Source organism: Engraulis encrasicolus, chromosome 24 (assembly GCF_034702125.1).
Source record: "Engraulis encrasicolus isolate BLACKSEA-1 chromosome 24, IST_EnEncr_1.0, whole genome shotgun sequence".
Lineage (NCBI taxonomy): Eukaryota > Metazoa > Chordata > Actinopteri > Clupeiformes > Engraulidae > Engraulis > Engraulis encrasicolus.
The window spans coordinates 25528668-25672846 of record NC_085880.1 but is presented as its reverse complement, the minus strand read 5'-3'; the positions used below and the strand labels follow the sequence as shown (position 1 = coordinate 25672846).

Here is a 144179-nt window from a genome sequence, read left to right as displayed (position 1 = left end):
CTTTGCTCATATGAGAGAATATTAGTTTATTACTTAGTAAATATTCATGAAAAGATCAAATTTGGGAATAGGAATTTGTAACGAGCAGCATAGTTGCAATACCTACTCTGGCCACAATCCCACATACTGTACCTTTAAACTCCTCCAAATGATTTAACTGAACTCACGTGCGCACACACACGCACGCACGCACACACCCACGCACGCACGCTTGTGCATACATGCTCCTGCACGCACCAGACATTCATTTCATTACACGAAAGTGTCTCTGTGTGCTATATGACAAACAAACATTCTTGAATCCTTGAGTACCTTTCCCATCATCCTCTGGGTTCCTAGACACCGCCCTTAGCGTGTGGAAGTAGCCGCTGGTCTCTTCGTTCTTGTAGTGTAGCCTCATACAAATATACTTTGGTTTGCCAAACAGAGTAGGCTCTGGTCCTGCCAAGTTGGAAAACAGTGAACAATTCATTTTACATGACATTGAATAGGGGGGTAACTAATGCGCATTCCACAAACTGGATTTCTGTAAATGGATTTGTGCTAAACTGATTTATAAAATAACCTAGGCAAGTCATGTGGCGAGTGGCATATAAACAGCGCGAGGCAGGAGTGTTTGTGAAACCAGATTACTGTATATGGCTGTTCGGACCCAGAAAAACAGCAGAACGGCTGTAACAGTTTGCAGAACATAAACCTTGCAATTCTATTCCCGCTGTCTGAACATCAGTCTCATTACAAGTGATGCATTTTCCCCAGCACTTTATAGTTAAAGCACTCCCCTTCACTAAATACACTTCCCACCTTGACTACGTCCCCTGAGAAGGTTAAGATTTTGTATAGCGAATGAAATTTCTTAAGTTGCCTGACGAAAATCATATCTATTTTCAGGGGTTTCATGTCGTATTTCATATAAAACTGTAAATACTATATGGAAAACACTGAGATACAAATAAAGACCACTTTCTAAAATCTTGGAGCAATACAATTTTTTCCCCCAATTATACTGAGGTAGAAATACTCACAGCGACTCAAAGGCACTTACCTATTTCAATCTTTTCTAAGCCTTCCAGACTCAGCCGCTGGTACTGGTTGACTTTGTCTGCCTCATCATCATAACTGTTCATATAGAAATGCACAAAAAGAGCATTATTTTCCAACAAGTCTTCAACGCGCACACACACACACACACACACACACACACACACACACACACACACACACACACACACACACACACACACACACACACACACACACACACACACACACACACACACACACACACACACACACACAAGTTGTCCTAAAACACAATATATGTTGTATGCAGTATAATTATTACCTGTACACTATATAGGAATATGTATTGCAATTAAGAGCAATGAAGATGTGGAGAGCCTAAAACATACAATACACCAAGTGGGGAAAAAAATAGTGGTATGTTTCTCAGGCAGCTCCGTGGACATATTGGTGCTGCTGATTACTTTTCATATTATTTCAAGAAACACACACACACACACACACACACACACACACACACACACACACACACACACACACACACACACACACACACGCACACTCTTATTCAAACATGAGGAACACACACACTCTCTTATTCAAACATGAGGCAAGATGACAGCACTTACTAAGCAACGTAGTATGCACTGTTGGACAGCAGCAGCAGCACATCCACGTCTTGTTTGGTGGCATCAATAAGGCTGCAGGGAGGGAGGAAGCACACCGCCGTCAGATGGCTTTGCCCCTTAGAGTCCCCACACTACACCACTCCACTCATGACTGCCACAATCAAAACAAGTTCTAGATATCTGCTTTTTCTTTTTAGAAATTTTATATCCTGTTATAAACTTCGATTTTAATAATATAATGTTTGTTTAAAAGGCTCTACTGTACTGTTGATAAATAACACTTTCAGCTCATTGTTAATGTGATTCTGAAATCTACAGTATATCACGAAAGTGAATACACCCCTCACAGTTTTGCAGAGTATATCTTTTCATAGGAAAGCATTACAGAAATTTCACTTTGACATAATGATTAGTGACCTTTTAACAACATATTTAACCGCTTAAATTTCTTGTTCACTCAGAAAAAAACAAAATACAGCCATTAATGTTTGAACATGTACTCACAAAAGTGAGTACACCCCAGATTAAAATCCGGTAGAGAAGGGGCCGTGTTGCCTCGAATCGTCTCGAAATGATAAGGGATGACAAGGGAGGTCATCAGTGTGCGTTTCAACCTTTCTTTGCATTGAACTTTTACATTTTGAGTCTGCATCTGGCTTAAATAGATTGGTGTGAGATTTGAATGCAATCCTATGGAGAATATCATGATCTGCTTCAGTAGTCACAGTGCATGTTGACATGTATGTTTCTTTTAGGTGTATTTCAGATTGCCAATGTTGACAGCATTCATGCATCCCCAAACCATGTCAGTCCCACTACCATGCTTGGCTTATGAGAGGATACACCTTTTTTGTAAAACTCACTTGTTTACCACCACACATGCTTGACACCATCTAAAGCAAATTTGTTTATCTTGGTCTCAAGAGAGATGAACAGACCAAGGATATGGATCACTGGAACCATGTCGTGTTGCTCACGCTAACCTTCACTTGTTCAACACACCACACTAGAAATATCATCCCAGAAGATAGTGCTGTATTTCAGATGTCTTCTGATGTTAAATGACTTTTGAAATGATGTGTGCTGATGAATGCTAAGACATTCCAAGCCATATCGTAACAAACCCATGACCCCATTGTCTGGCAAGGAAGGGCTGAACAAAAAAACAGAAAGAATAGAGTGAGAAATATAACTGCATGATGAAATTGGCCGGAATTCTCCTTTAAGATTTGTTACCTTCTGTGAACTGACATTCTTTCAATGCTTTTATTTTGAAGACATCATTGAGAGACATACTTTCTACATGGGGGGATTGTGAAATGGCCTGTGGTCGTACTCTAACCCTGGTATGCAAAGTTTATGGGATAGACACTGCCTCAGCCAACTGGGCCACTGGGTCCCTATGCCCCTGACATTCCTGGCTGCTTCTTTGCTCCTTTGTTCCCCATGGGCACACAGTTATGTAACAAGAATGCACCATTGAATGCAACCATAAATACCACATGTACAGTACAGTGTACACAAAGTACTCTGCCTGCTGCAGACCAGACACTGACCTGGGCAAGGCAGAGAAATGTGATGTGAGGCACTAAAGATTGCTTTTTAAAAATATTTATCTGACTACAAATAGTATATGCCGAAGCATTTCCACCTATGAGGCCTTCTTCGGGGCTTAGGACTGTAGGACAGATGACTTTGTCCCGGGCCTGGTCAAAGCTGTCTGCGGCCCTGTGTGTGTGTACAGTGACCTGGGCTCGCTGTTGAGTAAGGTACCCAGCCCGCACCCACACAAATATACAAAGTAATGAGAACCCAAATTCAAATTCTGGGCCCGGTCCCTCTCCCTGGGCCCTGATCAACTGACCCCTTTGGCCTCCCACCGCTGTCGGCTTCCCTGCAGACAGATAGGCGGATACTGACCTGGGGTCGCAGTTGATGAGGGCCCAGCCGCCGTGGAAGTTCTCGTCGTCGGGCAGCAGCAGCTGCATGTAGGTCTGCAGCAGCAGGCCCACCTGCTCCTGGGCACCACGCTGGCTCTCCTTCTCCTTCTCCTCGTGCTCCTTCTCCTTGCTGAAGATGGAGTACAGGTCCTCCGTCACTGGCAGGCCCATCATCAGGTCTAGAGGAGAGAGAGAGAGAGAGATGGTGAGAGACATGGAGATGAAAAGACATAGAGAGAGAATGGAGGGTGGGTGAGCAAAGGAGGGAGATAGATGGAGGGAGAAAGAGAGGTGGAGAGAGAGAGAGTGAGAGAGGGAGGGAGAGCGTGTGTGTGTGTGTGTGTGAGTGAGAGGGAGTGAGAGAGAGATGGTGAGAGTGTGAGAGAGAGAGAGAGAGAGAGAGAGAGAGAGAGAGAGAGAGAGAGAGAGAGAGAGAGAGAGAGAGAGAGAGAGAGAGAGAGAGAGAGAGAGAGAGGGAGAGAAAGAAAGCATGTGAGAGATATAGAGAGGAGAGATCAATTATTTAAGGCACAGCACTTCAGAAGCACACACGCTTTTAGAAAATATCAGGTGCCATGTAAGAATACACTTTTGGGCTCCATTTTGCATGGTAATAGTTATGCAATATATTATATAATCCTATGGCAATAATATAATAATAAAATAATATCAATCTTGTGCATTTCCAGCACTGACAGTAGCAACGTGAACCACACCATTTATGTCAAAGAATTGCGTTTTTTTATGAATGAGTGACTAAAAGAGGGCAGCGTAATGGGAGGGTGGCGGCGTACCGATGACGGCCTGCCTGTAGGCGTCTCTGAAGCGGTTCAGGTAGTAGCGGTTGGCTGAGTTCACCCCATCCTTCATCACGCCGGCCAGTTTCCTCTCCCCCGTACGCGTAAAATCCCCCTGGAACAAACATTATCACAATAGAGACATACATCATGTTCATTACATTTGCATGACTAATTAAATGTTGGTTAAAATGTAAAACTTGCATTGCGCATTAAAATGCATCAAAAGCAACTGAGCCCAAGCTCCAGGACTAAGAGCTCGCCATTATCTCCCATCTAATACATAGTAAGACATATTAATCTTCCCTTCTACAGACAGTAAATCACTAGATAGAACATTATACTAATGAACAAATGACAGACAGAAAGAATGAATGAATATGATGTAAATAAAAATTATTAATGCAAAGTGCAAAGCGCACTATCCTTATGACCCACAATTTGCGGGAGAAAAAAGCAAAATGCCCAGACAATTTCCAGATCCTAACAGATAGTTAAACTTTCAGTATCGGGGCTCGGCATGCCGACTATGTACAAAGACCAACGCAATAAATCAACTGCAAAACAAATTCAATTTCCAAAGTGTTTACACACGGAGACTTGGTTAACAGTCAAACTTTTGTCAAAAGTAATTTCCATGTACGATACGGATGGCATGAACTGCCCGTCTTATCTCACAATGTTTCCACATGGCCAACTATCTTATTTAAATGCGTATAAAGACATCCATTCATGCCCACACACATGCTTGGCCTCCCTGGGCCACACGGATACACCGCTGACTGTTTATGCTTACTACAAGTTCCACATAGAGACAAGGGGATGTATTCAAGAAAAGAAGAAGAAAAATGCTTCAAATAACTAACATTTCAAAAGAAAGAATATTTACATGACCTCCCATACAACAAAAACACATGATCAACTCAAATATTCACCCGTTGTTGAGATTTACCTACACTATTACATTTCAAAAGCTGTAGGCCTATCACGAAATTCAATTCGATTTTCCAAGACAAAAAACCCACAGTAATTTCCAAATTACAAGATGTTTGAGAAAAATAAAGTGCTGCTGAATGTCACACAGATGTTGCTCAAGAATAAAATTCTAACAGTAACAAACAGCAAAATCAACACATTTGAGGAAGAGAATATCTAGTGCTATTGAATGCCACAGATGTTGCACAAAAAGTCTGTTATTAGAAAGAGTAGATTCCATGAGACAGGATGACAGGTGTGTGTGTGCTGCTGACCTTGAGGGCGGCGGTGCCGGCGTACTGGCGGCTAATGGTGTCCCCGTTGTTGGCCCACATCACCTGGTAGATGCGGTAGCACTTCAGGGGCAGCGGCTGCTCCGGTGGCATCACGCCCAACTTCTTCAGCTGTTGGCACACAGCAGAGGGGGAGCTAGTGTTAGTTATCCAAAGATGCTCTCAGCCAGGGGGGGTAGTTCAAGTTCAAGATTTAGTGATGATAAAGCTGGTTAACCTACAGAGGCCAGGAAAGCTGATAATAGATAGCCTACAGACAGATCATTTAATTAAGATCATCCTAAAAGATGTCTTAGGTCTTCAGAGTCCCTCCTCTACTGGATGTGCCTAAAATAAAATCTAATGTAAAATCCAGACAAGGTGAAACAGCATTTAGCCATCATGCTGGCAAATGCTGGAACCAGCTTCCTATTCAAATTTGAAGTATCATGTTTTGAACATAAATTAAAAACTTTATTTTCATCTGACTTTGGACAAGGTTAGTCATCTACTCTCTCGAATAATCCCTTTGCTTCTTATTACAAATTACATTGCAAATACAAATACAAATACATTACAAATGCCACAGGAAATGGGAGAGAGAGATGGGGGAGGATCGGTACATGACCCAGGTCGGGAATCGAACCCTGGTCACTCCCGTAGCAGCCCAGTGCCCAGCCGACAAAGCCATGGCTGGGCCACAAGTGCCACTTGTAGGAGATGCTTTTACCTGTTGTTCCATGACCGCCCGGGCGATTGCAGCCTGCACCACATTGGTCCTGTCCAGGCAGTCCATGCAGTTGACCCGGAAGATGCCCTCCTGCTGGCAGATGACGCCCGCCTGGTCCACCCTGGAAGGTACACGCATCACATGCATGTTTCATCAGGCTCATCGCAACCTTTTTTTCTTTTGCCCCGACTTTCAGTGGGACGACTTTAAGCCGCTAAAATGACACTGTAGTACATTTGACCACAACATGAAATACGATATCGCCTTACTCCACCTTGGCTGACACAAGACCACAAACTCTTACTGTCCCAGTGTATTTCAGAGTGCTTTTGGGGTTGTCTTTTTTAAGAAGAAAACAATTGTGGTATACCATACGCCATTCTGCAACGATTTATACATCTATTTTACCCAATTGATTAATTGTTTGATTGCTGAACGAACCTATTTTTTGGAATCATTTTTCGCTACTTTAAAAATGTCTGTTTAGAAAACAGATGGATGAATGTGCTGTCATTTCACAGTGTGATGAATTGCCGGAGTGAATAACAGCACTCACCAGGCCCACTTCATGTCCATAATGATGTCCCAGATGGCGTCTGTCAAGGTCTGCACGTTCTCAAACTTCATCCCTCGGCTACAAGGCAGCACAACAGATCAAAGTCACAAACAGATTTTTGTTGACCCTTTCATGCCGAGCTTGTTGTTAGCAAAATGGTAATGACCAAGCCTTCATCTCTTATTCTGTAAGTCTCTCAGTAATGTCATTGCCTAGCAGGAGTTATCTTCTGCTCTTTAACCCATTTTGTCCAAAGCCCTTTTTGGGGAAAGAGTGTCCTCTGCCTATTGAATCCTTAATATGCCAGCCTTCGAAGCACATGGAATAAGTTGCATTTAAAAGCTAGGACCCTTGTTATGCATTAGAATGTGTTCATTCAGCTCTAACATTCCCACATTTTTAATAAAAAACCCTCATATATCAAGAGCCTGTATGCAGCGTATATGTCTCTCCAGGACACAATGGGTTAATTTACAAAGAGACCCATTTGAACAATTTCCAGCTAATTAACTACCAACAACTGGACATAACCCTTAATCTGTCGTCTGCATGTTGGTGTACTTCAATTCGTGAAAGTGTCCTTATTAGACAACAGCTTTTGTAGTTCCTCTATTAGTACATTATCTACTTACATATACTGTTGCTTGTTGTTACTGTACAGTATGTACACAAGTAGACAATAAAGGCTGACTATTCAAAGTTACAAACAGGTTTGTGTTATGCCGTTTCCATGCTATCCTGAATACATCTCTCCCTCCATATCCTTGCCAAATACTTACAGTAATTAAATCCTTATTTACATTTACAAATGCGCCATCAGAAAAATTGGGCTTGTGGTGGCAAAACATAATGAAGTATACCCTATAAATTATGGATGATATTTCATGAGGTAGTAGCCCCATACAGTGGCACAATCCTTTTAATAATTCAGGAGGCTCGGAGGACATCAATCACGGTATTAGTTTACACACACGCCCCAGGGCCCATGGCTCACCAGTGTTCGTGGAAATCAAAGGAAACGTATGTCAGATTGGAGTTGTTGTAGAGCAGCACTTGTTTGAGGAATGAGTCGCCGATCACCTTCTCTCGTCCAGCCTGGTCCACTAAGTTGAGTATCACCTGAGGGGCCGGCAAAAGTTTCAGAAAAGCTCTTGAAGTAGACTACTACTTATTTGGTAGGTCACACCTGTGTTTCCTAACCATTTCTGTCTTGCATACCCCTAGACAAGAATTACTGGGCTACACAATACTTCCAAAAATGTCAAAACAATATTGAAATGCACTATTTATTGTATCCAACTCATGTTTCACAACATTTACTCCCTAATCAGCTGAGCATTGCAACAAAGGATCAAAGAAGCGTGTGCACTTGGGGATGCACAATGCATGCTAAATTGAAACGGATCACTTCCTATTGTAGCCAAGCCATGATACAAGCTCGTCAATTTTATAATATTAGCTGATTGCCCCACACTGTGACTTAAGATAAGCATGGCTTTGGAGTCAATATAGTTATTAACAATGATTTGGTTTTTTTTCCTCTTACTTTTAATCTGTTAATGGTATACTGCAGTGCATCCATTGTACACACTGCAGTTCCCACTCAGAAGCCGGCGAACATAACCCAGACAGATGTCCTACATTATGCTTTCAGAATAATGAAACAGGTCTTACCAGCTTCTTGTAGATGCTGAGCTGTTGTTCAAAGTGAGCAGCAAAGTAGGGAACAGTTTCTTTTTCATCTGCAAAAAAATCAATTCCATTAATTAACCCATGACATCTACAACATATCAAAGAAGTGAAACAAATATAATGATCGATCATCGACTGTTGGATGACCTAAACTTTGTTGTGCAATACATTTGATCTATTAATTGTATGGATGCATGTAGTTGTGTGCAACATCTCTTGCAATGTGTGGGCTATGTTCAGGCTTCTAGACAACTTAATCTCCCTTGGGATCAATGAAGGAACTCTAGTCTACTTTGCTATGCTCTACTACTGTACTCTTGACTGTTTAATGTCTGCATGTTGTGTGCAATTTGTTTGATCTGTGTGTGTTGTGTTTTGGCTGCTAAGACACCTTAATTTACTTTGGGAGCAATATAGGAATCTTCTCTACTCTACTGTCTTCAGCACTAGCTGAATAATTACTGTTGACTGTTAGATGAGCAAAACTTTGTTCAGCATGCACTCACCTTTCTCGAGGCGCGGCCTTGGGTTGTAGCGGTAGCCCGACTGGCTCCAGAATATGGGCACGGAGCCCCGGGTCTGCACGAAGGACAGCGTGTGGCTGTGGACGTGGATCAGCTGCTCCGTCTCCACATAATTGGCAACGTGACCATCTGTGTCCACGCCTCGCCTCTTGTAGCGCATCCCTGAGTGGGGGGGAGTGGAAGAATAACATGATGAAAAGAATAACATGATGCATCATTATTACATTACATTACATCAAGTCGCCGCTTTCATCCAAAGTGACTTACAATTATTTAGGTACGGGGTATTGGTTGCAGATGCTTTGCTCTAGGCCAGTGGTTCCCAACCTATGGGTCGGGACCCACCTCATGGGTCGTCTAAGATCCACAGGGGGTCGCGGAGCCCTCTTGATTTTAAGGGGTTTCATTTTAAATATATATAGCCCATGTTGAATGAAAGACAAATTATCTAACTAATAAATGCATAGACACAACAAATTGTAAGTGCTACATTAAACATTTCTTCTATATTTGACCAAAGACGAATTGAGGAATAAAATAACTAAAATTAGTTTTCGCAGGAAACAGATGGCATCTTGTGACTCCGTCTCGTGCGGGCGCTCGCGTGGTTGGATCACCAAAGCTTACAGTAGTAAAAACATGGGTCCCTTAAGAAAAAGGTTGGGAACCACTGCTCTAAGGCACTTCAGTTATGGATGAGGGTGTGAGAATCCACCCACATTCTAACTACTAGTATGACCATTCAACCTTACTGCAAGCCTCCGATCCCAACATCTATTCCTGAACCATTAGGCCACATCTGCCCCTCATCATCATGCATATGATCACGGTAGGTCTGGAAAAAAAACGTGACCTATGAAGACCAACACTCTAACCTTCAGATCACAGCAGCCCCATCATAAAAACACATTTGGTGACACTTTATTTTAACAGGGGTTTAATTACAGTGTACTTACTGGTGTAATAACATGTAAGTACAACTGTAGTGCATGTTATTACATAATATATGTTCTGTATCCACATACCTTGGATTGTAGATACACAAAGTACACATTGTGTACAGTATGATGTAATAACATATACTACAGTTGTACTTACATGTTATTACACAGTAATTCCGCTGTACCTAATGAGTAAGTACAATGTAATTAAAGTTAAGTGTAAATAAAGTGTTACCACACACATAATTGAGTAGTGAAGTGAAGGTTTATAAGAATGTACCAGCGCGATGTCGACTGCGTCTGGAGATGAGGGCGACCGTGAAGCGCGGGTGGATGTTGTCCACGCAGGTCATCTCCTGCAGGGGGGTGTCGGGGCTGCTCTTCTCCTCCTCTGCAGTATCATTGTAGTTCACCACCAGCTCCTCCACCTGCACGAAGCCCTGGATGACGGGCACCACCCAGAAGTCCACCTGAGGCACCTGGACATTGGTACAAAGGCGGTTATGGACCACGAGTTGTGTGCTTCATCAGAAGACAGTCAATGCAGTCGTTGTAGAGCAATTGAAAAGAGCATTGAAATAACCCTATTATTTATCCATTTTTTCAGTCTGAGCACATGCTAATGATCATCTACCTATCTGGCTCAGAAAATGTTTGTGTCAAATATATGGCAGGTGTTTCGCTTCCAAGTCAAGGATCTTCACCTCTGCTTTTTAGAGAAGCTACTGGAAGGAAAATGAGCTATTAATATTAATATCCTAGCCATTAAAACATAGTCATGGTGTTATTTTTAAAAACAGTGTGCCGGCTCCCTCTCTGTCCCTGCCTGCTGTTTAACTGGAGTATTAGTAGAGCCGTTTGTTGACTTCACTTTATCAGGCACATGTGCACTTTTTTTCTCTCACTCATCAGACCATGGTCAAGTGGGCTACATACACGATGAGATTCAATGGCCAGAGAAAGCACTTCTTGCTCTTGCCTAGCAACTGACAGTGCAGTGGAAAGAGGACACTGCCCCTCTGTGGGGCCGGGCCTGGGCATGACATGGGATTAGTCAGCAACACAGCAGCTGAGGCCCTTTTGAAGAGGAACTACTATTACAGGGACTGACTAATCCAGAATAGAGAGTGACAGAGAGAGTGAGGGGGAAACCAGCGTCACGTCACACCCCGTCTGGTTGGTAGCACAAAAGTGGAACTAGAGTACATAGAAAGTTATTTTGAAGCGAGAAGTGAAATCTGCCGCTGTATTTGTGATAAGGAGTTTGTTATCTTTGTTCAGCTTGTGAATGCATGCGTGTAAGGACTTGTCACTATGCGATAGCATTGTTGGTCTTTCAAGGCTACAAAGTCACAGATGAGAAGGAAGATTGTGCACAGCCCAGGTTAAGGTGCAGGACAAAGGCTAATTCAGGTTTTGGAGTGAACAGCCCACACACTCGAAATCCTTCTTTGCGTTTTATTTCATTGCAGTTTGTTATCTTTGTTCTGCTTGTGGATGTGTGTACATGTGAGGGCTTGTTGTATTGATAGCATTAGTACCTGACCCCTGGAGGATTTGGGCCAGGTATTGCAATGGCCCCAGCTGTCTGTTTGTCAGTGTGCCCACACTTTTTTCAGTCGCCTGCTGGTGGCGCCAGACACATACCATTATGTGCCAACAGTGGGCATGGGGCCAGGTTGTGATGTCTGAGTGCTCTTGTTGGTCTTTGAAGTCTACAAAGTCACATAATAAAAATGCACAATGACTTCGGTCCTTGGGGGAGCTGCAATTTGCAGGGCTTTGGCAGGTGCTTTTGGACACTGGTGACAGAGCTTTGAGAATGAGCTGCATGACAGGGTCACTTTCGGTAAACAGTGAATGCAGGAGCCATCTCCCTGTGGAGCAAGTGTCTCTTGCTTACTGGCAGATAAGCCATGGATGAGGTGTCCCAACACAGGACAACACTGGATATTCACTCACCCAGCCAGAATTATCCGACTGGTACAGGAGTCATCCCTCTGACTCCCTAACTATGTCTGGTCTCACACGCTGATGTTGAGGCACACACCAAACACGAGAGCTGTACTCATGGGGAGACCGTCCTACCTCAAGGTTCAGAAGTTCCTGGATCATGTGCTTGTTCCAGAAGAACCGGTCATCGACCTAAAAAGACAGCAATGACAAGTCATCTTAACAGTCGGCGATTGCATCTGCCGTCTGGCTCATTAGCAATTTAGCCAGGCATCGCAGCAGGCTCTGCGAACCTGAGTCATCATCAGAAAGCTGTTTATGAGAAAGACAGGAAGACAGAGAGAGTGAAACAAAAAAGACAGTAAACTGCATGTGTGTGTGTCTGTGTGTAGCCAGGTCCATAAAATTAGATCCAAGACATGCATTGTGCAAGTGCACCTCCAAACTTCAACCATATTTCTCCAACATTGAAAGCACACAAATTAACATTCATTATCCTTAATATCTATATATCCATGGTCACACCATATTTTAGGATTAATAGTTGAAAAACTTTGTGTTGCCAAAAACTCTCATTCGAACAGAACAGGCACACAACAACCACAACAACAACAACCACAACAACAACCACAACCACAACAACAACCACAACCACAACCACAACCACAACAACAACAACAAAACATTGCTGCTGTACCCGTTTCCACATGGGCAGGTCTGACTTGTCCGCGTCTGCTCCCCGTCTCTGCACGGTGTTGGTGAGGTCGTAGGTCAGGCTGTAGTAGAAGGAGTCTGAGTCCATGAAGATCTTGTCGAGCTCGTCCAGCAGCCGTCTCTCCAGCCGCTCCTTCTCCTTGTTCTCCTTCACCTGTGGATCAGGGGAATACTCGACTACGGGGCCCGACTACGTGTACAGGGTTGCAGACGCCACAGCGGCGGACATGGCACTTTATATCACCGGCATGCAACGTGGCAAAATACAGAAAGATCTAACTAAATGTGTGTGTGTGTGTGTGACAGAGAAAGAGAGAGAGAGAGAGAGAGAGAGAGAGAGAGAGAGAGAGAGAGAGAGAGAGAGAGAGAGAGAGAGAGAGAGAGAGAAAGGGAAAGAGAAAGAGATAGAGATAGAGATAGAGATTGAGATTGAGATAAAGAGAGAGAGAGAGAGAGAGAGAGAGAGAGAGAGAGAGAGAGAGAGAGAGGGAGAGAGAGAGAGAGAGAGATCGAGTGACAAAGAGAGACACAGAGTGAGAGAGTCCATCTATAAGTGAATGTCTCTTTATGGGCTTATCTGTGCTTCATGTTTTGTCCTACCTGTATAATCCCTGTTCACCTTTTAGGAAATGTAAATACATGTAATTGATCAGAGAGACAGTGGGAAGTGTCCTGAGAAAGCTGACTACAGTTTTGTAAACTGTGGCCCACCGTTTTCCATTTCATTTTGTTTTTGAACATATTTATGGGCTTTTTGCCTTACTTATGGATGGTGGAAGAGTGAGACAGGAAATGACCTAAAAGAGAGATATTGGAATAACCCAGGCAGGCCAGACTCGAACCTGAGTCCCCACGGGCACCACGTATAGTAGTGTGGGTGCAATCAAAGCATTATCCCACAGCTCCTCCCACCTTTTTCTTGATGGGGACGGCTACGTTGGACTTGATCTGGTTCAGGGTCTTCAGCAGGAACTTGGACTCGTCAGGGGACTGGGCGATCTTCTCCGGCTTGTTGATGCCAAAGTGGTGCTTTTTGCAGAGCTGGAAAAAAAATAAGAGATCAATGGAATTAAGTGAAGGTTTTTTTTCCTACCCCAAAAATTAAGCCGTTTTTTTTTATACACCTAATCCAGTACACCTGTACACCTAATCCATAACTCGTACAAATACCTCGGCAGCTTAAGCACTTGGAGGAAAGCGTTGGGCGAAATCCATTCTATTGGCTTCATTTGAAAAAGAATTTGCAATGCAACCATAAAAACCTGACCAAGATTTTTTTTTATTATTAACTAAAAAAATGATTTAAAATGGAAATAACTGAACTTGCACTCCACAACAACAATGGAAGCAGTAGGCCTGATGGCCGGGTGTGTCAGTCCGACACGCTCTTGGAGTCATTGTTCGAGCCACTAGACCGCAACGAGAGGAGTCTCGAGCAGCACAGCTCAAACAGAGTGTCTCTGTTCTCAATTATTTCTACTCAGTAATCACCGCTTGGCATGTAACAAGTGCACGAGACTTGCCGCGGTATTAATAAGTCGGTTTATGTGACATGGTGAAGACTTGACTGCTCATTCACCTCAAGTAATGTTTTTAGTGTTTCTAAAATAACCCAAGGTTTTTTTTTGGAACACCGAACAAAAATAGATCATGCAATGCAATCCAACACAATGGACAGACTGTGTGTTGTCAGTGTGTGGGGTGGACAGCCATCTGCTGTATGGACCATTGGACCATTCTACACCACAATATAGGTCCTACTAAAGCCTACTAAAAGCACCTAAGGGGGTTTAACTATAAAACATCATATAGCTGATAAAATAAGACGTACACTATACACACTATCGTCAGTGTAGTGTTCACATCTTGCATATACATAGCAGGAGCAGTAGAAAGAACAGCTGCGCATCACTGGGCTTTCAAGCGTGCAAATTGCATACGTCACCACATGCTGGTATTTCAGCAGCCAGAGTACAGTACAGCGGGGGTCTACACCTCGGTGCTAAGCAATAACTGGCCCAGGGACCATACGCACAGACTCTTTAATATCATAGGATTGGACTAGAGTAGTTGTGGGCACCCTAAACTGCCACACAGTGAGGTCTGAGTTATTGTGTGCATATGTGTGTGTGCATGTCAGTCAGAAATACAGCGGTGTGTGTGTGTGTGTGTGTGTGTGTGTGTGTGTGTGTGTGTGTGTGTGTGTGTGTGTGTGTGTGTGTGTGTGTGTGTGTGTGTGTGTGTGTGTGCGCACTATAATGGATAATATATAAGGAACTGACTGGTACAGTATGAGTGGTGTTTGTGTGTGTTTAGTATTTGGAGAAGGGGGTTGGAAGTGGCTGTTCATCATATGGCAAATTTGGCCTCTGAACTCTTGACAGTTCCAGTTATACTCCCTCACTCCTGACTCCACACCACACTGCACCGCAACACACCTCCAGCTCCAAGTCCTGGGGCTCATCCTCCGACAGCTCCACCACGGCGATCTTGGTGATCTTGTAGACTTTGTGGTTTCCCGGTAGCTCCCCGACCAGCGCTTTCTGCCGGATCAAGACCAGGCACAGGGGCAGATCTGCAGAGGAGGAGCCAAAACAGATAGACAATGAGTAAGCAGGAGTGAGAGCGAGAGTGAGAGATGGGGAGGGGGGGTGGGGTGGGGTGGTGATGGGGGAGCGAGGGGAAAGGATGTGTCATTAGGGCTGAGGATTCCACACATTCCACAAGGTGTGACTTCATCGGTGCCTCATTTCCCTCCTCAGGCCCACCGAGAGGAGAGAGAGAGAGAGAGAGAGAGAGAGAGAGAGAGAGAGAGAGAGAGAGACAGAGAGAGACAGAGAGAGACAGAGACAGAGACAGAGACAGAGACAGAGACAGAGACAGAGAGCGCGTGTGTATGAGAGAGTGTGTGTTGTCTGATTTATTCCTGGAGCTGAAGCTCAAATTAAACCCGTTGAGGGGGCTCCAGCTTTAGCCTGTGCTGCTGATTAATTGGAAGTGACAGAACAACAGCCTTCCGCACTCACAACAACACAATCACCCAGAGGACCAGACATGGACAAAACAGTTGTGCTCCCTCCCCCTTGTACAATAGTTCGTTACAAGCCCAAACAGTCACGGGGGACTAACGACCGGGACTGAAGTGAAAAGTGCCTTAGGTGTCAGCTACTGGCCAAACCAGACAGACTAACATCGGAGAAGCAATGGCACTTCTGCTGAAAGAACTACAGCCACCCACTTATATCCACACCCCAATGGGAGTGAATACCTACAGCCTGGTGATTGGCCGAGCATTACATAGCCACAGAAAACATTCGGTAAGGTGTGCTTTACAAGCTATCTCACGGGCTGTCTGCTAGGGATTTGGACAAGAACATGAATGGAAATGTGCCATCAGACAGACAGCGAGTGACAGTTAAGAAAGTGCAACACAACAGGTTGTGAGTGACAGTAAACTGTGAAAAGTGAGGTATCCTCCACGCTCCTGCACTTCACCACGAAAGAGAGTCACCAGAGCATTTCATATGAGGAAGATTCATTTCTGCTTTCATTTCAAGTCTTCTTCGTAGTAGTATTCAGCAGTGATTTTGATTATAAACGTGGTTACGTCAAAATGTAAGTTTGGCACTGCTCTAGCAGAAATGAATCTTCCACATCTGACATGCTCCGGTGACTCTCTTTCCTACTTCAACAGTTACATGTAAGTACCTTCTGCAGAGCCTATGTGTAACGTCATTGAGTACAGTTACATGTGAGAAATATTCCAACCGGCATGATGTCAGAATTGGGTTTGAGCATGCATGAGTCACATAAAATCTGTAATTATTATCAAGTATGGCTGTATTCCAGGAATATTGCAGAACCTGTTTTCAACTGAATACTGACAATATTCCATTTGAAACCTGAATACATGTGGCTGCGCTCATTGTCCAGTCCCAGTGACTCAATGACCCAGTCTTAATTTGATACTTAAAGGTAGACAATGCTATTTTTAGTTATCATTTCCAGAAAGGGTAGCATACATATTGAAATCAATCGACTAAAATTACTCTCTTTACTGACAGTAATGTTTGTCACAGCAACTCTGCTATGATGTAGTTGTAAGTCGACAATGACATGTCCATCTACATTACGAGGCTACAGAAGAACAACACACCGAGATGTTGAAGTAAACACAGAGCAGAAGGATGGAGGGAATGGATGTCAATGTGTTCAACCTTTAAAGCTGCCTCATAATAAAAGTCCTGAAATAGCATACTGTATCTAATTCATATGCCAAACTGTGCTCCTCTTGGACATGCAAATGTCCAAAAATAGGTTTTAGATGACTGTGCAAAAATGAGCAAGTGCACATTGTTGACTGCCTACCAATTGCATTCTCTACCATTCTCTTCTATTTTGAGGAGTGCCCTACATAAGCCAAAGGCACACAAGCAAAAAACGCATCCAAACATCTTGACAAATTAAACTCCTTTTTTGCTTTTGCTTTGTGTGTGTGTGTGTGTGTGTGTGTGTGTGTGTGTGTGTGTGTGTGTGTGTGTGTGTGTGTGTGTGTGTGTGTGTGTGTCTGTGTCTGTGTCTGTGTCTGTGTCTGTGTCTGTGTGTGTGTGTGTGTGTGTGTGTGTGTGTGTGTGTGTTATGGTGGACAAATGTGAATGGTAAAAAGTCAGTTTTCTTATGCCATAACATATAGATACAGTAACGCCTTCTCATGTGTCATGACGCACTGGGTGTACAAATCTGTATTCGTATACCAAAGGGGTGGGGAACCATTTTCATTCAAGGGCCACGTCCAAGGGCTGTACTATGAACACAATCCAGGATTCCTGCACTTTAGGTCTATATTGAGGGTGTCCACCTTCACAACAGGCCCCACCTTCACTAGGTCCCCTAAAAATATAACTTCATTATATTGCAAATGTAATTTCTAAGATTCTTTTACACAACATGGCATATTTCATGTGAAACATTTAAATTATATTGGGGCTGAGGGCCGGAGGCCAGATAAGACAGCCTCAAGGGGCGTAAATGGCCTTTGAGACATAGATTCCCCACCCCTGATATACAATTGGAGTCCAGACACCTGAAAACAAATGATTTGGGGCAGGGTGTTAAGATTTTTCTCATTTAGTTCTCGGCTCCCATATCAAATTATGTCTAGACGTAGCTATGTTGAGCAAATATGACTGCAAAGTTTAACATGTACACAAACAAAAAGCAAATGTCATATGCCAGCATCGCCCCTTCCATTGCACCGCCACATTTCACAAATAAAAATGTCCCAAATCCCTCTCACCACCAGTCCCCAACAGCTTAACTGGTTCACCCAGATTTCCACTTGAAACGAGAGTTTTAGAAAACAACTTTGACCCCTGCACCGCACTTGAGCCGAACGAGCCAATTGTGCCAATTTCCCCAATACAAAATCCCACTAATCGGAAACCTGACGTCCACATTCGATCTCATTCTGCTGACAAGGGTTTCCCCCTTTACAGTGCCGTACTCACCCACGTGCAGCTGGATCTTCCCAATCAGGCCCTCCACCAGCCCCAGGCACACAGGGTTCCAGGCCAGCAGCAGGTCCGTGGCTGAAACAACACAAACACGTGGAAGACAGGGAAGTCAGCAACAGGACAAAACGCATTATATTACATTATACTTCGCTTTCATTTTTATCCAGAGTAACTAACAGATATTACAAAACATGCAGACAGGTAGTGAGCAACAGGCCAAAACACGTTACTGTTACTTGACATTACGTTACCTTACATTTTTGTTACATTACACTTAGTTGGTGGCACTTATCCAAAGCGACTCACAGTTATAACAGGGTATTGGTTACAGTCTCTTCTAACCAACCACTTGTTCCTGGCTTCGAACCTGTAACCCTGCAAACCTGCAATAGGGTCATTTCACGTGAAATCAGACACTTTGGGACCCGACCGACACAGATTTCAATCATACTTGCTGTACCTGTTTAGTAGCAAGGTAGCACCCCAGAACTGCATTTGTGTGAATCTGACACCAATATTAAAGGAGAAACAGACTAGGAAAGGTTTACATATAAGGGTAGGACACTGTACATCCAGCATTGATTATATCAGACAGTGTAAGTCACAAAAAGATGTTTGTGGTGTTATTTGAAAGCTCTTTTCTGGCTCTACAAATTACACAACAGCATTGAATACAACAACCATCAGAATATGAATTATGATAAATTGAAAAAGTAAAAATTGAATATCAAAAAAACTTATATTTTTATTATATATATATAAATTATATATTTTCAAATGGCCAGTTCCTTGTCTAAACGTAGCCTGCAATGTCATGAACAACACCTGAAATGCTGGTGTTTGGTTCTTAACTCATTTCAGAGGTAATGGGACTCAAAGATATGGCATCATACAGATCACCTAGTAATAACATGGTAATAGCATAGTAATATCACATGACAGCATGTCTATCGGAATATGTGAAGGATGGAGATGGTCCATGAGGATGCAGGAAGTTCAGTTTCACCACTCCAGTGCTCGGCATACATTCCTCAACACACGCTAGCCACTAGTTGACATCATATACAGCTACAACATACCCTTGATGCTTGAACATTTAAAAAAGTCCTTTACTGAGCTTATTATTTCAATCCAGCCCTCTCTGAATGCTGAAAATGGTCTAGCTTCCACTGTGTCCATTGGCAATGGGCAGAAGCTGAGTAGTTTTTGAGTACCTGGAATAGTGACTGATGAGGGTGCAGGGCCCATCGGGAAAATGCCCGTTATGCCAGATGGCCAGTCCAGTCATGTCCCTGACACTAGTCCATTACTATTACAACTCATTTCAACCTTAATGTCCCATTATCTCTGAAATGAATAAAGACGTGTCGGTCGGGTCCCAAAGTGTCTGATTTCACGTGAAATGACCCTTTGGTAAACAAGTTTGTTGCTCTACGTTTCTCGAAAGCGTAGTTGTTAGCAGTTAGCAACTTTGGTAGTTATCTCTGAATTGAATAAAGAACCAAACCCTCCATTTTCGGGTGTTGTTTATGACCTTACAGACTATGCTTAGGCAAGAAACCGGCCATTTAAAAATATAAGTTTTTTTGATATTCAATTTTAAATTTTTCAATGTATCTTCATATTCTGAAGGTTGTTGTATTCCATGCTGTTTGTGTCATTTGTAGAGCCAGACAAGAGCTTTCAAACAACACCTCAGACATCTTTTTGTGACTGACACTGACTGATATAATCAAGGGTGAATGTACAGTGTCCTACCCTCATATGTAAACATTTGCTAGTCTGTTTCTCCCTTAATATTGGTGTCAGATTCACACAAATGCAGTTCTGAGGTGCTACCTTGCTACTAAACAGGTACAGCAAGTATGATTGAAATCTGTGTCGGTCGGGTCCCAAAGTGTCTGATTTCACGTGAAATGACCCAATAATAACTATTAGGACATGGCTGCTCCACTCTGCCCTCACAACTTGGGAAGCAGAACCTCCAAAAAAGTGTTATCCGTCCTCGTGATTTTAGACCAAAAAATAAATAAATTGAAATGCATTATGGGTAGCTGATTACGCATGACCAAATGCCACTACATTTGTGAAAGCAGACCACATCACAGTTTGTGTGTTATATAGCAATTTGCCCATTTTACAACCTGGTCTGGACAAAGTATTCTAAGACAACCTGGTGAAGGTGGGATGAATATGTTAACTTGGCAGCCTAAATTCTAGAGTCCAATTACACCCGATAAGCACTCAAATACCACAGACGCCACAGACAAACAGACTTGTTTAAAAGATTCAAACAAGAATAAATTATAGCTCAAATGTAGTAAAACTTTTTAGAACACACCAATTTTAACTTTATTTACTGAAAGTCAAGTTTTAGACATGAATTTAATAGTTTGAACGGGTAAGTTACAAAACTAAGTGCTAAACAACCAGTGGTGAAAAAGCGGTTTGATTACCCATCAAATTGGTTTAACTGGACAGAGGAGTAAAATCCAACCAACCCCTTTCACACATTTGTTACATAGGAATATGTGTTTTAATCCATTTTCTATAAACATTTCTTGGGTGTATTAGATAGTGCATGGAACCAGCTCTCTTCCTGCCTTTTCCAATAGTAGTAACTTAATTGCCATAGTACAGTCAGAAATAGCAAAAAAGACTTGCGTGATAGATGTGACAAAAACATAACAAAAATTGTCCATAATCACAGCTAATTTGAGCTTTTATTGATAACTAGAGATGAAATAGGGACTCATAACTTGACATGACAGATATACCGATTCAACTTATTTACCTCTGCAAAACAAAGGCCTTAATGATATTTGATTGCTTTTTTTCATATTAGATGCTACTTTAATTGTTGCATGGTGCGATTACCATTTATGGAATTGCCCTAAAGTAACTGCATGAATTTCTACCCATTGGAATGAACGTGATGGGATCTGTTAACCCTCTGAGGTCCGAGTGTCCTTCAGAGGGCAATGTGTCTCCAAAAACAAATCTGTAACTCTGTGAGTTTTTGTCATTGAAACATATAAGTCACACCATTAGAAACCTCAGACCTTCCAGGTCCCAAATATATGTATATGAAATGAAAATACTTGAAAATGTTAGGGTGGTGCAAGCAGCCTAAAAGCCTCTGAAAAGCCTTAGACCTCAGAGGGTTAAATTCACTGTCTCTGCCATGTTTCGATGTGAAGGCAAAGTCATACACCACTGGCAAGCTTATACTCCCCTTCAAATGATATGCATAACATCCAGCAAAATACGGTTTGACAGTCAGGAGCAGACATCCGCTTTTGCATGCATGGAGCTGAAAGGGCTCATGTGGGGTGATTGAATCAATGTAGAATCACAGCTGGCTATAGGGTCATTTCACGTGAAATCAGACACTTTGGGACCCGACCGACCCGGATTTCAATCATACTTGGTGTGCCTTTTCAGTAGCAAGGTAGCACCCCAGAACTGCATTGGTTTGAATCTGACACTAATATTAAGGGAGAAACAGACTAGGAAGGTTCACATGTGAGGGTAGGACACTATACATTCAGCCTTGAATATATCAGTCAGTGTTAGTCACAAAAAGATGCCTGTGGTGTTGTTTGAAAGCTCTTTTCTGGCTCTACATATTACACAATCGCCTTGGAATACAACTACTCTCAGAATATGAATTATGATAAATTGAAAAATTAAAAATTGAATATCTAAAAAACTCATATTTTAAAATGGCCAGTTCCTTGTCCAAACGTAGCCGGCAATGTCATGAGCAGCACCTAAAATGCTGGTGTTCGGTTTGTTATTCATTTCAGAGAGAAGTTGACTCACAAATATGGCATCATACAGACCACTTACTAATAATATGGTAATACCATAGTAGCATCACATGACAAAACAAAAACAAAACAAAAATGGTCAGTGTCCATGGTCCCAGGTTTCAGAAACTAAGGCAGATGTCCATTTATACACACCAAATGATGATATGTGAATGTTTGAACATTCCTTCTCTGTGTACCTGTGCCATCTTCCCTTTACCGTACTTTAAAGAGATAATTAATGGCTACACTCTCATTTTGTACTCTACCAGTGCATTTGAAGCAGCAGCTGTGTCTTTTGTAGATAATGTATAAGTACGTCCCTTTGCAGTTACAGGTTCCACTACCAGAAGCACATCCTGATGATCCATGACAAGTCTATCTAATCTGAAGGGAAAAGTGAAGGATGGAGATGGCCCATGAGGATGCAGGAAGTTCAGTTTCACCTCTCCAGTGCTCGGCATACATTCCTCAGCACATGCTAGCCACCAGTTGCCATCATATACAGCTACAACATACCCTTTGATGCTTGAAAATGTAACACATTCCTTTACTGAGCTCACTCTTTCAACTCTGCCTTCTCTGAATGCTGAAAATGGCCTAACTTCCACTGTGTCCATTGACAATGGGCAGAAGCTGTGTAGTTTTTGAGTACCTGGAATAGTTCTTGCAGATTCAAACCTTTTCAACAGGTTCTCAGCTTCATGATGGTACATCTCTGTTGTGGCAAACTGGCAATGGATGTTCTTGACATTATCCTTGACTGACTCCCTTGAACCAGGAACATTTTTAAAACTATAGTTTTATAATTCAAGATGCTATTCAATCATTTCACTGGAACAACCAGTGCAGGCCACAATCCATCCATTTGTATGCTACTACCAAGATCAGTTGAAACTGGGGAAAAAAAATCTGTTTTGTTGTTAGATTTTTTTCCCCGGTTTCAACTGATCTTGGCAACTGGTGGCTAGCATGTGCTGAGGAATGTATGCCGAGCACTGGAGAGGTGAAACTGAACTTCCTGCATCCTCATGGGCCATCTCCATCCTTCACTTTTCCCTTCAGATTAGATAGACTTGTCATGGATCATCAGGATGTGCTTCTGGTAGTGGAACCTGTAACTGCAAAGGGACGTACTTATACATTATCTACAAAAGACACAGCTGCTGCTTCAAATGCACTGGTAGAGTACAAAATGAGAGTGTAGCCATTGATTATCTCTTTAAAGTACGGTAAAGGGAAGATGGCACAGGTACACAGAGAAGGAATGTTCAAACATTCACATATCATCATTTGGTGTGTATAAATGGACATCTGCCTTAGTTTCTGAAACCTGGGACCATGGACACTGACCATTTTTGTTTTGTTTTTGTTTTGTCATGTGATGCTACTATGGTATTACCATATTATTAGTAAGTGGTCGGTATGATGCCATATTTGTGAGTCAACTTCTCTCTGAAATGAATAACAAACCGAACACCAGCATTTTAGGTGCTGCTCATGACATTGCCGGCTACGTTTGGACAAGGAACTGGCCATTTTAAAATATGAGTTTTTTAGATATTCAATTTTTAATTTTTCAATTTATCATAATTCATATTCTGAGAGTAGTAGTTGTATTCCAAGGCGATTGTGTAATATGTAGAGCCAGAAAAGAGCTTTCAAACAACACCACAGGCATCTTTTTGTGACTAACACTGACTGATATATTCAAGGCTGAATGTATAGTGTCCTACCCTCACATGTGAACCTTTCCTAGTCTGTTTCTCCCTTAATATTAGTGTCAGATTCAAACCAATGCAGTTCTGGGGTGCTACCTTGCTACTGAAAAGGCACACCAAGTATGATTGAAATCCGGGTCGGTCGGGTCCCAAAGTGTCTGATTTCACGTGAAATGACCCTATAATTAATGCCAAGGGCATCTACACTTTGATGACTCAAAAGTTTCTAATATATTTTGGTCTATTCTGCCCATAGCCTGAGTAATGCTAAATGTAATGTCTTGTCCATAAATTAATTCCACACTTCTTCCAAGTGGGACTAAAGTGGAAACAGCATAAGCTGAACTGTCAGTGTGGTCTTCTAAAACGTTTGACTGGGAGTGTAAGCTTACCCATAGGAGGAAGAACAAACAAACACTACTGAAATTAAGTCAAGCCAAACAACAACAAAAAACAGAATCGTGGTACTACCAACTTATTTACCTGAGATACCTTTTATATGCCATTTATTTACAGGCATAATCATGGCTATTTAAAAAAGGTTACCTTTCATTCTTGGATGTGTTTCATTGTGTTTACAGTATTTGTTTTCATCTCCTTAACATGGCATTTGTTTGTGTTCCTTCCTATCCTAAGTAGAGCTCAGTAGCTTCTCTGTCAAATGTGTTCAGACCTCTCACAATGGTCTATCGGGTTAGTAGTTCACAGGGAGGCCATAACAACAACACTATGATGACGGGGCTGGGAGTGGACCATGCACTGGTCTAGTGCTTTGGGGTCATTTCATGTGAAATCAGACACTTTGGGACCCGACACGGATTTCAATCATACTTGCTGTGCCTGTTTAGTAGCAAGGTAGCACCCCAGAACTGCATTTGTGTGAATCTGACACCAATATTAAGGGAGAAACAGACTAGCAAAGGTTTACATATGAGGGTAGGACACTATGCATTCTGCCTTGATTATATCAGTCAGTGTGAGTCACAAAAATATGTCCGTGGTGTTATTTGAAAGCTCTTTTCTGGCTCTACAAATTACACAAACAGCATGGAACACAACAACCCTCAGAATATGAATTATCATAAATTGAAAAATTAAAAATTGAATATCAAAAAAACTTATATTTTAAAATGGCCAGTTCCTTGTCTAAACATAGCCTGCAATGTCATGCTAATAAAGAATTAATTCTTTATTAATTTCAGAGACAATGGGACTCAAGAATATGGCATCATACAAATCACCTAGTAATAATATGGTGATACCATAGTAATATCACATGACAGCATGTCTATCGGAATATGTGATGGAGGATGGAGATGGTCCATGAGGATGCAGGAAGTTCAGTTTCACCTCTCCAGTGCTCGGCATACATTCCTAAACACATGCTAGCCACTAGTTGCCATCATATACAGCTACAACATACCCTTTGATGATTGAACATTTTAAAAAAATCCTTTACTGAGCTTATTCTTTCAACCCTGCCTTCTCTGAATGCTTAAAATGGTCTAGCTTCCACTTTGTCCATTGACAATGGGCAGAAGCCGTGTAGTTTTTGAGTACCTGGAATAGGGACCGACATGGGTGCAGGCCCCACCGGGAAAATGCCCGTTATGCCAGATGGCCAGTCCAGACCTGTCCCTGACACTACTCTATTACTACTTCATTACAACTCATTTCAACCTTTATGTCCCATTATCTCTGAAATGAATAAAGACGTGTCGGTCGGGTCCCAAAGTGTCTGATTTCACGTGAAATGACCCTTTGGTAAACAAGTTTGTTGCTCTGGGGTACGTTTCTCGAAAGCGTAGTTGTTAGCAGTTAGCAACTTTGGTAGTTGCCAATGGGAAATTGCATTGCAACTAACAAAGTAGCTAAAGTAGTTAGCAACTTTTGGTTTTGAGAAATGCACCCCTGAATTGGTATTAGGCTACTATCTTGTTAGCATTTTCCACCGTGACGTCACACTAGTTACGTTTTAAAACTAGACTGCCTGTGCAGTCGCCTTCGACTGCTTAAGGTATATCCCCGAAACGCGACGCTTCCAGTCCCCAATCATTCCTACCACTCCCGTCCACCTTTTCATGAATGTTTATGATAAATACAAAATATAAAATAAATATATTTAATATCTATACATAGATCAATGACGTGAAAATGAAGGAAAAAATGGGGCAAATGGTAACACTGTTTTAATGGTTCACTATTACAGTGGATATACCACATTAGGTACAGTGTAATAACCAGTGTAACAATATTCAATACCACGTCTTACCAGTGTGACACCATGTACCAATTTTGTACTTATATCATGTAGGCTATTTGTGTGTACGTGGTATTACATGGTATTGCATATTTGTACACTGGTATTACACTAGTATTACATGGTATTACATATTGTTACACTGGTTATTACAACTGTACCTGGTAATTGCCTATTTTTACACTGGTATTACACTAGTATTACATGGTATTAAATATTGTTACACTGGTTATTACACTCTAGGCCTACCTGATATGGTAGATTCACTGAAATGGTGAACCATTAAATTAAGGAGTTACCGGGCAAATCAATCCACCCAGTCAGAAGTTATGGGCCAAATAAAAAATTCCACCATTTTGAAAGTGTTGACCTCCAAACTCGAATCAGTTCATGAACCTACCCTGCAGCATTCACACACCAAATCTGGGACAAATCCATCCACCCGGTCAGAAGTAATGGGCCAAACAAAAATCTGCCATCTTGAATTCGGCCATCTTGAAATTGTTGACCTCCTAACTCGAATCAGTTCATGAACCTACCCTAGAACATTCACACACCAAATCTGGGACAAATCCATCCACCCGGTCAGAAGTTATGGACCAAACAAAAATCCGGCCATCTTGAATTCGGCCATCTTGAAAGTGTTAACCTCCAAACTGTAATCAGTTCATGAACCCACCCTAGAGCATTCACACACCAAATCTGGGACAAATCCATCCACCCAGTCAGAAGTAATGGGCCAAACAAAACTTCGGCCATCTTGAATTCGGCCATCTTGAAATTGTTGACCTCCAAACTCCAATCAGTTCATGAACCTACCCTAGAACATTCACACACCAAATCTGGGACAAATCCATCCACCCGGTCAGAAGTTATGGACCAAACAAAAATTCGGCCATTCTTGAATTCGGCCATCTTGAAAGTGTTAACCTCCAAACTCTAATCAGTTCATGAACCCACCCTAGAGCATTCACACACCAAATCTGGGACAAATCCATCCACCCGGTCAGAAGTAATGGGCCAAACAAAAATTCGGCCATCTTGAATTCGGCCATCTTGAAAGTGTTAACCTCCAAACTCTAATCAGTTCATGAACCCACCCTAGAGCATTCACACACCAAATCTGGGACAAATCCATCCATCCGGTCAGAAGTAATGGGCCAAAAAAAAAATTCGGCCATCTTGAATTCGGCCATCTTGAAATTGTGGTGACCTCCAAACTCAATCAGTTCATGAACCTACCCTAGAACATTCACACACCAAATCTGGGACAAATCCATCCACCCGGTCAGAAGTTATGGACCAAACAAAAATTCGGCCATCTTGAATTCAGCCATCTTGAAAGTGTTAACCTCCAAACTCTAATCAGTTCATGAACCCACCCTAGAGCATTCACACACCAAATCTGGGACAAATCCATCCACCCGGTCAGAAGTAATGGGCCAAACAAAAATTCGTCCATCTTGAATTCGGCCATCTTGAAATTGTTGACCTCCAAACTCGAATCAGTTCATGAACCTGCCCTAGAGCATTCACACACCAAATCTGGGACAAATCCAAACATCCGTTCAAAAGTTATCGCGTTAACACGAAAGACCTTACGCGGCGGCGGACGCGGCGGACGCGGCGGCAGCGGACGCGGCGGCGGCGGCGGTGCACGCAAAACCATTACATCCCCGACGCTCCGCGTTTCGGGGATATAATGAAGCAGGTGTACCACCAGCAGCAGAAAACAGAAAACAGAAAACACCCATGTCTATGCCGACGAATACAAATTTCACCTGCCTCTAATTAATGGAAATGTTAAAGTGTTCGAGGTGTCTGACACCACATGAAAAAGGCCCCTTGCATGCAGAAGAAGTCATAACGGCAGCTGTTGGTGCCACCACATTTGAAATTGTGCCTGGCCTATCCTTTGTGGCCACACCAAATAACATGATGAGTCTGGATGTGTCCAGCTTACATAATAACTATCAACTCTATACTAGGACCAAGGTCCATTGCAGATAGATAGTGTAGCTTCCAGTTTGGCTGTCTCCTGGTAGTCTGCCAGTTTTACTGTCTCTAATGACTCATTCTGAAGAAGAACTCCTTCAGGACAGATCATCACAGCTAAGGGGAGAGATATCCTTTAACAGTACCCACATCACCACATTACTGCTTTCATACAAGGAAGGGTTACACAAAGGGTTCATGTAGTTGAGACGTACTGGCATTATGTGACATAAGAGAACATAGCATGTTTTCTTGTGCTTTTGTTTTGTTCATTCTCCATTTTCACTTTCTCAAGATTTCTTAGGTAGGCGCTTTGGTATCAAACCTCGCAATAAATGCCGGCTATTCAGACATTTCACATGAACCTGTGGGGGAATTCACAAACTGAAAAAAGTTCTAATTCAGCTTTCTCATGCCAACGTAATCGTAACTAATCTCCAAGTTAATTCTATTAAAATACACATAAAATACAGTCATTTATATTGAGAGGAAAGGAAAAAGAAAGTTACTCATATTAAAGCTACTATCAACTGAGACACCGTTAGTTTAGAACTGAACTGAATGTAGGCCTAAAGAACCTGAGAAATATTTTTCTGCCAAGTCATAACTGAATAGCTTTGCATGCCACCAGATTCCAGAGAATGCTGAGTTCAGACGTCTTACAAACCTACAGAGAAGCCTACACCTCAGGGTGTGGTTAGCCTAGCAGCAGCCAGGAAGTGTGAATCATAGCAGTGGCTAAGCACTTTCTTTCCGTGCAGTGGCAGTCCTGGAGTCAGGGAAAGTTTGAGATTGCCGGGGGGCCTACAGGTTGCTGTAGGCCCCCCCAGCAAAGGGAAATTCTGTGACAAAACTGCATAGACTGCATCGTAATTCTAAGCCAAGAATGACGGATAACATTTTGCCAACTAGTGAAGAGGGGTATTATCCGTTTTTCCTTTGGACAATGGGGGGTGGGCAGCTGGCAGGTGGGGCCCCCCCAGGCTAGAGCCATACCGACCCTGTGTGTTAATCCGGGCCTGCCTGGAGTCATTTACAGTACAGGCTGTGTGAGGCTGGTTGCCACAAATAAGGCAAGTCAAAACATCAGTCAGACCCCAGAATTGTGCCAGCAGCAAAAACAAGCTGCAACAAGTCCTGCTTGAACCACGTGTCTGCCCTCCACACCAACTGCTCTGGGTTACAGTCATGTTCTATTCTACATGAGAGCAGGCTGGGTGAGAAAGTAGGTGACGGTGTCAAGAGTCGAGCCGAGCCGAGCTGACATGACTCCTGCTTGAGCTGAGAAAATCACACAGTCAGTCAGTCAGTACGGTGGTGGTACACAGTCTCCATGATGCTGACAACTTGAGTGTGTCTCAGTGTCATGGTGATGTTGTCTGTGGGTGTGTGTGTGTGTGTGTGTGTGTGTGTGTGTGTGTGTGTGTGTGTGTGTGTGTGTGTGTGTGTGTGTGTGTGATGCCTTGTAGGTTCTGCTGCCATCACACTGCGCTTAGTAGCAGAGAGGCAGAAAGGACATGAATATTGGGATGCAGGCAAATGACAGACAGCAGGTGATAAATTCCACAAACACAGCAGGTAATTACAGACATCCCAAAAAAAAAACAAAAAAAAACCGAATGGTATTGATACCCTCCTCCATGGCAAGCTATTGAAAATTGTAAGAGAATGCTTATTTATCAAAAAGGTATAGCCTATTTTGCAATGTTGACATTTTTTCACTTAGCACTATTCCAAGTGGCACACAGTCCCGTTTCATTATCCTAACTGCTGACTGACTGACTGACATATTGAGACTAAATAGTTAGGTTTGGCTGTAACTGTAGCAGTGTGGCACTTTTGCACACTCTAACTTAAGCATCATCCTAACCTAGAGACACTACACCACGTCTTACTGTTTGAGGGTACAGAGATGTCTACTAGGACGACTTAAATGGCAAACCACAGGAGAAATCTGAACTACGTCGGACAGCTCCTGGCTCCGATGACTACAACAGACCCATGAAGAATGAATTCATGAAATGTTGGTAAAAACTCACACACAATGAAAGCACGGAGCACAAATCATACCCACACACACACCTGGTTCTCTTCTCTGCACTGTCTGTTTACCTTGTGTCCGTGTCAATTATTGGACCAACAAGACCCCTTTTTAATGAACAGTGGAAAGCCTTTTCCAATTAAATAATGAAACAGGCCTGCAACCCAAACCTTGATGAGCCTGGCTGCTCACACACACACACACACACACACACGTACACACACGCACGCAGTGAGACATTCACCAGTTCTTCTCCCTGTACATCCCTTTCCTGACAGGTAGTACAGAGACTCTGTCTCTCTGTTTGCTGAAACACAACTGTGCCCCACCAACCCACTGCTGTTCAGTTACAGCACAGTGCATCAACTCAGCTGTCAGATCTCCTCACACCGCCCTGGGCCAGCACAGGTCAGGAGAGGAGAGGATGAGAGAGAGAGGGAGGGAGGGAGAGAGAGGATGAAATTCGTTTTGAAGCGAAGCGACTGCTGTTTTCAGGTAAAAAAAAACAGTGGTATGTATGTTTATCGATGCCATAGGATGCAACTTACACCTGCTTCAGATGCATTGAATTGAAGGTCTCTGACGTTACATGACAAAGACACATAGAGAAAGACAGAGTGAGAGAAAGCATGAGAGAATTGACAGAGGACAGTGAAAGAAAATGTGAATTTGCACGTGGTTGCAAGCAGCTGAGACAACTGAAATACCGACTTGGAATAAAAAAGATGCACTTGTATTGGCGTGGATGGAGAGACAGGGCTATAATCAGAGGATGCAAAAGAAGAAAGGCCTTTGAAGGCTCCAGCTTTTACTCAGCCTTCCTTCACACATCACCAGGAGCAGGGGACGTCATTCAGTAGGCCTCAAACTCCCTCAGGCTTAATGAAATCAAGGAGAGAAAAGAAAGAAAAAACTAGCAGCCCTGCAAAGTGCAGCAGTAAGAGAACTGAAAAGACATGACAAGACATGGCACTGTGACAGTATTAGTTATTCTTAGCAGACTGTCTGTGAGACTGTCACATAATTTTGGACAAATTGTCAAATGTGTCTACATACCATCACGCTAGGATATTGATGCAATCCACTGTATGCATCTATAAGCCAATCCAATGGCTGGTGGCTGACATGCACCCCAAGTATGAAGTAATGACCTCTAACCACTTAATCTTGCATTGTGTATTTGTGTTCAACTCCGCCACTGGCATTGCCAGCCGACACCAATTCCGAGTCATTTCCTGTGCAAGGCTCTGCGCGCACCGGTCGGCTGACGTACCACTGTTTTCTAATCTCACGACATCCTTTCAGCCAGTGTATGTTTATAGGAAAATATGAGGAGTGCTGTTCTCTGTCTCACTCACTCACACACTCTCATACACTCTCTCTCTCTCTCTCTCACACACACACACACACACACACACACACACTCTCTCTCTCTCTCTCTCTCTCTCTCTCTCTCTCTCTCTCTCTCTCTCTCTCTCTCTCTCTCACACACACACACACACACACACACACACAAAAGTAGGGCAATGACACTGGCCAGAGGAGGTAGGTATGGCTTCCGAAAGGCAAGACATAAGCAATGGCTTGCTGTGACAGTGACACCGACTAAGGTTTTGGGAGACATTGGTATGTAGGCTAATAACAACTGATGTTGCTATTACCTTTGGTTCGCCCAGTGATACACGTAATAGCAGCATAATTAACTCGTCGACTTTATCTGACAGGGGGGTGTCGAAGATTATAATACGCATATCTTCAGATGTAGACAACAACAAGAAGGCATTGGCGAATGCGACCCTGCTCCTCCACTGTGGTTCAAAACATCTGTCATAAACAAAGATTACACGCACAAACAATATTCAGTCATCGTTATTTTTAAGGTGTCTGACAGCCAGAATGCCATAACTTACCGGGTCTTACGCTCATGGTGCCATCCTTTCTACTGCACCACAGTGCGTTGTCACCGCTTTGTAGAATGTAATGATCCTTGGCTTGAAATAGCTCCATTTCGACCAGAAATCACCAAACATGTGAATACTGTTGGTATCCGATTGTGACTGTCACAGTCCAGCTGACAGTGGCTGTTGAACTGGCCGAGCCGAACGTCCTCTTGCTTTAGAAAACAAGCGAAGGGTTGTTCGTAAAGCGTGCTAGTTAGCCAGTGAACTAGCTGGTGGCTATGAACGTTTTTATTAATTTGCACAGCTCCGACATCCTGTCAGTATGTTAGGTGCAATTAGCACGTATCATTCTGTAACAGAGATGGCATTCCAACCCGTAACGACGGCAGAGGCAGACTGAACAACTTCTTGGTCCTTTGAAAATGTCGCTGAGACGTTGATTCTTCCCAGTTTCAGGACCGACTGAATCAATTTCCTGCAGAAACAATCACACGTGACTGCTGTCGTCATCTGAAACATGATTCTCCAGTCTTCATGTCACTGAAACATTCCATGATGGTTAATCCTCATCTTGGCATATTTCATTAAACAGGCCTTTATCCACAAACGGTTTTAAGCGCCTGACATGAAAGTATTTGTTTCACCCCAAAGCCTCTGTGGTCAATAATAACCATATACTACTCATTGTTAACAAGTTAAACAATGATAATTTAGGCCTAAATGCCTCAGCTGCCCCATAGCTAATAGGCCTAGATCTGGTAGGATGGTTTGTTTGAGGCAATAGATGAAAACTTAGTGGTTTAATAATCTTAATAAAAAAATTAAAATAAATAAACCATTGGTCCAGTTGTCATAGTCATGAATGTCCAGTTGTCACATTATTTTAATGTAGACTTAAAAATGAATGAATGACTGAATGGATGAATGAATGAATGAATGAATGAATGAATGAATGAATGAATGAATGAATGAATGAATGAATTAATTAATTAATTAATGAATTAATGTTTTTATTGTCATTGCACAAGTACAACGAAATTAGTAAACTGCAGATGCTCCATGCAGTAAATGCTACATAAAACAGACAAACCATCAGTGTTGGGCAGTAATGCATTGCAAAAGTAATTAATTACTGTAATGCATTCCTTTCTGCTGTGATGCAGTAATGTAAGGCATTACAGGGCAAAAATCTGCAATATTTTCTTTGTTACAATGCTAAATAACTTCAGTTACAAATGCATTACAATGACCTGGATTTTAGTGGTATTCAGTATGGTGGGTCAGAAAGAAGCTATTCCTGAACCTGGTAGTTTTTACTCTGCATGCTGCCAAAACACCTCCTGGACGGGAGGTGAAAAAGTCATGACTCATGAGCTTGATTTACACTGTAATAAATTGCCAGATCCATATTTAGGCCTACAGTTCTTTTGGCGAAAGTAACTAAAGTAATGCAAAAGTAGTGTAATGCCTTACATTTTAAATATAGTAATATTGTAGTGTAAGGGATTATTTTGAAAAGACAGTAGGCCTAACATGTAATCAATACCAGTCATGCATTACCGTCTTCGAGTAACTTGCCCAACACTGCAAACCATACACATTACATTTCACTTAGCTGACGCTTTCATTTGTTCAAAGCGACTTACAACTATTATTTTTCAGGGTATTGGTTACAGTCCCTGGAGCAATGTGGGGTTAGGTGCCTTGCTCAAGGGCACTTCAGCCATGGATGGAGGTGTAGGGAGAGGTCGTGGGGGATTCGAACCGGCAACCCCTAGATTGAAAGACCAACTCTCTAACCACTAGGCCATGGTTGCCCATACACACGCTGTTATCTGTGCAAGATTTAGCATGCAGGTGGATAAAACTGTCCTTAAGCCTGTTTGTTCAGAGCCCTATAATGTCTGCCTGATGGCAGCAGCTCAAACAGTGTATGCCCAGGGTGGCTCTAAAGATGCGTTTTGCTTTCTGGAGGCAGCGGTAGGAGGTGAAGAGGGAAGGGGACAGCTGGTAATCTTCTGTACTGTGCTGAACACCCTCTGAAGAGCTCTCCTGTCCGCTGCTGTGTGGCTGGAAAACCACACACACAGTCAGTGTGACAGGATGCTCTCTATGGAGCCTCGGTAGAGGCCACCAGCAGACTTTGGGGGAGATGGTTCATCCGTAAGACCCTAAGAAAGTACAGTCTCTGCTGTGCCTTCTTGATGGTGGCAGTAGTGTTGGTGTTCCAGGTCAGGATGTCCCGATGCACGCCCAGGAAACAGAATTCATAGACCCTCTAAACACAGGCCCCGTCAATTAGCAGCAGCTGAATGTTATCTTTATCCTCCTATAGCTAGTCCACCATCATCTCCTTTGTCTTTGTGATGTTTAGGAACAGGTTGTTCTACCTGCACCAGACAGATAGACGTTGCACCTCTTTGTGTGCATTATGTGCAAGAAAAGGACAAGAATGATATTTCCTTGTTTCCCCCTTTTCAATTATAAAACATCATCTATTACACATGTTTATATCTCTTGGTGGAATTCTTGCTTTTGTGTGTTTGTCTCTTAGGCTATGCCAGTCAAGCCTTCCATAGCAGGCCTAAAATAATGCACAAGATAACAGGACTGTAACATTCGCTCTGTCCTCTCACTCGAGACATGCTTAGCCCTGTTATTATTATTCTTTTTACTTTCATGTTTCTTTCTTGAGATATTTTCTATTTTCTTCAGATAAAGTGTCTTTACAAATGCTGTTGTGATATTACATTTTTATCCACTACATTAATTGAACATATTCCACAATGAAATGAATTGCGCAACAACATCTTACAAAATACAATACGTAATACAAGACATAAGGAGACACTTAAATGGTATCAGCATTTTCAGGTAGATTTTTATTCACAGCCATGCAGCTATGACCTTTAGGATGCCAACACTGCGACAAATTACAACATTTTAAGCTGTGATGAATAGTGTGCACAATTTCACAGAGACATTGCAACCAATGCATTCCCTTGTTGCTACACTGTAGCCACTGACAGCGGATGCAGACAATGTGGCATGTGTTGACCAGTGGCAGTGCGATGGATTTGTAAAATCACATAAACAATTATATTTTTTTCTGTTACTGTGCGTGTGCATTTCTCTCACTCATAAGTTATCTGACATCATGGACTCACTGCTTTTACAATAGATCTTCACATTGTAAAAACTTTGGCACAAAAATATTAAGTAAAAATATATAATCATTAATACGAATATAATTGACAGTAATATCCATCTGTAAACGTATTATTACAATACTATGGTGATACGAGTGCCATCACAAACACAGGCATAGGGGGGAAGCAGTAAAAACAGAGGTGACCTGATATCAGCACAGTTATACGACTTTTGTATGATAATTTTCACATGAACACAATTCCCAAACAAATATATCAAGATTATCATTGTGCTCATAACACAATACAGTATGCTTGCATTATATCTACCAGTGATAAAGTGATGGTGATTGACTAGAAAATTTGAAGAACTTTTTTCAAGAACTCTTTCCAAGAACTTCTTTGAGATTCAGTGCAGGCTAACATTTGACATTTACTTAGCCATTAGCCCTTTCAAAAAAAATAAAAAATAAAACAAATTAAAATAACAAATAAAAGCGAAACCATTCGGGCGCGCGTTTTAACTTCAACTTAACTTCGTCCACCACTCCTTCATACAGTACTAAAGGACAAAGGGCAAACTTTATCGTAATAAACAATTACTTTCTTTAGGATGAAGGCCTCTTTGATTCAGTCTTATTTCTGAACATACTCAATAAAAACAGGCAGTGTTAATTCGACACTCAGAGAGTACTCTGGGACCAAATACACTCAAGAATGTTAAATTGACTCTGTAAGTGCTAAATTTACACTGCGTTTTTTACTGTGTAGCTGTCACCACTATGGTCCTCCTGCTACAGTAATTAGCTTGGTGAAAAGGCAACAACAACTGCTTTACATCAAAAAACACAAAAAAATCACACTGAGCAACCAATCGCATGAAAATGTCGGCGAGCAGAAAAAAAACATTCAATAACTTATACTGTAAGCATGCAACTTAATCTCAGCAGCGGAAGATAGCAGGGTGAGATGGCAGGTGAGAAGGTGAAAAAAGCAGAAAAATAAGTGGACCAGACGTTAACAATTCCAACAATCTCTTTTTTTCATTTGGCAACTGACAGTTCAGTCTCTTTGGCTTCACAGTTCCTTTTACGACGTCTCCTTAGCCATTTCCACCTCCCCCTGGCTCGTTGCACTGGCATCAGCTTTCTGCTCTGCATTGGCAGCTCCACCCCCAAAGCCCTCACCTGAAGGCACGGCCTGAACGTCGGCCACAGGCGGTGGAGGTGGGGGTAGCTGTTGCTCGCCATACGTCTCCAGGTAGTCCAGGATGGTCTGGACTTTGCGCACGCCGTCTCGTCTGGCCTGCCGCACGTCGGGCCGCCCCTCTGGGTCCACCGAGTCCAGGGCCAGCAGCTCTTTGGTCAACAGCTCCTCCAGCAGCAGATACCTCTTGTCGCTCTTTTTCCCGTTGAAGAGCTTCACCTCCTCTTCCAGTTTGTCCACCCGCTCCACAATCCTCTGCACCTTCATCAGGCCGGGGTGGGAGGGGGGTGGGGGCGGCGGCAGCTCAGCTGAGGCGGCCTCGGGTGCTTCTCTTGCTGGCAACTCCTCTGCCTGCACTGATGGTGGTGGTGGCGGAGGAGGAGGGGGTGTGGGTGCGGGTGCAGGAATGGGCTCCTGGCGTTCCGACTTGTCTGGGATCTGAATGGTGATGTTTGAAGTCTCTTTCGGCTGCTGTTGGGGTTGGGGTTGGGGCTGGGGCTGTGGGGGAGGTGGGGGTGCTTGCTGATACAGTTGCTCTGGTGGTGGTGGTGGTGGGAACGCTTGCTGTGGTGATTGTGGTTGTTGCTGCTGTTGGTATGCTTGCTCGGTTGGCTGTTGCCGGGGATGTGTCTGAAACGCTTGCGGGGGTGGATAGATGACTTGCTGCGGTTGTTGCTGTGGCTGATATGTTTGCGGTGAGGGCGGCTGATGCACTTGCTGGGGTGGTGGTGCTGACTGTGGCTGATACTGTGGTTGTGGGACGCTAGCTGTGGGTCTGTGGACATCTTCGCTCTGCATGGTGTGGCTGACGGGAATAGGGATTTCCCTATCCAGTTTCGGTGCAGTGTCTCTCTGTGCAATGTGAGGCTGGACCTAAACAAAAAGAAAGATGTCTATTACAAGCCATAGCAGCCTACTGTTATACTGTATGTCGTGTATAACTGTTCAGCTGACAAGGTACACCATTTTTAAACATTTAAACAAAATTTAACAAGGGATCAATGCTCCACGAGAACATCATCATGTATGAGCTACATGCCCCATGGGGAACCAGTTGCGAGTCCACTACAGGTCATTTCCCAACCCTACCCTATCTCTCTCTCCCGTGCACTTCCTGTCTACTCTCTCATACCAATCACAATGGGCCTTAAAAGAAGGCCTTGAGAAAATCAAATGTTCAAGAATGAATTAATTAATAATTAATATCTAATTTTAACTGTAACTTTACCTATCATTATTATTTCCACTTTTTGGAGTGTTTTGAGATCATGTTGTATAGTGATATTGCACTTTAAACAATAAATATTCTTCTTCTTCTTCTTATTATTATTATTATTATTATTATTAGTAGTAGTAGTAGTAGTAGTAGTAGTAGTAGTAGTAGTAGTAGTATTAAGTCAAATTGCCACAGTGTGAAGGGATCTTTACCTGTGGTCTCTCCCCCATGACCTGCGACCTGACAGGTGACTGGGCCCTGAGGTGCGGTGGCAGCTCACAGCCTTGTTTAATAGGGACTTTTTGGATAGGGACAGCGCTGTCACGATGTATTCGGTTATCACGTGGCACCGCTGACATGGGTCCGCCATGGGGCATGCTTCCCCACTCGTCGGGCTGTCGGCCGTGGAAGGCAGAGGGCTGGTAGTCTGTGTGTGCTGGGGGGAAGTACTGCGAGTGGAAAGTGGGGTTCATCTGGGGCGGCGTAGCGCATCTGGCCCCCTCGTGTATGACTGGAATGGGAATGTAGCCGGCCTGCAGACCTGAGGTGCTACTGGGCCGCGGTGGCTGGAGAGGCATAGTGTGTGGACTCATTCCCTGAGATGGGAGAAAAGAAAAACAATCCATTACTGGAAGGACCAAAAGTCTGACATGAAATACGTTGTAAATATCGCAAGACTCCCTTATTGATGAATATGTTTGACAAAAGCAAAGGACGAGGATTTTTTTTCATTTTCATATTACATATTTAAAATGTACTCTGTGTTTTATAAACAGAAATTAGAGGCTAGAGAGTAACTTTCTAATCTTTCTCATCTCATTTCAACCTAGCAAACGAGACAAACTCACTTGGCGTCCCAGGCTACAAGATCTCACCTCTGGTCCGAGTGAAACGGGTGAACAAGACATGCAGTGGGCGTCGGAGTGGGGGCTCTCATGGGAGTTGATGTGCACGGGCGAGCGTGCCCGACTGTGCAGAGCTGTGGGCGTGGGGGAGGGCGATGGGGAGGGCGTGCGGCCCTCGGATCTGAGGTTCTGTAGGGAGGCTGGCTGGGCGTAGGAGAAGCAAGCTGGCTGAGCACGCAGCTCCATGTTGTCATGGTGCACGGGGATGGGGACGTATCCCGGCCGAAGGAGAGGGAGCTTCATCTCCCTGACGAAGCTCCTCTGATTATCCTGCAGGGGCGAGGAGGACGGCTCCATGGCAGGTGCGAAGGGCCCGTTTGAGGACGTTGGGCTAAACTGGATAAAGTAGAGAATAACACATCAATCACCCATGGCAATCTGGCCTGCCCCCTTGTCAACGTCTGATGCATGGAATGTGTGATTGGCGCCACCCTTAGGTGACCTAAACAATGCAGGTGGACACACAAACAGCCAGACAAACAGCCAGACTGCAATATCTGGCCCAACCCCCGGGGGCGTCCACGGGCCAGGTAAAAGTGAGACAGGAGGTGTCAACAATGCATCATATAGGCCTAATAAATGTTCATATTTTAACATTATTGGTACAGTGGCACTTATCACTGCCCGTTTGAGGATGTTGAGCTGAACTGGGTAGCCTAGAGTAAAAAAGTGAGACATGCCAATCTTTAAATAGTATAATGTAATGAAATTTGCACATAAAAATTATTGTTAAAGCGCCAGTTGTCTGCCATTTCCACTGCCGCTCCAATTACAATTAGGCTTGCTGCAATGAAAAACAACTAATCCTCACAACCCACCAATCAACTGACAATATATTCCTTGAGACACTGTACAAATGTCAAACTAAATTCAACTTCAATGGATTGGCTGTCAATGGAAACATATAACTGATGCTGACTATTGAGTTAGCACAATGACAAAGTAGGCTATTTGATTGTGCTTTAATACTGTTTCTGACACACTGTTTCTTTTTGCCTTCCATGTACAGTAGGGAGGCTTACATCATTGGCTGATGTCATAGGCAGTCAAGGAATGTGCAGGAGCCCTGCACGTTCTGAGAAATGTCCCTGGCTCATGTCAAAAGTCACACCTCCCACATTAGACTACCCCCAAAGAAATAGCCATGATGATGATGATGATGATGATGATGATGATGATGATGATGAGGGAGGGAGGTAAGATGGGATATGCATAATAGTATCAGGCCAATGTGAGAATATAAACACTCGGGATATCATTGTTTTCTTTACATAGTTCTTTACCATAAGTGGTGCATTTTTAGGGACACACATTTTGAACTGGTGGGACAACTTCATCACATTACTTTTTTAACAAATGAAAAAGGATTTATGTTGTTTCAGGGTAGCCTAACTCTAGAAAGTCTCAGCTGTTTGACCCCATTTGCCAGCAAATTCACTCTGTAGGCCTAGACAGTATATGACCTGTATATCACCGCTTTCAAATATGTGTAAATAATTTTTATTGGAAAATATAACTCTTAAACATGGGTGGACAACCCTTGTGTCCTCTGCCATTTTAGCACTGAGGCAACTCCAGCGTCGTTGCACCCATTTTATCCCCTGGCAGCTGCGTCTTTCCAGCAGATTCTTCAGGACGCTAACTTCGGACAGGCACCGAAGAGGGCTCAATAAATATTGCGGTGAAGAAACTCACATGTGCTTGCGCATGTCGGAGCAACCGGAGCCTACCTTTTTTCAAAAAAAAATAATCAGATTTGAGCGACACTGAATACAGATTGCGCTTATCTGTGCGCATAGGAGTTACTGGAAGTTAACGGGAGATAGAGGATCCGCCTCAAACCCCTTGTATGGGAAACTTTCGAGCACGAGATACCACATCGTACACCCTGCGGTCACCGTGGTCAAACGCATTGGCAACACAAAGTGGTTTAAACGCAATAAGAGTAGACAATCATTTAAAACGCACGACTTGGCAAATAACTGCAGTGCGTCATGCAGAAAGCATTCGAGCTTGGGTCATTTAACAGAAACATTACAGGTTGGTGGTGGTGGGCTTACTTGTTCCTGTCACAATGGTGAGCTAGTCCTGTACTATTTAAGGACATGATGAATCACTGTGGGTTGCGACCATCGTCGCAACTGGTTTGTCTCATGGTTGGTTTACCTCGTTGGTATTACGCAGTAATTACTCCAATTCATCAAATATATTGTATAAACAGCTAAAACCAGAGAACACCAAATGGATAGTCTATGACTCATGCAAGGTTAATGAACGCACCAAACCATGTCTAATTATAACGCAACCTGCCAAAATAACTTGACAAGCCTTAAGCGACCAAATACCACAAATAGACCCCCATACTTTCATAGCGAAAAAACTTGGAGCTCAATTAACTGGTTGCTGGTGGTTTGTTTAGAAGAGGAAACCTCTTACCTTTTTGCCATCATGTCTTGGATCATTCCATGTGGTTATCCGATTATTGTGATCCACGAAAAATGGCCATCCAGTCTGTGGATCAATTTTTATTTCCCAACCCGGAGGGAGAGGGTCGTTTGTGGCCATCGCAACCATTGGAGACTGCGTCTTCATGCTCTGGGAAATCCTCGGTCTTGAATACTGAGCCATTGCCATGACTTCTCGGATGTTTTAAGGAATCGATTCAGTGACGTACAGTCGAGGGGTTGTCCTTCCAGAATGAACTCGACGATGATAGATACTTATGAGAGAAGTAGTTGGCGAGGAGGGGAAAGTTCTAGAGGCGTGTTCTCCAGTGTTGCCGTAGCACAGGCTCTAATATTGATAAGATGTCAAAATATCAGCAAACCTTTGGTTCATCGGCAGGGAATTTGCATTGTAAAGAGAGTCTCTGGTCAATAAGATGGAGATTCCTTTATGAACTTGTGAAGTGTGGACGTACCCCTTGATGAGAGTGATGCACATTTTCAACTTTATGTGATGTGTACTTGAATTTGGGCGAACATGGGCAAAGGAACTGAATGGCACATCTCACACAGGCACTAATTAGGCTACACTCACTGACATGGATGCATGCATATCACTGCTGTTATTCCAATCCAACCTGACAATATTTCCGGCTTCCTGACAGATGCCTGGTGTCTGCACGTGCCGGGTGTTGTGTCATTCTTGTCTCGGATGACGTTCTTCGAAATCAAAGCTAAAATGGGATAGTTAACAGTTTCCCCCCTTGATTGAATATGATATGCTGTATTGATGTATTTCACGAGGGGCTCCCTGTCATTTAGGCTATATATCTATTCTTTATAACATTCAGCTGCCTAAACTAGAAGACGCTTTGAGACTGTAAAACAACAGATTGTTACAGTAGCAATTTTCATAGACCACTCTAACAGGAGCACTGTTACATTGTAATTATTTTTCTTCCAAACGTAGTTCTGCGCATGTGCTGATTGGGTTTCCTGACTTGCCGGTTTCCGCCATTTTCTGCATGAAGGGGCTACGTTACCTTAGTGAAATATAAGACTATTGTTGGTAATAACTAAAGACTAACACGTAATAACAGTTTGTAATAACACACCTATCGGTATCTGAGCATGGAAGACGAAGGCCTCCCCAAAACACTGTAAGTAGCACACAGGGCAAACAGGGACAGTTAAAGCAAAGTCGAGGTCCCTGAGTAGCCATCGGAGCACAGGGGCTCATTAGCTGACCAGCTAACATTAGCTGTCTGTGTTGTACTCTGATGATGTCAACATACAAGCAATCGACATTAAACAGTTAGCATATTATACTATGTATAAACACAGCTGTACAGTTCGGAGCTGTCTTGTAGTGACATACAAATCAAGATGACATGGGGGCAGCGGCTAAGAAAACATGAGTTAGCCTATCCAGTTAGTCAGAATACAGAATGACATTAGCGTGCTATTTCTTTTATAAAGCCATGTAGTTAAGTTCTGCCAATCTGGTATAATACTCCTAACAGGTGAAGTAAAGTAGCTATAGTCCGTTTAGTTGGCTGTCGACTTGACACCACACACCGTGCAACATTATCCCCCGACACTTTTATGATGGTCCTCTTGACACTGACAGCCCACTTGCTTTATTGGGAACGTTAGCAGCCCAGCTAGAGATGCTGCTAAATGTCATGCCTAGACTAGAAGTTCCTCCTTATTCTGAGCAACATGGATTATTCTTAAGACATGCTAACAAAATATCATCACCACCTTGATTAGTCCCCCAACTGTGGTGATGTACGATGGTGCACTTTGAGTTGGATGGTGAGTGACTGACAACTGGCAGAAGATGGTCACTAGCTAAGCTAACTATAATGGTCTCAGATGTCATGCTGGGGACAACAACAACAGTCTTTTCTGCAAGCTCCAGTTGTAATTACCAGTCACACTTAGGCAATGATTCTCTACAGTATACGATGTTGTTTGGACTATTAATAACTATAGACAACTTTTTTCTTCCATCAGAAGAAACTACACCATCAGAAAAGTCGTCAGAGACTATCATGATATTGCCTGCCAACATAGTACAGTTGCCATGTGTATTATTACCTTAGTGTCACCCCAATGAGAATCCACACATAGTTCATATAATGACAGCATTATATTAGTAATGGTAGTTTCTTACAAACAATGCATAGTCCAGACTCAGCCACTAACAATAGCTTATTTTATTACTTGAAGTTGATATATTGCTTTTAAAAAGATCTGTTGTAACCCTGTCAAGAGATGTCACAGAGAATTTCGGTTGTTTACTTACACCGAACCCTGTCTAAATGCACCGTAGTTTCGTACAAGTAGTGGATAGCCCATGCATAGTCACTAACACTTGCTTATTTTATCATTTGAAGCTTACATGGTTGTTGTTGTTTTTTTCATTTCATGTGAAGATATGTTGGCAACCTGTCAAGAGATGTTACGGAGAACTTGATTCTTCAGTTGTTTACCCAGATCGGACCCTGTAAGAGCTGCAAAATGATAACAGAGGTAACTAAGTTGACATTTTTCTTAATATTTTCATCTCAGAGTTTTAGCTTGAATTTGTTGTTTGTTATGTTTGCCAGTATCCTCATCCTGTGTATTGTATATTGAAGGGCAGTTTGTTGACTGGTCTGTTTCATTCAACATAATTTGTGAGTTTGTAAGTTTAAATGGATATGGTTTGCAAGCACAGTAGTGGTGTTGGTTCTTGTATTTGTATTCCTTTAAAGAGTCTTTCTAGTAGTTGTTGGGTAAGTGTACGTCACACTTACTGTGCTTTCTCCACTGGCATGAACCTATACCCTTGTGTTGACTTCCATGTGCCGTATTTGCATGTCTGTTGCAGCATACAAGCAACGACCCGTATTGCTTTGTGGAGTTCTTTGAACACAGGGACGCTGCTGCTGCATTAGCAGCGATGAACGGCCGCAAGATCCTTGGGAAGGTACGCACAGCAGCAAAATAAATCAAAGGTTAATTTAACCTAGAGAGTTGAATTTAACACCTGCAGTGTTGGTCCTAGTCCCTACATGTTCAATTAACGCTGCATAATGTGCTACGTACAGCAATACATGGCTAACACATTATCTGTGAACATCCGAGGTCATCCTGCGCAGTTTGCCCTCCGGGGCTTGAACCCACAATCCTTAAGCAAACCTCCAGCTTGGGAGGCAGGCATTAGCAAGTGAACTGAAAGCTAGGCCATATTTTAGTTCAGATGCAGAATTTCCACCAGCTCTTTAGAGTTAAGGCGCCCACCTTGACAGCAACCACCTAACACCTTAACTAGGTCCCCAGAAAGATTTTAAAGACATTTTGAACGTACCTTCTAAAATTGCTGTACCAAAAATGTACACAAGCTTATTTTTTGAGGTTTTCATATTGCATTTCATACGAAGCTGCACAACATGGCCTTTTCGACAATGATAGTCGCATGTCTCTGACACTGATTTACCCCCACCACCTTGACTAACAAATATTCTGCGGGAAATACTGAGGTGGTATTGCAGGCGATAAACAAAAAACTGAACTACATCATAACAACATTGCTATGACATTACCAAGAGTCTTATGTAACAGATTATGATTTGGTCATTACCTTTACCACAACACCAAGCTTTATAATATGCTCTGCATGAAGGGGTTAAAGTGGTTGCTTAAATGTTATGTTGATGTTTTGCACTGATGTGTTTTCTTTATAGGAGGTGAAGGTGAATTGGGCCACAACACCAAGCAGCCAAAAGAAAGATACATCCAGTAAGTAACAGTGTTGTCAATTACAACGGTGGTTCTCCAAACTTGGGGTCCGGGAACTCCTGGGGGTCCACTGCTTATTGCCAGGGGACAACGAAAAGTTTGTTACAGTGCAATACTACTACGTTATTTTGTCCCTTTGTTGATTGTTTCCGTGACTTTTAGTACTGAATTATCCGGTCTTAATGTGTGGGACACACAGTTACACATTTCAGTCATTTGCGGTGTGATAAAGAGGCAGTCGATGGAAACTGTTGTGCCCCTGACCCAAACAAGTGTGAGAATCAATAAACAAACAAAAGAGCAGTATTTTCTGTGTTTTGACTGTCTATGTCTTTCATATTTGTCAACATTCACTAGCATGTGTTCTTTCATTTTAGATCACTTCCATGTCTTTGTGGGTGATTTGAGTCCAGAGATAACCACTGAAGACATCAAAGCCGCTTTTGCACCGTTTGGAAAAATCTCGTAAGTTTTACACTCCACCTCTCAGAAGGCCTCTGCTTCAGAGCTCAAGTGTTGCTGAGGTAAAAACAAGGTCACTTAAAAGAACCTCGTTAGCACCTGAAATATGGGAAGTTTTCTAGTATTTGGAAGTTAAGTGCACTCTCAACTTCATTTTAATGTCAGACTTGCTCTATTGCCAGACTACTACCTAACCTTTATAAGGATATCATCTTCTTTGTACTGAGCTATTCAATATTTGACCTTCTAGTATAACAGCACACGTATTACTTATCATAGGCTCCATGCTGTAGCCTGAGACAGCATATGTCTGTGTTTTGTGATTTTACAACTCCAAACGGTCATGGTGTCTATTGTGACCCTGAGGGAATGGCCCTTAACTTGCAAATAATTCAGACACACACTGACAGTGCACAGTCTTGTGTAAAGCACCTTGTAGGATTTAAACTCCATTATTTGGGTCACTCATACCCAACCAAGTGTAATTACATACAGTATAGTACATATCAAAGCACTGTAATGCTAAATATTGTTTGTGTAGTCCTTCCCTTCATGCTGTGTTGACACTTTTAGAGAATGGTAAGTATTTATTTAAATGTTATTTAACGTTGCTGAAGGCAGATGTGCTTTTTTTAATGTGACTGTACGTGCAAGCTGAACAACTTGTCAGTGCCCACAGCTGTAAGTAGTGATGGGCAATCTGGATTCAAGAGTTATAATCCAGTGCCACATATTCCAAATGCCCTGGTTCTATCTGGCTAGTTCAACCAGTTGATCAGGCAGTCACCTAGCTGAATCGGACAGGTAAAACCAGGTCATTTGAAATATGTGGCACTGGATAGTAAAGCAATGATTCTAGGTTGCCCGTCACTTGCTGTTAAGTGTCAGCTCAGTAATAGCGCTCTGGTTATTTTACAGAATGCTCATAGGATTGGGACAGGATCTTGAAGGCTAACAGCAAAAGGAACTGTGCACACTGGAAAACTCAGATGTAGTTTTTTCTTTTATTATTCCATTTTATTCTCATTCTTCTTATATTTATATATATAGTGTATATACACTGCAGTAATATTGTTATTAACCATTTGCGTAGTGTAGAATTTTTTTAACCAGATCCAAGTATACTTGTGCTTTACAAAAAGAGAAATGTTATTTAATGATGGTTTTGCCTACTGTAGATGATGTTGATTCTAGTTTTTTGACTCTCCAAACATTCTGAAAATGTCAATTTTTCGAAATTTGCAGCTTCCCAAACTCCATATTGGTGGTAACGAATTGACCAGGAAAAATAAAGAAATCTAATAACAGGCCATGTATGCCGTTTAATTCCTTTTTTTCTCTTTGATATTTTTCTATTATATAATAGACATATGCATATAATGTTATGTATTCTGCTGGTAGGCTGAGAAACGTCAGCAAAAATGTAGAAATGCATGGTATACTAGTAGTAAATAAAAATAGAAATGACATGTTTGATTTCAAAGGCTTAATGTTGTAAGGGTTATTAAAAGCTGGAAGTATTGAATATAAGAACATGTAAATACTGTTAAAAATTCAAGAAAGAGGAATCAGTCGCATAGGTTGCATGTGTACATACTTTTGTTTGGGGTTTTTTTGTGTTGTTTTTTTCTGTTCTTTTCAAATGAAAAGCCTTGCATCAGAGTTCAGGGAGAATAGGATGGAAACTCTAGCTTTAGCTGGCTAAGCATTTCGGCCAATGGAGTGATTCTCAGTGCAGCCTGTGTGTGTGTGTGTGTGGGTGTGGTTCCTTATTTATTTTTTGTTTCTTTAAATCTTATGCTGATAGCTGATGATGTGAGTGTCCTGTCCCCTCTGACTCTCCTATGTCCTGTTCCTGCAGGGATGCGCGTGTGGTGAAGGATATCACGACAGGGAAATCAAAGGGGTATGGATTTGTGTCCTTCTATAACAAACTGGTAAGGCTCCAGAGCAGCAACACAGAGTCAAGGTTATTCCTATTTATGTTCATTCTCTTACTTACTTACATCATTTTACTGTAAAGAAAAAATGAAAATACATACCGGTATATATAATAGGCTTTTTTAGATGTTATAGCCCCAGTGCCAACACGGCTTCACTCTAATGGAAAGTATGCTCATAGGTTTTCAAGAGATTAGATATCTCTTTATGTAGGTTTCAGAACTTGACAAGTGGTCTTAATAGACAAATGATTAGAATGTGTTGTAGTTCACACTGCATAGATTGTTGAATAGACTTTAATTGCTAAGTATCTCATCATAGAGGAATTGCAGAATAATAATAATAATAATAATGATAAATTAGCTAGTCTGGTAGTTCATCTTGCATTTGGGCACTGTGTTCAGAGCCCAGTCATGAGGCTGTGCTTTCTTTCCGTTGGTCTTAGGATGCGGAGAATGCCATCGTGCACATGGGTGGCCAGTGGCTGGGCGGCCGACAGATCAGAACCAACTGGGCCACTCGGAAGCCTCCAGCCCCCAAGAACGTTCCAGAGAGTAAGTGGACATCATTAATCCACAAGCCCATCACTCCATCATCACTACATTTCTTACAGAGGGGTCTGACTGGGCTTCGGAAGCCATGGCAGAATCAGAAAACAAATCAATGTGTGAACTGAGCGTGTGTTTGAATTCCAGTCTTACCATTTCACTCAGGGGCAAACAGAGTCTGTGGGAATCTGATAATCCAAGTCAACCATGGCATTGGAAGTATAAGCAAGCCTTCTATACAAATTCAAATAAAGTGCTGTGGGACGGTCAAGTGATCATAACAATAGTATTAGACGTAAGTTGCATTGATAAATTCCTCAAAGCACTTAGAAGTTGTGAGAGAAGCGAGACAGAATTTCTATAATAACACAAAGCAGAGTTTACATCACTGTAGAAGCTCACTTTTCTTTCCTCAAACAAGCAGCCGAAGTTTGCAATGTCAGCCTTCCAGGGTACCTTCTGGAATAGCTGTCAGCAGCTTAGAAGTAGAGATGCACCCTTGTGGCAGAAAGTTTGACTGGCAGGTTGGTTTAGCGTTGCACCATAGGGGAAAATCCTGGATCAGCAGGATCTGGCAAGCCAATCACTCACAACATTGAATCTGTGTAGAAAGGTTTATTTTTTATTTTGTTATGATCAATTATGCATCGTTGTAATGACGTGGAAGATGTGCAAGTCACTGAATTGTCGTGGGGTGTTCACTGATAACAAGCTTACACAAAACCTATTCTAATCTATTCCAATCTTACTGAATTGAATGCATCTATTCAAGTGGGCTGTCTGAAATTGCAGGTAACTCGAAACATCTGAGATTTGAAGATGTGGTGAACCAGTCGAGTCCTCAGAACTGCACCGTGTACTGTGGGGGGATCCAGTCCAACCTCTCAGGTACACTGGACTCTTCTTCCCTCTGTTATGTGGACTAGCCATTGTCTAGGTGTACATTATCTCTGAATTCATAATTCAAAATAAAGTGGAAAGGACAGCACAGCACTGCTAGTTGAATTTTTTAAAAATATTTCTCTCAGAATGAGCACCCAGTTACTCTTTGCCTTTGTTGAGATGAGCGTGTTATAAAGTTTATTTCGAATTCCATAATTCGGAATGAAATAGTTTGGAATTAGAATTATTCTCCGTCGAGTTTACATGAAGCACTTCCATTTAATTCCGAATAAACATCTGGGGATCAGAAAGCATTTCAATTGGACAGAGGAGATACACACTGGGTCTGCGTCGGCAGATCCACTCTGTGAGTTGTTGCCTCAAGTTGTGTCATCACAAAGCATTCATGGAACAACTGGAATTGTTTTTAAAGCGTAATTAACGTGTACATGATAGGGGAATAAAGTTTTTCGAAATTAGTAGTGGAATAAAGTTTACATGAGGTTTCCAAAGTGAAATTGAATGTCCCATGTAAACAAGACCATTCTCCGGGTTTTTAGACTATGAACAAATGGCTTAACTTCTGCCTTCCCTCCCACCTGCAGAACATCTCATGCGACAGACGTTTTCACCCTTTGGACAGATCATGGAGATCCGCGTGTTTCCAGAGAAAGGATATTCGTTTATCAGGTTAGTTTTAGAGCTCCTGGCCTGAAATGTATGGGAGATATTTGCAGACACATTTGATGATCATTTCGTGGCGAGAGACTTATCTGATCAGTATGAATGCTAACTGTTGGGGCAGGCACTTCTCTAGTCTACTGGACACATTCTGTTCTAGATCATTGTCTAGAATTTGAACTTGTAGCAAACTAATTATCCCTCTGTTGACACTACTGATACCACGTCTGCTGCAACTCCTGCTAGTTGTCCTTGAATGGAGAAGGCAGTGTAGTGTTTTTTTTTTTTGTTTTTTTTTTTAATCTTTTTTTGAAAAGTAAGACCAACGCACACCAGACATTCTAATAAGGTGCAGGTTATGGGATGCATGCTTGGTCAAGGGATAAAAGAACCCACACACTCTCGCCAATGCCAGATTAATTTGAAACAAACGGGAAAGTCGGGAACCTCAGGATGGCCGCACAGGTCGAAGCGTTTGTTTCAAATAAATCTGGCCTTGGCAAGGGTGCGCGTTTTCATACCTGTAGCCCCATCATGCATACCGTTCCATCAGTGGAACGCCGTAATAATCATTGAAAAGTGAGCGACAATAGTACTGCATCACTATGACAAAACACAGGGCCTTTACGTAGTAATGCACAACAACTTGGTCATTTTTTCCCTCTTACTTCTACATCAGAATACTAGATCATAGATGTATCTTTCAACACTCATTTCTGGTCATGTTACTCTTGCCTACCTCAACTCTGAGTATGTTTTTTGCACATTTGTCTACACCTGCTCACAGAATATGTTTTTGCACAATAGGTTTTTTTCCCCTTCCTGATTTACCTGTGTTATATGTCTCTTGAAATGTCCTTGTGGGCATTATGTGTATTTGTGAAAGCTACTTGACATCGCAATTTCCCCCCGGGATCAATTAAGTTACTCAACTCTATTCTTCTCTACAAAATGGATGTAAAAGCCATAAGTAAACCACCAGTTACCTGTCAAATATGTAGTTAATTATATATATATATATATATATATATATATATATATATATATATATATATATATATATATATATATACAGTTAGGGCCAGAAATATTTGGACAGCAACACAATTATCATCCTTTTCCACCCTATACCCCACCACAATGGATTTGAAATAAAACAAACAAGCTGTGCATTAACTGTAGACTCTCAGCGTTAATGTGAGGGTGTTAAAATCCATATCGCATAAACAGGAATGAAATAGCAACGCTTTTTGTGTGTGTTGCCCACTTTTCAAGGGATCAAAAGTAATTGGACAGTAGGCTTCTCAGCTATTTTCCAGTCAGATGTGTGTTATTCCCATACTACACCATCACCAAGATGTCAATACAAGGTCTTAGGGTTCATTTGAAGTGTTCCATTTGCATTTCCATATATTTTTGCGGAAAATCCATGAGATCCAAAGTCCATCTGTCACCATCAGTGATGCAAGCCATCATAAGGTGGAAAAAAATCAAAACAAACCCATTTGAGAGATGGGGAAACATTGAATATGATTAATTAAAGAGTTCAGAATGTTGGAAAAAAGAAATACCAGAGCAACACCAAATTACCTGGCAGACATGGAAGACAACTGCTGTGGATGACAGACAATATTCTGTATCTGGTGAACAAAAACCCATCTCCCAACAGTTGGCCAGATGTAGAACAGTGTCCAGGTGAACGGTGGAGACATGTCCAAGGCAACAATCAAGAAAAAGATCAAGAACATTGAGGAACACTTCACCATAGGAAATACAGAGGGTTCACTAAAAGATGTAAATTATTGATTGCATCAGAAATAGCAATACCAGATTTGGTTTTGCCAAACAACGTCTTAAAAAGACTGTATAGGTCTTGAGCTACATCCTATGGACAGAGGAGACAAAAATCATCTTGTACAAGGGTAATGGGAAGAAATGAGTATAGAGAAGGGAAGGAACTGCTCATGATTCAAAGCATACCACCCAATCAGTGAATCATGGTGGTGGTAGTGTCATGTTGTGGGCATGTATATCTGTCAATACGATTATCCCCTTGTATTTATTGATGATGAGGACTACCGACAAAAGCCACAGGATGAATTCTGTTTTTCAGGCTATATTATCACGTCATATTAAACCTAATGCTTCTGGAGTCACTGGACAATGCTTCACAGTGCAGATGAACAATGACCCAAAGCTTCATCTGAAAGCCACTAGCCATTTCTACCCCAGAAAAGTGGAATATTATTCAATGGCCCAGTCAATCACCTCACCTGAGTACGGTTGAGCAAGCATTTCACTTGCTGGAGGCAAAACTGAGGGGAAAATACCCTAAGAATAAGCAGGAACTGAAGACTGTTGCAATAGAGAGCTCACATAGCATCACCAGGGATAAACCCCAGTGTCTATTTATGTCTATGGATTGCAAATTACAGGCTGTAACTGACTGGAAAGTATTTGCAACCAAATAATTAAAAATTGAACGTTGGATGTATAAATACTAGACTGTCCAATTACTTTTGGTCCCTTAAAAATGGGGTGGCACTGATAGAAAATGTCATAATTACTTCACAGTTCACTCGATTTGGACGCAAACACCCCTATATTAAAGCTGAAAGTCTGCTGTTAATGTTCATCTCGTTTGTTTCATTTCAAATCCATTGGGATGGTGTACAGCACCAAAAACATGAAAATTGTGCAGATGTCCAAATATTTATGGCCCTAACTGTATATATATATATATATATATATATATTATATATATATATATATATATATATATATATATATATATATATATATAGTTAATATGAGCACGTATTGAATGAAGAATAAACCAAAGAAAGAAAAGTCTTCCAAATGTTGCAAAGTCAATTTTATTGGAAGCTTGTACTATGATGTGAACCAAGGATTTAGCCATTTCATGGCATGTTTGATGCAGTATGCAAAAGTACCACTAGAGGACGCTGTGTCTCCTTTGCGGGCAAAGGTAGCAACCCTGCTGTAATGAAATGTTTATTGTCACTTCAAGAGAAATGTACAAAAGCATTATAAAATTCTCGAAAATTCATTAATGTGATAAAACCAATGAAATTAATGTAAAAAAAGATATTTATCAGATGGACCATACATTCTTGTACGCACAATGATATACTTGCTCTACCTTTCGTCATTAGGTTTTCTTCCCACGAGAGCGCTGCCCACGCCATAGTGTCAGTGAATGGGACGGCCATCGAGGGGCACATGGTTAAGTGTTACTGGGGCAAAGAGGCGCCGGACATGAGCAAAAGTGTCCCACAGGTGAGCCAATGTTTACCCTACAGGCCACAAGGAAAGAATAGAATATATTGGGGATTATATTGTGGAGTATTTCAACGCATTGAAATGAAGCAAGGGAAGTGTTGGTTGATCATTGGTAACAGGGGCGGAGATATAAGGAGTGCAAGCAGGGTGTTTGCCCCCTGCTCCCAGGGCCCTCCTATTGTGACCAGGGCAGGCCGTATGGAGGCCCCTATAAGTGTCTTGCCCTGGGTCCCTATGTGCAATTGTTCCGCCACTGATTGGTAATGTGTTGATGCTAGATGGAGTACGGGCAGTGGGGCCAGTGGAACCAGGTGTACAGCAGCCCTCAGCAGCAGCAGCAGCAGCAGCAGCAGCAGCAGTATGGCCAGTACATGACCAACGGCTGGCAGCAGGTGCCGCCCTCCTACAGCATGTATGGACAGACCCAGTGGAACCAGCAGGGCTTTGGCATGGAGTGAGTATAGTAGCATCTTTTTCTGCCCATGGTAGGAGTGAGGGAGAGAGAGAATGTAACAGACTATGAAATACTTACCGGTATTTGTCACATTAATATGTGTATGTATTTATGTATGTACAGTATGTTTGTACGAATGTATGTATGTACGTATGTATTTTACATTTGTGTGTAGTATGTACCTGTATGTATGTGTCTGTCTGTCTGTCTGTGTGAAAGACATCTACTACTTGCCATGTGTGTTATGAAGTATTATTACTTCGTATTAAAGCTATGTTCTTTACAGGGACTCCATACTGGCAGCTGCGCAGAACATGCCAAGGTGACAACCTCACAATTCAATACTGTAAACACACAGTTGAATAGTTCAATATAAAAAGGATATGTTTGGCATGTTCTAGCTCTGACCTGTTCTCCTAAATCCCAGACCCATGTCTTCCCCCCCTAGCAGACAGTCCCAGTCCCCAGCGTGGATGGGAGGATTCGGGGGACAGCCTTCTCAACCTCAGCCCGGCTCCGTGATGCCCAACCAGCCCAGCTTTGGGATGGCTGGCTACCAGACCCAGTGAGCATCACCGGGGCTTTAGCTGAAGGGCAGTTACTCCCTAGCGGAAACTGGACCACTCAGAAGAAGAAATGTGATGATGCCGAGAACGAGGTTTTACGCCCACCAACCACATCTTATTTGAAAAGAGTAAAACCGAGCAAATTATGTTATTTTGTGAGAGACTCGCTATTCGGGGTGCTTTTAAATGGGACTTGGTGCCATACATTGGGAAAAATGGACGTTTATTGGTTGACAGACAATGTCTGTAGAAAAAGAACATCTTTTTGTGTTTTTTTTCTTGCCGTCTCATTGCTTTTCAGTGAATAAGAAGAGACGAGAGTGTAAAAAGTGTTTTTCCCTGCTTGTTTGAGTTTATGATTTCATGTTAATCTGACAGCTGGCAAGAGAGGAGGTTTGTTATTTTTTTGTCCCACTTTAAGAGACAGGGTTTGCACTGGTACATTTTAGTAGAAATGTTTGAAAATGTTTTAGTTTGTAAATGCTGTAGTGACGCTTTTTAAATATGAAAAAGGAAAACATTTTCACCCTACCAACTGAAAAGAACATTGTTTCATGCTCCAACATTTCATTTTGTACTAAATACAAACACCCGCTCCCCCCTAATCTACTCTAGTAGAATAATGTAACATAAGGAAAACACTTTTTCTGATAAATAAGTTTGAAAAAATGCAGTGTTATTTCATCATAGAGAGTTGATTTAATGTCTTTTAGATTGTATTTGGTCTCTTAGTGTTGGATTAATGCTGCACTTTTTACTGATGAATGCCTGTGTCTAGTGAATGTCATATCTGGATTTCTGCGCCATTGTCTGAATTTAGCTGTCTTAACTTCACTTTGGCACACCTTACCAACCGCTTCCCCCCCTGCACAATCTAGTATCTTTAGTTACCATTTAGCTGACATTTTTATTTCATTAGTGTTCATGACCATGCAAGGGCAAACATGTACATAGTCCTTTCATAACACAGTGTGACAGGAAGTTTTTTGTTTTGTTTTTAATCAAAGCATGCATTTTTCATTTTCCACAAGTTCCACAAGTAAATATCTGTACATAGAACACACTAGTACAAATGTGCTGAACTGACATTATTAAATCAATTCAGTGTAAGTTACAAAGAAGCCTTAATTTTTAAAAGGTTGGTGAATACATCACTTGATAACCTGCATTGCGATCCGGAGTCAATATTTGAGAGAGGTGTTGAGCAGCAGTCACGCAGCCCCTTTGCAGTTTCGGTCCTTAACCAAGGTGTGAGTTTTGCCAGATGGCTGTGCTTGGGTGAGCTGCATGTTTTTGTTTTAAAATGTGTTGTTGAGGTCGCAAAGATGAATTGAATGTAAATGGCTGACCTGTTTGATTACTTTCAGCAATTTGGGAAAATAATCAATCATATGAAAGGAGATGTCTCCTTTAATTTAAAGACAATTGGGTGTTGAGTTTTTTTTCTCCAGGCTGTAAAGTCTTCAAAAAAAAAAAACATGACTGAGAAGCTGCAACTGAAAAGTTATGTTAAAAAATAAAACTAGGCAATTGTTTTGTTCGTAACCATGTGTCCTTGTGTGTGTGTGCGTGCGTGCGTGCGTGTGTGCGTGTGCGTGCCTGCATATGAGTGTGACTGCTTAGAGGCGTCATAGTAGGGAGAGGCAAAGGGTACTCAGTTACCAGGGCCCAGTAGCATTAAGCAGGGTCCATGAGGAGGGTTTTAAATTGAGATGTAGGGAAATCCTGTGCATTGGCATAGGATTTGGCTCTGTGCCCCTGTTCACGCTTGTGAGTGTGCATTTGCTGAATACTCTTGATGGTTCAATAAATCACATCCAATTACTTTTGCAGTGAAGGTACTTTATTTTATAGTAGTTATTGTGGCACAAATAACTCAAGCCATGGTAGTCATGGTAGTACATGTTAATCTCTATTCCCGATTTGTGTAGTATGTGGGTAGATGACGTGACGTGTAAATTTTGCTGTCGCAGGCTCTTAAAATTAAGTAAATTCATGCTTTCAAAATTGTCAATGATTTAAATGATTAAACTAATGTCGTTGTTGTGAAAAAGTAATGTGTAATAAATCCAGAGCTTAAATAAGTATACTTAATTTTGAGTCAAATGTCACATTTGTCCTATGGTGTGACTGAGGCAAGCCTGGTTCTCCATATTAAAACATTTTTAAATAAATAATCAAAGCTCAGTCATTTGTCTAAACAACCCTGGCATGTTTTTCAAGGTGTCTATTTTAGCAAGTGGCAATGCTTAATTTTTTTCCTGTTTTTCTGAGACCGTATGGACTTATGAAACTTTGTCGCAGAAAATAATGTCCTGTGGTGTGACATCATTTTTTGGTTTAAGTCTGTGGATTAATTATCTATTGTTGAAGCTCCAGCGGTACATAAATTGTGACTTAAGACCCTTAAGAAGCCAATGGCAAGGGTGGATTTTAGATTTTTCTCTCTCAGAGTTCTTCAGTCAATCAATTTATGTTTTGCTACCCACAAGATGTATTAGTTTGTAGTCCTTTGGTGTGACAGCCATAAAATACATTTTGACAATAGTGTATATTTTTCATATTTTTTTCTTATGTAGATGTATGAAAATGCATCTTACTAAAGGTGAAATTGTATTTCAGTTGGCAACGACATGGCTTTAAATTAACTCAAAAGCTCAAAAGTCCTATGGTGTGATGGTAAAGTCCTATGGTGTGATGGTAAAAGTCCTATGGTGTGACACTTTGGAGTATCACACCAAAGGACAAACAGGTCACACCAATGGACTAGATATTTGAGAAATAGCTTTTAAAACAACTGCTAGTACATTTTTGTTGGTTTTTTTTTTGTTTGACTAGATAACTATTGTGTATTCAAATTACTTATTCCTTCATTGGCCTTTGGAATTTATACTTTGATGCATTGTTGATGAATATTTGCTGTTGATTTTAGATACTGTCAAATGATATAAAATGTCATTAATGGTGCTTTGAAACCATAAAATATAACGGTAACAGTGAAGGAAAGATCAGTGAGAGAGTATATAGAGGAGTATAGATGAATAAAGTATGCTGTGGAGAGCTCAATATACAGCATACCTGTAAATGTGCTGTCCAGCTTGAGATACCAAACAGGCACTGGCCACTTCACACTACAGATTCAATGGTGTGACAGTCATAGCATACCTACAAAAGTGTGATGGTCATGCCAAGGTCACCCTTCAGTATGAGTCTCATGAGCTCTGCAGGTTACATTCAATGACCGCATGGCTGTCATTAAGAGTTACGATAGGCTGATAATCGACGATTCAAAGACTTATGAGTGTAAAGTGTAGGTCCATATTGACTACAACATTATATTATGATCAAAAGACAAAATAATCATGTTGATATATTTGTTTCTGGCTCAGTTTTGCATTTCTGTCCTTTAGCGTGACATGAATGTCCTACGGTGTGACATGTTTTAAATGCTCAAATATTTGTTTGAGCTAAACAATATGTTTGATAAACACTGAATATTGCATTAGGGAAGAACAAATTATCGTCCCTGAAAAGTTAGTATAAATTCGGACAATTTTGAACATTTAAAAGAAAGATATCCCTGTTTTTCCTCGAAGGTTTCTAATAATCTCACATCTAATGGGAAAAAAAATACTTAAATGGTAATTCCTCATTAAATTAAGACTTTAAAAAATGTCAATAAATATGAAGAGTGTAACAATGTTCATAAAACTCCATCAAGCCATTTCTACATTACTTAATATATTTATTTCTTAACGTCACACCAAAGGACACATTTTCAGCAAATTGCTTTATCAACGTAAATAAATAATCAATGAATAGACCAACATTGTGACCACTTGGATTTTTTGAAAGATTAATTGCTGCACTATGTAGACATATACTTTTTTCACTCATAAACAATGTTTTGTGAAAAAAATGTTTTTTGCTGCCTATCCGTCATCTACCCATGTACATAAGGTCTTACACATTAGTTTCACAGTAGGACATTTTCCAACATGTAATCTAAAGCTACACAACACAAAGTACCACAATGCACCATGCTGAGTGCATTCATTTACAGACATTTAAGTCATGACAAGTTCTTTCAAGTCTACATGTCTATTGTAGTACATCAATGTTCACATAGGTCCTACATAGGTTTGTTGAATCAAGGGCATTCAATAATATAAGATTAGCAGCGTGTGCTCCACAGGAAAACACTGAGCAAATATTTTTCCTCATTATTGAAGGCTTTAGCTCCAAACGTTTCAATAAAAGTAAATATTTCAATACAGAGTAGGCTATAGGCTCTAGAGTATAACTAGACACACAATAGTGGCCTACATATCTGTTTTCGACCTATAATTTCAGCATCCTAGAGGAACACATTGACTTTACATTCAGATATGTCCATTGTGTATGAGGTTGTATGTACATTCAGCAATATCAACATTGATTTTTTTTGTGTTAGTAATAGCTAAAGGACCTCAAATGTAAGGCCACTAATTTATCTTATTTACATAATGCTGTAGTTTAGAGCAGCCTGCTATTTAATATTATTATTGTTATTATCAGGGTGCGTTTTGACGGGGGGTGGGGGGATTGTCCCCCCTTCTGGTTTTGATAGCTCCACTTTTTATACATGATTTTAATCACACGTTAATGTAATTCCATTGATATTACTTAAAATCTGAAACATATCCCCCCTTCTGGTTTTCCGACAAATCCGCACCCTGGTTATTATTATATTTAATCTGATGAACTGTTAACTTGGTTACTCCATTATTCTGAGAGTCGTTCATTTCAGTCGGTCTACGTTGGGATACACACGATTTGCAGCGGCGGCCCTGCCTTCTGGACCACTCATACACCAGGCTGCTGATCCCTCCTTCAGGCGATTGTCCACGTTGGCCTGTTCACTAGCATCTGATGAAGACCTCTGGTCCTTCAAGAGAAGAAGGGTAGGAACAACACCAGTTACATTTACCTGTTTCTATAAGCAGCCATCACATTTAAAAACATTCAAAATTTGCCACACATTGTACAAAGTTGTATTGTTGAAAGCTAAAAAATCATTGTGAACCAAATGTGATTTCTTGTTCTACTCAGAATGACAATTTTATGCAATTTGTTTGTTTTTTAATTTAAAAATGAAATTGTAATAGCCTGGGTGGTGAAGTCACCCCTAATGGTAGGAAAAGTCAACAATGCTCACATCACTCCAGCCTTTCCCCGTGCTCCCTTTGTTGCTGCACTTAGTCTCCAGTTTTGACGTGACTGCGTCCATCTTTGACATAATGGTGGTCACAGCACTCTCCAGCTGAACAACCTGTCTGACCAGCCTGGGTTAGAAGATAGGGATTTAGTGTCATTGTAGTGATGCCTTACAGGAAATCCAGTGTTACTTTGCCTTCGTGCAGGTCAATGAATTACAGTACCAGCTGTTTCAACAATTTAAACTAGAATAAGGTGTGATGTGGTATTTTTTTGATCTAAGCCACAGCTTTCATACTGTGCATACATTTGGAACTCCTCCTGGGTGACAGTTGAGTTGTTGCCTTCAGCCACATTCTCAGAGGGTTTGCTGGTGGTGCTCATGCTCTTGCCAAGGTCATTGAGTTCAGCATTCAGTGCATCCTGTGACAAATATAATTTTTTTTGACAATTACATGACTCATTAATAGTATTTTGAAGTATTTCTGAAGCACAGTTGTGACAAACCATGAAACTTTGGAGGAACCCTGAAATGTGCTCAGAGGAACCTACGGTACAATGCATCACGGAAGAGAGTACACCCCTCACATTTCTGCAGATTTGTAAGGAAATCTTTTCATGGGGCAACATTACAGAGGTTTCACTTTGGCACAATGAAAAGTAGCCTGTGTACAACTTGTATAATCGTTTCAATGTAGTGTTCACTAATTCAAAATACGGCCATTAATGTCTCAAAATGTTTGTACACCGGCTACTTTTTATTTTGTCAATGTGAAATTTCTTCTCTTCTTTTTTTGTCATCTTACCTTTCTAATGTTGTTCCATGAAAAGGTATACAAATCTGCAGATTCAACAAAAGGTTCTTTGAGGAGCATTTGAATATTTTAAAGTGTGGAGCCATTGTCTAACGCTGACCCACCCTCTTCTCCTCCAGTTCCTTCTTCATCCGGTCCTGTTCATCCTTGTCCAAAATATTGTTTCCATCTCTGTCAAACTTGGAAAAAGCTGCTGAAATCTCATGGTCTTTATGTCCCATTCTGTGCAGAGGAACAGAATAGTGTTTTGACAGAACCTAAGTAAAAGTAACCTTATGGATGGCTAATGGTTGAAAAAGACTTAGAAATAGAGGTGTCAATATGTCAGAGTAGACCAGTACATCCAGACTATATACAGTATTTACAACACTGGAGAGTCAAATTACCCTAACAGTGGAGTCATAGTGAATTAACTCTGAATAAGTTAAGATTTGTGAGGTCACTTACTCTTTCAGGGTCTCTCTGAAGTCTTTGAACTCCAGTTCCTCAGAGCCAGATCGAAGGGCCTTTTGGACATCGGTAATCTTCTCCTTTTTGAGTTTCAGTTTCATGAAAGTCTTCATGTAACTCTGCAATAATTATTTTTGTCATTATCATATGGTGAGTTTTCCTGATTCATGTTATTTACATGAAGTAATGCAATATTTATATCCCCGAAACGCGGAGCGTCGGGGATGTAATGGTTTTGCGTGCACCGCCGCCGCCGCCGCCGCCGCCGCCGCGTCCGCGTCCGCCGCGTAAGGTCTTTCGTGTTAACGCAATAACTTTTGAACGGATGTTTGGATTTGTCCCAGATTTGGTGTGTGAATGCTCTAGGGCAGGTTCATGAACTGATTCGAGTTTGGAGGTCAACAATTTCAAGATGGCCGAATTCAAGATGGCCGAATTTTTTTTTGGCCCATTACTTCTGACCGGGTGGATGGATTTGTCCCAGATTCGGTGTGTGAATGCTCTAGGGCAGGTTCATGAACTGATTCGAGTTTGGAGGTCAACAATTTCAAGATGGCCGAATTCAAGATGGCCGAATTTTTGTTTGGCCCATTACTTCTGACCGGGCGGATGGATTTGTCCCAGATTTGGTGTGTGAATGCTCTAGGGTGGGTTCATGAACTGATTAGAGTTTGGAGGTTAACACTTTCAAGATGGCTGAATTCAAGATGGCCGAATTTTTGTTTGGTCCATAACTTCTGACCGGGTGGATGGATTTGTCCCAGATTTGGTGTGTGAATGTTCTAGGGTAGGTTCCTGAACTGATTCGAGTTTGGAGGTCAACAATTTCAAGATGGCCGAATTCAAGATGGCCGAATTTTTGTTTGGCCCATTACTTCTGACCGGGTGGATGGATTTGTCCCAGATTTGGTGTGTGAATGCTCTAGGGCAGGTTCATGAACTGATTCGAGTTTGGAGGTCAACAATTTCAAGATGGCCGAATTCAAGATGGCCGAATTTTTGTTTGGCCCATTACTTCTGACCGGGCGGATGGATTTGTCCCAGATTTGGTGTGTGAATGCTCTAGGGTGGGTTCATGAACTGATTAGAGTTTGGAGGTTAACACTTTCAAGATGGCCGAATTCAAGATGGCCGAATTTTTGTTTGGTCCATAACTTCTGACCGGGTGGATGGATTTGGTGTGTGAATGTTCTAGGGTAGGTTCATGAACTGATTAGAGTTTGGAGGTTAACACTTTCAAGATGGCCGAATTCAAGATGGCCGAATTTTTGTTTGGTCCATAACTTCTGACCGGGTGGATGGATTTGTCCCAGATTTGGTGTGTGAATGTTCTAGGGTAGGTTCATCAACTGATTCGAGTTTGGAGGTCAACAATTTCAAGATGGCCGAATTCAAGATGGCCGAATTTTTGTTTGGCCCATTACTTCTGACCGGGTGGATGGATTTGTCCCAGATTTGGTGTGTGAATGCTGCAGGGTAGGTTCATGAACTGATTCGAGTTTGGAGGTCAACACTTTCAAAATGGTGGAATTTTTATTTGGCCCATAACTTCTGACTGGGTGGATTGATTTGCCCGGTAACACCTTAATTTAATGGGCCACCATTTCAGTGAATCTACCATATCAGGTAGGCCTACAGTGTAATAACCAGTGTAACAATATTTAATACCATGCAATACTAGTGTAATACCAGTGTAAAAATAGGCAATACCAGGTACAGTGTAATAACCAGTGTACAGCAGAATGTAATACCATGTAATACTAGTGTAATACCAGTGTACAAATATGCAATACCATGTAATACCACTTACACACAAATAGCCTACATGATATAAGTACAAAATTGGTACATGGTGTCACACTGGTATGACGTGGTATTAAATATTGTTACACTGGTTATTACACTGTACCTAATGTGGTATATCCACTGTAATAGTGAACCATTAAAACAGTGTTACCATTTGCCCCATTTTTTCCTTCATTTTCACAATAGTCATTTGGTTTTAAGCCTATGCACGTCATTGATCTATGTATAGATATTAAATATATTTATTTTATATTTTGTATTTATCATAAACGTTCATGAAAAGGTGGACGGGAGTGGTAGGAATGATTGGGGACTGGAAGCGTCGCGTTTCGGGGATATACCTTAAGCAGTCGAAGGCGACTGCACAGGCAGTCTAGTTTAATATCCCTTTTCCAAAATGTACACTACATATATCTAGTTTAATATTCAGGAGATTGTGTGCCTTGGTGCCTTTCAGTTAAAGGTACACTGTGCCAGATTTTAGTTGTTTATTTCCAGAATTCATGCTACTCATTCACTAATTTTACCTTTTTCATGAATGCTTACCACCACCATCAAATTCTAAGTATTCATTATGACAGGGAAAATTGCACTTTTCATACATTAAAAGGGGGATCTTCTCCATGGTCCACCATTTTGAATTTCCAGAAATAGACATTTTTAGCAGCAAAAATGACTGTACTTGGGCCATACTAGAAAATGTTAGTTTATTACTTAGTAAACTTCCATGAAAAGATCAGCTCTGGCAATAGGCAGCCCAGTTTCAATGAGCAGCATAGTTGCAGTACCTTTTTTGACCATTTCCTGCACATTGTACCTTTCAGTTCAGTCAGTTAAGTCAAGGTGGAAGATTATTTTGTACTTTTTGTACTATTTAGAGCAGAGCTTTGTTTTTTGCATTTGACAAGAAAAATCAGATAGCATTTACCCAATTCAAATTGTCCCTATGCCACCTTGCAATCAAAACATGTAAAAGAAAGATTCATGAAAATTTCATTTAAATGTGTTTTGGAAAAGGCCTCTTCATTTTATTAAAGGGATGGCTCAAAAACATAGTTTACCTGTTTAATGATATCCGTAATCTGGACATCATCTGTCTGGGATGCCAACTCCTCCTTGACCTCTGAATAGGTGTCATTAATAATGGCCAGGAACATGTTCTGAGGGATAAAAGGAAAAGGTTATTTTTATTTTTATTTTTTTTAAAGCTCTCGGCTTAGTTTTTGTTCAAAATAATTAATGTCCTTGAAAATCGCAGTGACTTACCAGTAAGACGAAGAAGACAAAGAACACATAAGTGAAGAAATATATCGGCCCCAGCACTCTGTTGGCTCTCTCAATGCCATCATAGTCAAAGTCCCCAAGGATGATTCTGAACTGGGTGAATCTAAGTATAGTAAAAGAAAGAAAAATATAAGTTTGCAATAAACAGCATCGACAGGACCTTTAATGCATATCTATAGGGGATCAAGCGTAACAAATCACGTGTAACTGTAATCAATTAGTGTGCCAGAATTCTTACATGCATTTATTAAATGTGCTGAAGGATTCAACCTCTGTTCCAAACAGTAAATATCCCAGCTGGGCATAGGCGAAGAAGACGATGAAGAACATGATAGCAAAGCCTAGGATGTCAGCGGCACATCGAGCCAGAGTGGACGAGAGCTGGGTCATGGTCTTGTTGAAGCTGATGTATTTGAATATCTAAGCATTTTCAAGGTAAAACAAATAATTAATTTACTGATAGTAAGAATTGGAATGAGTGAGAAAACACTGGTTGTTATGATTGTGAGCTATAGCATGATATTGAGGTATGATTGTATATTTTCATTCACCTTGATCCAGGCAAAGAACAAATTCACAGCGTTCATATTGTTGTACTGCGTTTGCCAAAATGCAAGAAACTCAAAATCAGCATAAATGTCAGGCTGCTCCAAAAGCTTGCCAAGCAGTTTGTCCACTTTGAGGGTCCGGAACACGTTGAAAATAATGGCAACAAGGGCGAGCTGTGAAGAGACAGAAATTCTATCAGTGCACTGAAGAATCTGTACATGCAGGTTCAGTAGAGCTCTAAAAATGGGTTCTAGATTACTTCACGTTCTCATTGACAATTAATGAGAAAGGAATGCAAATTCAGTTAGAAGTAATAGAGTAGCTCAAAACGCACAATTGTTTTTTTAAGGTTTGTTTATATGTGTGCTTGAATGTGCTTGCATACTCTCTAACAGATGTTAGTATGGACTAACTAGTGGCCAATAGTTCTCACCAGGATGACCACCAGATCCAGAATGTTCCAGATGCTGTTGAAGTAAGAGCACTTGTGGATGCGCAGCTCCAGGGCCTCCTCCACCATGTAGTAGAGGATGAACAGGCAGAACACCGCCTCACAGCCCACGATGAAGTAGTCCCAGGTGGTGATGTAGCGAATCAGCTTCACCGTCCTGATCTGGTAGGATGGTATCGCCCCTCCAGTGGCTGGGAATTCCACAACTAGCCTGTGATGATGAAGATGGGTAGTTTTGTTAGAGTTTGGCCTGTGCTGGAGCCTCATGAAACATTACTAACTACACTGAGGATCGTTGGGGAACCATAAAGGTTCCCTGGAGAACCGAAACGTTCTGGGAAGAACTATAGGTGCCTTTTATGGGTTCATCCATGTTGGCAATGGAAGGAATCCTCAATTCTTCACACATTCATTATGTCACAGATGGTAATGACACCCCCCCTGTACCTGATAACACAGAATAGATTAATGTTGGCATTGTATGCTGAAAAGTCGATGAAGACCGCTCTGGTTCCTCGGTCCAGCCAGAGGTTTGTCCTCAGTGTTTCTAACACCTCCTGGCTCTCTTCCCTGGTTTTGCCCAGGTCCTGGTAGTAACCTGCTCCACTGTATGTGGTCAGCAGGCCCCAGTGGCTGGAGCCTTTGATGACCTTCTCTTGGTGGTACTGCCAACTGTAAATGACAGATGGACAGGCAGCAGCATTAGTGATGTGGATTAATGATAGAGGAGGATGATTGAAAATATTGAGTATCAAAGTATTTATACAAATAGGTAATATATAATCATTGTATATTCAATATTTATAAGTTGCTTCTTTATGTGGAATTGTTGACAAAATTGGCACTGGGATTGTATTCAAAATACTGTAAAGCAGCTTGGGGCAAGAGGTCAACACAAAATGAACACACATTAACATACTTTGTAGGCTATAAATTAAGCTTGTGAAAGCATACATTGAAATACATTTTCTCTTTCATTGATAACATACATTCTTTGCCATAAGCGTTACACACAGCCAACATAACCAGTGATGAAAATTGTACTTACGCGGTCCCGTTGATGAGACCAAACTCGTCGTCCTCCTCCTTCTTGTCATTGTACACATCAAAGCAGTCGAATATCTCCTTCTGGAAGTCCTTGTGGACCTTGCAGGAGTTCTTCTTGACCTTGATCTGCCTCATGCGGGGGACCCCCAGCAGCATGTTCTCGTGGTAGATGAAGGACTGGTTACCGTAGTCTAGCGACTGGTTGTTGTACCACCTGGTCCAATAGAGGCCATTTAGCAACGGGCCCTGAGCATACTGTGATGTCATGGAAAAAAAACAAGAGAGACAACAGAGATGGATGGTGATGCTAAGGGACAATATGGTAATGCGCTTATTGTGTTGTGTTGTGCTGTGTGGTGTGATGGGTATTTAAAGTTTAAAAAGAGGAGTAGGTTGAAGGGTGTGTCCCGGTGATGTCAGAAGATATCCTTGCGTGTGTTGTGTAGAATCAAACGTTACCACAGCTTATTCAGGGGTATTGAAGAAAGCCCTCCACATCCATTGATATTTTTTTAGGGAGATGATCATGTGACATTTTGGTCTACTGACCTTCACCCAAGCAACTTTGAAGGTCAGTGGACCAAAACAATGCAGTTAAAACTTTGCAATTGAGGACAATGTGCAGTAGCTTTGCTTTGTAACATCGACAGCCCTGTTGATCTCCTCTAATCCACCTGGCCAATGCAAAATTACGGAGATGACCATGAAATGGTTATTTGTGACATTTGTGATTTGATACTGACACTGCATTCAGGAAGCACATGACCAGGTAAAGTGTATATCTAATGGGCCCTCACAGAGGCGTGTTTGCGTGCGTGTGTTTGCTGTGTCTGTGACTGATAATGGCGGTAGGCGTGGCCTAGTGGTCAAGGAGATGGGCTTTAGATCAGAGGGTTGCAGGTTCGAATCCTACCCTTCTCCTCCCTACACTATATCACCCATGGCTGTGGTGCCCTTTAACAAGGCACCTAACACCACATTGCTTCAGGGACTGTAACCAATACCCTGTACTTAGAATAACTGTAAGTCGCCTTGGATAAAAATCGTCAAGTTTCATGTAATTTCATTTCATGATCTTACCATCCAAAAGTCCGCCATGCTACCAATGGACTGAAACGGCACTCCACCGTCACCCGAGTTGCGCACAAATAAATCCGTCATGACTTTGGTGTAATAGTAAGTGCTGGAGCTTGTCATGCCATATGTCACTGCAAGAGACATGATAAAAAAACAACACTCATCACAAATCCAGTTCGGAGCCCATTGTGTCAGGCCCTGTTCAGGACGGGTCATCCTGCCCCCCTGTGATAAGAAGCTCGACTGACAGCTAAACTGCCTCTGCGTCAATAAGCCCCATGTTCTAGAGTGGTCCTACGTATTAAAGCTTGTAGGCCAACATTAGTGATCGTAATTCGTTTGAAAAGATAGAGGAGAGAACACAGCCGTTTGTAAATAGCCCCCCCTTTAACAATGCCAGTCCAGACGAGAGGAGGGCTACAATGGCCAAAAGCGGAGGCTGTTATCAGCCAAAGCCACGCGCAGTAGAATGGGCCCTCCTTTCAGGCTTAATGACGCACAGGACAATGCTACAGGGTTTTAATGGGAGATGAGATTACACATGTTACAATGGGCACCACAGCAAGACACACAGAGATACTGATAATAGCTAAACAAACCCCACCACTAAGAGAACAGGATGCTTCCTGTCTACAATGATGACATTCCCTTGTAAGTCTTAAGGCTCGGTTTCATTTCAATGAAGGGTTAACCCTCTCCAATTATTCCACTCACCTCTCCCCTAAAGAATTGTTCCACATGAACATACTTACGTAGACATATGTCCACCAGGAACACAATGTAGACGAGTAATTCTCTTAATGTTGTTTTTACGTAACGTTCACGATCCTCTGAAGTGTCTTCGGTCATTGTTGTTCCCCAAATGCCTGTACAATATTAAGCAAATGAATAGCCATATTTATATTGATATGCACAGTCATAAGTGAAATGTCACCATGATTACTGTCACTCATCTAAAGTGTTACTCACTTACTATCTAAATGAGTAATTAGTATTAATTGAAGTATCATCTCAACAGCCACTGAGAAAAAAATAATGTTTTTCATGTACTGTCTAAAAGGTAATCTACATTCATTCAGAGTATGCTACTAATTGCTGTAATTATGAATTAATTGTGCAATCTGTGTCAAGTGGATAAGTGGTAAATGATACCTCAGTGATCACATAATTCAGTACATCAGCATTAGTTTATATTAACATTTGATATATGTATACAATCACCAACACAAATATTGTAGATGCTTTGCAGAGGTTCAGATTTATTTGGTTTATTGTTGATTGGCTGATTACCTCGTTCAAGCCCAGTTTATGATCTTAACTTGTATCAAGGCACAGTGATTTACCAGATGATTGATCAAAAATCTACATTACCTTACATAGCCATCGAACTGCTACAGTATACCATATGACCCAAAGTCAAAAGGTATGCCTCACCTCAATAAAACCCAACCCCCTAACTCTGAAGAAGATTGTCACCAACAATAATTACAGCCTATGCAGGCTTATAATACATCTATAAAGGCTTATGTTCTGAATCAAGTGTAGTGTTAGAATCAGCTTTGTTGACCAAGTACACATATCATGCGTACACTGTATTTGACAAAGGCAGATGTTAGTTCTTGCACAGCTAACATGTACTGCATCACATTTAGTTATGGTTTCAGTTCAGTTATGGTTATATTTAGTCATAAACATAGCCTACAGTATGCAATAGAGGCAACTGAAGCAACATGGATCGTATTGAACAACACCAAATACAACAAGAAGAGTGTATTGTAAATACTGTAGCATACAGTACATACTGTACAATACTGCACATATACTGCAGGGACCAATGGGATACAATACCAGTATGGCAAGCGACAGGTACAAAAGAAGTTACCAAACCAATCCCAATTTATCTATAGATTACAAATAGATACAACATTGTATGTATACCTAACATGGTGACTAGACGCATTATGTACTGGGATACATGTGAGAGATTGAGAAACGTCATCTACAAACAAGAAGTTACCAAACCAATACCCACACCTCTTACCTACTGTATTATATAGATTATAAATAGATACATTATACTGTACATGCATACCCAACATAGTCAATAGGCACGTTATATACTGTACCACTAGGGAAGACTACCTGTATTACAAGTGACAGGTACACACAGGAAGTTACCCAAACCTATTGGCAGTAATATGCATACAGTACGGTATAGTTTTGTGATGTACCACTAAGATAAATTACCAATATATGATATGACAAGCGACACGTAGTCTAATGTTTTTTTTTTTTCCATTTGTTAAGCACTTTGAGTTACATGCCTTGTATGACACAGTGCTATACAAATACAATTATTATTATTATTATTATTATGTACAAGAAGCTACCCAACCCACCCTAACCTAGACAGCAATGTACATATGGACTCCCAATGTACCATTGGGATAAATCACCTGTGTGATAAGTAGGACCCCCATCCCTTACTTGTACCTTTAATTGCCCTTGACAGACAAGAGCAGCATCCCCCTGAGCTCTTCCTCTTCTCAGCTCCGGACTTGGCTGAGCCCTTGGGATCGGCAGTGATGGCGGCGTTGTGTGGGGGGTAGGGGCTGCCCATGCCCCCCGGGATGCCGAGGCTGCACACGCTGTCCATGGAGCTGTGGAAGAGCGACTGCTGCGGACTGTAGACGGTGCTGACGGCCCGCGGGAGAGACGGCGTCGAGCCGCTGTACGCCTGGTTCACCCAGCCACCCCCCCGACCCAGCATCTCCAGCTCGCAGCCGGCCTGCTGCTGCTGCTGCTGCCCGGGCTCGGTGGCCCGCCCTGGGCTGCTTAGGTGGCTCGCGGCCCGGTTGCTCAGGTACATGCTTGGTTGGTGATGTAGTCAAATGCACAATGATGGAGGTGAATGCCTCTGAAGTATGCCCCGAGCTGTTTGACTTGTGTGCGTGGCTGGTGCAGAGCAGGTGCTGCCGGGTTTTTATACACACGGATGAGGTAAGAGGGCAGTTGAAAGGGAGCATGACGGATGCTGAAAGAGAGGGAGGCGCCAGAGTGTTCTGCTGTCAAAAGGGCCCACAAATGAGACAGGCGGTCTTTAACTGAAAAGGGCTGAGATTGCTTGGCAACCATTAAAGATGCACAAGTGTGATTCATGGTAGACTGTTCTATTCCAGGCCTATAGTATTAGAAGAATACCCATAGCACTTTACACACATCGCACAGGGCAATTTGACATTCAACTTTGGCATACTTACTTACGTCACAAATATTGAAATTAATTAATTTCAAATTCATCAATGATAGTCACAATCACAGTCACAATCACAGTGCGATTTGTAGGGAAGGATGGAAGGGGTTTTCCCCCTTCTGGTTTTGACATCACTTTAATGTAATCCCATTGATATTGCTTAAAATCTGGAACATATCCCCCCTTCTGGTATTGCGACAAATCTGCACCCTTTATGTGTTTTTCCAAGACATCTTCAATTGTTGTATAACTTTCAAATGCACAAATGATGTGCAGTACAGTCCAGAAGAAGATTAAAATTGAAACTCGTTGGTTATTCTGGTGACACTGATTGTGTACAGTATATTGTATGGAGATATAACTACCAATCTGTGTTAATTGGGACAATGTGTTCCACAATACGAGAACAGCATGTGCCCAGTCTGTAGTGGACATATGTTCACTGCCCATGTGTGAAGTACTAAACAGTCTGCATGCAAGTACATGCAGGAAGTCCAATACAACAGTATTGTAGTCTATGAGCTGAAAGCCGTGTTTCATTAACAGTCATATGGTTGGAGCACGAATATATTATTGCCATAGGAGCCACCTGTCAAAAAGCATACATACATTACAAGGGCAAACAATCATCTGAGCCTGGGCACCATCTGTATAAGGGCTGGTTCGCATGCAAACAATCTTGACATGCAACCCCTCTCAAAGCCCACCCACCAGCAGCTTATGGTATGTACGAGCTACATTGATGGGATTTCTTAACTCTTTTATTTGTAAGTTCACATCTTATTCCTCATCTGTGGTAGTTTATCAACTGTTAGTTATTCATTTTTTAAATAATTAAAACAAAAAATAACATTAAGAAGATAAAACTTCCTCTGGGTAAGAAATGTGCTGCGTGAATGCCAGTTGCCTCACTTTGTCTGTATCTTTTCTTTTGTAAATATGAAACCTCTGACCTGATAATAGAAAACCTCTAGATGTCCTGTCTGTCTCACCTACCCCATAATTATGCCACTGCAGATGAGGAGGAGGGTGTTTTGGTGAAGAGTGTACAGTGTACTATGTAGAATAGATGGAGGGAGAGTGTGGAATAATGGGCACTAATGGTGAGAGGGTGTAAACTAATCAAATGCATACACATATGGATTGTGGGTGGGATTAAAAAAAAAACAGTGATCATATCCTATCTATTGAACCCTGTCAGCATCCTACTAAAGATGAGGAGGGGGGCGTAAACCATGGCCAGATTTTTTTTTAAAATGTTTTCGTGTAGAGGTGCCATAAATAGATAGGCTACTATATGGAGGGTGGGTGTGGATTGATGATGTCCGTTAATGCGTAAGGGTATATGTGAGGCTGGTGGCTACTCCCTGGCCCAGCTGTACACGCCCTGGGCCCAGCCTGTGTCTGCTCACGCCTGGCTGCCTCTCAATGGCCCCTTTACTCACGGCCATTGCACCACAAAGCTTTTCATTTCTCTGGCCTATCAAGAGGTCTGCTGGTGGCAAGCATGCAGCAAGCAAAAACTTGTGTTTCTGGGGTTTTTTTTCTTGCTGAAGAAAATTACATTTTCATCATTGTTTACCCTTCAGTGCACAGCAACCATAACAATAACAAGAAGAGGATGCCACAGCTGACTTTGTTTTGGATTTTGGACTGAAGGGTAAACAATGATGAAAATGTAATTTTCTTCAGCAAGAATTTTTTTTTTTTAGAATACTCTGAGCAAACAGATCTCTGAGTCAAATGGGATGAATGTCTTTTGGTTGAAAAATACTTTCCACAGCATTCCATTCACCCTCCTTATCATTTCAAGAACACAAAAGTGAAAATTTGAACTATTTAGTGCAGTTTGCTGAAGGAGAATGACTCTGTGCATCCATGTGGGCACAGCATAAATGTAAACAATTTTACTGCACCCTGCAAGGATGTTAGATTCCTGTCATTTACCGTATGCACACATATCACACACTATTGGAGTACTGACCAAATATAGTATGTTTCCTGATGCCTAAGCATGACCACAAAAGCATGACACGCTGACAAATGTTTTGTTTTATGGAAAAATTGTTTTAATTTAGTACAAAACTATACACAATTATTGAGGCTTACAATTACATTAGTTCCTACCGTATACCTTTACAAACCGAATCTTGTACTGACTCTAAAATACTGTGCAAATGTTTTTCTTCCTACCATTCCAGCAAGAAATTATTTCAGACAATATAATTATAATACAAATAAAACAAACAAAAAACACAATGATAATCTTATAAAGAAAATAAATATCTTACAGCAATTGTCAGTTTGGCAGAAGTCTGACAAATATGACATCACACATTGCTTTTACTAAGCAATTACAAGCAATTTAGGGCCCTATTTAGAAGATTTGATACAAAGCAAAAAACAAGGCTACGTTGTGTGACAGTACAATTAAAGCTCACAGATGAATGTTTGTTCTCAAGACATCATTCACTGTGAACCTTATGCCCTTGACATTCATTAATGCATGTTGTGTGTGTGTATGTGTCCTGTAGTTGTGACAATGACGTTTGTCTTCACAGTGTGAATACAGTACATTTTGAAACCCCTCTTTTGGGCATGAAGACAAAGCGGGGTTCCAGCATACCGACTGTGTGAATAACAGTCAGTCATCAGTAACACAACCAGGTTGCCCCATCACACAGATGAAGATGACTTCCAAAAATCTGACCTTCAGGTTTTTAGGAGGACACTCCGAAGCCCTCAAAATGGCAGCCAAAGGGCAGCTGGGCCAAGTCACTCTCTCCAGGAGAATCGTACATGAGACAGCCAAACGAGTAGGCCTCCGACTGCAACTGCAGTGCGTCAGCTGCAAACTGCAAGTCCAGCCACTGGCTGTGCGGGGCGCTGTTGCCGTTGCTGTTGTTGCTGTTATTTCTCCTGTGTGTGTCGGTCAGGATGCGGTCGAGGGCCATGATGTAGCTGAGGGCCATCTGCAGGGTCTCGTACTTGGAGAGCTTCTTGTCCTGACCCCACTGAGGCACCACTTTGCGCAGGCAGTCGAAGGCCGTGTTCAGGCCTTGCATCCGCTTCCGCTCCCGGGCGTTGGCTGCCATACGCCGGCGCACCGACGTCTCGCCACCACAAGAGCCCTTGGCAGATTCGGACTCCGAACCCGAGTCACAGGAGGAGGAGGAGGAGGAGCTGGGGCTGCAGGACTTCATTTTGTTGGTGATCCTTTTTGACAAAAAAAGCTCCAGCCGATGGAAAAACACTGAAAATACTTCTTAAGACTTCCGTACCCGTGAGGTAACACTGCACCAGTGAGATGGTTATTGGCAACTCTGTGATGATGATGATGATGGTCTGCAGTGGCTTGAGGTATGATGACTTGATGAATCCTTGAGGCTGCCCAACCAGCGCTGCTGTTGAAGTGTGTAGTGGTGAGGTGGAGAGAGGGCCGCTTTTATAGGATGGAGAAGACGCAGAACAGGTGGCAGCAGGTGGGAGCCCCTCCCCTCCCATCCTAACATGCACACACACCAATCGCAATATGACTTGCTCTACAAAGTGAACACACACACACACACACACACACACACACACACACACACACACACACACACACACACACACACACACACACACACACACACACACACACACACACACACACACACACGTCCACATGGCCTCATGAACACACCCATGTCTGACAGCAACAACATCCTCCCCCCTCGCCCCCTCCACTCAAACCTCACACAAATTCAAGCTCCTATATTCAACTCCCCTCCCCCCAACACACACACACCCCTCCCTAACTATGCCCCAGTCTAAATGACATTCAAATTAATTTGGGCTGGTCTAGACCGGCGTGTTCATGCTAACTTGGAGGTTGTGCATATGAAAATATAGAACTAGCCATCTGGCCACCAGTCCAGTCCACCGAAAAACCCTCCGTGGGGGTCACTGGTGGGGGTCAATCTTAGGGGACAATTTAATTAAGACACTTACGGAGGCTTGGTGTGATTTGTCAATTGGATCCCTCCCCGGCTATCTTCGTCACGGTTCGGGCTCTGACCAACTTTCTACCACAGACGCTGTTCCAATGTTAATCCGTTTTCACTCTCTGTCCGTCTCATAATCTTGATTAGTTTTTTATTAGCTGCCACTTTGTGAACAATCACGTTCCTCGTGGATTAAAAACAATGTTTTGAGGTGTTTTTTATTGTCACGTCATGCCTGGCCTGTAACTGAGCTGGAATGCAAAGATTGCACATGTCAAATGTGAAACTGCTCATTTCATCAAAACCGAATGAGAGGCATATTTATGAGCAAACTACATTGCAACGCCACAATAAGACGCACATTATATGCATGCATTACTTTGACATTAACTGACCATTTTGGAAAAATGTACCCTATGTATATATACCAGTGTCAATATAACTGGAGTTGAAATTAACTCCATTCAGATGGAGCATTTGGTCCCACTCAAAAAGTGTTCATTTTACTTTACACTTTACAGATAACTAACAGTGAGTTAATTCTACTCAATATTATATAAATATTGTGGAAATACTTATTTACTTATTACACTGAAGCTATTGTACTCTGACTTATGACTTCACTGTTGGAGTCATTTCACAGTGTTGTAAATACTCTATCTGGATTTATATTTCGATTTAACATGAAATATTGGCACCCCATTTTTACTGAGTCGTGTGTAAAGTTAAGTCAGTCCTTTTACTCATCTCAGATGAAAATTGTACTTCCACCCAAATATGAGACATCTAAAGTGTCTTGCAGAGAAAAAGTCTTTAACACATCATCCACCAAAAATTGGCATTTGAAAACAACTGTAACATTAGTGAGATGATTAGTCACACAGACACAGTATGTGGGGCACTTGGGGGTGGGGGCATGTATACAATTAATAATTGATCTGTTTGCTGATCTGAGGAGATGGAAGAGACAGAATCACTTCATTAGCTGTCAGTTGTCTTCATCTGTCAGCTGTGCAGCCGCAAAACTCAGCTATCATCAGACGACATGCTCTCATGCACACACACACACACACACACACACACACACACACACACACACACACACACACACACACACACACACACACACACACACACACACACACACACACACACACACACACACACACACACACACACACACGGGAGGAAGACAGGTTTAAAGTTAAAGTTTGAGATATTTTATGTAAAATTGTGTTTGCCAATTGCCAAGTGTTTTAAATGTAGAGCAGACCTAGTGTATGGTACAAATACACCAAAAGCATTCATTAGATTTCATTATTCTTCCTGCAGTTGTTAATGCAACTGAAAAGACCGGCACAAAGTTAGGAAAAAAACAACTACACCAACAGCATGCCACTGTCCTACTTGATTCAGTAAACGAATACTCATCTAAATACCATTATTAGGATGTCCCTGTCCTGTGTGTGTGTGTGTGTGTGTGTGTGTGTGTGTGTGTGTGTGTGTGTGTGTGTGTGTGTGTGTGTGAGAGAGAGAGAGAGAGAGAGAGAGAGAGAGAGAGAGAGAGAGAGAGAGAGAGAGAGAGAGAGAGAGAGAGAGAGAGAGAGAGAGAGATTCTCTGCTCCAATTAAGCTCCATGAATCTACTCCACCACCAGTTTGGGTTCATTGATTAAAGATTGAGGCTGGAGCAGAGAGGCATCTGCTACTATACTGCTGCTGCTTGGCCTGCCGTATTTGCCAGGGTCTGGTCTCAGACGTAGTATCCCTCAGCCTGGCCGGGCCTGGGCTGCTTGTTTATCTCCAGCCTGCTCCTGTCACCAGCTTGTCTGGGGGGTCATATTGGCTTCTAAATTAAAATCAGCCATATGTCATAATGAGCGGAGAGACTGTATGGACAGATTGTTGTGACGATGATGGAATTGAAAACAGCTCACATGCTATTTGAGAGACATACGGTATATGGATTAGGATTTGGAATCTTAGAAGAAGGAAGGGAAAGTGTTAAAAAAAAAAAAAAACTGTTTTTAATCCGTGGATTTATTTCATCTGATATGGCACCCACTGGTGTGAGATCAGCACCTACAAATTAATTTAGAAACATGTATCAGTGATTTTTAAAAAAAATGGAAATAATGTATCAGTGATGAAAAACTGGTCTTAATTGCTATAGAGTTTATGGCTCGATAAGTATGCACAGTATGCATCTAAACAGCAAAGCTATGCACAACTGTATATTATGTTCCATTTATCCACGTTTGGATGCATGCATCTTTGTATCTTTGCAATATGCATCTTTGTCTTGTTTTCTAATTTCTAAATAGTCAGAGATCCACAAAAGCAGATCTCTTGAAATTGCAACATAATTATTAAATATTAATGGAATGTCATATCAAATCATCTATTCATCAGGAGATGGCTTAGAAATGACCTCATTTGGACACAAAATGTCTGGTATACTTTGAAAGCCTCATTCCAAATACTTAATCATTTGATTCATTTTATTTCTCACTGTTTAAAAATTGTTAAGTCTGTGTTGAAGTTTTTCTGTCATTAAAAATTATTTTGGCTGTGCAATATATAAATTCATGGCATGTCATGTCACAGAGATCGTGACAGTGTAGAAGAGAGTGACCCAAAAATCACTAATCCCTGTCAGTGTCATCTGGTTGAATGAGAAATGTTGCGGTAATCTGGTCAAGCAAGGTGGATGTGATTTTACGCCTATTTGAACATTCGTCCTCTAATAGCCGACGAGATTAGTGATGCCTAATTAGTCAATGAGGAGAGTGGCATTTGTCCAGGGAAAGGCTATATTGCCGTAGTTGGTCCATGGCCAATTCTGCTATTAAGGCCAATTGCTTTGTCTGCCAAAACCACCTAATTAAGTGCCATTTAAACTTGCTGGGCAAAAGGTAGCAAAAATATGAAGTATTTCACACCGCATCAGCTGAGATTTTGATAAAGAAAAACATATCATACAGATGGAAGGATTAAAAGGATACTTTGATGATGAATGTTCATGTTGACATTTATTTGCGTGAACTATAATGCGATGTATTTTTGCATGTACAAATATAATAACATCAATTTCAATAAATAGAATTTTATTCACAAAAAAAAGAAATCTATTTTACATGGTGCAACTTTACACAAATTGAATAATTTTCTTTTAACATTAAATCTATTATTAAATAACATGTTTCAGCTCAAGTGTTCTCTTCCCAACCACCGCCATATACTGCTCTCAATTCATTTCATTCACAAATGTCTAGTAAATCTTCAACAGTGCACATACATGCACTCAACTCCACCTCACATTATGACAAGTTCAATATATCTGTGATGTATTTCATAATTCTCATCTATAGTATTGTGCAAACATTCAGTAAGAGAAATATAGCATTATCTTTTTCATCAATGAAAAATTAATTTCATTCATCAATTCATTATTTGAACTAATTCGCCGTTTAGTTCAGTGATTGGCATATGGTTTTCATTCAGGTATGTAAATAAATAATGTGTGTGGCTCTTTAAGATCAATCCATGAGATATTCAAGATTGCTTGAAGATCAGGTGGTCGCATTGAAAATTATATGGAATTTAGCAAAAATGTTGTAATGAAAAGTGAGGGCTTTTCAAACTTCAGTTCATACCTTGGTTCAACTGCAATTTGTTCAATTGGCTTATAAGTTCTTCACATTTGTGAGTTCTTCATGTTTGTGAGTTAATCCATTGTTTTTTCAACCATCCAATCAGCATTTACATACATATTCATCCAAAACATACAAGTAGAAAAAAACAATAAAGTATAACACTTTCACTAAGGGTAATCCTCAAGTGGAGGCCAGTGAGGAAGACTTTGAAGTTTGCAACCCGTTCAGGCATCTGACATCTATAATATCATACCGTTAATTAATTAGTGTGACTTTACTAGAGTTAGTTACTTTGGAATGGTGGAGAGAATATTATTTTTTTAATTATAGTGCTGTATTGGGTCCGTCATAGCTCATTATTACGCACAAGCTCTGCTTTCTACAATGACTGTTTGTGATCGATGAAGGGTGCTCAGTTGCAATGTTGCCTTAGACCCCGAGTTGACTCAGCTGAATCACTCAGATCCATCCAAATAACTCATGGAGTCATGGATCTGTGGTCACCATACTTACACAATGAATCACAAATGCAAGCATGTGTAGGCTATGGTTTCCACAACATGCAGTCCAAAATCAATCCAGCAGTTATACTGACATGACTCATGACTCAGACTCATGGGAGTCTTGGACATGGACCAGCAGAGTAAGTGACTCAGAGACTCAGAAGGAGCAGCATCCTATAAAAACAAACTAACCATCCCATCTCTATGCTGCTGCACATTTTCCACCACGGGCCACCACTTGTGGATTTACCAGACTACGCCAACCCCAGCATTTCAATGGTGACATGATGCGACTACGATATCTAAGGCTACACGCTGAGGTGAACTATTTTCTCAACCCTCGTTGGCAATGTGCCTAAGGGTGGGGGAAACAAACATAGCAAAAACAGGTAGATGAAGAAGAAACAAGCTAGCAATGACATTGTCGACTAACGGTTACCTCTCTTCACGAATATAACCCTGTGAAAGCACAGTCAGCCACAACAATAAAACTGCAAAATAAAAAGCATAATAGACGTGTCTAGTTATAGACTCCGGATAATAGACTTGCAGTGTAGGGGTGGGGTATGAAGTGGTGTGGGGTGACGGAGAGGGAGAGGTGTTGAGAGCAGATATCAGGGACATGGCAGGGACAGGGGAGTCGTGAGGGTGGTGGGGCGGGTGGGTGATGGGTGAAAGATCTGTCAAACAGCCCAGTACTGCCAAAGACCGTGTCTTTGCATGGGTGGGGGGACCCAAAAGGATATTCTCTCCTAGGGCCTGAAATCTCCTAGCTACGCCTCTAGCTAGCAGGGCTTGTGAGTCCTGCTCTGGCTCTTCTTCATTCTCTCCTCTCTCTCTCTTGCTCACAGCTCATCGCTCTCTAGGGTGGCCTCTGTGGGCGAGCTGGCGAATAGGATGGGCCAGTTGTCGCTGGAGGGGAAGGCCGACTTGATGTCCAGTCCCTGGCCTGTGAGGGCGGCGTAGCGACTGGTGGGGCGAGAGCTCCTCCGGATGGGCTGAACAATCTGCTGGTGCCACTGAGCTGAAGAGAAAAGGAGAAAAAAAGGTACAGGAGGGCCTTAGACTTACCCTACCTCCCACCCTTTCCCCACCTTTCGACATTCCCCACACAAAACCAATACCACAACAACCACAGACCACACAGAAGTTCTCATACATCCACTTAACACACACAAAGACACACATACACGCACTCGCATCACAACGCACAAATACAGACAAACAAAATAAATAAACAAGCAACAACTAGTCACACCAACCCGGACAAGCCAAAAAAAAAGAACAAAAAAGAGAACGAGACGTCACAGCAACGATCCACCACGTCAAAACCTTCCTAGTGTGATCTACATGACGAAAGACTGACAGATGATGTGACAATGATGGGTTTCCGTAGTGTTAGTGTGTGATACATGGCTCCAACCATGTCTTGCATGCACGACTATAATGGTTCACAAGATGTTGGCGCGGCGACCAGAATGACACGATTCTGAGGCGGAACGACATTAGTAAAAAATCAGTCAGGGTAGTCGAGACTACAATACAGTAACCACCCACAAAGACATGGTTGGCAGAGATATTCGCCTCAGTGAGAGACAAACTTGTATCTCAAGTAGTACACCCTAGGGTTTACTACAACACTTAGAAATGCACAACGACTTGTCTATGAATGAACAACCATTTGCTCCCGTTCAGTTCGTTTGTTGCGTTTACCTTTTCTGAGCAGTGCGATCAGTTGAAAGTAGCTGAGGAGGCTAGTGCAAAGTACAGCGAAATTGTTAAAATGTTAAAATAGAGATACTTATTAAAGAAATAAATTAATACTTGAAATAATTCAGGTATTGGATCAGTGTCTATCATGCCAGAAGACTGGTTAATCAGTAGAGTCAGGAGGATTTTTTTTAGCTTAAAATTATGGTCATATTTTTAAGATGAAATTTTACTAACAAAAAGTGAAAACAATTTGTTTTGGCTTACCATAAATGTCTAGCCTTGCTGTACATGAGATGATGCCCGCCTCATTCTTGGCTGAGACCGTGTACCACCCAGCATCCTCTTTCCTGGTTGGCTGGATGAGCAGGCAAACATATCCTGTGGCATCCTGATGCATGCTGGATGGAGGGAGTTCAAATGGGCTCTTTAGCATGTTGCTTTACTTTTTTAAACCATGTTACAACTTGGCAGCATGCTCAACGCATTATATTGTCAAAAGGAGTCTTTTAAACCATTAACTTGTTAAATTGGCAGTATAATGAAAGCATTACATGACCACATTTTACGTACAGTATGTTGAAAAGGACGCTTCTTATTAACCATGTTACTTGCTCAAAGCATTACAAGACCATATTTTATGTTCACTGTTGACATGCTCACAAGATTACTGTGATAATCTTAATTGTAATGAGTGGAAGTTTTTTGGAGGCGACTTTTTTTATTAGCAGGATGTGTATTTACCTCATTCTATCCCTAGAGTGAGGAATGGTCTCGTTGTCTTTCTTCCAGAAGATGGCGGGTGGAGGCATGCCCACCACCCTGCACTCGAGCCGGACAGGGATGCCCTCCGCAATACCCGTGTTCTGGAGCTTCTCCACAAACTGCGGCGGATGCTTCAACTCTTTCTCTGTAACACACACAAAAATCCTATTATGTATGAACGTCTTGTGAGAAGGGCACACCATTTATAGTATACACAGGATATGTATAACACTAGCACATTTCTGAGTTATCTGCAGTGATTTGCACCAATTTTTTGACGCTTGTTGCTGTAATTGGCTAATTTAGAATTTAGGCTGTCTAAGGGTATGCCAGATTCTATACTTAAAAACACCCTAACCCTTTTTTATGTGCAACTCACCAAGTGGTTTGGGGTATTCACTGATATTACACATACGTTTCATGACAAAATATGGTTTCTGGCACGTTTAATTTACAAATTGCCAAATAAAACACGACAGAAACCATCAAAAGAGAAAAGTTCATCCAGGCACTCCAAGCACAGTGTCCAAACGGGAAGTTAGATTATAAAGCCTTTAATTGTAACCTACTGGGCTGTGGTTACGGGGTCCCCATGGGTGGGCATGCAAGCCCAAATGTGGGGGGCTTAGCGTGCTGCGCCACAGCGCCCCCTCAGTACAATGAGGTTTTAAGCCTCCCTGCAAGGTACACCACAGCATGAATGTATAAATTACTTCAGACACCAACACCGTCCTTAGTGATTACAGTCCCCTACAGATGAACACAGTCCTCAATGTCCTCAAGTATTGGTTCAGAGTTGTGACATCTTTGGTGAAGACGCTGTCCTTCAGTCTATTTGTTCTGGTACTAACATCTAGCACCTGCCAGAGGGCAACAGCTTGAACAGATAACAGCCAGGGGGTGACTCGTCTTTAAAGGTGCACTGTGCAGGAAATGGTCAAAAAAGGAACTGCAACTATGGTGCTCATTGAAACTGGATTGCCTATTGCCAAATTTGATCTTTTTATGATTTTTGTGAAATTCAAAATGGCGGACCTTGGAGAAGATCCCCCTTTTCATGTATGAAAAGTGCAATTTTCCCAGTCAATGAATACTTAAAATTTGATGGTGGTGGCAAGTATTCATGAAAAAGGTAACATTAGTCAATGGGTAGCATGAATTCTGGAAATAAACAACTACAAATCTTACACAGTGCACCTTTAATATATACAGTGCACTATATATATATGTAATATTCATGGCTCTGTTTACGCAGCGGGAGTTGTATATGGAGGCCATGGGAGACAGGGGGCAGCCTATGATCTTTTGTGCTGTATTGCTCACCCTCTGCAGTCTCTTCCTGTCAGCCTCAGTGCAGCTAGAGTGCCACACTGACACTGCGTAGAGACAGCAGCAAACATCGAAAAACAGGTGAGGACTAGGGCTGTCCCTAACGATTATTTTTCTCCCGATTATTCTATCAACTATTTTTTTCGAATAGTCGCGATTATTATTTAATTTTTTTGGAAGGCAAAAACTGTGATATGCCACTTAATTTTGACCTGAAAAATAATAGACAAATAAAGCAGAGTGCAGGCCTAATATATCTATTTGTTTCAGTTCAAATCACTTATTCACTTAGCGTAAATGCAAAACAATGAGTATAGTATGACATTGGCGCATGGAGAAACTATAGGCCTAGGCCTACATTTCAGCCACTTATATTTTGACAAACAAGGCTACATAAGATTTTACCCATGACATGTGTATATATAATAGTAGTACATTGTCATTTATATTAAAAAAATACAGTACAGTGAATCATTTATGTTTACAACACAGTTTCATTTGTCCCTCATGCAGGGGTCTATGTAATGAAAAAAATAATAAAACAAAATAGGAGCAGAGATAAGAATTTAAGAGCACTGTGAAATTGTTAACGCATAGACAAAAAGGGTCTAAGAGGGTAGGCTATGCCTTTTCCCCCACAGGCGTACACATTCTACATGAGGGGTGCTGGTCACAGGGCCAGTTTTTCAAAATTCCTCCCATTAAAAGGGCTGAACAACATATTACACATGTAGCCTATGTCTATATTCGCATTCATTATTTCTATATGCAGCCCGATGTCTCCTCTGCTGTGTCAATGAAGGCCTGCCACCTAACTCATTAAAACTGTCCCTTCTCTGAAGGTTTTTTATATCGCTCCCAAACCCAAGTTAACTACTACAACTTGACTAGACTTGTGATCCCTGTCTTTCAAGCACTTGTGGTTTTCTCTGTAGGATGCATTTATTCCAGGAGGAAAATGCTAAGGAAATCGTAATTCAAATCGTTTTTTAGCGCAAATCACGCAATCGACGGTATGTTGAACACGCCGACTTATTTACGCAATCGACGTAATCGATTACGTCGAATAGTCGGGACAGCCCTAGTGAGGACCACTCTATTGCTTTGCAGACAACTCAGAAAAGGGGCTAAATGTGCAAAATAGTGGAGTTATCCTTTCATTCAACACTTAGATTGTACTCTGGGACCAAAGACACTCTAGAAGATGCAAAATCGACTCTCTAAGTGCTGAATAAGCATGTTTCAAAAACATTCAAAAGGACTGTGAATGTCACAGTGGAAGCTCATCCCCCTCCCCCCCCAATTGTTTGGCACAGAACATAGCAAAACCAGTCTCACCCACGACTCTCAGTTCAAGGCAGAAAGAGCTCTGGCCGGCTTTATTGGAGGCGATGCAGGTGTACGTGCCCCCATCCTTTTGACTCAGGGGGTCGATGATGAGGGAGTGGATTCCATTTTCTCTCACCAGCATCCGGTGGGTGAAGTCTGGATAGATGGGCCTCCCATTTATCAGCCACATGATCTCTGGGTTCGGCAAACCACTCACCTTTGGAATAAAAAGCAAAACAGATCAGTGCAAATGTAACACATTTGGCAACACTGTACCTAAACAGACACAGCCCAGTCTCATGCCATTTCGTAGTACGGCCACGAAATGTATCTATATCGTTTGTTAAACAGTTACGAAAAAGCCCTGTTTTTCGTGACTGGGCTACGAATCCGCAGCAGCCAATTGAAATACATAGGTTGTGGATTCGTAGCCCAGTCACGGAAAATGTGCCTCTTTTGTAACGGTATCACGAATGTTATAGATCTATTTCGTGACCGTACTACGAACTGACATGAAACACGGTTGACTTACAGCACACTTTGCGTCTTGCATCTTGAATCTAGATCTGCTACAGATTGTGTTACAAGGCCATGGCTATGGATGGTGTTGGTTATTTGGAAGGCAACGTTGGGCCAGCATCCAACTGGACATTGTCTAATGCTTAAAATCAGTAGACCTTATAAGCCACAACATCACACTTGGGGGCTCGTCCAGGATTTGTGAGCGGAATTTGCGATCTGTCAATACTAGGTAGCCACACAGGTGAGAACTCTACCGCTCTATGTTAACCCTGAATGCTGGGTCCAGTTTGGCTGGTGACAATGATGTAAACATAGTGATGATTGTGTAGCAATGCCCTTGGGATGACATACCTTACAGTCTAGTCTACAAAGCCGCCCCTCATGGGCCACCATGTCCCCTGGAGCCTGCAGGAAGTGAGGCCTGAAGAAACGCTCCTGAGTTGGCTCTCCTTCCTCCACTTCCTGGACACGAGCACGCACCCTGCCGGGAGATAGACACACAGGTCCCATCATCTACATCAACATCATCTACGGTGTACAATCATTTTATAGCGATAACTGGTCAGATGATAGATTTGAAAGTTAGGGTGCACACATCCACAAAATCAGTAATCAAGGTGCTGGACAATTGTAGTAGATACCGAGAGAGAATGATCTGCACACTGGCTATAAGCTCCAAAGAATAACATTTATTTTCAGCACAGGGTGAGCCAATGGGACAACTGCCGAAGTGGTGCTGCACCTACCTCTGTGAATGAACAACACTCTGTCTGTTTCGTATTGGACCCGTCTGAACAATCAGATGACCAGAACAGCTCATCCTTCCCTAAGGTAAAAACATGGGTTTGGGTCTACAGGTTGTGCCAATGTGTTATTGCAAGAATATAACAGCAGCATGTCAAATAGTGTTGTGAAATACCTGTGGATTGGCAGCCATTACTGTGTAGTTTCCATCATCATCATTCGTGACGGACGCTATGTAGAGCGCACACGTTCCATCTCCCTCCCTGATCTTCTTGTAGTGATCGTTTTTCCTCAGAATCTGTTTCCCATCCTTGAACCAGTAGACCTATAAGATGGACACCCATAAAAGAATCACAGTGTGACACTACAGTGTGAAAATCCATGCAATGCAAAAACAAATACGTTCTTAAGCAGTAGGATCCTAGTATATGGGATTTCAAGTGGAAAATATTACCACTTAACAGTCTTACCTTCAAGATGAGTTGATGAGCTGCAAATATGTTAACATTACTCCTAAATCTAACCCTAACCCTACAGTAAGCCCTATGGCCAAGGCTATGGTATTGTATGTAAATGGCTTTGTGGCTCAGCTTAACCGGTAGCTCATATCAACATGGTACCATCTCAAAATTGGGACGAGGATTCCTACATCATAATGAGAACTTCAAAGTTCAGTAATCCCATACCTGAAATGGATGAAAGACAAAACTCCTGACAGTTCAAAGAGGGTGGTGCCACTGCCACATCACTCACCTTTGGGATGGGGATTCCGACCACTTTGCAGGTGAAGGAGAGGGGCGCTCCCTCGGTGGCCCTGTAGTTCTTCAGCTTCTTGTCGAAGAGCGGGGCGATGCACTTGCCCGTGGGGATCTCGTCATGCTGCACCTCGTCATCCGACTCCTCCACCGGGGTGCGCTCCAGCCGAAACTCGATCTCGTTCATCAGACGCTGCTCAAAGTTAGACACCTTGTACTCCTACAGCGACACATTGGAGAAAGTCAGATGTGCCCCTCCCCCTTTCGCAAGTAAAAAAAATCTAAATATCCATGAATAATATACGCTGTTCTTGTGGTGAGAATTTTCGCAATTCTTCTGTATAATGTTTAATTCCCTGAACACAATGTACTTTGAAAATTGAAGCATGGAACCTCTAAAGCAGTAAGCTGTATGGATCTTATCACACTGATTCATCTTGCATTATTTCTGAAGTATGATGATTGCAAACAATGCAAATTCCAGGATCCATGCGGCCATGCAGGTTCTATGCTTTAGCCTACTTTTTAAAGTGCACATAACACACAAGGGCAGTCGATGCCAAACAGAGATGCTATCTATGGAATTAGAACCCCCTTTTTTGGAGCTACAAATTATGTCAGGGTTCTAATCGCATAGTCATCCACCTGCTATGCACTAGGGCAGGGGTCAGGAACCTTTTTGGTGGAGAGAGCCATAATCGCCAAATTTTACAAAATACATTTTCACGAGAGCCATACCATTTTCAAAACACTGAATACAATTAAAAGCATGTATTTCAATTAAGCCCAACAATTTTAGAGTGTACTCTATTACTTTTATTGATAACGGGAAAGTATAGGGTTGTAAAATGTTAACTTCATTATGGTGAGGGTCTGGGATAATTTTGTATTTCTTAGATGTAATTTCCTGCATTTTAACACTTTTTAACCTCCCTTGCCCCATTTCAACTCAATACGGAACACATACTTTAATTCCATATTTCAAGGGATGGTTGGCAACCCTGGATAAGTAAGAGCCATATACAGTTCCCAAAAGAGCCACATGTGGCTCCAGAGCCATAGGTTCCTGACCCCTGCACTAGGGCTACAGCAGCTGTCCAACTTACTCTTCTAGCGGTGCATTGCAATAGCAGGAAACGGATGCAATACAAACTACTTTTCAAGAAGAATGAAAAGAAGATGGCTGTTCTACTATTAGCAAAATGTACACCAAAGATAAGGGGAAAGCAGAGAACAGACTGATATTATAGTTTTCTTTCAGGTCAACCAGAAACTGTGGGGTTTTGACTAAACCATTCAGATTATTTATTTGACATAACATTGGTAAAATTAGGGTATAAAATGTTGGTTCACTGTGTCGGTGGGTGGTTGACGTTTAAGGGCGTAACACAATTAAAAAAAAAGTTATTCCAATTCCTGAAAAAATTGATGGAAAAAATTGGAACAAAATAAAGCACTTAGTGGTCCGTGGAATTTCGCCTAATTGTTGGGAAAATGTGTCGTGTATCAACACATTTCATAGGCATGTCACACCACAGGAAAATGAAGTCAAACCACAGGAAATTCACTGCATTATGGCCATTTTAATCCTTTTGTATACATGACTGACATCTGAGCTCATGCTAACTTGACAATGTTATTGTGTTTAATCTTGATGTGTGTTTTCATTTATAAAAAACTTTTTTTCCTTCTATAAGAGCAGTCACACCACAGGACACCATAAAATGAACCTAAGTATTGCGTTACAGAAACATGGCAATATGAAGACATATTAAGAGATTAATAGTCACCTTAAACTTCCACAGCACTCTCCAATAACTGAGGTACTGACTGGTTAGGAGCCAGTCTTTAAGACCCTTGTAGTTGGCCTTGCAGCTGCCCGTTCACAAACATTGACATACATGTCACCCCACAGGACGCAATTTGTGTTACGAAATTGAACTTGTAGTTAATATTTCTGTCTTGAGTTTTTTTCACATTCACATGTCTTAATATAAAGTTTATATTTATGCATTCATGCCAAATGCTTCATACATTATTCAAAATGTTGTTGGTTAATTTATATATATATTATATTCCAGGTTTCGTTAATGTTACAGTCACACCGCAGGATATTTGACATATAAACCTTTACAAAAATATTTCTTCTCATCTAAGACTAATATGAAACATAATTTACCACATCTTCTTTCATTGACATTTGGTTTTTGAAGGAAAAATAACAGTTTTGTGGGTTTTTAACCAATGTTACGAAAAAACAAGGTGTCACGTCAACCACCCGGGTGTGTGTGTGTGTTTGTGTGTGGGCCATAGAGACTACTTTGTCACCCCTGTTTCATTTTGTTCATTTCACGTCATATCTGTTGCTTAGCCTTTAACATTGGAGTCCAGACGAGGAAATAACAACACTTTAAATATACTGTATAACTATCTCAGTCCTCTCATGTTATGGGTGATATATGTACATGTATACTAAAAAGTAGAACAGAAGCGTACTATAGTCACGGCAAAAATATAGTCATGCCAAAAATACGTATTGAACCGTTTCAAAAATTCCTGTATAACTGTACAACTAATTGCCATCCAATGGTACACACTGTGTAGAGGATTCTGAAGCCTGTACCTATGGAGCTGAGCCTAGTTTTGTGGTTCCACAGATCTGACGAGAGCCCGGTTGTCTGACAAAAAGCTAGACTCAATATTGCTTGTTAGTTAGGGAAAGATATGGATATTTTGGGAAATCTGTGAACTAATTTCTTACCAATAGATTTTTTTACCATGTGTTCTTACAGGTGTCTGGACACACCTCACAATTTATCCACGGCCAAATCCAATGGGAATTTCCGTGACACCCCATCAAAGTTGTGTATCAGTACACCCATTTGTACAAGCACACAGTGTGCTAAAACACTCTATCACTGAGCCCATTTAGTGTGAGCTGCATCATATAGAGATGAGATTAATATATTTAAAAGACTGTATGTGTACCACAGAGGGAAATAGAGGCAAATACAGAGAAAAAGTTGGTTTAGCAGTAATTTGAGAGCAATTATCTTGTAGGTTGCCGTGATTATGACCATGCATGCAATTTAGACAATTAGTGGATAGAAGCAGAAGCGCCCAATGACATGAGAGTATGGACGGGTTGATGGATGGATGGACAGGTGGATGGGGGTGGTGGTGAGGGAAGGGGTGAGGGGGGAGAGAAGTAAGTGAATTAATTTGTCACACCTCCAGGGGAGGTTGGGGGAAGGGGGGGGGGGGGGGGTCCCCCCCCCCCCCACCACCCCCCCCATCCCCCCCGTGAGTGATGGTGTCCCACAGTGCTAGTAAGCAAAGCGGTAATGGGCGGCCTACAGCAGAGGGATGCTTTGTTTCTTGGGTTTGTACCTCGTCATAGTTAATGACAGTTGCAGTGGGAATGTTTGGTCCAAGAGGTCTGCTCGCTGCTTTCCCCTCATAAGGCAAAGGCTGAGTCTATGGGAGGACAGGGAGGGGGGATGAAGGGTGAAGACACACATGACGACGCCACATGAAACACACATACACAATACACACACACATACACACACACACACACACACATCCATACACGCACACACGCACACATTCTCCTCACATTCCAGCTGGATTCCTACAGGATTTGGTTACAGTCTCTTGGGTTACATGAAAAACTTAACAGATCAATTAATTAGATAAGTAAAGTAGATAGTAAACATTGCTGTTATGGCGATCATAATGATGACGGTGATAATCATTACACTGTAAATGGTGAAGATGATGGTGAAGGTAGTGGTGATGGTGATGACAAGAGGTGACTGTGTGAATAAGTGGCCCTATGAGTTTGCATGTGTGAAACAAATGTCTTTCCCATGAAAGCTGTTCTTGTAGCGAAACACGACACTGGCTAGAAACCTAGTGCTACATTTTTTTAAGCAAAATTCATCTCTGCTCAGGTCCACCAGTAAAGGCTGGAGTTCTGCACCCAGTTGCCTCATAAGTAGAGACAGATCACGAGGGTCTTCAAAAGTTCACCCAAATACTGTAGTTACCAAATCCTTGGTTACATATGACAGAGGAAGCAGTAGAAGAATCCAGCATCAATGGAATGTGTGGATGATGCTTTAACACACAAGTACATTTGGTCATGTATGGGCATTGAATCTAGGGCAGAAAATGTAACTGTCTAAGGTATCTCTGTAGTGTACTGTATGTCCAAGATAAGTAACAAACACCCAAAAAACAGGATTGGTTAAAAAACAAAAAAAAACAATATTCTTTGTCAAACGAGGGATAATACAAAATGTAAATAATCACATGATGTTGGTCTTGTATATGTTTTGACCTGGATAGTGTAGGAACAAAATTTACCCCAATGTTCATCTGACGCTTTGTAGAGTTCTCATTATCTTGAGGTGTTTAAGTCTGATGCGCCATACAAAGAATTTGGTTTAAGCAATTGGAATTCTTTTTTCATGTTTCACTAACGCTTCGTTCCTCAAGTGAGGAACCTCATAAATTTCAGTTTCACCTCATGAAGCTCCTCTGTTGCGAATGTGGAATGATGTGTCTTTCAATCTCTAAGATATCCAGTTGCTCAAAACTAAACTCTATGGATAACAAGACCTAAATGAATGACATGTCTTCACAGATACAATCCATCTTCCCCTTCTGCTGCTAACTCCCTTTATGCATGGCAACTACAGTCAACGGGCATATACTGTACAAACTCTATGTTGTGAAATTTAAAAACAAAGGTATACCTGTGGCCCTGGGCGTATCGTATCTTCTTTAAATCTCAGCTTCTTCTCAATATCCTGAAGGAGGCTCTCTTTGCTCTCACGGATCTCCGCATCAGACGGAAGCCGCTGGCTCAGGTTCGTCTTCCTCAGTATACTTTGAGGCCTGAATGTATCAGAAAAGGCAGGAGTTATTATTCAAGCCAAAAACTATAGAATTCACTGCTACTAATCAATGCAGGCAAATTCTGATAAATTAGCTGTGTCAATAAAATGAAAGTTCTGGGCAATGATTGCAGGCAATAATTTGATCATGAGAAATTGCTTGCTGCTGATCTAAGTTCGATTAATAAAATTGTGTCACCCAATATCAGCGATATCAGTGTCCCAATAACATTTATTTGTAACAATGCACATAATTTATCCAGTGAATCATCTTCAGAAGCTAAAATAAACTACAGCAGTAGAGTGAGGTGAGGTGAGATCATGTTCAAATTCGGCAGCCCAATGGAGTTGATCTACTGTAAATTCCCATGCTAAAATTGTGCCACCCAATACCAGCAGTCTCGAAATATATCATTTCCTGCTTTGTTGCAACAGAAAATGTTAAAAAGCAAATCTTCATAAGCTAAATACTGGTAAATAATTCATTCATCAATCAATCAATCAATCAATCAATCAATCAATCAATCAATCAATCAATCAATCAATCAATCAATCAATCAATCAATCAATCAATCAATCAATCAATCAATCAATCAATTCAAAATGATTCAAATTTAAACAGAAAAATAAATAGTGTGCATATAAAATGATTGTTACTGCTGTTAGGGGTAGTGTGGTCCTTACACAATGGGGGCCCTCTTGGGCAGGCCCATGGAGTTGGTGGTGCCAGGCAGTGAGGGCAGCGAGGGCAGCACGGAGCTGAGGAAGGCCACAGGGTTCTGGATGGGGCTGGGCGTGGAGCTGCTGGACGTAGGGGAGGAGGCCTGCGGCGGAGACTGGGCTCGCAGGAACGGCGAGTTGACGAAGGCCGGCGTCACCAGGGTCGGGGAGGAGATGTACGGGGGGCTGCTGGCCGGGTCCAGTACCCGGGTGTGGAAGACGCGTGGGGACATGGGGAAGCTGGAGACGGACGAGGCAGGGCTGAGCGGGGAGCTGGTCTCTCTCTCCCTGGCCAGCCTCTGGTGGAGCTCAGCGGCCAGCTCATGGAGCAAGGGCACCGGGGATTCGGTCGGGGACGGGCTCCTGACCGGGGAGAGGCTCTGGGCGGCGATGAACTCTTTGGGACGGGAGTAGCTGAAGTTTTGGGCGTTGTTGATGTTGGAGAGGATGGAGCTCACCGGTGGAGGCAGTGGGGGTTGAGGCGGTGCAGGGGCTTGGACTGGAACTACGGGAGGAACCTGAACATGAACTGGAACTGCAGCTGGAACTGGAGCCGGGACTGGAGGGGAACTCAGTGGAGCAATGGGGGCTTTTGGTAGAGCGGGAGACATCGGGGTGAGAGGAGCAAGGTTGATCATCGAGGAGCTGATGTTGGGTGGCGAAGAAGGAGCCATGCTCATCTGTGGTGGCGTTGGCGTGGTCATGAACTTGGGTACGGGCGGAGGCGGCTGGGAGCTCACCGCTGCCGGGGGCATGAAGGTGGTGCTGAGTGGCCGCGGCGTGGAGGTGGGGGGAGGTGCCATGTTCATCGGCACAGCGGCTGGAACTGCCATGGGGGCCACCTGTGGCGTAGGCGCCATGGCGATGTGAGACAGAGGCGCCGTGCCCATGCCCATGCCCATTCCCATGCCCATTCCCATGCCCATGCCCATGCCCATGCCTGCCATAGTCATCGGGGACATCTGGTTCACTGGTGCAGCTGCAGCAGACAGCTTTGGCATCTGGGGTGCAGACATGCTGACAGGAGCAGGAGCAGGAGCAGGTGCAGGTGCAGGTGCAGGAGCTGAGGTGGAGGCCACCCGAGGCATCATGGGAGACATGGCGGTATTCACAGCCGGAGGTGCAGGTACTGCTGCTGGGCTCATCTGCAGCGCCGGTGGTCTGGAGTCCACCACCACAGGAGCTGGGGGAGGCACCGGACCGGGGGCCGACCTGGCCGTGACAGGGGCGTGGGTTGTTGGGGCACATGGATCAGTCCCCCATGGGGATGACGGCTCTGCTCTCTCGGGGGCCTGCTGGGGGCTACCGCCATCCTGCTGCTGCTCCAGGAGAACCTGGTTGTGGAGCAGCTGGAGCTGGACAGGATCCCTGTGGAGGAGGAGAACACGCAGAGCCGGCTTTACCAATACGCAGACTAGGCAACTGCCTAGGGCCCCACTAGGGGCGTGCACAGACATTTTGAGGGGCAGGTGCAACTTCTGGCTGCCTTACTGGGCTATAGAGGCTATGTATTATATTGGGACATTATTGCCACATGATTTTGATCGTGAAGCATTTGTACATTGTTATGTCAACATGAACACAGTACATTCTGACAAAAAAAGTTTCAAAAATTACTTTCAAAAAGGGATTTTTTATCCAGTAGGGCAAAGGGGCCGGTGCTTTAGCAACACCTCGTCCCTATCTGTGCAAGCCTATGGGTCCCACTAAATCTGCTCCTTGTAGGGGGCCCAAACAACAGCAGCAACAGTAATTCAAAAGGGCTATCTGTCGACTGTATACGTCACCCCCAAATGGTTAGAGCCGCTGCTGAGAACATGTCAGCCAAACTATTAAAATACATACAGTAGTAGCGCACTGTTTTTGCCAGCAATTTTTCCAAAGAGAGGTTCAAGTCTTCCTGCCAATGACCCTGCCAATCAAAGTAATGGGACAATATGCAACATTTGATTAAGTCAGTCAATACGGTGGTTACTACTATTAATTGACGAGGCCAATGAACATTCTCTCGGGAGCTCCTATAGTCTGGAAGGCAAAAATCAGACCTCTAAGTTGTCTTGTGCAGGTCAAAGTTATGAGGCCATGAGTTCATGAGCCAACAAGACTCTTCCAACAAAGCTTTTCATACCGTACAATGAACGGCCATAGGGGGGCTCATCTGATACCCAACCAAATGTTGCAAACAGGGCTGGAGTTATAGAACGGACGAGCAGGGCATTTGCCCCTGGGCCTGGCACTCTTGCATTGGTAGTGGGGGCCCAATTGTGATCTTAACAGGTCTTATAGGGGGCCCTATAAGTGTTTTGCCCTCGGGCCCTGTGTACAATTGTTCCGCCACTGGTTGCAAAGTATTGCTTTAAAGCACATAGTAGCTAGTACACTTCAAAGAAGTCCTTTCTTGCAAACAGAGATGCCTGCCTTCCTGACAACAAACTACTATTGTCTAGGAAAATGCATAGCATTTCCAAAAAGGTGTGCATTGGCTTGTACTGTATTTCTAGCTCTTTTCCATACTTTCCCACTATTGGCACAAGCTTGCGTGATCATCCTACAGTATGTTAGGTTTGTTCTTAGGTGTCCAGTTCACAGGATGTTGCTGTTCTGTGGAAAGTTTTTTGTGTACAGTCACATGTTCAGAGCTACGATTTCAAGCGAACAGTTTTGTTGATATAAGAAATACCACCTACAAGTAGGCCATGCTCTGCCAACAGCATCATGTACAAGGGTAGCATCTCAATTGGCCAGATAAAAAGTCATGACTATTTGCTATTGTATGACTGCTATTGTATGGCTTCCAAAAATAAGGACAGCAATAGCAGGAGCAATAACAGGAAAATCACTGAAGCTCACACACACTGGATAAAAAAGACCATGGAGATCATTGAGATTTAGAGGCTCTTGGTTGTATGCCAAATGAAACATTGAAAACACATTCAATTCTTTTTACCTCATGAACAGTAAACATATTCCCAAAGGTTACAGAACAAGTCCCTGCAGTGCTGACTATTCAGCATTGACACAATTGAAGAACAACTAGTATTCAGCATGGTTCATATCTGCAATTATACAATGTGGACAGACAATACTTTGTAGAGAGAATACAGTGTAGAGAGAAAATAATTGAAAGTGACAATGCAGAAGACAATGGGGACTACTTGGAGTCTCCATAAAAGGTTCAACGCATATCCAGGCGATGGAGTCTATACCCTCACATGGACTATGCTGAGCCTTGACTATGCCATATGTTCCATGAGCAACACCAAAATATTGTTTGTTGGTTATCCAACACAATAAATAAGTAAGAGAGGGCCATTACCCCCAAAGTCTCCACAGACTGGAGGTGGACAGTCCAGCTTAAAAAAATAAAAATCCTGTCCATATTTGCTCCAGCATATTCACTAAACCAGGTGTTCCAATAGTTACATCAGATAGTTAGTGAAATAATCTGAATCGAGAACCGAGGAAAAGCAACAACAAAAAAAACATCAGGTCTTTTACTTTTTCAACTCAGTAAATCTACCTCTGCAACAGATTGGACAGTTCCTCCATTCTGAAAAATGTACAAATATAATATGCAAGCGCAACAAGGAAAAGCACTTACTTTCGGAAATAGCCCCACTTGCTCTTCCAGTGTGTAAAGCTCCACATAATGCAGTGAGAGGACCCGATACAATCTCAATCTCAGCCTGGAGCTCTTTTGCTTTGACAGCTCCTAGCGCAGGGGACACAAGCTCAGCCCTCCTACGGAGCGTGTTTACTTTTCCCAATATAGAGAGGCAACCCTGACGGCTGCTGGAAATTTTCAGAGTGGACACTCGTGGAGGAATGGCGAAGCTATGAAACACCTGCAACCATGGCTTCTGTTTAACTCTCACAGACGCAGAATGTCAGAGTTGGAAATGAATGAATTGTTATTTTTTGTTTTGTGCCTGGTTGTACAATGGAACCGTACATGGGGGACCAGTGGTGTAGTCTACTTTTTTATGGTGGGTATACTGTATATTTGAGCATCTTTTGAAGTGGGTATACAGTATACAGCTCCAGGCCTTTTTATTAGAATACCATGAAAAAGTTGATTTATTTCCATAATTCCATCAATAATGTTAAACTGTCATGGATTGTAGATTCATGGCCCAGTTTTTTAACTATTCCAATCATTATCTTTTTTCTTTTTATATACGTTGGCCTTCCAGCTCAAAAAAACCATGAATTGGGGAATTCGCATTATTAGAATATTGTTATAAAATCACTTTTTTCTTCATCAAAATTCGGGTCACATTAAATCAGTTGAAATTTGGTACTTTCTACATAACATGCAATGGTCAATACTTGGTTAGGACATTCTCTGTCTTCATAATGGCCATGATGCGTTTAACATTGAAGTCAATGGCAAAAACAGTGCATGGGAGTTATGGAAGCCCAGATATCCTTGATGCTTTGCTGTCAGCTGTTCTTGTTTGTTGACCTGGTACCCCACACTTCACTCTTCAATATGCCTGAAGATTTCCATGCCACGTTTTGGTGTTAACTCACCAGTTTAATTCTAACTCAACAGAAATAAAACCCCATTCATTTTCAATGGGGTTTCATTTCTGGTTATTTAGAATTAAACTGGTGAGTTAGCGCCAAAACGTGGCATGGAAATCTACAGGGTATATTGAAGAGTGAAGTGTGGGGTACCAGGTCAACAAACAAGAACAGCTGACAGCAAAGCATCAAGGATATCTGGGCTTCCATAACTCCCATGCACTGTTTTTGCCATTGACTTCAATGTTAAACGCATCATGGCCATTACGAAGACAGAGAATGTCCTAACCAAGTATTGACCATTGCATGTTATGTAGAAAGTACCAAATTTCAACTGATTTAATGTGACCCGAATTTTGATGAAGAAAAAAGTGATTTTATAACAATATTCTAATAATGCGAATTCCCCAATTCATGGGTTTTTTGAGCTGGAAGGCCAACGTATATAAAAAGAAAAAAAATAATGATTGGAATAGTTAAAAAACTGGGCCATGAATCTACAATCCATGACAGTTTAACATTATTGATGGAATTATGGAAATAAATCAACTTTTTCATGGTATTCTAATAAAAAGGCCTGGAGCTGTATATTTGTGCTATTCAAGACAATGGGTCAATCAATTTGAAGTGGGTATACTGAAATCCCTGAAATTTAGAAGTGGGTATACTCCGTATACCCGCGTTCTACGTAGACTACACCACTGTGGGGGACTGTTCCAAGTAGGTGCTTTCTCATCTACATTAAAGGTGCATTGTGTAGGATGGTGGCCAGAGTAGGTATTGCAAAATACTGCTCATTGAAACTGTGCTGCCTATTGCCAAATTTGTTGTTTTCATGAACATTTTCTAAATAATAAACTAATATTTACTGGTTCCACGGAAGTACAGTAAGTTTTTCAGCTAAAATGTCTGTTTCTGGACATTCAAAATGGCGGACATGGAGACGATCCACCTTTTCATGTACCTGTATGAAAAGTGCAATTTTCCCAGTCATAATGAATAGCCTACTTGGAATTTGATGGTGCTGGCAAGTATTTGTGAAAAAGGTAACATTTTTGAATGGGCAGCATACATTTTGGAAAGAAACTGCTAAGGGTATTACACAGAGTGCAGTGCACCTTCATTGAGTGACCATTTGCCAAGATGTCCAAGAAACAAAGTCCAGGGGGTGTGGCATTAATGCACCTGACCATAAAAATGTGGTCCTGGGAACCCTAGGTTTGAATCCCAGCCTCCGTCATTTATCCCTCTTTGCTACTCTATCTGAATGAAGGCCTAACCCCCAACCCCCCCGCCAACAAAAAAAATAGTACATCGTTGTACGTATAATTGTAGTATATTTAACATGGTGATTATCTAAGTTTGCTAACCTCCCAGAGCTTCCTACTACAATACAAACATAGCTTCGTATTTCAACAAAAATAAATACGTCCCAAAATAAATAAGGACATCTAAAAAACAATACTTACAGTTTAGGCTTGGCCAGGACAGGAGGTGGCGCCTTTAGCGATGGATACAAATCCTCCGAGCCGTCCTCGCTCTGCTGTTCCTCCACCTCGTCCTCGGGCAGTCTAAAATGCACGCGGCGGCCCGCACGAGACGCCGAGCGCCCCTCCCTGCGGCTACTCAGGATGCCGTCCGTCCTGGTCTTGAGGCAGGAGGCCGGCGGATCTGGGAGGGGTACAGTACATTTGGGCTCAGGGGCTTTGGCCGCCGGGGCCGTGGCCATGGCCGGAGCACCCTCCGCTTTGGAGGGCATGACCACAGCACCAGAGAGAATGTCAGAGGAAGAGGAGGTGATGGTGGGGGTGGTGGAGGAGGAAAAGAGGACAGACTGCACCTCAGGTTGCCTGAGCGATGGCTGGTCCAGCTGGGGTTTGAGGCAGGAGGTTAGTGGCTCAGAAGGAGAGGCGGTTGCTGCTGGGACTATGTAGGCTGCTGCTGGTTCTAGAGCCCCGTGCACGGGCCCAGCGTCTCTGGGAGGAGGACTAGAGGGGTCAGGCTGGGGAGCAGGCCAGAGGCTGGGGAGGTGGGGGGAGTTAAGCTGGAGAAGGGGCACTGAGGGTAGGCTGCTGGGGGTCGGCTCGTAGGGTTGGCCAGTCTGGTTAAGGCTGGGGGTCGGCTCGTAGGGTTGTGCAGTCTGGTTAATGCTGGGGGTCGGTTCGTAGGGTTGGGCAGTCTGGGTAAAGCTGGGCGTTGGTTCATAGAGTTGGGCAGTCTGGTTAAAGCTGGGCATTGGTTCATAGAGTTGAGCAGTCTGGTTAAGGCTATGAGGGTCAAGATGAGGCATACTGAAGCTGATGGGCTCGATGGCGACGGGCTCGATGGCGACAGGCGCGGCAGGAGGGGCGGCAGGAGCGGCGGCGGACATGAGGGTGGGCCTAAAAGCGTCGAGGCGGGTACTGCTGAAGCTTAGCGGGTCAAGGCTGGGCATGCTGGCGCTGTAGGCATCTAAGCGCAGGGTGCTGTTGAGGCTGAGCGGGTCGAGGGAGAGGGTGCTGGAGTAAGCCTTGCTGCAGTTGGTCAGGGCGCCGTCCAGCTGGGATTTCACACTCAGCGGCTTATACTCCGAGGCGGCCTGACCGGGCACCTTAGGGAGTGTGGACTCCAGGTTTAGGCTGGACAGTGTGGTGTTTACATGGTTTGTGTTGGTGCTGGTGACATTGCCTGAATGGGTGCAAACATAAGATAATGGAAACACACTCCTAACCGTCAATGATGCATCCAATCACAAACGTGCTGCACATGTGCACATGTGCTTGGACAATGTGTACATTCGTATGCTTTCTGTACTGTAAACACCAGACGATGTGCAGACAAAGTATTACCTTTCACTTTCAGAGCAGCCACGCTGGAGACTGTGCCATATTTATTGCTGGCGGTGCAAGTGAACGTTCCAGAATCCTCGGGGAAGACTTCAGCAATAACCAAAGTGCATATCTCCTCTTGAAGTTTACAAAAAAGAAAACACAAACACATTCTGAATGGGGAATTGCATATAATATATAGACATCAAGTTATGGCAGTGACAGTGGATATTGAAAGAATCTCCTGACAAAATATGACTTGGGTGTACCGTAAATAACCTTTTAATCAACGCTGTTGATTAAAGATTGCCTTGGGCTTTGGACACCTTGAAAGGATTTCTGGCCGTCTGTGTTTGACATAAGCCTGTTCGGCTACCTTATAAGGTTACACTTCAGTGAAGCAACACTGGCTCCCGTTCACAGAGAGAGACACAAGAACACAAGCTTCCCGTCTGAGACCAAGCTATGAAAAACATCTCAGATAGTCTACCACACAACTGAGATTTGGGAAATGAAACGTGAAAAATGTTCTGGGTACAAATATGGCCACTTCCTCTTAAAAAACAAGAGGAGGGCGACTCACTGTCTGTCAGTCTCACTCTCACTGCCTCTCCCTCCCCCTCTCTCTCTCTCTCTCTTTCTTTCTCTCTCTCTCTCTGTCTCTGTCTCTCACACAGATGCGCACACACACGAACACACACAAGCACACAAGAACGCACGCACACAGGGACGCACGCACACACATTTTCTAGCTTGTTTAGCTATTTTGTAACCAGTATAATACTATATATAATGCATAGTTTACATAATTTAATAATATACATAGTTTACATAATAGTTTTCAATTTGGATCATTTAAATCCATTGAACGGTCTGTTATGGGCTAAGTATGAATGCGAGATTAAAAGTTTAGATCAGTGCTCAAGATTTCATTCCACTTAGCTTCCTTATTCACTCAAATACATACCTGATTCTGCCATAGACCTGGGCTCTGTGGAAGAGAAAGAAAGTCATTGTTGCAACATATGTAAATAAAATGAAAGGAAAAAAAATCTTAAAGGAAAGCTTGACTGAATGCAGGAATACAGGACAAATGCTGACTGAAAGTTTGGAGTGAGGAGTCCCCGCATATTTAAAATCCCTTTTTCCTTGTTTTATATCTATGTTATATCTATATTTCTATGTTTTATAAAAAGAAAAAAAGGGATTTTAAGTGTGCAGACTCCGCACTCCAAACTTGTAGAATGCAGGAGTGGTTCCTTACTCTTCTGCAGGATCCTGAAGTCGGGAGAGTCCTCGATGAGCGTGCCCTCCCTGTACCAGTCCACCTTGGGAGAGGGCACCCCCTTTACACGGCACTCCAGCACCACCAACTGGCCCTCCAGCGCCAGCAGATCCTGCAGACTCTAGTAGAGTAGAGAAGAATAGAGTATCATTTATTAATCCAGAGGGAAAGGAAGGTGTCCAGTAGCATACATACATAAATACAGAAAAACACACACTCATGGCAGACATCATTGCACATAATATTCACCATACAGCACACGCTTACATACATTTAGCCAAAGTCAGATCTCTCTTGACACACACACACACACACACGGACACATATACACACACACACGCACACACACAACACGTACATGCATGAAGAAATTCTCCATTGCCTTCAATAAGATTGTATTATATTTAAGCCCTGAAGAAGACCTACAGTGAGGCCAAAAAATGTTGTCTATCTTTTTAACCAGTTAAATTATGAAACTGTGCTCAGCTACTAACTCACACACCCCCGAGCATCCGTATGGAAGTCAGCCTCTTGTATGAGGCTTTTTCAAGACAGCTTGGTGAACAATCCAGATCAAACTGATTCTTTGTTCATCTGTTTGTGTACTGGTTCTCATTCATTTAGGACATCATTGTTATAGGTGGTAAGTTACAAGCAAACAAGAACTTGTGCACATGTCTCACTGATAAAGCTTGAATCTCAAGGAAGTGCAGTAGCCTCCCACTAGCACTAACATTTATTATAAATGTTACTATTTCTGTATCAGCAAAAAATACCTTGGTGAAGACAGGTGCCGCCATTATTGGCCTTCCATCTAAACCTTGAGGATAGCTGCCTCCATTCTGACCCTGGAAGTCAAGCACACAGCCACTTACTGAGGAAACAATGCAAATCAATTGCTACGTTAACATGAGACATTTAATTCGGAATTAATTATTCTGAATTCTGAATAAAGCTTAATTCCGCTTTGAAAACGTCCTGTAAACACTTCACAATTTAAATGAAAGATCAAAGTAAACTCAACGGAAGTATTTAATTTAAAATTATTAATTCGGAATTAAAAATGTCATGTAACCGTAGCCAATGCTAATAAAACAATACAGATCAATCAGCCTATTATGAATTATGGATCATTGACGTTTGTCAGGTAGTACAACCACAGCTAATTCCACTCTAGTGTTAATTAAGGAAACTAAGTAGTACTTGGTTATTAATGTATGTAATGAATATGCTTTTTAGAGAATCCAGTAAAACAAAAAACATTTAATTCATACAATAGTGGCATTAGCTGTTGTTGTACCACCCTGATGTCAATGATCCTTAAACAGTACAGTAGGCTTATATATATATTAAGCACAATATTAGTGCTACTACTACAGGTATATGTGAGGGTTTTATATTCAGGTATTTCCCACTGTGGAGTATTGCTATAAATATTGATCAGACATAGATTTTATCCCACAGAAGTCCCCACCGTGAAAGGCATTACCACTTTAAAGCACCTAAATGAAGATGAGAATTTACGGTAGGTAAAAAAGCAGAAGGTGATGGTCTACCTCAAGTACATTAGACTGGGTGCCCAGTACCAGGGGAGGCAGCGTTGAAGAGGCAGCGGGTGCTTGTGACAAAGGGGCCAAGGTTTCTTCCAAGATGGAGAGCGGCTGCTGGGGAGGCGGTAGAGAGGCGGTGGGGACCACGAAGGTGTGGGCTAGGGAGGTGGGGGTTGGGGAGGTGGGTGCCAGGGAAGTGGGTGCCAGGGAGGGTGGGGACGTGGAGATGCCCAGCGGGGGCAGCGATTGTGGGCCCGAGTCCACCAGAGCAGAGATGACGTCCGGAGGCGTGACGGGCTGTGTGAGGGAGAGGGGCTCCTGAGGGATCTCCTGCAGGGGAGCAGGCGTGCTGCTGAGATCCGGGACCAGGAGAGATGCTGGCTCCAGCTGAGGGCTCACCAGAAGGGGAGAAGGTTCCTGGACTGCGTCTGGTGATGTGAAGAGGACCTGAGTGGGAGCGGGTGCAGAAGCCACTTGACCAGTGGTGAGAGTCAGTGGAGAGGTCACCTGGGCGGTGGGTGGTTGTTCGAAGAGGACCTGAAGATTGGAAACAGGTGTGGGCTCTTGTGTGGAGGGTGGTGGTGTGAAGAGGATCTGGTTGGAAGCAGGTGGAGACGTCACCAGGGCAGTAGGTGGTGGAGAGAAGAAGACCTGACCGGATGCTGGGGCAGCAGGCACCTGGGCGAAGAGGACCTGGTTAGAAGCAGCTAGAGAGGCAGCCTGCTGGTCGGCAGTTGGTTGAGTAAAACCGACTTGATTGGAGGCAGATGGCGAAGCGACCTGGTCAGTGGGTGGCGGTGTAAAGAGGACCTGATTGGAAGCAGGGTCTTCACTGGTGTCCACCGTCTGTATAGAATCCTCTGTCTGTGCAGGTGCTTCAGAGTAAATGGTTGCTGGTGTTGCAGGTTGTGTGTCATCAACAACTGCATTAGCTGCACTGCTGGAGACTGGTGGCAAGGTGTCCTGTGACGTGGCTGCCTGCTTTGGCAACCTTGATGGATTTCCAAGAACAAGGAAACAAGACGTTAGCAGCATAGTTAGTATGCGTACAGTAAAACTTTTCTTTCTCAAACATGGACAAACTTAGTTGAGAAAGTAAGTCTTGAATTCCTTGCATTTGGCATATTTTAAGTCGTATTAAATCATATTATGTCAGAGCCAGTGCCAGAGCCAGTGCTCTTAACAAACACATTTCCACTGCTACTTAGCATGTTATACATGGATGGTGGTTTGTACTAACTAGCATTATCTAGTTAAGCGAATGTTCTGGAACAAACCTGTCAGTGACATTTACTTTCCAAGGCTACATAAAATGTGAAATAAAAAATGTATCATGCTCCACAAAACTTACTGTGCTAACTGCTCAAAATTATGCTCTGCCTCAGATTCTGAAGATGAAGCACCTGCATTGAAGAAAGAGAGAGAGAGAGAGAGAGGGAGAGAGAGAGAGAGAGAGAGAGAGAGAGAGAGAGAGAGAGAGAGAGAGAGAGAGAGAGAGAGAGAGAGAGAGAGAGAGAGAGAGAGAGAGAGAGTTTCACATCAATATATCACATGAAATCTCAAAGTCCACAGCACAGCAGTGCTCACTCAATTGCATTTTAGCAAGTGCCTTTTATTTCTGCCTCTGTGTTGCTTTACAGAAAACAGAAAAAGAAAAATACAATAAACTGCTACTGAAAAAGTAGTAATAACACTTGACAATGAAAATAAAAAACAGTAAACAAATAAAAAAGAAAGACAAAAGTATAAAATAATCATGTAATGAAGGAGACACAACTGATAACGATGAAGCTTAGTTACCAAACCTTCAATATAAATTTCTGCGGATGTAGAGTCCGTGCCATAGAAGTTGGAGGCAAAGCAGGAGTATCGTCCCGTGTCTTCTTCGAAAGCCTCTGCGATGATTAGAGAGTGCTGTTCTCCATTGGTGATGATCTGGATATCAGGACTATTCTCCAACTCTTTTCCCTCACAGAACCACCTGCTCGACATAACAAAAGCATATAACAAAAGCAAAGTACATCAAAGGTGTTTGTAATGGCACTGGCATATAATAACTGATTAACATTAAGTGCAATCGATTAGAAAATTATTACATATGGGAACAAATTACAAAATTATAATTATATGAATAGTCATAATCAATATCCTGTAAAATGTGAACATATGAAAGATACACATGGCACTATGACGAGGATAGATGCAGGATAATACAGTACTACAAAATGAAAGAATAGTTGTATAGTGTATAATTGGAGTACTTGAGAATTACACAGCAGTGTTCATTCAACACTAAGAGCATATATGGTCATTTCCAATACCGTGTTAAATAATTTAAATTAGGTAAATAAATTAAGTAAGCTAAGTAAGTCAGTTATATAAATTAATCATCAGTTCGGGTTTAATTCAACACATCAGTTTAATTTACAGGAAGAGTACAGAGTAAAATTGTACATTATTTTCAAAATAATACTTTTCATACAAAACTGGCTCTTCTTCCTGTCCGCCATTTGGAAATTCCAGTAATAGACATCTTTAGCTGCAAAATGTACTGTACATTGTAAATATAATATAAGTTTATTCATTTATTTATTTTTAAGATTTTTTTTTTGTCTTTTGATTTACCGGTAATTTTTTTATGGTAGGGCAGTGAACTGACAGGAAGTGTGTGGAGAGAGAGAGAGAGAGGGGGAAGGGTTAGCAAAGGACCCAAGCCAGAATCGAACCCGGGTGGGCTGCATAGCAGACCAATGCCTTACCGTTAGTGCCACAGTAGGGCCAATATTAGTTTACTTTGTAAATAATCATGACTTGGGAATGGGCAGCATAGTTGCCATGCCGACTGGCTAAAATCCTACATACTCTACCTTCAAAACTACTCTAGAATATACGTATATCTGTATGATCCCATTCAATAACACATTTTACTCTGAAAAAATGTATAATTTAGGTTATACCATGTGATTTTTTTTCTGTCATTATTTCTCTCTTGAAGGACCAGTAACTGGGCTGATGTGAGAGCCTGTCTCTTGGCATGGTTGTACTCTGTACTCCTCCACTATATTTCAGCTTTCAAGATTAGCAACAGTTTATTTTGGGCCTATGAAGCATGGCTGGTGTGTACAGCACCCCCCACGATAAACAAACAGGTGTGAGTGAGTGAGATGATCGTGCCTCCAGTCGCACTTGAATCACTGGACTGGTCCCCACATCGACAGAATTCCCTCATATCAGTGACATTGTATACTGGATTATGGAATCTCATGGTTGTGCCAACCAAGAGCATTGCACAACATGTCACAGTCTAAAAATGCTGTGTTGTCGACTATACACAAATCATAAAATCATTTTAGATGGATCTGAAAACAAAGTATGACCAAACCAAACAAATGATTGATGAGAAAATCTGATATATCTTACACGTATTAGGCTAAAGGTAAGGGTTAAGGTGAGTCTAATGGGTTAGTGGTAGATAACCTGTCTAAAGCACAGGTGTGTACAAGTCTACAACTAATATATACCAACAAGATATTGAGATTTGATGTTAGGCTAAATATTGTGCCGGAATAATAATAAAAGAGTAAAAGAAATACGCTACTTCTACACGCTGAGATGACACAACTGTTCTCACGGTGTCTAAATATAACTATTATTTATTGATATTTTTATTACACAAGAGAGCAACATTAATTTCAGCACCGGTTGTACCAGCACAAGAAGACATGTGACAAACAAAACATCTTTAAAATCTTTATTGCTACATACACCAAAGTCACCAACCATCACTGGTATCAATGTGCTCAATGAGCACTATTACATTTTTTGACATCTCGCTATTAATTACCCCTTAGCGCAGAGCCAATGTTATAACCTTACTGTCACCAAAATTGTAATGGCTATGTCTTAATGTGTTACTTAAGGCTCTCGGTACTGTCACAGCAATGTTGTTACGATGTAGTTGAGTATTTTCAACAAATAGTTAATAGGCCCACCGGCGACACCATCTGCAGTAAGTGGCTACTCATACATCTTCATGTATACTACAAGCCATCCAACCAACAAAGCAGTTCACCAACCTACCAACCAAATCAATCAAGCCAACTTCTCCATCTCCAATGAGAATAAAGTGTAAAGAAAAAAAAACTTACTTCCTTGGACTGACCCCTTGACTGACCCTCCACCCATCAAAGTATTTTTTTAAATACGTCAAGCTTGTAATTCCTCGCCGTCATAGAAGTCCACCATTGTTAGTGGTGCAATATGATCGCAATGTACTCTCTGACAAACTATAGCAATTCTCATGTGGAGTAGGAGAAGGAGGGAGGAGGGAGGGGTGTATATAATTGGACAGTGGGGGGCTATACAGAGTGAGTGAGTGAGTGAGTGAGTGAGTGGGGCTATTCCTCTTGGTGGAGGATACTCCTTGCACCTGTTTAAGGGGGGGAGGTTATTTTTCCTCCAGACGCAAGGCAGGCCAGGCAGGCCAACATCGCAGGAAGCTCTAGCCTGATATAAGCCAAGCAAGCCTGCACGACCCAGCAGCTTACGAATATGACTGCATACCCGGCATACACACACACAGGGCTAAACATAGGATTTACTGCACATATGATCATGCTCGACTCGAGTGCGACTGACTAGGCTGCCCTGCTGAGCTGCGCATACACTAACCTAGAAATGCCAAACAGTCATAAATCCTCTTTACTTGAGAGAGGGAAAGGGAACTCATTTACATATGTATTTTAAGTAAATATACAAGAGATAAGTGTCCACTTAAACCTTAAACGGTTACTGCGGTCTTCTTAGAACAACAGCATGAAACAAAAGCTGAGCAAGTCAGTTTGTGTTAGCGTGTCACCTTGTCTTCCTTCACACTTGGAAAGATACCACTCACAATCTCACACCAACACAACACAACACCAACCGGAAGACCTCAAAAATCTGACCGACTATAGGATTTCTGATAGATCAACTGCCCTAAACGACATGTGTGTGTGTGTGCTAGAGAGAGAGCCTTTCTTACCAGTATCCCCCAAAGTCAACTCCAATATCATCCTTCAAGTCCTAAGCTAAAACACCAAGTGTGTGTGCCCCTATTGTCCACATGGAATGGACGTCAGTCCCTCTGCCAAGTCTACTTGCTGCTTGTCAACATTGTCCACTGGGACGCCTCTGTCACACCCGCCGGTTCGCTCCCTGACCTCCTGGGCTGAAGGAACTTCTGCCTTTGTCCGTCACTTCAAAGGCTGGCCAACACCACCACACAGACAGAACCAGCAACCAGACACGTGACAAAATGCCTGGGAACGGGGCATTCTGGTTCAGCTATTTATTGCCCATCTCCTCTGTGTGGTGGTGTGGTGTGGTGTGTTTATGCTCATCAATCGGATGATTTAATAACAACAATCTTGCCTACTTCATTCTGATAGACAAATTAACACAAGTGATTGTACAAACGCACACGCACATACGCATTGACAGATACACACATGCCCGCCCGCACGCACGCGCGCGCGCACACACACGCGCACGCACACAATGAACAAAATTGCACATACTCATGGCATACTAACAAAGTTCAGATGATCTAATATTCCTGACATAACACTGTCCCTACCAGACAGCTGACTAAATGACACCAGGGCCAGTCACAGCTGACCAGTCATGTCACCTGTCAGATACCCCACTGTCCTCACAGCAGATTTCCCATAACACCCTTCTTTGGCCAAACACTAGCAGTTCTGCTCAACATCCGCTAGAAAAAAGTTTTTCATAAGAAGAACTGATCTGGACCAGATGTGCTTGTCATTTCTGGATTTAAAAAAAGAATCTCAGACAGAGAAGGCTTAAGCATGTGCAAAATAATTGTGAAGTACATGGATAATGAGAATCCGATTCTGGTTTGTGGTTTGTTTGCTTTTACATTTAAATTGTGGTGACAGTGCGCAAATTTATTTTCTTTGTACCTGAAACCAATGTGGGGAATCTGAGGGGGATCATGGACACGGTACACACACATTAGAGATATAAAAAGCCCAAATCTAAACATTTCTACTCCACTGTAGTTTGTCTGTTCAGACTGGAGTTTGAGCCTCCTCTCTGGGCCAAAGGTATGTGCCCTCATCTTGATGCATTTGACCTTCTTTGAAATTCTTGTAACTGCCTTCAAAGCAGTGGTAATGGCAACAATCAACAATGTGGTGTCCTCAGTCCTACCTGCTTTCAATGTCTTCACAATCATCTGCCTGTTATTTATTTATCTCTGCTCCAGCATCACCTTGAGCCCAGTCATAATCCATAAATGTGACTAAATTTCAAAACCAGAGCCACATGTCACTGAGAGCGAAACTGAGAAGATCAGACTCTTCTGCCTTTTCATTTTCATTTCATTTCACTTTTTTTTCAGAATGTGCAGGTTGGGTTACTGCTCAACTCTTCCGAAAACAGTATTGTTTTATCAAAAAGCAAAACATTTGTCTTTAAAATGGCTGGAGAAACTTTCAGAGCTGACATACTGTATCTGTTTTCTATAAATTCATCAGATATTCCCAGAATCCCGTTGTGAAGCTAAGAATATCGTTGTGAAGCTAAGAGTCTGCAGTATAAGGAAAAATATGATTAACTCAATACTCCCTCAGGTCTAGGCCTACTTGCGGTCTGTTTTCTTGTGGCTAGTCACAAGCCAGCATTGATGAGATGAAAGCTGAAGTCTTTCCCTCTCTAAAAGAAAAACTTTGCTATTTCTAGATTATACTTAGTTATACTTAGTCACACTAGGCCAAAATTTACATTTCTTCTGTGAACAGCTAATGTATAATTTTACTGGAGGACATTACAAAGCAATTCAGCATTTACTCATCCAAAGAGTTTAATGGACGTAAGATGACTTAACGAAGCTGTAACAAGATATTCTCAATTCTGCCCTCTCGAGTTTAGATCCTAAATAGTTTAGTGATGGGCAAAGTGTCTTTTGAAGTTACAGTGCAGTGACATACAGTATAATAGGCCTATTAGCTCAATTCACTAAATTGGTTCCAATGGTTTTGCTTTTGCAAACACTTTATTTGACGTAGTCTACATAAGGGTGTCATGTAAGCGTCATAAGGATGAAAAGAAATGTCAGAACAACTTGTTATACATACAGTAGGTGGTATTGACATTAATTGTAGACTATGTAACCAGGTGGCCCACAACTGCTGAAACATACGTCTTCACATGCAAGGATATTTGTTGGAATGTATTTTTACTCACCGGACTTCAGGGACTGGGAGACCTCTTACAATACAGTCCAGACGCACCTTGCTCCCCTCGGGAACCTCCCGGCTCTTCAGCTTCTGAATGAAATGAGGAGGCTCGTAGGGAGGCTCGTCTGAGGCCTGGGCCTCTAGCAGGGCTGGGTTCTCCACTGCCACGGTCTCGGCCATCATGACGTCAACCTCGGCCTCTGCCCCAGCACCAGGGCCAGTCTCAGCACCAGCTCCAGCAGTAGCATTAGTATCAGCCTCAGCATAAGTAACCCCCTCCGCTTCAGCCACTGCCTCAACCGCTGGGTCCAGTTCTGCTTCTGGTTCAGGTTCCCGTTCAGGTTCTCCAGCTGGGGTACAGCCAGGTGGGACAAACGTTTCCTGTTCCAGTTCCAGTTCCATCATTTCAGCCATGTCCACCTCCTCCTGCTCCTGCTGAGGGAGTTCCTCGTCGCATAGGGCCTCTGTTGCATCTGCGTCGTAAGAGTGAACGGGTCTCTCCCGCTCCTCCACAACATTGAGGCCATAGGTGGCCTGGCCGTCGGGCTGGCCCTTGTTCCCCAGCCTGCTCCTGTGGGGCTTACAGGAACGAGGTCGTACCCGCTTGGAGCTGTTGGCCTTGAAGAGCGAGGACAGCTCCTCAATGAAGTCGGCAGCTTTGTTGAGGAATTCCTTTTTGGACTGGGCCTCGTTGCCATAAGGAGTGTTCCTCACGGGCCGTCTGAAGTCCGGGGCTTGAGGCTCTCTGGGGGCCCTGTTGTTTCCTATGACGCCGTCGTGTGACACTGCGTTTTGTAGCGTTGGTTGCTTGTTGGGTGTGAATGACTCTGTTTTTTCAAAGGGAGGTTGTCTGTTGGGTGTGAATGACTGTGCCTGTGGTAGGGTCTCTGTTTTTTCAATCGAGGGTTGTCTGTTGGGTGTGAATGACTGTGCCTGTGGTGGTAAAGTGTCTGTTTTTTCTATAGAGGGTTGTCTGTTGGCTGTGAATGACTGTGCCTGAGGTACAGTTTCTGTTTTTTCAACGGGGGCTTTTATCGTGGGCGAGGGCATGGCTGAGGCCGCAGGTGGGGAGGACGAGGTCTGTGAAGGTTTGACCTCTGACCTTTCATTTTGGTGAGACTCGTGGCCGATGGCCTGTCTGGCGAGGTTGACACTTTTGTCAAGCTCCTCCTGACTAAGGAAGGCCGACAGGTCGGGGAACTGAGAGTCCTCCTGCGTCCCAGAGTCCTCTGCTCTGTTCTTCAGGCTGCCATACAGGAAGCGGCGAGAAGGGGTAGAGTCCGAGTCGGCCGACTCGCCGTGTCTGTGCCTAGCCCGGGCCTCTGCCAGGTAACTCTCCCGTAAAAGCTGTGACAGTGATGTCGTGGGCTGATCCATCCTGCTCTTCTGGAAACAGAAATGCACTGCATATTACTGAATAAGTCACCAAATGACCTAGTACCAATCATCACATCATATCCATTCTGTTCTTCTGTACCCCTCAAGAAACAAAACTGCACTGCACATTCCTGAAAGAGCCAAAATGCAATTCGTCACAAAAATGGATGAATTGCTACAATTGAAAACTAGACGCTTGGAAAGGATTTCCTATGTTGTCATAGATTTGGCATATTGAAATCTGAAATGTCATCTCACCTCAAATCTTGAGAAAGTAATTGATTTGGGAGATTTTTGTGAGATTTGAATGGTACACATATGAAAACCATTTTATTCAAAAGATAACAAGGAAAAGTTGTTTTCCTTCATCTTCAATTTGAAATCTGTGTCTTCATATCTATCACAACTTTCAAAGCACAAAATCATCATTGTGTACAACTACATTACGGAGAAGACTGCATGCAGTCCGCCTGCCAGTGGTTTCACAAAATAGTATGATGACATTTCTTTCCATAATTACACTGGCATCTTAAAATAAAATACTTCCAGATTTAGCAGAGATACTCTGTTCGAAACCTTCACACTGTCAACACGCTTTAACTCTCAAGTTAAAAACATGTTTGGGTACAAGACCATATCAAAACAAAATGTTAAGTTTTTAAAAATTATTATAATGTTAACACCCGGTTATTACAAAGAAAACACATAATGTTAACTTTCGATGCTAAGTGGGTTTCAAAGAAGAAGAAAAAATGTAGGCCATGCTAGCCAATTAGACAGAGCAAAAGTAGGTTAAAGATATTTGTTTACAAGGCACATTCAGTTTATTACTGTATGTCTGGTCTCCAAGACATTTAAAAAAAACATCTAACGATTGTGAAATCTCTCACTGTGAGGTAAACACTGACTCTCATTCTGATGTCAGACCTTATTAATTAAAAGTACTGAATAGATTGACCCACATTGCGCTGAGACACAGATATTAAACAGGTTTTTTTTCTGACGTGGGCCCTCAGTCGTTACTGAAGCCCGAAACAGGAGAGGGGCCAGCAGATGCTACTGACACTCAAACCGGCGCAATTAAGAGCGGTGGCAGCCCGTGCCCTTCCAATAGACCTGCAGTGGCAGCTGCCGTGTACATTAATCCTTTGCAAACAGAGTCCTGCTCTCCCAAGTCATCGCTAATTTTAGCACCGCAGGGTCACTTTACATTAAAAAAATCAAGTAAAAATCTCTTTACTTTCACCACTGTGGAAAACACTTCTCATTGACTCGATTACTGGACTTAAAAAAAAACACATGCAAGAATAGAAGCCTTATCTACATCTAAATCTAATGAGTGTGCTGTGCAAAGGGGAATGAAATCCTTCATCCACACGCTACTCAGCTCCCTGCAAATCAGCAGAAATCAAAGACACACATCAAGTCAGAGTTTAGTTATCATGCCACTGGGCCAATAGGATTCCTTTAGTTTTCTTTCGGTTGTGAAGTTATAAGGAACAGCACGCGAGTGGGATGAGTTGCCATCCATGCAGTATGACTTGCATGCACATACCACAACAAACAAGCTAATTCAATCATCTGTGTGGCCCCCAGGGCACTGGCTTGCTCTCCCTCTCTCTCTTTCTTTATCTCTCTCTCCGGCCCAGCCGGCAGGTAACAACGGCAGCAGGAAATGAAAAGGGGGGGTTCGTTTATTTACCTTTACTCTTCAGCCCACAGGAGGTCGTCCGAACTGTGGCAAGTCCTTCAAGCACACCTGTGAGCGGTGTGAGTGTATGTATGTCTGAGTATGTGTGTGTGTGTGTGTGTGTATGTGTGTGTGTGTATGTATGTGTGTGTGTTTCTCCCCCTGGCTGCAGCGTATTCCGGGACAGTCCAGTGAAGAGGAGGCCCCCCAGGAGAGAGAGAGAGAGAGAGAACAAAAAAAATGGCCCGAGGGCAGCTGCCCACGCTTTGCTTGCTTTGCTTCCTCTACTTTTTTGCACAAGTTAACCTTGGGGTTTGGAAGGAGGAGATAGACACGAAGGCAAAGTAGCTGGTGGGGGGGCAACCTGTCAGCAGTAAAAGTAGCAACATTTGTCAGCACTGCAGCACGGCTCACAGGTTATTTTGGGGGTGGCCCGAACCATGTGCCCACAGGGGGGAGCGCCCTTGCTCATTGGCCAGGCCCCTGGACTGGAGGAGCTGCTGGGTAAAGGGACCCCCTGCCCCTGCCCTGCCATGCCTGCTCCAGGCTCCAGCAGCAGGAGAGAGCACCTACGGTAGTCTGTCAAAGAGGACTCAGATCCACTAACAGAATTAGAAATGCCTCTCACCACACCACACCACACCACACCAAGGCAAGCTTCAAACCAACACACAGTTAAGTTCCAAACACTCCCTTCAGGACGCAGGTATAGATACCCCAATATTAGAACGAATAGAGCAAAGAACTCCTTCATCCCCATGGCAATTAACGAATTGAACAAGATGTGGGAGATACATTCATGACATTATGGACTTTCATATTGGGTTAATGGATGCATTTGACCAGTGGTCTGTATTTATTACGTATTTATTTACATAGTAACTATATGTTTAGCTATTTATTGAGTGTATTTGTTGTACTGTATGTGTTTTATTGTAGGCCTATATGTTTTTATGCCATTCATTCTGCTGTGCTGTAAATCAAATTGCCTTTTTAAAGGACATTAAAGCTTTCAAGTCAAGTCACTCTACTGTTCTCACAGCAGAATACTCTGCTCTCCTTGTTGACCAACAGTAACTGCTGTCACTTAACACATTAATGCATCATGGAAATGGAAAAATTTGAACACATGAAAATGCAGTCCACTGAAACTTGGTTTACTACATATCTGGTTCTGATGCAATATATCACTTTAGCTGCTTAGCCACGGGGTGTTTTATCTAAATGACACCTGCAGGCTTATTTATTCACAGGTTTCTAGGCTCGTCCAGTATTATCATGTTTGTGGAATGTCCCTGAGGAGAGTCTTTTGTTAAAAAAAAGAGAATTCCAGGCTCTTCTATTACATGATTTACCCCTTAACTTAACCTGGTTTTAGAAAATGAGGACTCCAGGTTCTTCTATTAGATGATTTACCTCTTAACTTAACCTGCTTCACTCCTGAACCAGCTTCTTAGTATAGCACTCAGGTCTCTTCCACTTCAACAATACAGTCCATTGAAACTTTATGTTGGCCTAGTGTATGTTTCTTTCTCTGAGTGATATCACAACATCTACCCAGAAAGGCTACATCCAAAGTTGCTCATAAGTGCAAAAAGATGATACATAAGGTCAGGGCCGGCCCAAGCCTTTATGGGGCCCTAAGCAAAATTTCATCGGGCCCCCCCTATACCACCACCTACTCAGCATCAGATGCTTCATAAGCTTCATTTACTTGCACGAGTGAGGGATAGGAGCTAAGGACATGGCTAGGTTGTAGGGATGGGCACAATTAACCGATTAACCGATGATTGATCATTGAACATTTAGTCGAAGAAATTAATTTTCTCCGACGAACCGTTAAACAAAAACTAAAAAATAACTTGAATGTAGGTCATTAGTGCACGTTCTCAATGCAATGCATTTCGCTGTTACACCTACACAATTTGGGCAGCAGGGAGCAATATCTCACCATCACCGTACCCTGGCTTGACTTGTTTGTTACATGCGAGCTTCCATAGAGCGGGCTTTGCCTAACCATGAAGAGGTCTCGGCGAAGTGTGGCGTGGGACCATTTTCGGTTAGAAAATGACAAAGTGTACTGTAATTACTGCAATGTGAATTACAAATACAGTTAATTGACAACGACCATGATGTATCACTTGAACACCACGCATCCAAGCCTTGTAAAAGACGGCGGTGATTCATCTCAACCTAGCCTCGCCTCGATGTCTGCACCGTTATGTGCCTTCGTTGTTGGCACTTCAGGTTTAACTTTTCTTGTTAATCACTTGACACTTGTGTTGTTAATAAAAACAAATCCTCGAAGAAAAACATTATGTTTTTGATGTATTTTTGTTATAGGCCTACAAGAGTATAGGGCATGGTGGGCCTAAATGTGTGCTGTTTTTAATATAAAAATGTTAATGGTTAACCGATTATTAATCATTAATTCTCCCGACGATCGACGAAGAAATTTTCACCGTATGCCCATCCCTAGTAGGTTGTCTGACAAATTTTCCTCCAAGAAATTCAGTGCATGATATGATGTACAAACAGAAAGCCATTTATCACGACAGAATATCATATCTTAGTTTCAGTTCAAAACTACTACTCTTCGTTATATTCTGCATTTATGGCAAGGTTTTTACATTTAAAAGTGGTACAAAAATTATGTTGTACCCACTATAATGTCCCCCAATAGAACATGGCTCCTGTTTCCATTGTGGTAGACATGAGAAATACAGTAAATATGACTACCGAAAATGATGGAGAGTTCATTTTCTTCCTGAAACTTTGCTGGTCATGGGGGCCCCTAGAGGAGTGGGGGCCCTAAGCCATCGCATAGTTCGCTTATGCCTTGGGCCGGCCCTGCATAAGGTTGCCACCACTGTTTGACTAAAACCCTTGACATTTGACAACCCACACAGACAACCCCTTTTCTTAAGCAATAGCACCCACTGCTATTGCGTCCAGTTAAAATATATTCCCCCCAGAAGAGACAATTAGGTAAAAAAGGGACAGGTAGCAACAGTGATAACCTGGCTAGGATATCCTATAGAAAGTGGTAAATCTGATAGTGAAGTGAAAGACCACCTGGGAGACTCCAACTCCCATAGTCATTGTGACACAGTACATAGTGCTCACTGCACACAAAAAAATGCATTTATGCCTCACCTGTGCAAGGGGGCAACCCCCAATGGCGCCCCAAGGTAGCAGTGCGGCAGGACGGTACCGTGTTCAGGGTACCTCAGTCATGGAGGAGGATGGGGCAGAGCACTGGTTTATTACTCCCCCCACCAACCTGGCGGGTTGGGATGGGAGGCGAACTGGCAACCTTTGAGAGACAAGTCTTTACCCTAACCACTTAACCAAGACTGACCCTGGAGGCATCATTTTGTTAACAAAACAAGGGCAGCAGGCTTTTTAAATAGCTGGTTTTATCACTAATTGTCTCTATATTGTCTCTTGGTCAGGGATGGCTAATATACAATAGAATATACAGCAAAGTATATTATATTAGACAGTATAATACACGTTCTAAAACATAATAATCAATTGGTTTACCACTTGCTTGCTTAACCATGCTTCTTTTTGGAACACCTGCACAAAAAAATTACTACTATAACTTTTTTTTCTAAGTGTGTTTAATTGACACAAACAGTCAAACAAACTACTATACATGAACATGATTAGAACATGGGGTGAATGAACCCACAACATCCTGAAAAGACAAACAAGAGTTAGCAGTACTTTGGCATTGAATTACACCTAAAACAGTGCAAATACCCGAACACACAACTGACTTAAGAGGCCTTAATTAAGTGGGATTGTGTCCAATTTCACTATTGGTCAGGCTACCTTTGACTTGTCAATAGTGACGACACCGCCTTTCTTTGTTCAGTCTTTTCCAAGATCCTGGCCATTATAATAGGTCCATGGTTTTGTGAACATTTGTTTTTTTAAAATTGTATGAACATATTCCTGTTAACATTAGAAAAGTTAATGTTGTGTTGTCATGTGTCAGATGTTGCATAACTTTTGGCATGACATTTGGATTATGTTATGTCGTAAGCCCAAAACATGCTCTCATTAGAATGGGCAAGATCTCAGAAAGGGCAGAACAAAAAACCAGCAGCGTCTTCGGTACTGACAAGTCAAGGGTAGCGCGAGCAAAACAACTGCATGTTGAAATTGGCCGGAATTCACCTTTAAACACAAGCTCAGACAAAACAATAGAAGTATAATTCTGCTACTGTACATAATACAGAGATCAAAACAAACAAAATGTACATGGATTTGGCAAACCCAAAGGTTAAGACACAGAATGAATAAAACAAAATAGATTTTGCCCAATCAATAAATCAATGCACATTATTATTCTTTTTTTTCCCAATTGGGCATCCTCAGTCAAGATTTTTTTCCCCCAGATTATCAAATTCCTCTTAGCTTATAGTGTTGTATACCGTGTGGGGATCATTCAGGAGGGGCATGCAAGAGCATTTTTAAGACCTTTGATGAGCTGTGATGCGTAGTTTTCCCCGAACTACCATTTTTTCTCATACCATGGACAATTGAATGCATCACCAACAAAAAAAACTAAACAAAAAAACCCAAGATGTATTACAAGAGACTTCAGCATCGGCTGAATGTGTCTTCAGGATCTGGACATGACGACGAAGGTTTTTCAGCAATGCTGTCAGGTGTTCCTGGCAGATGACAGTTAGTGCCAGCACTTTCAGCAACATACTTCTCCATCAACAGAATCAGCAGCAGAAAACTTTTCAGGATCTAGCGGTCAAAACATCGAGGCCAATCTTATTGTTGCCTGACAATATTGCTCCAAAAAAATACCTTAGGTCATTACCTTAGGTCTACAGATGCATCATGAAGAACTATGATGTTAAATTATTTCCAGTCACAAAGCGACAACGAGATCAAAACAAAGACATTATGACCATACCCATGTTTCTTTTCAGGTGATGTGTTCAACGGCCAGACACATTTTTTGACCAAGTGTGTCCCCTCTGCAGCATGACTGAACTGTCTTCTCAGTATACTGCCAAAATAAAGAGTGTCCGTCTGACATACACCTTGGCGATTGATGTTCTTACAAAGCCTCGCCCACAAAATGAGACGTATGATGGGCAACGAAACGTGTTGTTAGCAGCCAAAATGTGGCCCCTGAAGGATATGACCCACAGGTTGTCAGTGTGTCCCATAATGCACTCTGTGGTAGTGTCCTACACAGCTTAAAAATATGGACAAAACCTAATGATGGAGGAAAGCCCAGAAATTACAGAAAAAAGATGTTGTGGGGAAGTCTACAGCATGATACAAAGGCACACCTTTCTTCAGCATCATGACAAACTGTTTTTTTTGTGTGTGTGGTTGTTGTCAAAAATGTACTAATCGTAAAAATAATAAAATCACAAAAGAAAAGTCCTCCAGTTTTCATCTGTACTCCATAATCAGACAAACAATCCTGAGAGTAAGTGACGGACAAGAAGTGTTGTCCCGTAGGGTTGACGAGGAGATGTGGGGGTCGGGGTAGAGGTGTGGCCAGTGCTCTCGGTCATCTCTGTCAATTGCATGTTGTTTCTCCAGAGGGGCTAAGAAGTAGTGTGTGTGCCGCTACGATTCCTCACTTGCTCTCTTCCGCGACTGGTCTCCCCTGTGAAGCAGAGGACAACAACGGCAAGTTAGGACGGAAGGGAATGCTTATTAGAGAAATTACACAGGAGATTTAAAAAATACAATTAGATTTTATATTTTGATATTTATGCAATTAAATAATAAAGTGCGTTTTTAAATCATTCAAATTCAACCACTAAGTTGATGCAGAGCTCTTTTTTTATAGAAATGTGTTTATTCTAGGTTATGTCTCCCTACCTGCCTACATAAAATAGGGAGAATAGTTAATATGCAATTCCTCCCCAGATGTTTCAACACATTTCATTGTGACATACACTGTATAGTGTTTTACTCCAGTTATTAGAATAAAATTATAAAAGCAAGAAGTAATTCTATTCCTGAAGTTATTCAAATGAAGTTATTCAAATATTTCAAAGTCACTAAATGTTAACTATACCTAATGTACGGTACAGTTCTAGGCAAACTGCAAGGAAACAGTGTTCAGTGAAGCTCTTGTAAGTCTGATTTAAGACAATGACCTTAAATGTTCTGATGCTGCCCTTTTTCTCTCAATGTCTAAGAGAAGCTGAGCATAAGCTACTTACCTTTTATTTATTTGTGGGGACAAAATTAAGACTGCTGTAACAAAAAACCCTTTCCATCTGTTGCAGACATACTGAATTCTAATGCGCTGCTCTGATAAACAATCAGTCGACAGCGCCCCCTGTGGGGAATACAATAGGTACTGCCACATCTTTTGCCACTTCTTTACCTACCGATCCAGACCTTTGCTGTTTCTACATTTCTGCCGACAGGCTATTGATGCACATGTTTTATAGTACACCTTCAACACTATAAGCTAGTCACAAGAGTCCATGCATGACAGATGTTCCTTACTGTCCACTTATGGCTTTTCAACATCTCACATCTTATTCTAAGGATGAAAACATTAACACCTCAACATGCTTCTAAGGTAATGTGTTATGGTAAACCTGCAAACTGATTATTTCTCCCATTCCATTCATATCTATCCCATATGCCACTCCCGACTATGAACATTTAGCCTCATGGTAGTTGTGACCAACTTTTCGGCATTATTATGGCATTTTTTAAGTGCATTGATGGTTTTTCAGAAAGCACTGATACATTAGCCATACACAAACTGAAATAGTTTGTTAAAAAGTTTAACAACGTTCCTTTATATTTGAAAATTGAACAAATACACTGGTTCGGGAATTCAACATGATGCACTGTGACAATGTATTTTTTTTTTTAATTGAAATTATAGTTAACATTTAGTTTTAAACATGACATCTTTATATGCTATCCATGTCGCCCCACCCTAAATACTTCTCCACCGCTGCACTCTTTCTATTTTTTTGCACTGCAACTTACCTCCTCCATATGAAATGAGCACAAAATGTACAACTCACCAAGTGGTTAGTGTTGTTCATGGGTTTACCTGAACATATTTCAGAGAGGTATTATTTGGCTTCTGTCTTATTTGACACTCTCTTGTGTTAAGTGTTAAGCAATTAATAGAGTAATATCAACAGGTAATGAGTTTCAACATGAGCTAATGGGATTAAGAAAATACAAAGTAAAACAAGACAGAAGCCCTATTTTTGTTTGGAAAGTGGATATGGAATACCAGTAAACACCACATGTTTTAAAGAATGTTCAGAGTCGTTTTAAGGACAGGATTGAGATTGCATATAGCCAGCTACACGGCAGCAGGCTGAGACAATCCCAAATTAGCCGAATAACAAAGAGCAAAGCAAACATCAAAATTTTAGTAAGAAACACCATTTCATTCCTGACAAATGAGACTCAAAATGGGCAATAAAATACGTAATACCAAATCTATGCTTTAACTGTCAAGACAAGACATTGTATGTGAATATAGCATATGCATCATGTTGATGAGTCGACTGCAAGTGTTCACTGTGATGAAAGTTTAAATGATCACAGTTTGTGTCTGACTGACCTGGAGAAGCCGTTTAAGGAGAGCTCCATCTGCAGCTTCTGGTCCTGGGCAGCGTAGTCCGGGAGCTGGGACTCCATGGCCGGAGGATGGATTTGGGGAATAAACTGGGAGAACAGGGCTGGAGCCAGATTGCCCCACTCTATGGGGGAGACATGGAGGCATTAATGCGCAAACTAATTGGCAATTTTCGCAATGACATCAAACATGTTCGGTTTTTTAAATGAAGCAAGTATAAACCAGTACTATGAAACTTACAGCAAATGTTTGTACATACACATAAATTGCATACACATACAATGAGTGATAGAATATATTCTACCCATGGTAGAGTGATTACTAGATGTGAAGCGTCCCCAGGGATGATGTCCATGGATCTATCTATAGGACAATTATAGCTGAGCAGTAGGGATGCACGATGTATCGGCCTTAACATCGGCATCGGCCGATATTTGACACGTCGGGCATCGGTCTGATGGGTAAAACTGGGCCGATGTTTTTTTATACATATACAGTATGCTACGGTTCTGAATCTTATTGGTTCTGATATGATTTTTAACACAAGATTGGACTTGACAGTGACTTTCATTGATTGTCTTCTAGTTTGTCTCCATTTTTAAAAAATCTAATTTTATCACAGGGAGTTAAAACATGTTTTGGAAATAAAAGAGGACATTCAAAATTCAGTTTGCATCATTGTCAGTCTGTATTAAATGTCATCTTTTAGAAATATATATATAAAACATCGCTATCGGTAAATATCGGTTATCAACTAAAACCACATTATCAATATTGGATATCGGTATCGGCCAAAATTGTTCACATCGTGCATCCCTACTGAGCAGCCAACTTAGAATTAGTGAATGTAACGTGCAAGGAGACTAGGGATGGCTGACTTCATCAGAGCGTTGTACAAGTTTGTCGCGAGGGGAGTCACATTTCTTCCACAGTTAGTACTGGAGACATCAAAGTAAAATGCAATGCCACTATCGCCAGGGTTGGAGTGTGGAACAGTCATACTACACTATGCACTAAAGACTAGGGATGCACGATGTGAAAAATTTTGGCCGATACTGATATCCGATATTGATATTGCGATTTTTACAGATGCTTTTTTTTTTTAAGAGATAACATTTAATACAGACTGACAATGATGCAAACAAACTGAATTTTTGAATGTCCTCTTATTTCCAAAAACACTTTTTAACTTCCTGTGATAAAATTACATAAAAAATAGAGACAAACTAGAAGACAAACAATGAAAGTCACCGTCAAGTCCAATCATTTAGAACAGTAACATATATTAAAAAAAACCATCTGCGTTAACATCGGCCCAGTTTTACACATCTGGCAGATACATCGTGCATCCCTACTAAAGACCTCAGTGCACTGTGAGCACTATGCACTAACTGTCAGTGCACTGACACAAGCGCGTGATATGAGACACAGGGTGGAGCTTTGACTGCTCTTAGCTTTGACTGCTAAGAGCGAGGCTCGTTGGTGAGAGACCCACAAAATACACTCACAACCCAAGTGATGGTCACGTCATCATGTTGCATTTTACTTAGTCTATTGAGAAAACTACTCACCTGGTCGCAGGGCATAGAGTCCTTTCACAACATTAGCCATTGTTGACGGTCTGACTTGAAAAGGCATGGAATAGGCATTCTGGAGAAGAGCTAAAGATAAAAGAAAATTGATGAAATAATGCTACCACAAATTTAATTAGCTCATGCATGCACGCACAAACTTAACAAAAACACATCCAACAAGAATCTCCATCAACAAGAACACTCTAGTCACTGCTTATTCATCTGACTTCTACTTATTGTACTTATTTAGCATAAATTAAAATCATATACAAAATGTTGCTTTCTTTTCTGTGTGCTTCTACAGTTAAAGATGTGGCGTACAGTTGTGTGGCGTATGGGTGGTTGACGTTTAAGGGCGTAACGCAAAAAAAAAAAAGTTTTTCAAATTCTTGAAAAAATTATGGATAAAAATTGGAAAAAAATAGAAAAAAATATATAGCAATTAGTGGTCTGTGGAATTTAACCTTATATTTGCCATTTTTGGGAAAATGTGTCCTGCATCAACACATTGCATAGGCATGTCACACCGCAGGAAAATGGAGTCACACCGAAGGGAATTCACTGCATTATGGCCATTTTAATCCTTTTGTATACATGACTGACATCTGAGCTCATGCTAACTTGATAATGATATTGTGTTTAATCTTAATATGTGTTTTCAATAATAAAAAAAAACTTTTTTCCTCCTATAAGAGCAGTCACACCACAGGACACCATAAAATGAACCTAAGCATTGCGTGACAGAAAGATTGCAATATGAAGACATATTAAGAGTCACCTTAAACTTCCACAGCACTCTCCAATAACTGAGGTACTGAGTGCGTTTTAATATGCGACCTTGCCTCCTCCACTTCTCGTCATGATGACATCACTGACAACAGCATTATATTTCAATATCTTGCAAAAGCTCAATTGTGAAGTCTTTTTCTCATTTGCAATTGGGATGGTGAATGAAAAACAGTCCCTCAAAAGTTGTTGTGGCTAGGCTGACAGCTGGGAAACTTTATCGTTTTCTCCACGGAGGAGGGGCCAGGAGGCGGGACGAGGAGACAAGCACAAGTGGAGGAGGCAAGGTCACATATTGAGAGCAGTTTGTCTCTATTGGTGATTTCCGGTCTCCAAATTCAGTCCTCACACATGGTGTTCCTCAAGGCTCAGTTCTAGGCCCCCTACTCTTCATCATTTATATTCTTCCCCTTGGGAACATTCTTGAAAAACATGGTCTAAATTTTCATTGTTATGCAGATGACACCCAAATTTACATTCACACCAAACCCTCCCATCCACTCCCCCTCGCTAACTTAACAACCTGCCTAAATGAAATTAGTAATTGGATGACCCAAAATGTTCTTAAACTTAATCAAAACAAAACCGAAGCCATCATCATCGCCACTCCATCATTACTTAAAAAGATAAACCTTTCTCAGTTCTCTATCCCTGACTATTTTACCTCCACTTCCTCTGAAGTAAGAAATCTGGGCGTCATCATCGACTCTTCGCTCTCCTTTGAATCCCATATCAAACACCTCACCAAAACTGCATTTTTCCACCTTAAAACCATCTCCAGACTCCGCCCTTCTCTTACCCCTACCTCTGCTGAGACCCTCATCCACGCTTTCGTAACCTCCAGATTAGATTATTGCAATGCCCTACTCACTGGTCTCCCTACTAAATTGATTAACCGTAACCGTCTACAATACATTCAGAACTCAGCAGCTAGATTACTCACACACACCAGACCCTGGCATCACATTACCCCTATCCTCTATCAATTACACTGGCTTCCTATCCATTCACGTATCAATTTCAAAATTCTCCTCCTCGTATACAAGGCCCTGCACAAACTTGCACCCTCCTACATCACAAGTCTCCTCACCCCATACAATCCCACCCGCACACTACGCTCCACTGACTCACTCCTCCTTACAGTTCCCTCCACACACCTGCGCACCATGGGCGACAGGGCATTTAGTGTTGTTGGCCCCAAACTTTGGAATTCACTCCCACTGTCTCTTCGTCAGTGTTCCACACTATCTACTTTTAAATCTAAGCTGAAGACACACCTTTTCATTTCTGCTTTTCCACTTCAGTGACAGACACTTCCACTTTATGTTAATCATCAGTTTATTTTTAATTTTACATACTATTTTTATTTTTTATTCCCGGCATTCTACTTCTTTTTCTTACTTGAAAACATTTATCTTTATTGTACTTTTATTTCTATTTTATTTTTGCATTTTAATTACTCTCCTATTGTTAATTCACTGAAGCTTTGTTTTACTTTCCCTACTGTTATGTATTTGTTTTGATTGTAAAGTGTCCTTGGGTATCTTGAAAGGCGCTCAAAAATAAAATTTATTATATTATTATTATTATATTGGGATGCACCCACTGACTGGTTAGGAGCCAGTCTTTAAGACCCTTGTAGTTGGCCTTGCAGCTGCCCATTCACAAACATTGACATACATGTCACCCCACAGGACGCAATTGTGTTACGAAATTGAACTTGTAGTTAATAATACTGTCTTGAGTTTTTTTCACATTCACATATCTTAATATAAAGTTAATATTTATGCAATCATGCCAAATGCTTCATACATTATTCAAAATGTTGTTGGTTAATTTATATATATATTATATTGCAGGTTTCATTTATGTTACAGTCACACCACAGGATATTTGACATATAAACCTTAACATAAATATTAACAAAAATGTTTCTTCTCATCTAAGACTAATATGAAACATAATGTACCACATCTTCTTTCATTGGCATTTGTTTTTTAAAGGAGAAACAGTTTTGTAGGTTTTTAACCAATGTTACGAAAAAACAAGGTGTCACGTCTCCCACCCGTATATGTTAACATGACTAAACCGGCATGCCAAGTTTGATTCAAATCCACCACAAGGTGATTTGACTGTTTCTTATGACTCGCCAAAGAAGAAATGACAGATCAAGAGTGAAGATGAGGTCAGCACAATACATACGTATTAATGTGTTCACATGTTTCTCAGCGACGTGATCAGCAAAGAGCCTCATCAGGATATCCCTCAGGTCCTGATTTAGCTTTCTCTCAATGTAGAACTTGTTCTGAGGGTGAAGAGACACACACGCACGCACGCACGCACGCACACGCACACACACACACACAATCAAAACGAGCCTGCATGAAATGCACAACACACAAAATAATGCAACATAGATAGATAGATAGATAGATAGAGAGATATTTCCACAGACAAAGTAGCATTGTGGAGTGCAAAACCGTTGGTCCAGTGCAAATGGGATGCGTGTACCGCCCACTTCATGTACAGTATGTGCATATCTCTCTCTCTCTCTCTCCCTCTCCCTCTCTCTTTCTGAGACGTGAGCAATTGTGTTGGGGGAAAAAACTAAATCAATTTGTGGTGCTCAGTCTGTATAACCTGGCTCTCGTCAGCTGAATGTGTCTCTGCCTCACTCAGATCTGGTGAGAGCCATATTAGCTTGTTTTGTATGGCAAACACTGTAACATGGGTACACTGAACTGACTGACACAATATAATACAACATGTATTTATATAGCACAGTATCACAACTACAGTGCTCTCAAAGCGCTTTCAAAATACACACACATGCACATTTTCACGTCCACACACAAGCTCTCGAGGCTGCCGTACCGCGCCAATTGTCCGAGGTTCATGTGAGAATGTGCGCGCGCGCGCACACACACACACACACACACACACACACACACACACACACACACACACACACACACACACACACACACACACACACACACACACACACACACTGCTGCATGGCGCCAATTGTTCGGGGTTCATGTGAGAGTGCACGCCACACACACATGCACACACACATGCACACAAACACAATAACAATATTCCTAGAGAAAGATGACGCTGGATGTGTTCGTAACACAGCCTAATTTCGTAACATCAAGACCTAGCCTGACAGACAGACAGACAGACAGACAGACAGACAGACAGACAGACAGACAGACAGACAGACAGACAGACAGACAGATAGATAGATAGATAGATAGATAGATAGATAGATAGATACAGTAGATAGATAGATAGATAGATAGATAGATAGACATGCAAACCAAGTCACCATATAGATGAATACAGGCACGATGCACTGCAGAGCCGCCGTGTACTGGGTAAGGAGGACACTAAACTGTTCTATGAAACCCTCAGATGGACTGCCCTGAAAAATAAACAAAAAACACACTTAGACACAAAGAATTTTGGGTTACTGACAAGTCAAATGTACCTCTGATCTTTGGAAAATTAGCCAAATTCTGTTCAGTCTAATTAATTGTGTTCAGTGTCCTTACCAACAACTGGGCTGAAACCTGGTCTAGGTGACTGGAGATTTTCCGCACCAAATCGTTGTACAGCAGCTCTGAGTGTTGTTGACAAACACACTTATAGACGTGACTGGAGGGGAAACAGAGCACACGAAAATGTCAGTAAAACAACAAATGAGTAGCCATTGCTACTGAAATACAGTGGTGCCGTCTGTGCAATAGCCCACTGCCCACAGTTAATGATCAGACAGTCACCTACAGTGTCTTACCTGTAAATCTGCTCATATGATATGGAATTGTGGTCTGATGGACTCTGGGTCAGCAAATGCTCGATTGCGCCTTCCAGCTTGGGCCAGTATATGTTTTTATAATCCTCCACCGTCATTGAATTCATCACTAGAAGATGAAGAAAAGAGTGCAATACGTCAGTGAGTCGCGAGCTAGGTGCTAATGAGGAGCACACGTTAATATTACAGTCCATTTAAAAATGTAAACAATGGCGAGAATCTCTACTAGCCACATAATTTATGCTGGTAGCCACGAGTGTCGGGCCATAATCAAATTCAGCGAACACTGACGTGCATGGAATCCACTTACAAAACTTTGTGGCCGAGTTGAGGGTTAGTTTTCCAGGGTTGGACGCCGAGGTACTTGGGCTGTCTGTATCGCTTGTTTCGCTGCTGATGCTGCTAGAATCCGAATCCATGCATCGTGCGTCTCGTCTAGGCGGAATGCTAGTGCAAGGCACCGTCGGATCCGTGCTTATCATGGTCGAGCAGAAAAGTTGGGCTTCGTTTGACAGTTGTGCTCTCATGAAGCTATACGCATCTCTGGCGCTATCACGGTAGTTGTGATTGTGGTCGTCCAGACGATCTTCTTCCATTTCCTCCATGGTACATTTACCTATGGCGATCATGTAACGAAATAAGCATTGATTTATATGTCTATAACTGGCCAAAACAGAGATATCAACACAGCAGTGACTTCCCTGATGCAGGCTAACGACAGCCCAGTTTGTGTTTGCTTTGCGACGGTTTGCAGCAGTCATTTCCGGGAAGACAGTGAGTTGCTACCTGGGATTTGTAGTTTTGTCATTGATGTACCGCTCACTGAGTTCGATCAAATATTTTCTTATTTATTAGACCGTCTCTGGTTTTATATTCTTATGTGTGTAGGCTCCATGCCTATGTTAGGCTTGTGCAGCCTCTTTAAAGGCCTTTTAAAAATACTATAAAATGTCATTTTGTTAGGCTATCTTTACAGTCAATGCAAAGTAGACACCCAGTGCATTGTTTCAGGGATTTGAAAAATGCCACCACAATTCTTTGGAGGTGTATCAATATAGTTTTGTTTTATTTTTCAGAAATAAAGTCATTGACACATCCTCCGAACCAACACAATAACAACCTTGTTGAGAAAGAGGGCAATTCTGGTCAGATAAAGAATACCTAGAAAGGTTTGCAGATAAGAAGACCTGAAAAGAATAACCTTTGAGTTCAACATGCAGGGCAAGTCCAACTTAACACAGAACATAAACTGTTAAAGCAAGATAACATGGCAAATAGATGAAAAATAAAATAAAATAAACCAAAAGAAAACCACTTTCTGGTCAAACATACGGCTTAGGAAAAAAAATGTAACTGCATGATTTAATGTTCTCTTCAATGTCAACATCGACAATCATTATGGCTTGCTGGTTTGCGTAGTCATGTTCATAAAGGCTTTATTTTCAAATATAAAATGTATTCTGTATTGTTCAGGGAGAAAAGGACACAGGCCTATATGACCAATTTGCAAAGTGATAATGCACAAAATGCTACTCCCCTTTATCATTACATTTACAAAAAAATCATATCAGCTCCTGCAGTAAACATGTCCACGTGTCAACACATACACAACAGAAACTCATCTATAAACCTTAATACCGACGTTCCAACCACAACAATGCCTGCATTTGTAACCCTGGGCCATACAGTTTGGAAGTGTCTCTGCTTGAGATTGCGCGAGTTGAAATGATAACAATTCATTAACAACCAAGAGAACATCTTTTACAAATTATACAAAGGAAACCAGGTCTTTGTGTGGACTGGTCAAAAGTTATAAGCAAGGACATTTCAAAACATCCTAACATGGGGTCAAAACCATTGCATTGTTGGTGGCAGTTTAAGTTCACCATACAGAGGGTTTGTGTTGTTAATCTCAGTTTAGATTTTAACACATTCCAAAATGAATATTTTGAAAGATTTTCATAACGAGATTCAACTGACACCAAAGAGGCATGGCCAACCTACAGCAATTACATTATGGTAAGGCTTCTCATGGTCACTTTCATCAACAACTAAAGGGGGGAAACATAAAAAAACACTGCCAACTCATTGCTGGCTGTCTGGATTCACAGGTTTTGTTTTTCCTTAAAAACAAGTCACTGATACATGAACTGTAAAAAAGTAGCTGCCGAAAATATCAAACACAAACGTTTCCTGTTTTGCTTCAACGTCTCTTAAAAAGAAATTGAAAGACAAAAATGCTTTGGAGGGTTTAATGGAAAATATAATTCTTGCTGAACTGAAAATAAAATGATCTTTGGTCTACCTACAGGTTCCCTTTCAACTCATCCTGTGTTTCTATGTGAATGGCCATTTTAGACTGGACTGTTAAATTGACGAGTTTGCAACCCTCTGAAACCAACTCACTGCCTTACATCCCACAGACATATAACCAAAATAAGTTAAAAGGAGTGACATTCACAACGTTGTTTTTTCCATCTGAATGACAGACACTCCCTTGTTAAGCCCCTCACCCTCTCGTTTGTTTACGCTCAATTCCAACTTGCATGCACCCACCTGGGATTTAAGGGGGAAATTCCAAGAACATGGGTAAGTGATAATTGTGACTAAATTGGCTTACAGAAAATGGTAACCCTGCTAATAGTTAGCCTGCTGCCATAACTTCTTTAAGAAAATCAGGGCTCCAGGCTCTTTTATTAGCTGATTTAGAACAACGTCCAGGTTAACTTTTACCTGGTTTGCTACTGAACCACCTTCTTGGAATAGCCTTCAACAGCGCCCTCTCACCTCAAACGTTGAGCATATGCACAGTACATATCTGTGCAATCTTAACAGACAAAAACTAAGCAAAGGGAACAAACAAACAAATAAAAACAAATACAACACAGAGTATAAATCATGGGGGTGGCAGGGACCGGGTACAAAAAAAAAATATATATATATAAAATGTACTTCAGTACAATAAAGACTTGCTAGTGCTTACTTGTGGACATGTAGTTGGGGGGAAAAAACAAATTAACAAAAAAAACAAAAAACTGAGTTTGTTTTGTGTGGTTAAAGGTTTGTGGTGTTGTCCGAGACATTCTCAGCGGCTGTTCTGTGTGTCAGGGAGCTGCACTGTGGAGTGGTGGTGCTCTGCTGGCTTTGATGCTCTGGCAGTGTGTCTCTAAGGCTTGGTTTCTCTTTCTCCTCCTGCTCCTCCTCCTGCTCCTCCTCCTTGTTATTCTTCTCCTCCTCCAGCACAGGTGTACATGTGTTCTCAGTGCCTCTACTCTCCCCCTCCTCTTCTCTTCTGTCCCCCTCCTCTCCGTCCGCCCTCTCTCCGTTCTCCTCCTCCTCCTCCTCTTCCTCTTCTTCCAGTCCTTCTTCACTGCCGCAGGAGTCTTCGCTGTCGCACGAGCTGGACGACTCGTCTTCAGAGTTGGAGTAAACTTCGGCGCCGTGGAAGATGTAGTGATTTGGTGCTTGGAACAGGTACTGAGAGCCTGAGAGTGGTAAACACAGTATTATTATTTACACGCTTAGTCCACACGGTATATAGTACCTGCCTACACACATCAATGCACAAGTCCAATTTAACCACAGGCTATACTTCTATGCATGTAGCAAAATGGAAAAAAACATCATATTGTAAGCATAATAGCAATTGTAATCATGACAGTAAACCAACATCCAATTCAGAAAACTTTCCTTATAATCAGAAGAACTGAAGCATTCCGGAGCAAAATATCAGCTATATAGACAGGTTAACTTGGAAAAAGGGCTAGATCTCCTTATTAGGACGTGTGAATGGGCAGCATAAGGTTTGGGAAAACCAAAGAGAAATTACACACTGGACTTAAGAAATTACACGCCAAAACGTCTACTAGAGAAACACCAAGGTCCGTTTTCTCACAACTTTTCAAATCAATAATGTAAAATATAACCATCACAGATACAGTATATATGATCATATTTTAAAAATCAAAACACGACTGAGACAACTTAGACTAACACAGATATGAACATAAGTAGGAGACTTACTCTCAAGGCGTTTGCTGATCGGACTCCGGCAGAGTCTGTTAAACCAGCATCGTCTGCGTGCCGCTTCTTTCGCTGCTAAGGCCTTGTCTTTTTGTGCGTCTTCCGAGTCTTGCGTGTGTGATGACGTTCTCATCCCCTCGGGGGACTGTATATTCGAAGAGGGCTCTGCAATTTTTTCCGCCGCTGTCTCTGTCGCCGCACTTGTCTGCGTTGTGCCACCCGTCTCGTCCAGGGATGCCAAGTCTGCATTAGTGTGCGTGGGCTGCTCTGGGGCTGGGGCTGGTTGGGAAGGCTGGACTGGAGCTGGAACTGGGGCTGGTTGGGAAGGCAGGGTTGCCTGGGCTAGAGCTGAGGCTGAGGCTGAAGCTGGTTGGGAAGGCTGGTCTGGGGCTGACGGGGCTGGCTGAGTGCGGTTGGCAGGGGAGGCGTGGGCGGTGTCTTCCTCAGGCAGGGGCGGCGTGGGTTGCGTGGGGAGCAGCACAGGTCGCGGGGGCTTCTCTGTGATCTCTGACAGCCTGGAGGACGTGTGGCACAGCTTCTCGAAGTCGCCGCCCAGCCGGTGGCAGAGCTCGTTGACAATGACGTCACAGTCGCCCAGCAGCTCAACGTCGAAGTTGAGGTGCTGCAGCTGCTCGCGGTTGATCAGTACCTGAGGCACTTCATGCGGGACGGAGCCTGTCGCCACAAAACAACAAAGTGGCATTTAAGTTTAAAACACAGTTTTTCCACTTCATGCAAAATGGGGCTTGCAGCTAGAAAATAACATAATGGCTGTGTTCCAAACAGCTAATTTCACTGCCGTTTCAGTCGACTAACGGGAAATTGGGTCATTGAGAGTCATTCCAAGCGAAAACAGGTTTATTTGAAATTTAAAGGTAATGGGTCTATTTTAATATGCATGGTACTGATATACTGTGCTAACTGTGCATGACATTTTAAGACTGAGGACGAGCCACACAAATTGAAATGTCTCAAATATTTATGTAAATTGCATCAATCTTTGCATTTTTTAGATAATTCCGACAAGATTGTTTTTGACATGTGATGAGACCAGTACTCCGGTTATAAGACTAAAGGGAAAAAGTGACAAGAGATGCGACCACTGTGAAAACATACTTGGGATGAGTGCCACGGGCCGCACTTTTAAAGAGGAGCCGATGACGATGAGAAGATCCACCTCGTCCTTGTCCTGCTTCATTGCCCTGTGGAAAAACTCTGGAAGGTTCTCCCCGAAAAACACGATGTCTGGCTTCATGATGGCGAGTGGGATGTCAGGCGGACATCTCGGGCAACGCGGGACAACCTGTCATACATTACACCAGTCAGTCTCACTGAAATGTACACGCCCCCGTACGTTCAAAACACATTATGGAAGTGAAACGGTGCAGGGGGGAAAAGTGTACCTGATTGAGAACGTCTTCAGAGATGATTTCACAGTCCACTTTGTATTTGCAGATGAGACAGGACGCTGTTGCAAATGAGCCTGTGACAGGAAACAAAAAAATGTGACAATGTTTAAGCAGGATTTTCATTTCCCTGAACTTATTTGTTGCATTGGGTCTGCAATGTTTTTCATTTTAATGTGAGCTTAGTGTTTTATTCATGCACAGTTCACGTGGGGATTTTATCCTTTCAACAATTAACTGATTTATTGGGAATGGCTGGATCACATACATACAGTATGTGTAGATTATTTTCAAAGTGGGGCTTTTTGAAACTTTTTTTTATGACGGTGAAGAGGAGTAGTTGGGAGAGAGAGAGATGGGGCAGGGCCGGGAAATGGCCTAGGCACAACTTCAATCTTCAATCCCCATGAATATGGTACGGGTGCTCTATGCGGTGTGCCACAACAGCACCCCTCTGTGTAATGTGTGTAACTTGACATGGATGTAAAAGGTACCATGGCACTGGATGACTCTCTGCACGCCAGCGCCCTGCTCCAGAGTGTCGATGTTCTGGGTGTAGTTCCGTAGCAGCTTGCCCTGCTGGTCCAGCATGGCAATGAACTTATGACATGGGGACGGCTGAAACTGGCCGGGGTAAATTTCCTGCCAAACATATTTTTAAAGCATACGTTAGAAATTGCACAATATCAACAATTGTTATCTAAAATAGGTAGAGGTACATTAGCTGCACTGCCAGGTTAACAATTGTGAAGTGCCTTACATACTCTATGTACCTTTTTGTCATGTCTTTTATATGATCATATTAAGTAAATAAATTAACAGATCAATGCCAGTGGGGTCTTGACTACAGTAACCTCTTGTGACTGTAATGGATCAACTAGATGACATCCCATGTATGCAATAAATATGGATACAAAATGTACAATTGATACTATAATACCTATAAAATATATGCAGTAAAGTGTTTATATATGTAGAATCTATGTATATAAATATAAAGTACAAAGAATATAAAGAAAGTGCATAATATTACAATGTTGACATTGGCCTCAAAACCAAACGTACCTTGGCAAACTTGAAGAAAGGCCTTGGGTCTCGTCTGAAGTATTCAATATCAAACATTGCTTGAGGGTCTGGAAGATCTGGAAAATCTATTGCGAGTCTAGCGTATATGCCATCACGAGAACGGAAATCCGGAATCCCACAGGAAACTGACACCTGTTGGATTGTAAAACAGGATTAAAACAGGTTATCGTCATGCGAATTCCACAAACCTCTGACAACAGCGAGTCAAAAAAAATATGTAAAGCGATTTATGGGTATTATGTACAGATTATTGATTACATATCACATATCCACTAGTCCACAACTGCCCCCTGACCCAAAATATTTTTTCCCCAAATGGTTGAACAAAAGAGTCAAGCACACACACCCCGGCTCCCGTTAGGACAAGGATCTTCTTGCTTTCTTGGAGTAACCTCACGACATCGTCAAGCGTGTTGATGTCTTTCCTCTTTTTTCTTTTCGGCGGCTCGGAGATGTTGATGATGATCTGCCACAGCGTCATGTCGTCCAGGTCAGGAGGAAGCACGGTGTCGGGAAGCAGGTCCCTCAGGATCGTCCGAGGGTCTGTCTCCATCATGATATGCTGCTGAATGAAACTGTAGGAGCCTGTTAAAAAATGTACAAGGTGAGACAGTCTTTAATTGTTTTTCTTTAACAAGAAGCACATTTCAAAGGTCAAAGTATTACACTTAAAAGATCAAAGTGTAACACTTTCAAACAATGTCATCGTCATAACAACATTATATTTCCAATGTGTTTAAAAGTGTTTTTAAGTGAAACAATTTGATTTTGATTATCAAAATAATAGACATGATCATTGCATTTCCTAACCAAGCAGCCGTATAGAACATTGCTACATTAATTGAGCATGGGGCGTTTAAGGACACACTAATGGGTGTGGAGTGTGGTGTCGTGTGGCCTGGAGTCTGGAGCAGTGTTGCCAGATGTACGATAATTATCGTATTTGTACCATAATTGTGTCCATTCTATCCTATGCATGATCAAAAAAACAGGATGTAAGATTATTTCAGAGTGGTCATTCAGTTCATTTAGATGGCTTGAAACAACAATTTTGTTGTACGAGAATTTCCTCCCAAAAAAAACAAATTTTGGTACAATTATTCAGCCTTGTCCATCTGGCAACACTGGTCTGGAGTCTTGCTTGCTCCATACCTATCTGTGGTCTGGGGGTCCAGTCACTGGAGCTGGCGTGAGATGAGCGGTCGTCATCCTCATCATCGCAGTCTGGGGATGCAAAGCCATTCAGAGGGAACCCACTGACGGGACCAGCATGTGCTGTTGACAAACAAACAGAGAAAGACACTCAAAAGTCAACGAGGGTCCTTGTGTATTTGCTGCTTACGCCTTCAGTATAATTCAGGCATAAGTTAATAGTGGGGCAGGAAAACCTGATCAGAAACATTCAGAAAACACAGCTCATTGATTACGGTTTCTCAGGCCTGCTCAAAATTTCAAACAAAGTGAACAGTAATCAGTGTGCAGTGCTGTCTGAATAGTCGTTCCCCAAACAAACAAGTTAGTAAAAGATATGTGACATGAAACATGAATATCAGACATTCAGGGGGCTGTGGCTTTATATAAAGCATACTCTCACAGAGATAACCATTTCGAATCCTCACACCCACCACACAATACATGCACACAATCATGAATATAATTGGGGTGCCAAACACAATGAAATACTCCTAAGAAAACAAATGTGTGCTTAAAAACCACACCAGTCTCACTCCCATCAAATGTGTAACCTAATTTCACGGAATTGACCAACTTGTGTCCTGGAATTTGACTTATGATCAACAAATTCAAGTGATGGTAGAGGGTTCAAAGATGTCAATCAATTCAAGACATTCTTCTTGTTCCAGGCCATGCTCGTGCCTGTGATCAGTTCTGTGGATGCTTTATTCATTGACCACACAGATAAGTTGAGACAAATGTCTGTCAACATCGCGTTTGAGGTCAACACCCCCTTCTCACCTAGCTGCATCCTTCTAGTCAGGAAGATAAACTAGAAACACACTTCTATAGAACTTGAACAACACTGGTTAGTAACCAGCCTACTTTTGCTAAGGGTCTTTAGCAAATGTGAAGTTTTGTTTAGGAACATTAGCAGCAACCAGCAGCAGGCGACTGTTCTATTTACAACCAGGTGGGCTAGTTCTTGAGCCTCAGGTCATCGCGTTTACAAGTGTTCATTTTTTGTCAACTTTTCAAAAGTGAGTAAGCCAGGTGAAGGCACTTGCACCATTATACTTTTAATTAATGAAGCATTTACATTGATTTGTAATTGATAGCTATCGCAGTTCAAAAACATTCACTTTGAATAAAAGCGAATGTAGCTAGCAGAGCTAGCTATGCTATAACAACTGTAGCTACCATCAACTAAAAACACAACACCATTTGGCCAGGGTGCAATTGGATAGCTTGTTGCAAATAGCTAGCAATCTGACGGCAGGGAACCCAACATTTTCCGGAGGTATGCAAAAGGCATGCACCGCGGAAATGGCCCAAGTCCGCCAAAACTTGAAAGGCAAGTAACTTGACAACACACTACCTGCGAGTCCCTCGTCTTGCCCAGGCACCGAGGTCCGCTCAATGCCCAAAACATTTTCACCGTGTTGCGGGACTAACAGCCCATTGTCTCCGCCTAGTGTTTCTGTGGCCTGTCCCACCGCCATCGCCGGCTCAACCTCCTCGGCAGACCGCGCTGGAGTCGCCGCCGCCCAATTCTCTTCGGTCTCCGTTCTGCACATTCCTTGATCTTTTTCAACAATTTGAAGTCCACATTCAACCGATATGCCCATCCTGGGTTTTTTAAGAACAGGCTCATCAGATTCCGGCGTCCTGGTCTTAGCTCCAACAACAATATTCTCTCCGTCCGCCATCTTCAACTCTACCGAGCCGCTGTAATGGCCCAGCGCTGTAAAAATTCTTCCGTCACTGTGCGCTCGACAGCTGGGATATTTAAATGGCGCATGCGACTTTCTCTGGCTCACCGCTAGTGCGCGCCTGCTCACAAAATAGTACATTTCCTACAATGTAGCTGCTAGTCAGTGGAGAATGCGTCTGGAAATTATAAAAAACAAACACAAACAAACAAAAAACATAACAGAAATACACTATAAACAAACTATGGAGTCTATTTTCCTACTTCCGTCTCGGGCTGCAAGTGTGGAATAAAATAAGATTTAATTATTTGTCATTATGTGGGAAAAAATGTTCTTTGTACTTTTGCACTGGTTGACATTGTAATGTTTGTTTTCTTCAATTGTGTGTGGTCGGCTGATTACAGTGCTCTGATAATGGTAGCCATATGGCCAGTCAGAAATGCAATAAATAAATAAATAAATTCATAACTCAAATGCATGACTATCATATTGAACAGTTTTGTTTAGCTGTAGGCTATGGGTTTCAGATTCTGTTTCTATGTGCCATGTCAGTGCACTGATGTATTTTAAGATGTATAAAACATACATCAGATAATAATTTCATTATGTGAAGACAAAGTTGATATTCATTTTGCAAATATTATAATATTTGCAAATATTATGTTTTCGTTAAATAGCAATATTTTGATGACGCACACAAGCTGATGAACTGTGAGAAAAATTAAGTTCACTGGATTGTAAAAGAAAGCTGTAAAAGCAAATGCACTGAACTTGCATCCCATACCCAAGTATTGTGAGACTCTACGTTCAAGCTTTTTGAAGGTTTCTTATTGCCAAAATGTAAACATACAAAGTATTCTCTCATGCAAATATATTCAGGCTGTGCATAACTCCTTCTTACCATGAAAGAAAATAGAATGAAGGTCAAACCAAAAAAGGACAACATGACTGAGAATTACAAAAGTAGTGTCATAATTGTCATTACCATACGAGTCCGAGCTTTGGAGCTGGACTTCTGGGTACCAAATGTGTGCTCTGACCGCTACACTAAAAAGCTGTCCTCGATGATGTGACAGTCTGAGGACCTCTGATGAGCAGACCCTCCAATACTTATTCCATGCAGGCCGCGTATCCCACATTCCACACTCCACACAATAGATCCCTTACACCAGGGTAATTTATCCTGACGTGTTCGATCAGCACACATCCACAACCCCAGTTCTAGTGGTGGTAACAACACATTCAAAAAAGGGGTTTGATGTGCTGTCAGAAGAATGGGCTTTAAATTACCTTTGCAGGAGTACTGCAGACATCCGCTGCAAAATTAATATTTGAAGTGCAAGTTAAGTCTAAAAAAATTCTCCAAATATAACACAGTAGTGAAACACCTAAACCAAATCACCACGAAATGATAGGCTGCCCCCTTGCCAGGTGAGGCATAAATGCAATTTCGCTGAGTGAATTGTGTGCTGTGTTACAATAGCAATGGGACTTTCCCAGTGTTTTTTTTCTCTCACCTTCATTAAAACATATTTAAGATACAATTTCCATTAGCTCACCTTTGTGCCATGGAACATAAGCCAAAAGTGTTGTCCAATGTAAATAAGGAGCGCAATGTCACAGCAAATGTTTTCAATTCTATTTCAAACAATTAAAATATATTTACAGAAAAGAGAAAGTGAACAGCAGTCAGCTCTGCAGTACAGTGCCTGCCTACACATCCACGGTACATACGAAGAATGTCACCGATGGATACAGTTAATTGGATGAAGGACACAACATACACCATACAGGATGATATGAGGTGGGTGCAATGAAGGACTAGAGATAAAAGATGGATCAGTAAGTGAATTGCCATCCAACTTGATGATGCTCATTTGAGTTTTGGGTAAGAAATTATCACCTGAAAGCAAGAAGTAATTTATGTGGAGAATTGAATGGAAACCCAGCTGATTCAGGCACTGGTTAGTTTTTAAATGTAGATTTGTTTTATCAGTTTGTGGATGCGGATACAAAAAAATGTACCAAAATTACCAAAATGTATTTCTTTAGACAGGCAGGCTTTCCCTTCACAGGAGTGCAATGTGCATTAGTGGCTGAGTCAGTTATTAAATGTAGATCACTATTCAGATATTTGTCGTTTGTAACAAAAAGAAATCTATTTATTGCATAAAGGTTTCAACACGTGTGGATGGTGTGATACATGTTATATATGTTCACACTGATTAATGAGGACCAGGTGCACTTTGACATACATTATTATCAGACATACTTTGAACAGAAGAAAAGTATACAGGGGTATTTATCCGTGTCCAGTGTAGAGCAGTCCCTTTGAAACCCAAAGTCTTTAAAAACTGAACTGGCAGAGGTGCATGATTCCATCAGGAACTGAAAGGTCTTCACCATGGCAGGAACAGCTGGGCTGAGCAGTCAATACAAAGGACAAAAAGGGAGAAAAAAGGTCATACCAGTTAGTGCAACAATTTAACACGTGGTTATACAAGAGCATTTTGTAGCTAGCAACAATGTAACCTTTGCCAACACAGCTCGGGTAGTAAACGGACATTTCAAACACGTAGGCCTAGGCAAATCTAGGCCTACATCCTTTACACACTGATTGCAAGACGACACAACATACCTGGTTACTCGAGGCATAATTGTACACTCTGTACAGCCTCATGCCAAGTCTAGCTTCTTCTGTGTCTCCGCCAGCTTATCTTGGAGTCTTTTCTTGCGCCAGTCAAGGAACTTTCGTCGCATTCTGTTGGCTTGCCAGCCGGCGAGGAAACCTGTCGCGAAGGAGACGGCGATAGCGACTTGAAGAGTTCTCTCCGACACCTCTGCCATCTTCACCTCTGTGTTCGAAAAGGCCGTTCACCTTAAAGCGATCTCTACAGTGTATGTTCTGTTTGACAGGACTTTAAGGTTGGCGTTCATGGGCCACCCATGTGTGTATAGTCACGTGATATGCGTTCTACAGCCCGCCTCGCAGTACAAACAGTTCGGAGTGACCCGCGAATGTCGAAGTCAAGGAGGCTATCTAATAATAATAATTGAGCAAAAGTCTTCAATTAGACATGATAAGGATACAATAATTAATCAACGACACACACAATTAATTATTAGGACTAGCGACTGCAATAATTCCAAAAGCAACACAACACGTAGCCTATGCTTAAGTTATTGTAGGTAGAGCCTAGCCTATATATGCCCTATGCAGTGCACTTGGTTGCACGTTGACAAAAAGATTGTAGTGCATTTATGCATTTAACTTAGGCACGTGTCACAGGGGTCAAGTAATTTGTTTTAGTTAATTTTGGGTTGACAATTGCCCGTGACCAGGCAACACCATTGATGGACAAGAATGTGGCAGGCAGAGGAATGATCACAGACACAAGGATATGGTTTCACATTTATTCACCATAAATACAACAATATTAAAACAGTTGAAAGTCCAAGTCCAAAGTCCACACTAGCCTACCCCTTCCCATGAGTCTCAATGTCCTTTGATCAGTCCCATAGCCTACCACCAGCCGGTAGGAATGATCTTCTGCAGCCACTTCTCCCAACCACAGGAACCCGTCTTCAGCCATCATACTTCAACCAGGAGTTTGCAGGCTCTCAGTCACAGTCGGTAGTTCAGATAGCCAGCGTCAGGTACACTCAGGGCCAGCAGCAGGTACAGCAGCGTAGACACAGGGCATGCAGCGAGCAGGAGCACAAGCAGTCAGCTGAGGAACATCACCGCCATGGTGAAACTGCAGTCCAACCAGTGGGAGGGCAGCAAGCGTAGCGAGCGAACCCAGTTCAGTCACACCGGACCTGCAACAATGAAAGGAACTCGGCAGCGAGGGGGGTCCAAGCAGCACAGCCAAACATGAAATTAGTGCAATGGGCTCGTAGCCACTTACTTCGGCCGGGCACAGACAGAGTCCATGGCCTGGAGTCGTGGTGAGCGCCTAACCTCCATAACAGCAGCCAGGGTCCTGGACAGGCTTCTCCGTAGCCTCTTCATGGGCGCAGACAAAGTCAATCAACCCGCAATGTCCAGTCTTCGTCCATCCACTGCCGCTGTGGCTTCCCCCTCTGCTGAGCTCGGTCAACCTGCCTGCTCCCGCTCTGCAACTCTGTGTCTGGCATCTGCAGTCACCACCTGTCTTGGCATTTATATAGAGGTGCAGTAACACAACCCACCTGTACCACACTAATTGGCCTACTCACCAGATTGGTGGAAAGTTAATTGGTCCATTGTCCCTCATTATCAGATTGACACTAGGAAGCACTGGGAGTTAACAAAAGCACACAAAGTGAGAATCAATGTAAAATCAAAACACAGCAACATAAAAAGAAGTGAATTGACACAACACAGCAAAGTAAATCAAATGCAAAATAACACACAGGTGACACACGCTCTCACTCAACATGGTATTCATTATACTTTTTTTTATTCCCCGTCCAAAACTTGTTGGGTGTATTCACCAGTGATGGGCATAATGGATCAGCCTAATAGTTATTAGTTCCATAGGCTATTCCAAATGACCGGTACTTGGTTTTACCTGTCCAATTCAGCCATGTGATTGGCTGGTTAAATTATCATCTGGTTGAATTGGACAGGTAAAACTAGGACATTTTTTGCAATATTGGATTGTAATGCATCTATTTTGCCTATCACTGCTATTCACATAGCCTATTGGTGCGTTCTTCTCTATTCTAATTTTCCATTCTTAAAATGTAGTCTAGGCTACATAAAGAAGGCAAGACAAGCACAGTCTTTTCTAGAGCAATGGCGAATATTTTTGTTGGGCTATTTATTGCCGTTTTATTATAAGCACCTACTATACCCAGTTAGTCGGCGAGGGAGGGGAGGGGTGCATTAATAGCCTGCCTACCCTGCTGCTCAATGCATAGCCTTTCTGGTCCATGGTCTTGTCGAGAGGGATTCAGATTCACGCCATCCAGGTTGCCACGCAACAGTATGTACGCAAGGGCGCGGTGCATGATGGGTGTATCCGTGTGATGCTGAATCAGAGCTGAAGCGGAGAACGGGGAGGATGGGAAATGGTGCAGCATCAACGAAGAAAAAACCGCATCGGCCCTGGGAAAGAAATGATGCGCCCAATCCAAACGCGTCCATCTGAGCTCTCACTTCGTCGGCTGGCGAGCAGGTTTGCACACCAGCCACTTTCTCTATTCCGTTTTGTTTGATCTACGTGTGGTTGCAGTCAGTTATCTGCCCTGAATTGGTGTGTTTCGTGTGTTGGCACCTTGTCAATACTGACCCTATGCATAGCGGGCGGGATGCCTGGGAGGGAGGCAAACGCCCATCGGATGCGCGCGCGTGCCATTGTGCGCTTGGCTGTGCGTTTTGGCACGTGTCAGTGAATCTCCGTTTAATTGCGCACATTTACGCAATATAAAAATCTGGCACAAAAGCGTAAGACATTCAATAACCGTTTTTTATGCCCCAACGACAATGGCTATGAATAATTGACATAAAGACAGAGAAAAAACGCTCGTCACAAATCGATTTGGGTGGACACAGGGAGATGTAGTATTGAGCGCAAAAATCCGTCCCATTCTTAGCGCTGGATGACTTTTCTTTGTGAAACGACATTTCCCAGACTGCTCTTTGCAACCCATAATAGCAAGGGAATGCTCGCCTTGTTGTCCTTCACATTAGATTATTAAAATATCTCCAATGGGCAATAAAAGAAAGTCTTACCACGGGCGGGGTAAGCATTAAAGGATATCTATTGGGCCTGGACATGTATAAGGCGGGACCAGTCGTTGGGATGATTTGGATGCTTGGCTCAGGGGCGACGTGCGCCGCCTGTCGCAACTTGGGTATAGTACCTCTACTTGCTCGCCGCGTTCTCAACGCTGCACTGCGGAGGAAAGGAGGAGAGCAGCTGGGCAAGACGCACGACCATGCTGGAAATACAGTGATAATGCATGTTTAGAGAAGGGGTGTGATAGACTACAATGTAATGTAGGGCACGAATAAATATGCGCCCTTGTTGTCACAGGCTTCGGATGAACGGTAAAACAGCCTATACGAGAGCTAGCCATCATTGGTGATGCATTGGACTGCGAAGAATTGTGCAGTTTGCGTTTCCAGTAACACGCTCATCGGTTACAGCAGATGCATGTGATGAGTGTGTTAGTCCTTTTGCAGTTCACTATTTAATAGAGCGATTGACCAGCAGTGACTGTCGTAAATATTGACCGTTTGGGTTGATAGAAATAAAAGCGCCAGGTGTAGGCTACAACAGTTCTCTGGGCCTATGCATGCTAAAATGACAGAATGCCAGCTTCCCACCGGTACCTCTGCAGTTCTGCGCCATCAAGGATGCTTGTAGACTCTGCGCTCCTACACAGTCCCCGATGAAGGTTACAAAAAGAAAGCGTAAAGGATCATTGCGCTTTCTCGCCCTTTGCGCCAGGTAATATATAAACATTTCTGTTTGGATGCATAATGAGTTTTGATTAGCCTATAATGAAAAAATGTCAACCCTAAACGGATCAATTTACAGTGCAGACGTATTACAGCCTACCATTGCCAATGTTTAGCTCAGCGAATGGCATACGTACAGTAGGCTATATGGAAAATTTCAACCGACTTTGTTTTTGTCATAGTACAGATTTGTTTTAAGTGTGGTTGAAATGTGTTTTGGCGTCATGTCGTTGCCGTTCGCAATAGTTCTGGTAGAAAGTTCAAGGCACATGTAATTATGTTGGCGATACCCTTACGGAAGGAAAATATATTTTTGAATATATGAAATGAAAATATATTATAATATACTACAATATATTGTTTGCCAATATATCATTTTATATTGTACAGCAGTATATTGCACAATATAAAGTGATATATTTTGCGGTATACGAGAATATAGACATTATTGCCGTTTTCGTATATTGACTTATGTATTGCATTATACTGTGAAATATATTGTTGGATATATGGAATTATATCCCATATAGTATATGACTTATTGATAAATCATATATTGATTTATGTATTGTATTATACTGTACAATATATTGTTGCATATATTGAATTATACCCCATAGTATATGGCTTATTGATGAATCATATATTGATTAATGTATAGCATTATACTGTACACACAATATACTGTACAGTATATTACTGCATATATTGAATTATACCCATAATATATGGCTACTGATGAATCATATATTGAATAATGTATTGCATTATACTGTACAGTATATTACTGCATATATGGAATTATACCCCATAATATATGGCTTATTGATGAATCATATATTGATTAATGTATTGCATTATACTGTACAGTATATTACTGCATATATTGAATTATATCCCATAATATATGGCTTATTGATGAATCATATATTGATTTATGTATTGCATTATACTGTAAAGTATACTGTTGCATATATTGGATTATATCCCATAGTATATGGCTTATTAATTAAATCATATATTGACTTATGTATTGTATTACACTACACAATATACTGTAACGTACTTTATACAAGGCATTTATGAAGTAATGTAATTACAACAATGACCAAACATCAATTCAATTCATTCAACTGTTGACATTGGTTTATTAAAAACATGAAACCAACCGACCCTTTAACACCACCGCTCACACATGCAGAGACAGAGGGGCAGACAGCCGCCAACAGGCCAAATGCTGGTGAAACTTGCCTGTGGCCAGTAACAATTTCAGTCTCCCACTTTGGCCAGTAACTTGTACTTAATGTAAATGCAGAAATATTCTTATAAAAACCCCCCCAAAAAACAAAAAAAACCCCAAATAAAACAAAAAGAAAACAAAACAAAAACTGTGGCTGTGGCCGGTAAGCGAAACACCTCACATAAAGCACTGGCACACATGCACGCGTGCACACACACAAACACATACGCGTGCCCGCGCCCACACACACACACACACACACACACACACACACACACCCGCGCGTGCGCACACACACACACACACCTTCAGATANATTTAAAAAAAAAGTGAAGGTGAATTCAGGGGCAGACCGCCCGCAGCCTCAGTCACTCAAGGTCAACAAGAGGGCTCATAGGCCTGTCCATGGACTTCTTTTTCTCTTGGTGAAGCAGTTCACAGATTTAGCGACATCCGGATCTCCCCCATCCTCGCACCTGGATGTGCCTGAGCAACAGCATCTGCAAAAGTAAAGTAAAAAAGAATGTTCACTCTCTAACCCATTGTGCAGGCGAGACGTTCCATTTCTTTTTCCGTTGGGAAGCGACAAGGAAGCAGAGGCTGGTGACGTAGACAAGCGAGGCGAGCGGGCGGGAAAGTTGGGCTCGGCTGAAAGATATAGACCAGGAGCCCAGGGGGGTCAGCCTAGTTGGGAAGGTTACCAATTTTTATGGGTACTATGATGTCTGGTATGGTCCCCAGATAGAGGAACAGCACGTCTGCCGGGTTCCCTCTGGTGGGTGTGGCCAGGGGGGCTGTAAAACTGGCACCCCAAAAATGGGCTAGATCAGTTGGTGAGGTTACCACTTGGAACCTGTTGTAAATCGTTCATCATAGTCCCCTGATAAAGAAATGACCACTGCCAGACATTTTTAGTGGTGGGTTACCCCCGGCAGACGCCCCCGTATGATGACACCCCCAAAAATGGGCTAGATCAGTTGGTGAGGTTACCACTTGGAACCTGTTGTAAATTGTTTGAGATGGTCCCCTGATTGAGGAATGGCCACTGCCAGACGTTTTTGATGGTGGGCGGGGCTTGCCAGACATCATTAATTGGGGGGCAAAAAATGGGCTAGATCAGCTGGTGAGGTTACCTCTTGAAACCTATCATGAATTGTTCATCATAGGCTGAATTCGAAACGGGAGGCAGTGACTCGATGACTCTCCTCCTACATAAACAGGTCACTGATCAGAGAGGCTAAGTCAGCTGATGAGGCAGCCGTTACGAACGGCACTAACGAGTGCGCCGTCTTGCGCATTTGATGTTACGGCGATTCTTGCGATTCTATGGGGGGAGTTACGTTCATCACGTTAGCGCTTAGCTTACGCATGCTATTTGAACGGTGAATGATCGTCAGACGGCGGAATCGTAAAATAGGCTATAAATAGATCTAGCGACAGCATATTTAGATACTACAATGTTGATTTATGCATTCGATTTTCAATATCTACATACATAACTGTCAGAATAAAGAATATGATAAGGTAGTAGCTTGGGTAGTAGCCATGTTTGTTTTTCAGGTTTCCGGTTGAGAGGGAGGTGGCGCACAGCATGTTGGGTACCAAGGCAGTGAAGTCAGCATCTGATGTATCCTTGAAATATCCTCGTTACGCCCACAAATGCAGTCAACTGCCGAGAGAGGAAATAAAGCAATTTTTCGTTTCGATCCACACTTCATGACTCGATGTCCAGTTAGCTCACTGGAAGGACAGCTGCCTTCCCCGTTTCGAATCGGGCCATATTCCCCTGATAGAGAAATGACCATTGGCAGACATTTTCAGTGGTGGGGGACCCCCGCCAGACGCCCCAATATGATGACACCCCCCAATATAGGCAAGGTCATTCACATAACCAGACATGGTACAAAAGGCAAACGACACACCACTTATTTTAGATAATTCCAATTAGGGAATTGATTGGAAGGGTCAACATGTTCATAGAATCTTGTTGTGGGTACTTTTTAGGACAAAAATGACTTAAATTTAACAAATATTACAAATCCGGACAGGAACCAGTTTGTAGGCTTTCAAAATCAATGCAAATATGACATGTTTCTGACTTAAAAGTGCATTGTGTAGAATGGTGGCCAGAATATTTCATTAATATTCACAAAATAATAAACCAATATGTATCATTATGAACAAAGTACAGTACGTTTTGTTGCTTAAATGTCTCTTTCAAAATGGCAGACAATGGAGAACAATGGAAAGTGCAATTGTCCTAGTCATAATGAATACTTAGAATTAGATGTTGGTAAGTATTCATAAAAAAGGTAATATTTTGAATGGGCGGTATGAATTCTGGGAAATAAACAACTAAAAATATTACTCTGGTGCACCTTTTAAGTAATGCATGGAGAAATTACGCTGACATTGAAGGCCTGTG

General features: G+C 42.1%; 8 protein-coding genes and 1 long non-coding RNA gene across 17 annotated transcripts in view; 1 reads left to right on the top strand and 8 right to left on the bottom strand.

Moving 5' to 3' along the window:
• The window catches only part of inpp5f (inositol polyphosphate-5-phosphatase F), a 36567-nt gene extending 4038 nt beyond the window's left edge, over positions 1–32529 (bottom strand). Inside the window, exons 1-18 of one of the 2 annotated variants that reach the window (XM_063191699.1) lie at positions 31999–32529; positions 18254–18334; positions 15185–15321; positions 13659–13787; positions 12730–12900; positions 12168–12224; positions 10360–10558; positions 9121–9300; positions 8597–8664; positions 7917–8041; positions 6923–7000; positions 6367–6487; positions 5640–5768; positions 4387–4504; positions 3573–3771; positions 1653–1724; positions 1046–1119; positions 313–441 (exon numbers count right to left, since the gene is read on the bottom strand). In XM_063191699.1, the coding sequence (XP_063047769.1) occupies positions 313–441; positions 1046–1119; positions 1653–1724; positions 3573–3771; positions 4387–4504; positions 5640–5768; positions 6367–6487; positions 6923–7000; positions 7917–8041; positions 8597–8664; positions 9121–9300; positions 10360–10558; positions 12168–12224; positions 12730–12900; positions 13659–13787; positions 15185–15321; positions 18254–18334; positions 31999–32095 (2164 nt within the window). In that variant the 5' untranslated portion in view covers positions 32096–32529. The remainder of the gene's footprint in view (positions 1–312; positions 442–1045; positions 1120–1652; positions 1725–3572; positions 3772–4386; positions 4505–5639; positions 5769–6366; positions 6488–6922; positions 7001–7916; positions 8042–8596; positions 8665–9120; positions 9301–10359; positions 10559–12167; positions 12225–12729; positions 12901–13658; positions 13788–15184; positions 15322–18253; positions 18335–31998) is intronic. The other variant, XM_063191698.1, reaches the window with a different exon arrangement.
• Positions 32530–34850: 2321 nt separating this feature from the next.
• On the bottom strand, positions 34851–41140 carry bag3 (BCL2 associated athanogene 3). Of its 2 annotated transcripts, none has more exons than XM_063191922.1 (4): positions 40902–41140; positions 38409–38801; positions 37773–38156; positions 34851–37217 (listed from the first exon to the last, which is right to left on the bottom strand). In XM_063191922.1, exons 1-4 carry the CDS (start codon positions 41097–41099, stop codon positions 36228–36230), a joined length of 1965 nt encoding a protein of 654 aa, XP_063047992.1. In that variant the 5' UTR covers positions 41100–41140; the 3' UTR covers positions 34851–36227. The 2 variants fall into 2 exon arrangements, with proteins under 2 accessions (XP_063047992.1, XP_063047993.1); XM_063191923.1 differs by having other exon boundaries at positions 38436–38801; positions 40902–41138.
• A 770-nt stretch (positions 41141–41910) lies between these two features.
• On the top strand, positions 41911–55359 carry tial1 (TIA1 cytotoxic granule-associated RNA binding protein-like 1). Of its 3 annotated transcripts, none has more exons than XM_063191854.1 (13): positions 41911–42069; positions 43351–43447; positions 43788–43886; positions 44644–44698; positions 45076–45163; positions 47022–47097; positions 47547–47655; positions 48442–48537; positions 49137–49221; positions 52389–52512; positions 52794–52969; positions 53256–53291; positions 53421–55359. In XM_063191854.1, the coding sequence occupies exons 1-13, from the start codon at positions 42041–42043 to the stop codon at positions 53536–53538; spliced, it is 1188 nt and encodes a 395-aa protein (XP_063047924.1). In that variant the 5' UTR covers positions 41911–42040; the 3' UTR covers positions 53539–55359. The 3 variants fall into 3 exon arrangements, with proteins under 3 accessions (XP_063047924.1, XP_063047923.1, XP_063047922.1); XM_063191853.1 differs by having other exon boundaries at positions 53418–55359; XM_063191852.1 differs by having other exon boundaries at positions 53397–55359.
• A 2131-nt stretch (positions 55360–57490) lies between these two features.
• On the bottom strand, positions 57491–69126 carry pkd2l1 (polycystic kidney disease 2-like 1). Its single transcript, XM_063192169.1, has 15 exons — positions 68704–69126; positions 66963–67076; positions 66214–66341; positions 65135–65388; positions 64534–64758; positions 64069–64297; positions 63638–63808; positions 63325–63506; positions 63069–63189; positions 62864–62962; positions 59994–60115; positions 59651–59768; positions 59039–59154; positions 58733–58859; positions 57491–58462 (listed from the first exon to the last, which is right to left on the bottom strand). Exons 1-15 carry the CDS (start codon positions 69077–69079, stop codon positions 58316–58318), a joined length of 2529 nt encoding a protein of 842 aa, XP_063048239.1. The 5' UTR covers positions 69080–69126; the 3' UTR covers positions 57491–58315.
• A 2476-nt stretch (positions 69127–71602) lies between these two features.
• atoh7 (atonal bHLH transcription factor 7) lies at positions 71603–72666 on the bottom strand. The gene has a single exon (XM_063191249.1). The coding sequence runs from the start codon at positions 72664–72666 to the stop codon at positions 72184–72186; it is 483 nt and encodes a 160-aa protein (XP_063047319.1). The 3' UTR covers positions 71603–72183.
• Positions 72667–76798: 4132 nt separating this feature from the next.
• Positions 76799–111242, bottom strand: mypn (myopalladin). 5 transcript variants are annotated; one of them, XM_063191425.1, is made up of 22 exons: positions 110878–111242; positions 107806–109184; positions 102360–102535; positions 101906–101957; positions 101365–101545; positions 100561–101232; positions 99781–99852; positions 98984–99125; positions 98687–98710; positions 97741–97857; positions 96382–97579; positions 90350–91753; positions 89525–89666; positions 88152–88238; positions 84760–84981; positions 84182–84331; positions 84009–84088; positions 83614–83743; positions 82750–82957; positions 80062–80227; positions 79585–79718; positions 76799–78631 (listed from the first exon to the last, which is right to left on the bottom strand). In XM_063191425.1, the coding sequence occupies exons 2-22, from the start codon at positions 109173–109175 to the stop codon at positions 78453–78455; spliced, it is 6906 nt and encodes a 2301-aa protein (XP_063047495.1). In that variant the 5' UTR covers positions 109176–109184; positions 110878–111242; the 3' UTR covers positions 76799–78452. The 5 variants fall into 5 exon arrangements, with proteins under 5 accessions (XP_063047495.1, XP_063047493.1, XP_063047497.1 ...); XM_063191426.1 differs by adding an exon at positions 79321–79361 and having other exon boundaries at positions 78544–78631; positions 100561–101545; XM_063191423.1 differs by having other exon boundaries at positions 100561–101545.
• Positions 111243–114474: 3232 nt separating this feature from the next.
• cacul1 (CDK2 associated cullin domain 1) lies at positions 114475–125420 on the bottom strand. Its single transcript, XM_063190929.1, has 8 exons — positions 124971–125420; positions 124643–124769; positions 124401–124503; positions 124175–124270; positions 123043–123145; positions 120052–120141; positions 118466–118604; positions 114475–116518 (listed from the first exon to the last, which is right to left on the bottom strand). Exons 1-8 carry the CDS (start codon positions 125287–125289, stop codon positions 116479–116481), a joined length of 1017 nt encoding a protein of 338 aa, XP_063046999.1. The 5' UTR covers positions 125290–125420; the 3' UTR covers positions 114475–116478.
• Positions 125421–125709: 289 nt separating this feature from the next.
• sirt1 (sirtuin 1) lies at positions 125710–134143 on the bottom strand. Its single transcript, XM_063191940.1, has 9 exons — positions 133727–134143; positions 132328–132450; positions 131522–131760; positions 131155–131307; positions 130584–130731; positions 130087–130166; positions 129800–129986; positions 128684–129358; positions 125710–128145 (listed from the first exon to the last, which is right to left on the bottom strand). Exons 1-9 carry the CDS (start codon positions 134055–134057, stop codon positions 127715–127717), a joined length of 2367 nt encoding a protein of 788 aa, XP_063048010.1. The 5' UTR covers positions 134058–134143; the 3' UTR covers positions 125710–127714.
• A 1534-nt stretch (positions 134144–135677) lies between these two features.
• On the bottom strand, positions 135678–137070 carry LOC134441829 (uncharacterized). Its single transcript, XR_010033211.1, has 2 exons — positions 136699–137070; positions 135678–136482 (listed from the first exon to the last, which is right to left on the bottom strand). It is a non-coding gene; the product is annotated as an uncharacterized LOC134441829 (long non-coding RNA).
• Positions 137071–144179: the final 7109 nt, after the last annotated feature.

What these genes read in the sequence shown, in the direction of transcription:
- cacul1 (XM_063190929.1), bottom strand. Translation starts at nt 125,289, where the DNA reads ATGATCGCCATAGGTAAATGTACCATGGAGGAAATGGAAGAAGATCGT. An exon ending in AGGTTTCAGCCCAGTTGTTG is followed by an intron (nt 124,271 to 124,400) that starts GTAAGGACACTG and finishes TTTATTTTTCAG; the next exon opens with GGCAGTCCATCTGAGGGTTT. An exon ending in TCCTTAAACGGCTTCTCCAG is followed by an intron (nt 116,519 to 118,465) that starts GTCAGTCAGACA and finishes TCTGCTTCACAG; the next exon opens with GGGAGACCAGTCGCGGAAGA.
- sirt1 (XM_063191940.1), bottom strand. Translation starts at nt 134,057, where the DNA reads ATGGCGGACGGAGAGAATATTGTTGTTGGAGCTAAGACCAGGACGCCG. An exon ending in CTTTCTTCAAGTTTGCCAAG is followed by an intron (nt 130,732 to 131,154) that starts GTACGTTTGGTT and finishes TATGTTTGGCAG; the next exon opens with GAAATTTACCCCGGCCAGTT. An exon ending in GCCCGTGGCACTCATCCCAA is followed by an intron (nt 129,359 to 129,799) that starts GTATGTTTTCAC and finishes TTGTGGCGACAG; the next exon opens with GCTCCGTCCCGCATGAAGTG.
- atoh7 (XM_063191249.1), bottom strand. Translation starts at nt 72,666, where the DNA reads ATGAAGTCCTGCAGCCCCAGCTCCTCCTCCTCCTCCTCCTGTGACTCG.
- pkd2l1 (XM_063192169.1), bottom strand. Translation starts at nt 69,079, where the DNA reads ATGTACCTGAGCAACCGGGCCGCGAGCCACCTAAGCAGCCCAGGGCGG. An exon ending in TCTGTCAAGGGCAATTAAAG is followed by an intron (nt 67,077 to 68,703) that starts GTACAAGTAAGG and finishes AATATTGTACAG; the next exon opens with GCATTTGGGGAACAACAATG. An exon ending in TTCAGAGAGACCCTGAAAGA is followed by an intron (nt 59,769 to 59,993) that starts GTAAGTGACCTC and finishes TCCTCTGCACAG; the next exon opens with AATGGGACATAAAGACCATG.
- bag3 (XM_063191922.1), bottom strand. Translation starts at nt 41,099, where the DNA reads ATGGCAATGGCTCAGTATTCAAGACCGAGGATTTCCCAGAGCATGAAG. An exon ending in CTTGTAGCCTGGGACGCCAA is followed by an intron (nt 38,157 to 38,408) that starts GTGAGTTTGTCT and finishes CTCCCATCTCAG; the next exon opens with GGAATGAGTCCACACACTAT. An exon ending in TCATGGGGGAGAGACCACAG is followed by an intron (nt 37,218 to 37,772) that starts GTAAAGATCCCT and finishes CTTTTTGTTTAG; the next exon opens with GTCCAGCCTCACATTGCACA.
- tial1 (XM_063191852.1), top strand. Translation starts at nt 42,041, where the DNA reads ATGGAAGACGAAGGCCTCCCCAAAACACT. An exon ending in TGTCCTTCTATAACAAACTG is followed by an intron (nt 47,098 to 47,546) that starts GTAAGGCTCCAG and finishes CGTTGGTCTTAG; the next exon opens with GATGCGGAGAATGCCATCGT. An exon ending in TGAGCAAAAGTGTCCCACAG is followed by an intron (nt 52,513 to 52,793) that starts GTGAGCCAATGT and finishes TGTTGATGCTAG; the next exon opens with ATGGAGTACGGGCAGTGGGG.
- mypn (XM_063191423.1), bottom strand. Translation starts at nt 109,175, where the DNA reads ATGGATCAGCCCACGACATCACTGTCACAGCTTTTACGGGAGAGTTAC. An exon ending in AATTTTGAGCAGTTAGCACA is followed by an intron (nt 101,546 to 101,905) that starts GTAAGTTTTGTG and finishes AAATCCATCAAG; the next exon opens with GTTGCCAAAGCAGGCAGCCA. An exon ending in TTTGTAGACTAGACTGTAAG is followed by an intron (nt 82,958 to 83,613) that starts GTATGTCATCCC and finishes TTTATTCCAAAG; the next exon opens with GTGAGTGGTTTGCCGAACCC.